Raw genomic sequence first — 144,179 nt, 5'->3', positions numbered from 1 at the left:
TTCACTCCCCTCTTTCTATCTCACTGATAGCCGTCACTGATTGATGACAAATATTTACATTCAAGCAGCTGAAGATATGTGAAAAATGTCTGTTTAGTTCAGAGAGTTACAGTATGTGTTGCAGATTCTATAATCTTCTCTTACTGCTCCAGTTGGTTCACTGTGCACGTTCAAAACTGTCACTGGAAATAAGACGTGTGTGTTCTATGCACTGTGTCTATAAATGGGTTATTACAGTATGTTGTGTGTATGGTGGATTTTCATGAAACTTGTGGAGTATTTATCACACATTATCATAAATCCTATTTTATTAATGTGTGCATAGAATGTATTGATTGATTAATTGTGTGTGTGTTCCAGTGGAGTGCAGTGATAATGTGTTTACGGAGCGGTCGGGGGTGCTTTCCAGTTCCGACTTCCCCAACCCCTACCCCAAAAGCTCTGACTGCCTGTACCACATTGAGCTGGAAGATGGATTCTTGCTCAGCCTGGAGTTCGACGACACCTTCGACATTGAGGACCACCCTGATGTCACCTGTCCCTACGACTATGTCAAGGTTTTTTTATTTATTTTGATTTGTATTCAACCTTTATTTAAAGGGAGTCATATTGAGACATGTCTTTTTTCCAAATGAGCCCTGTAGTACAAGAATACACATATTAAACATGAAATGTATCAATAAATAATAATAGTAATAACAATCAGACAGTTTCCCAATTTCCCACCCCAACAAGACAATAAAAGTTTAAAAAAACACTCCTCTGTGAACAGGTCACTTACCAATGCCCTTAAGTGACCAGAAGGCACTTGGAAATCTAATCTGTGTCCTGAAATTCGTTCCATGTATGTGGTGCGTAAAAACTAAAGGGCATTTTACCTAGATCAGTAGCAACAAAAGGAATATCAAGAATTAGCCATTCCTGGGAGCGAGTGAGGTATTTTGTTCTTCTGTATGTTAGAAGCCGTGTAAATGAACAGAAGGCAACGGATGTCTTCAAGTGGCCACACACCTCTCCAAAGTGTGCACAGTCCCTAAGTAATTTCAATACACTTTAATGACTCAAGGAAAGAGCTTTCAACTATTTGGTGCTTTTTTTGAGCTCTCTTGCTGTGCCGTTAAGGAACTGAAGCGAGGACACTTGTAGTGTGTTGTTTGGAACACAACCCTCCATCCCCACTGTTTTATTTTACACAATCCAAAAACGTTCCATTACAAATCGCAAACTGGCTCAGGTCGGCGTCATTTGAAATCTAACTTTATTGGCAACATGACTAGCTAAGTCAGGGATGGGCAACTGGTTGCCTGTGTAGGCCCGTGGATCAATTTCCCCAAATAAAAAAATTATAGTATTGAAATAATGGAACTAAGTCGGGCTGTCAACCTTCTGTTGAGAGTTAGAATAGTAGTTACAAAAAAATGTGGTTGTGCATCAGCCACTCAATTAGCCCATGTCAGCAAACATTTCTGAGACTGCTAAGTTAGTCAACTGGCCAGCTATCTAAACTTGTATTAATCATGGTCAAATTACCCACCGGCGGGCCCCCATTTATTTTGTTTGTCACTCTCACTCAGGTATCTTATTAAAAACTGCTAATATTTATCTCCACCCTATGGCAAAACGTATAGAATTTCAGCAAGCTTGCTTTAAAACTGCAACATGTTCTCTACGCCGGATGGAAAAATGTGTAGAACTGCAGGAAATTAACTCTAAAACTTAATTAAACTTTTTTTTTAATTGCATAGGGCCCCCAAAAGGCTAGGGCTCTGACTGGGTATGGATGTGGGTACACAGACCAGTGAGCCACTGCAGCCCCTCATAATGAGTTCTGAGATTTGTTGGCCCCACCCCCATCCAAATTGCCCATCCCTGCTCTAAAACTTATTTTGTTTATCTTTGTGGTCAAGAGGAAAAATGTTTTGCTGGCAAGGTGATTTTGCTTAGGGCCCCCAAAAGGCTAGGGCCGGCTCTGACTGCATGTGTGGGTATGGATGTGGGTACGCAGACCCGCAAGCCATTGAGGCCCATAGTAATTTTTTGTGGTCCCCACCCCCTTCAAAGTTGCCCATTCCTGAGCTAAATATAAAATACAATCTTACTTTCACAAGGGGCTTCAGAGAAATACACTTTTGGTAGTGCTTTTGGTGTGCCAAGAATGGAGACTTCCACTGTTAATTTACTTCACCATAGTGGAGAACATTCTGTTCAGAACAACCTGGGGTTATGATGCAATGTCATCCCTGTAACTGTGAAATAGCGATCATGAATGTCAATAGGCCTACTGTAAATTACATGCGTTTTGTTATATGAAAAAGTAAAGAGCACTTTGGACTCAAAGCTGTATTTATTTTAATCCTTGACGTCTCATCTATCAGAACACGCTTGCCCCTCACAGGTTAGCGTTTTTCGAAAGTTGTTTCTATTCTAATCTCACAAATAAAGTGAACATTTTATATCTTGTTCACTAACTGACCTGCCTAGCTGGTGGTGGTAAGATTTGTTAGCTAGCAAACTGGCTAGATGCTATTAGCAAAAAGTATTGTTGCTGTATTCTGATTATAGCAACCATTTTGCTAACATAGCCACATCATTAGCTAGCAATCTAGCAGGCTAATTGGGGAAACCACATTTAACAAAGTTCTGTTTCGCAAGAAAAGGGTAACTACGTTTTTTTAAATCAGACTATTAATTGCATTGTATAGATAGCATGAGCTAATAGCCCATGATGCCTTTCTGTCATAGTATCTTCCCTGGAAGCAGCACCTTCTCTGTACATCTGCCCTCAGAGTAGCAAGAACATTGCTTACTCACCTCAACCTTACTCTCTCTGAGGTAGCAAAGCCAACAGTATCACTCATTCTGCCATAACTTTCTCCAATGCAGAACAACAATTGCATTACTCCTCTCCAAATTAATCTTCCTCTTAGGCAACAAAACAAAAAGTATTGTCTATTCTATAACATAGCCTTCCTCAGAGGCAGCAGTGTTTTCAACGTAGCAATTCTACTCTAGTAACCTCATCTGAGGTAGCAATAACTGTACTAGATTACTTAAATTTTATTATCCTCCCTGGAGGCAGAAAAAAAGCCTAAGATGCCTTTCTGTCATAGTATCTTCCCTGGAGGCAGCAGCTACTTTTCCTGGGGTCCTGCAACATTAAGGCAGTAATATACAATAAAAAATATTACTTGACATTACATTTCATAACCCTTTTCATAACACATTAAGTGTGTGCCCTCAGGCCACTACTCTACTACCAAATACTGTATCTACAATACAAAATCCATGTGTGTGTGTGTAGAGTGCGTGTGTTATCATCTGTGTGTGTCCACAGTCCCCGCTGTTCAATAAGGTGTATTTATTTGTATTTCTTTATCTGATTCTACTGCTTGCATCAGTTACCTGACGTGGAATAGAGTTCTATGTAGCCATGGCTCTATGTACAGTGAGGGAAAAAAGTATTTGATCCCCTGCTGATTTTGTACGTTTGCCCACTGACAAAGAAATGATCAGTCTATAATTTTAATGGTAGATTTATTTGAACAGTGAGAGAAAGTATAACAAAAAAATCCGGAAAAACGCATGTCAAAAATGTTATAAATTGATTTGCATTTTAATGAGGGAAATAAGTATTTGACCCCCTCTCAATCAGAAAGATTTCTGGCTCTCAGGTGTCTTTTATACAGGTAACGAGCTGAGATTAGGAGCACACTCTGTCCACAGAAGCAATCAATCAATCAGATTCCAAACTCTCCACCATGGCCAAGACCAAAGAGCTCTCCAAGGATGTCAGGGGAAAGATTGTAGACCTACACAAGGCTGGAATGGGCTACAAGACCATCGCCAAGCAGCTTGGTGAGAAGGTGACAACAGTTGGTGCGATTATTCGCAAATGGAAGAAACACAAAAGAACTGTCAATCTCCCACGGCCTGGGGCTCCATGCAAGATCTCACCTCGTGGAGTTGCAATGATCATGAGAACGGTGAGGAATCAGCCCAGAACTACACGGGAGGATCTTGTCAATGATCTCAACGCAGCTGGGACCATAGTCACCAAGAAAACAATTGGTAACACACTACGCCGTGAAGGACTGAAATCCTGCAGCGCCCGCAAGGTCCCCCTGCTCAAGAAAGCACATATACATGCCCGTCTGAAGTTTGCCAATGAACATCTGAATGATTCAGAGGACAACTGTGTGAAAGTGTTGTGGTCAGATGAGACCAAAATGGAGCTCTTTTGGCATCAACTCAACTCGCCGTGTTTGTAGGAGGAGGAATACTGCCTATGACCCCAAGAACACCATCTCCACCGTCAAACATGGAGGTGGAAACATTATGCTTTGGGGGTGTTTTTCCTGCTAAGGGGGCAGGACAACTTCACCGCATCAAAGGGACGATGGACAGGGCCATGTACCGTCAAATCTTGGGTGAGAACCTCCTTCCCTCAGCCAGGGCATTGAAAATGGGTCGTGGATGGGTATTCCAGCATGACAATGACCCAAAACACACGGCCAAGGCAACAAAGGAGTGGCTCAAGAAGAAGCACATTAAGGTCCTGAAGTGGCCTAGCCAGTCTCCAGACCTTAATCCCATAGAAAATCTGTGGAGGGAGCTGAAGGTTCGAGTTGCCAAACGTCAGCCTCAAAACCTTAATGACTTGGAGAAGATCTGCAAAGAGGAGTGGGACAAAAACCCTCCTGAGATGTGTGCCAACTTGGTGGCCAACTACAAAAAACATCTGACCTCTGTGATTGCCAACAAGGGTTTTGCCACCAAGTACTAAGTCATGTTTTGCAGAGGGGTCAAATACCTATTTCCCTCATTAAAATGCAAATCAAATTCTAATATTTTTGACATGCGTTTTTCTGGATTTTTTTGTTGTTATTCTGTCTCTCACCGTTCATATAAACCTACCATTAAAATGATAGACTGATCATTTCTTTGTAAGTGGTCAAATGTACACAATCAGCAAGGGATCAAATACTTTTTTCCCCCACTGTATGTAAACTTCTGATTTCAACTGTATATATATATATATATATATATATATATACTATAAGTTTGGGGTCACTTAGAATTTTTTTTGTCCATTTAAAATAACATCAAATTGATCAGAAATACAGTGTAGACATTGTTAGTGTTCTAAATTACTATTGTAGCTGGAAATGGCAGATTTTGTTTGACAGCATATCTATATACGGTTGTTCCTCCTTTTAAAAGTTGTGAGCTTACACCGCAGGACAGAGGTGCCCAGTGTCACGGCTTCATTGCTCCAGACCACCACAAGGGGGTGATTTGCAATTCATATATACAGTAAAACAACAACAATGCATATCTAACTCCCTTCATCTGCATTAATCTGAGGACACGGGATAGTATTTCAATGAAATACTTCATTTCAACCAGTGGAGAATGTGAAAGGCTTTATTGAAATAAGTTCATTATCCAGGTGTTATGAATACATAAATGCATTATAATTATTATAAATACAAGTTCAATCTGTACTTCAATGCACATATGGTGTGCATTATAAAACGAGGAAGAAAGACGAGGTGGGGAGAGAGGTGTAGAAGACAGAAAGGGAAAGAAGTAAGAACAGTGGCAGACGGCATTGTCACATACTTCGTCGTCTGAGGAGGAAGAATCATCGGACCAAAATGCAGTGGATAAAGTGCTCATCTTCGTATTTATTAAAGAACCACAGTTAAACACAAAAACAGTCCCGTAAGGTGCACTGACTATACAAGGAAACAACTACCCACAAAACCCATGAAGGAAAACCCCTACTTAAATATGATCTCTAATCAGAGGCAACGAGGATCAGCTGCCTCCAATTAGAGATCAACCCAAACATACACAACATAGAAATAGAACTAGAAAGGAAAACATAGAAATAGATCAAACCCAAAATCCCAAAACAAACACCACCCTGCCACGCCCTGACCATACTATAATAACAAAATAACCTCTTTACTGGTCAGGACGTGACAGGCATATAATTCATGAATTACAGTGCTACCCTAATATTCCCTCAGTTCATCACAATTGCGGTGTCTCCTAACCAGCCTTGGGCCCCCAGTTGGCCCGAAGGTTATCTTAAGAGCGGGTGAGGTGTCGATGACGGGACTGGCTTCCTCTCTCACTCACATCAAAACATACCTGCAGATTAAGCCTTGTTTTTTTTTATTCTAACACGGTCAGTCATTTTAAATCAGGAGGTGTAATGCAAAACTGACCTTGGATCATTAACTCTGGGACTACTACATCTCTGTCTGTATTTCAATGTAAAGCATCTCTTTAATAATACTTCCTGTTGACCCGACCAAGTGACATCTCACCTATGATCATGCTGTGCCCTCTGTGTCAGCCAGTTCAGATGCGGGAGGGGTTCACCAAAACAGCTGATATAACTTAGAGGATTTAGGGAGAAGGGTGAGAGGGATGAAGTGAAGAAGAGAGACTGTTATTGTGTGTGTGTGGTCTCACCTGGTGTCCACACTAAGTGGCTACAGAGTACTTTATGCTGAAAAACAGACACATGAGGACAAACAATAGAAGATACTGTATGTGACGCAGACACCTATCGGAGTGTACCTGAAACATTTTAATATAGAGGGCTATGTGTCTCACCACTTGGTTATTGCAAGGCTAACCCATAGGGAAATCATGACTTGACAGCAACAGATAAACAGCCATTTTCACTGGACCATGTGGTGTAAATTAGTAACAGTAATTTAGCAGCTGACATCTGAATTTTTTTTTTTATTACTGCATGTGAGACAGGTTCCATGTAAAACAAGACAGGCATAGATGGAGAAAAAGAACACAGAACAGTTTAATTACCTCTGGTTATGGACACTTGCCAGCAATAAAGTTTCCACGGCCTGTTCCTGGGACAGTGAACACCTGGCAATATCTACATTTTCGACCCCTTGGTCAGCTCGCTCTCTGAAAGTAAAGAAAACAGCATTTTTTTTTTTTATAGATATGAAAACAAAAACTGAGATTTAACTGTTCAATCTAAAGCAGCAGATATCATTTTTAGGATACGTCAATACCAGGGGCGAAAATCTGATTTCAAACTTTGGAGGGGACAATTACATAAAATTTTCTCAAGAGCAATTCCTGAGGGGGACACCAAAAGTAGTGCTGTAACACACAGCCTACATTGTAATATGGTAAATGTATATTGAGGAACCAAAGAAATAAGGTGTTTGCCGTACTCCTAACTACCGGTACCCAAAACTACACAACTAGTCACAACAGCAATACCATTGCCTTTAACAAATCTTAGTTCAGTCACCAGTTTAAGTTGAGAGTGGGGGTATCCATGGCATTTTCCAATTATGTTCCTATTTTACAAGTTAAAAAAATTGAGAACCTTTCATAATGTTGCCAAACAAAGACTCAACAAACTTACCTGAGACTCCCTGTCTTTGCCAGTCTGTCCCTGCATATCTGTCCCCAACTCTGCTGTCTGTGTGCCATCTGTTGCCTGCTCTGCCTAATGACATCATTGTGAAACATTTCCATTAGAATTTCATTTCTTTCTTATGAACATTTTATCAACTAGTCTTTGAGATATTAGGCTACTAGGGTTCTTACTTTGCGTTATGGTGTACTGAAAAATACTCTGATGTCCGTCTTTTATTTTTCTGCCATTTTTCTACCTGGCTGGCTGGCTGGCTACACACACACACACACACAGTGTGTAGGTTATTTACAGTAGGAGATGGGCTTCTATCATCTTATCTTTTATCATTCTATTTGGGCTTTGATCTAAAAGGTAGCTAGCAAATGTGAAACGGATTAAAATGACAAGAGTTGACAGCTGTATGAGTTCACCATTTACACAACATATGCTGCAACCTTTTGTAATTTTAATAGTTTGTTTCATATTGGCTGGCTTCCAACAATAGCTGAATTTGCAAAGCTAGCGAGCACCAATTCCGTTTCAGTGGTGTTTGCTATAATCTTTGCTACCCGGGTTAAATAAAATAAATAAATAAAAGTTCCCTTGCGACAATTTAGCTTTTGCAACGAGACCATTAAATATATTTAAGACAATGGTAGAAGAGAGTGTAGTTCTGTTCAGTTTGGACTTCAATTTCTCGCTAACCTTATCACAGGGACTTTGAAGCACTAACTTACATCATCTGCATGCTGATCTTGGAATAAATTGACGATAGCAAAGATTCCATCTTTGACGAGGCCACCTAAATTGAATAATTACTAGCTAGCTTAATAGTTCATATTTGCCCGCTAGCTCTGCATATTCAGCTAGTGTGTGTGCGCGATTGACTGGATTAACCTCACGTCAGCTACGTTCATTGAGTGCCTTTCAGACAGTGGATACCACCCCTCTGTTACCTTGCCAACTAAGGAACTGGCAGTGGATCAAACCATTGTGAGGCAAAGGGTGGGGGGGTTGCAATCTTTTGAAACTTAACGCGCTATTAAGTGTCTATAATCAGCACAATTGCTTTCATTGCGTATTATTCATATTATTTAAATTACATAGTTATGTTTCAGTGATATATTGGGGGGGACAAATCATATTTTTCCCAGGATGGGGGGGTCGTGTCCCCCCCGGGATTTCCGCCCCTGGTCAATACAGCCCAGTGCTGCTTACCTGAGATGTCATCTTCGTAGGGATCCGCTTTGACTTCCTTTGTGTAGGAAAAAAGTTGCTTTCAGAACAATTATTTTGATAGAAAATAAAAAAGGTTTTGCTCTCGACAGAAAGACACAAATGTACCTCCATAGCATATAACAATTTGCCTGTGAATAACCACACCTTCATACGAACGTGCTACTGTATGCAGAATTCTTGACGCACAACCGAAGCTGCTGCCATATCCTGCCAGCACGCCCACTCAGGAGCAGAATGATGACGCGTGGAAGAGGGAATAGAATGAGATGGGAACAGCAATTTGTTGCAAATTGGGGAGGAGGGCTAATAGCTGAACAATAGACAATTCAACCTTTACTAAAGAATAGTCTAATAGCCGAGCTAGGTGTGAGAAAAAAAACTCCTATCACAGACCAGATTTGCCCTGATGACCAAGGGGTAGCTTGCTACTCAATGTAATAAAGTAATGACTTTTCAAATAAGTTACCTTACACATTTTGTTGACTGACAATTTGTTAGCTACGCTGTCCTTGCGAACCACATAGCACATCATTACAGCAGTATGTATAACTACTAACGTCATTCCTAACGTTAGTAGTTATACATCAAACTTGCCAGTAAATTAACTATAGGCTATCTAACTACCCAACGTTTATTGACTTGATTATTCTCGTCATTCTTAGTTTAGCTAAATGGCATAGTCGTGCTTTCTCAATGGACAGTCGGGTGCTTTCGTAAATTCGCTCTGGCTGTCTACACGCTGGACAATAGAACGAGTCAAAACGGCTGAAGAACATTGGCTAAACTGGAACACTAACGTGAGCCCATAGCAAATGAATGGAATCGAACTTTCGCATGAGCCTGTTTTGACTGGAGTGATGCTTAGAATTCCATAAAAAATGTATCCCTTTATATTTTACCACTACAATCTGTTCGTCGGACGAAACTGGGAAAAAAACAACTCGTGTAGAAGGTAAACATCCGCACCTCAATGGTGTCAACTGTGCTTATGTCTGCGTAATGAAAAAGTAGGGGAAAAATAAAAACATCTGACTATTTCTGGTCTAGCGATCTATGACAAACGAGCTCGCTGCCCAGGCTTATATAATTACAAAGAGGATATTCTCCTAATTTAAAATGGTGCCCGTGTAACAGTTTTGCTTCCGTCCCTTCTACTCGCCCCTACCTGGGCTCGGACCAGGGACCCAACATACATAGATAAAAGCCACCCTCGAAGTATTGTTACCCATCGCTCCACAAAGGCCACGGCCCTTGCAGTGCAAGGGGAACAACTACTTCCAGGTCTCAGAGCGTGTGACGTCACCGATTGAAACGCTATTAGTGCGCACCCCCATTTCACACCGGTTACACCCGACTTGAAAAAAATCGAAATATAGTCTTTGGGAGATATTTGGCGAAATAGACAGACATGCTGGGAAATATGATCATATTATGAAACTGGGCTCCACGGCGGATGTAGAAAGTAAACATCCGCACCTCGATGGTGTCAACTGTGCTTATGTCTGCGTAATGAAAAAGTAGGGAAAAAAATAAAAACTTCTGACTATTTATGGTCTAGCATCGATGAGCGAGTGATGTCACCGATTGAAACGCTATAATATTAATCAAATTAATTAATCCAAATTTATTAATCAATCCCATATACTATGTTATTACAAAAAAGGTTTGACTTCATCACTACTTGTTTTTGTAAGAAGTCTTGACAAGCCAAATGCACCAAGCTGTCTGTTTAAACTACTAACACATAGCTCAGACACCCATGCATACACCACAAGACATGCCACCAGAGGTCTCTTCATAATCCCCAAGTCCAAAACAGACTAGGGGATGTGCATAGTTCTACATCGAGCAATGACTACATGGAACTCTATTCCACATCAGGTAACTGTTGCAAGCAGTAGAATCAGATTTAAAAAACAGATAAAAATACACCTTATGGGACAGCGGGTACTGTGAGGAGACACACAAACAGGTACAGACACGCATACGCACACAAACGCTACCACACACAGTGGTGTAAAGTACTTAAACAGTACTTTAAAGTATTTTTACTTAAGTTGTTTTTTGCGGGTATCTGTACTTTACATTACTACTATTTACATTCCTAAGGAAAATAATGTACTCTTTACTCCATATATTTTATCTGACACCCAAAAGTACTTGTGCTTCTTACAACAGGAAATTGGTTAAATTCATGCACTTATCAAGAGAATATCCCTGGTCATCCCTACTGCCTCTACTGAGTGTTGGAGTATGCACCTGGCTAAAAAAACAAAAATATTGCAGTCTGGTTTGCTTTATGTAGGTAATTTGAAATGATTTATACTTTTACTTTTGATACTTAAGTATATTTCAGCAATTTACTTTTGATACTAAGTTATATTTAAAACGAAATACTTGTAGACTTTTAATCAAGTAGTATTTTACTGGTTGACTTTCACTTTTACCCTGAGTTATGTTCTATTAAGGTATGTTTACTTTTACTCAAGTATGACAATTGGGTACTTTATCCACCACTGCACACAAGTGCATTGTAATATTGTTGTATGGTGGTATTATACATTTTGTATTGTAGATATGTAGTGGTATAATAATGTTATATTATGTACTATTTTATGTTTTGTGTGATGTAAATGCCTTAATGTGTTTGGACCCCAGGAAGGCAGCAGCTAATGGGGATCCCTAATACATTCAAATACAAACACAAATTACTGTTACTACTTTTGTGTAATTGGATTACATAATCTAAATAAGATGTAATCCAAGTTACATGTCATCTGTTACTACCCAACCCTTTGTCAAGATATGTTGATTCTCTAACCTTAACCTTAGATGCAAATCCAAGTTACTAAATATGGTCAAAATCTGCAGTAGAATTACAGGGGTGCCACAATTAGCCCTCGCTGAGCTATACAAGTAGCACATCAGCCACAAGGCTTCCTCTCTTTTGGCTTATCAATCGTACCCTCAGTACTGTGAGTTTGAACTGTTAGCTTCGTCCTTCGGGAGCCGGTACAGAGTACCCATGCTTAAGACTGCTAAAGCTCAAGCATCTTTGATCCCCAAGGCAATAGCTGCAGTGAATTCTAAAGTGTGATTAACCTTGCTTGATTGACTTTTGGCCTTTGTACATTCGCACTACTTGCATTTTGCACTTATCGTCAGTGGTGGAAAAAGTACCCAATTGTCATACTTGAGTAAAAGTAAAGATGCCTTAATAGAAAATGACTCAAGTGAAAGCCACCCAGTGAAGTACAACTTCACTAAATTCTAAAAATATTTAGTTTTAAATATACTTAAGTATGAAAAGTAAAAGTATAAATCATTTCAAATTCCTTATATTAACCTGTTAGGGTATAGGGGGCAGTATTTTCACGGCTGGATAAAAAAATGTACCCGATTTAATCTGGTTACTAATCCTACCCAGTAACTACAATATGCATATACTTATTATATATGGATAGAAAACACCCTAAAGTTTCAAAAACTGTTTGAATGGTGTCTGTGAGTATAACAGAACTCATTTGGCAGGCAAAACCCTGAGACAGATTCTGACAGGAAGTGGATACCTGATGTGTTGAATTGACTTTAAGCCTATACCATTGAAAAACAAAGGGGGTGAGGAATGTTTTGGCACTTCCTATTGCTTCCACAAGATGTCCCCAGCCTTTACAAAGTGTTTTGAGTCTTCTACAGTGAGATCTGACCGAATAAGAGCCTTGGAACTGTGATGGCCCATTAGACACCTTGCGAGTTGATGGTGGGTACTCTCATTCCGAAACGTTTTAAAAGAGAACCCAATGGTCCGCCTTGAATTTTATTCATGTTCTGGTTAAAAAAGGCCCTAATGATTTATGCGATACAACGTTTGACATGTTTGAACGATCGTAAATCTTTTTAATTTATGGATAGCCAGGTGCACACTCCAACACTCCGACATAGTTTACAAGCAAAGAATTTGTGTTTTGTGATTCTGTTAGTCTGCCAGATCAGAGGCAATAGGGATTACCAGGGATGTTCTCTTGATTCGCGCGTGAATTGCACAATTTTCCTGTCCTGCTAAGCATTAAAAATGTAACAAGTACTTTTGGGTGTCAGGAAAAATGTATGGAGTAAAAAGTACATCATTTTCTTTAGGAATGTAGTGAAGTAAAAATAAAAATAATCAAAATCTAAATAGTAAAGTACAGATACCCAAAAAAAACGACTTAAGTGCTTTACACCACTGCTTATCGTACTTGCACTTTTCCAATGTTGTAGCATTATATGGTTTTATATTGTGTTATTTATACCTGCCTTTTTATATTTAACTCAAATTGCACTTCTGGGACAATGAAGATATACTGAACTGAACTGGTCATACCAAACATTCAAACTAAGATTTAGGTACATCATTTATCTGTAAACAACAGCCATTCACTACCACAGTTTTATCAGTAATTACCATGTGAAGGCAATTAACATACATTTGTTGACCCACTGATCTCAATAGAGTATGTGTGAGCCAATTTAGCCAAACCATTCAGAAAATGTATGAGATAAAATCCCGGCCAATGTTACAGCATCAGTGGGCAGCGCGTGCGCGCACACACACACACACACACACACACAGCTGGCTTAGCCTCTGCTCCTAAAAGCTGTTATACCATTTGCCAAGAATAACCAACCAGACCAGGCTAGCCCAGGCCAGACAGGGTCACATTGGGCTTTCCTATCGTCACCCTCAGCCACAGCTTTGGAAAATCTGGAATGCTTAGATTTTACAACCAAGCCAGTCAATGTCGCCTCGCATCATGCACACAATTAATCAACTTAAACTGAAGGAGATTTGGGAGGGAGTGACTGCAGGCCAAAGCTGATTGAATTACTGTATGAGTGTTTCTTTGGAAGGGTTTGTGTAGGATATTTGGTCATGGGGTTGTGTAATAATGATGAGGAGGAGGATCGATGACCATGACAGTGATGATTGTAGTCATGATGAAGATTGTAGTGATGACGACTATGATGATCATGATAAAAGCGAGACACCTTCATGAGACCGCGCTTCCTGCCTGCCTCCGGACTTTTTCTCCCCGCTTGACCACCTCCCTCAGATGACCACTCAAGGCATGAACCTTCTAATGACTGTCCATCTCATGATGTGGTGATGTTGTTTTTCTAAATTACGTGTATTTTTTTGTGCTTTGAAGCGCTTTGAGATTCTTTGAAAAGCACTGTATAAATTCTGATGATGAAGTGGTGGTGTGTTTGACCTGCAGATCCAGGCTGGAGAGAAGGAGTATGGTCCGTTCTGTGGTGACCGGCCACCAGGCAGGATCCAGACAGAGAGCAACAAGGTCCAGGTGTTCTTCCACAGTGATAACTCTGGAGAGAACATCGGCTGGAGGCTCTCCTACACCTCTTCAGGTCAGCCTCACTCTAAATATTCATGTCATTGTGTCCGCTTTTCCAAAAATGCAACTTTTTTAACTCTGTTGAATGTCTTCATTTGTGTGAAGGAAGAAGGGGAAACATTAGTTGCGTACAGAATTGCACCCTAATCACTATTTAGTGCTCTATTTTTGACCAGGGCCCATGACTTCTCCCAACCAACCAGCAGCCCATACTTGTTATTTATGTAAATCTAAAAGGGTTTGGATAGGCATTACGTACATTCGGTACACTCAGAGGGTTTTTCGGCTTGTCCGCGTAGGGCAAGGCTGCCCGAATCTGGAGGGCCGAAACACTTCTGGTTTTCAGCCTCTCCTTCTAATCAGGGACTGATTCAGACCTGGGACACCAGGTGAGTGCAATTAACTACCAGGTAGAAACAAAAACCAGAAGTATTTTTCTGCTCTCCAGGACCGGAATTGGACAGCCTGGGAAATAGGGGAACCTTTTATCTTTCTAGCCTAGATAGAACCCTCTGTGTTGTCTAAGATTCAGGTAACTTTCACAAAATTCCATGGTTTTCCAGAACATTCATAGAATACTAGAGAGAATAAGCAGAAAATTCAGAGTTGTCCAACCAGGATTTCTGAAGAAAATACGACTTCACTGATGGTTTTGGTCTAGTAACCCCAACAAAACACGTGAAAATGAACACACATGCAATACAAGTAGAATACAACAACGGAAACTATAAAACTGTAATAGCTTAAATAATCAATGAATTAATGAAGTCCGTTGTAAGCAAAGAAATAGTTTCCTGGTTATCTAATTATCTGGCCTGTATCCTGTTTGTTTTCAGGAAGGAGTCAGTGTCCCGTCCCTGTGAAGCCCCTCTATGGCCAGCTGGATCCGGTCCAGATCCAGTACTCCTTCAAAGACCACGTCCTGGTATCCTGTGACCCAGGATACAAACTGATAAGGGTGAGACTTGCAGACAGGTTGGGACCATACACTCTTGTTAAAGTCTTGTTCTCCACTGTAACAATACTCTTTATTTATATGAAGGGATGACCATCTGGCAACCACCCAGTCACCATGGTGAGAAAAACTATACTCTTAAAGATAACAAACTGCATGTTTGACAGTATCAGTCAAAAGTTTGGACACACCTACTCATTCAAGGGTGTTTCTTTATTTTTACTATTTTCTACATTCTAGAAATATAGTGAATACATCAAAACTATGACATGGAATCTTTTGGGAGGGAGTCATCACCCTTTGCCTTGATGACAGCTTTGCACACTCTTGGCATTCTCTCAACCAGCTTCACCTGGAATGCTTTTCCAACAGTCTTGAAGCAGTTCCCACATATGCTGAGCACTTGTTGGCTGCTTTTCCTTCCCTCTGTGGTCCAACTCATCCCAAACCATCTCAGGACAATAACATAGCATGATCAACAGTATCAACAACTTTTGACAGGTCCAAAAACAAAGCAACACATTTGATTTTAGTGTCTAAAGCATTGACAAGATCACTAACAACTAAAGTGGTTGCTGTCATAGTGCTATGCTAACGCCTAAAACATGATTGGTTTTCATTCAAAATACATTTCTCAGGTAAGAAAGAGCAATGTTGTACATTTACCAAGGATTCAAGAATCTTAGCTAGAAAAATCTAATCAAATTTTATTGGTCACATACACATGGCTAGCAGATGTTAATGTGAGTGTAGCGAAATGCTTGTGCTTCTAGTTCCGACAGTGCAGTAATATCTAACAAGTAATTTAACAATTCCACAACAACTACCTAATACACACAAATCTAAAGGGATGGAATAAGATATATAAATATATGGATGAGCGATGACCGAGTGGCATAGGCAAGATGCAATAGATGGTATAAAATAACTAGAAGCACAAGCATTTTGCTACACTCGCATTAACATCTGCTAGCATTGTGTATGTGACCAATACAATTTGATTTGATTTTTCTAGCTAAGATTCTTTAATCCTTGGTAAATGTACAACAGGCGGTGATACAGTGACAAGCCATATTTCTTCAGCCTCCTGAGGTTGAAGAGGCACCGTTGCGCCTTCTTCACCACACTGTCTGTGTGGAGGGACCATTTCAGTTTGTCCGTGATGTGTACGCCAAAGAACTTAACTTTCCACCTTCTCCACTGCTGTCCCGTCGATGTGGATAGGGGGGTGCTCCCTCTGCTGTTTCCTGAAGTCCACGATCATCTCCTTTGTTTTGTTGATGTTGAGTGAGAGGCTGTCTCGTCATTGTTGGTAATCAAGCCCACTACTGTTGTGAAGTCGGCAAACTTGATGGTTGAGTTGGAGGTGTGCATGGCCACGCAGTTATGGGTGAACAGGGAGTACAGGAGGGGGCTGAGCACCCACCCTTGTGGGGCCCCAGTGTTAAGGATCAGCGAAGTGGAGATGATGTTTCCTACCTTCACCACCTGGGGGTGCGGCCCAACAGAAAGTCCAGGACCCAATTGCACAGGGCGGGGTTGAGACCCAGGGCCTCAACCTTAATGATGAGCTTGGAGTGTACTATGGTGTTGAATGAGCCTTAGTCAATGAACAACATTCTTACATAGGTATTCCTCTTGTCCAGATGGGATAGGGCAGTGTGATGGCGATTGCATCGTCTGTGGACCTTTTGGGGCGGTATGCAAATTGAAGTGGGTCTAGGGTGGCAGGTAAGGTGGAGGGGATATTATCCTTGACTAGTCTCTCAAAGCACTTCATGATGACAGAAGTGAGTGCTACTGGGCGATAGTCATTTAGTTCAGTTATCTTTGCCTTCTTGGGTACAGGAACAATGGTGGCCATCTTGAAGCATGTGGGGACAGCAGACTGGGATAGGGAGAGATTGAATATGTCCGTAAACACACCAGCCAGCTGGTCAGTGCATGCTCGGAGGAAGCGGCTAGGGATGCCGTCTGGGCTGGGAACCTTGCGAGGGTTAAAACGTTTAAACGTCTTACTCAGGGGGCCGCGTCGGTTACACTATATTATCTTTGGAAAAGGTGTGTAATTTGTCTGGAAGCAAGATGTCGGTGTAGATGACGTGGCAGGTTTTCTTTTTGTAGTCCGTAATTGCCTTCATATGGGGTGATAATTATTAAGATCACTACTATCCACGCCATTATGGAGTGGCAGTACAAGAGCTGATTTCCATTGGTGTAAAGTACTGAAGTAAAAATACTTTTAAGTACTACTTAAGTACTTTTTTGGGGTATCTGTACTTTGCTATTTATATTTTTTTACAAGTTTTACATTTTCTTCAGGAATGTAGTGGAGTAAAAGTATGTACTTTTTACTCATTACATTTTCCCTGACACAAAATAACTCGTTACATTCAATATAAAGCTTTGTCATCACTACTGCCTCTGGCAGACTCACAAAACACAACTACTGTGTTTGTAAATTATGTCTGAGTGTTGGTGTGCCCCTTTCTGTCCGTAATTAAAAATAATATGAAAATAGTTTTTGATGAATTTGATGTACAGCATTTACTTTGTACTTTTATTCAAGCATGACACTTTAGTACCTTTTCTGCCACTGTACTTAAGTACATTTAAAACGAGATACGTTTAGACTTTATCATAAGTAGTATTTTACTGGGTAACTTTCACTTTTACTTGAGTCCTTTTCTGTTCAGCTATCTTTACTTTTACTCAAGTATGACAATTGAGTACTTTTTCCAACACTGCTGATTTACCATACTTTTGGAATATTTCCTGATGTCCAATGTTAAATATTTAAAAAATGGGTTATTGAGCCAACAATGATGGGGTGCTGCACACTTAAGCAGACCAGGATCCAGTTGGTCGGCCCCTGTATATTTCTTGTTGTCTGTTGCTAGCAAAGCATCCAGGACTTGTTTTTCTGTAAATAGCCTAAAAGAAAAGTGTTTCATTAATCTGATGACTGTTATTTATTTAATCAACTAACTATGTTTAATAGTTACTTCGATTAAATAAATCATGTAACAATTAACTCATTAGGATTTGGGGCACCACGGAAGAAGTTGTTAAACAAGTTACCATCTCCCAAATTAAACTCTAGAAGGTCCCGTGTGGCTCAGTTGGTAGAGCATGGTGTTTGCAACGCCAGGGTTGTGGGTTTGATTCCCACGGGGGACCAGTACGGGGGGAAAAAATGTATGAAATATATGCATTCACTACTGTAAGTCGCTCTGGATAAGAGCGTCTGCTAAATGACTAAAATGTAAATGTAAGATGTATAAGTTATATCAATAAGTCACTTATTAATCATTACCTCATTCTGAACAGTTGTAATCTTCTTGGATCTGCAAGAACCCCAGCTTTGCTCATCATTCAGTCCTACACACATTGGTTTAATTATTTATTTACTAACAAACTAAATAATAACACAGAATACACTTGCATGAGATAAAGGTCCCTAGTGGACTGACAAGATATGACAGCTTGTTACACATATGGAGAGGGGGTGGGGAAAAGAGTGAGAGAAAGGGACATTTATTGTGGATACACGTTTGGAAAATGTAATGAATGTATTTAGGCGTGAATGCCGTTCGCCGTTTTTCTGTCGGAACTAGTCCCCCCTGGAAGAATGTTGGTTTGGTGAGCCTTTCCTGTGGGCCACTTGTACATGCTCTGATTGTCCACCAGAGGTCACAATGTCCTTCTTCTTCGTTGTCTGGTCTCCAATGGGCTGTTTTCTAAGAACAGCTACTTAGCTGTACCAGTGATTGTCTGAGGGGAGTTTTCTTCTCCTCTTCCTCGGGTAGATGGTCAAAGTTCCAAACCACTTTATACACGCAACTGCAGCCTGGCAGTGGTCTGGTAAATTCATTTTCTTCACCTCGTGTTGAGATTAAGTTCTTCTAACTATTTAAACGTGTGAACCACAGTCTCACATCTTTCTGGTCTGATATTAATTCTTAGCCAGTCCTTTTGAGCACTCTGGCCAAAGGGGACAGCTCCGTCTGTCTGACACGCTCTTCTGACCTCACTCAGGGTGTGGCTACTTAACATCTAATCATATGTTTTGCATTTTCTCTTATGGCTCCTAAAATCACATTCCCATATTAACACAAATGTCTTCATCATTTTTCACATTGTCTACACAACGTATTGGATGGAGACTTCATACCTGTAGTATAAATCCTTTTCAAATTACAATATTTCCTTTCTAGCCTTTCTAATGACCTCACAAAATGAAAAACAATATGACATGATATTTCTTCATCTACTCACTGACCATTTCCCACATTCAGATGTTAGAAATATTGTTCCAAAGTTAATTTTTTGGACATTAGAGTTTTTGGCTGGCAAAAGTCTGAACAAAGACATTCCTTTGGTTCATACTAGAGAGTCTGACAGTCCTTTGCTGCATAACATTAACGACCAGGTGTGAGGTGTCAAAAAGCGGTCACCAAGGATAATAACTCAGATTTAGTAAAAGAAGACGACAAACTAGTTAACTCCTCTGTTGCACAAAGGTTAGCTGAGGGAGGACGGTAGACCCCTGTAACAGTTATGGATACATTGTTCCCCAGACAAAGACTTAAAGATAGTAGATCAACTATTTTGGCAAAGGAAATGGATTTCAATAATAAGACAGATAAACAATGTTTTATAAGAAGGGCCACTCCACCAACTCTACCCCGTCTGTCAGTTCTGAACACATTATAACCATCAATATTAATATCAGTCCAGAATGTCCCCAGAGATCCAAGTTTCAGTCAATGTCCGGATTCATCTGCATAAACCAGATCTTGATGTTATCTAGTCTAGGAAGTAAGGTCCTCATGTTCAGATGCATCAACCTAAGTTCTTTGTGATTTTTAAAGTCACATGGAGTCTACAACTCAAACAAAATACGTTCAATAGGCAGTTGCAGGCCCTGTCTAATTTATTTAATATATTTTTACTTAGCTGACTTGCCTAGTTAAATAAAGGTTAAGAACACATTCTTATTTACAATGACGGCCTACCCCGGGCCAAACCCAGATGACGCTGGGCCAATTGTGTGCCGACCTATGGGACTCCCAATCACGGCCGGATGTGTGTCATGGAAATTCAGTACTGAGAGAGACTTGGTCATTGGTCACAGTCTTGACTGTTGAGCTGAGCAGCCTAACTGAAAATTAAAAAACTGATATTATATAGGACCCAAAAATGTTTAGTTAGACTGGTTCCATTTCCCATAAGCCACCTTGGTTATCTACACAGGATGGTGTTTTACCCCCAACCCGGCTTAGTTTCCCAGATGCCAGGAAGATGAGACAATGAGGCATTGTTCATAACTCTTCCAGGCTATCTCTATCTCGGGTCACACACACCTCATCTTCCTGGTATTTGACGCATGCGTATCTTGTCCCCACGCACAGTGAGGAAGATCGTTCGGGAGGCAAAGAAAAGTCCAAGGGTCACTGTTGAGATTTACAGAATTTGGTCGCATCTTCAGGTCACCAAGTCTCTAAATGTACAATTCGACACCCCCTCCATGCCAATAGGCTCTTTGTAAGGGTTGCCAGAAAGAAAAAAAATACTTTATTGAGAGCAACCAACAAATGTAAACACCAGGAGTTTGCTAAATGCCATTGGCACTTCAATTGGAACCAGTGCTATGATCAGATGACATGAAAATACATGTATTTGGCGACACATGCCAGTGGTGGGTTTGGTGTCAAGAGAAAGCTGCATATGCAGAAAATAACCTCATATTTCTACTGTAAAATATGGTGGTGCATCTTTTATGTCATGGGGATATTTAGCTTCCACTGGTCCTAGGGCCATTGTTAAGGTAAACGGAATCAGGAACTTCACCAAGTACCAAGACATTTTAGCCAAATACCTGGTTACCTCTGCCAGGAGGCTGAAACTTGGCCCCAAGTGGATCTTCTTGTAAAACAATAGCCCCAACACACATCAAAATCCAAAAAGAAATGGTTAATTGACCACAACGCCAAGATTTTGCAACGGCCACCTCAGTCTCTGGATTAGCCCAAAGATTTGTTAAAATAAAACCTTTCATATACTATATAATATCAAAAACCATCATCAGCATCACAATATCACAATTTCCTCACCAAGTCCAGTATACTTTGGTCCTTCCAAAATGTTCCCGTATTGAAAGGATTTATTTGAACAAATCTTGTAAGTCAACCTTATCTGCAAACACTTCAAGTCTGTAAGGTCAAATGGCTTTTCAAATTGTAGGAAGTCAAGGTATGTGGGTGTGGTGGTAAGGAGCATAGTACTCAAGGATCAGTTCAGGGCACGCCAGGTAGTCCACAGCATGGGATAGGCAGCATGACCATTTGGGGACAGGCACAGCCAGGAGTCATCAGGCCAAGGTGTCCTCAAGCATAGAGCGAGATAAATAGGGTGATTAGTGGGAGCATTCAGATCCAATTTGTTTTATTGATATTCAGATTGCATAATTTTATGAACATATCATTACTACTGTGGAAAATCATGGATAGTCATGCTCCCGTCCAAAAATTAAGAGTTAAAGGTAGATCGAATGCCTGGTACAGTCCGGAATTATCAGAAGTCATTCATGAAAGAGATGATGTTTGGGTCAAAGCCAGGAACACAGGCTTAGGCCCAGACTAGAAAGCTTTTAAGCAACTAAGGAATCATTTTTTGGCAGAAATGCCTTCTCGAACATGTGAACATTCATGTGCCTTAACCTCTCTGGGGCATGTGGGACGAACTCGTCCCACCTACGTAACAGCCACTGAAATCCAGTGGCGCGATTTTTGAATCGTTAGAAATACTATTACTTCAATTTCTCAAACATATGACTATTTTACAGCTATTTAAAGACAAGAATCTCGTTAATCTAACCCCACTGTCCGATTTCAAAAAGGCTTTACAACGAAAGCAAAACATTAGATTATGTCAGCAGAGTGCCCAGCCAGAAAAAATCAGACACCCATTTTTCAAGCTAGCATATCATGTCACATAAACCCAAACCACAGCTAAATGCAGCACTAACCTTTGATGATCTTCATCAGATGACACACCTAGGACATTGTGTTATACAATACATGCATGTCTGTTCAATCAAGTTCATATTTATATCAAAAACCAGCTTTTTACATTAGCATGTGACGTTCAGAAAAAGCATAACCCCCGCAAACTTCCGGGGAATTTACTAACAGTTTGCTAAATTACTCACGATAAACGTTCACAAAAAGCATAACAATTATTTTAAGAATTATAGATACATTACTCCTCTATGCACTCGATATGTCCGATTTTAAAATAGCTTTTCGGATGAAGCACATTTTGCAATAATCTAAGTACATAGCCCGGCATTACAGGGCTAGCTATTTAGATACCCACCCAGGTCAGCCTCCACCAAAATCACATTTCCTATAAGAAAAATGTTCTTACCTTGCTTGTTCTTCGTCAGAATACACTGCCAGGACTTCTACTTCAATAACAAATGTAGGTTTGGTCCCAAATAATCCATCGTTATATCCAAACAGCGACGTTTTGTTCGTGAGTTCTAGACACTATCAGAATGCTTCTTCACGGTCCCGCGCATGGCGCATTGGCGTGTCAAAAATGTCTAAATATTCCATTACCGTACTTCGAAGCATGTCAACCGCTGTTTAAAACCAATTTTTATGCCATTTAACTCGTAGATAAGTGATAATATTCCGACCGGGAGTATGCATTGAGCCTAAACAGCCAAATAAAATTTCTCCTCAGGAGCGACTCGTGCACGCGCCTCATTCAAAGGTCCTCGGAGCAGCCACTTACAAAAGGTGATAATGTGTTTCAGCCTGAGGTTCCCTCGTCAACCTTCAGTTATTTCCCGGGCTCTGAGAGCCTATCGGAGCCCTGGGAATTGTCACGTTACAGCTAAGATCCTTACTTTTCAATAAAAAGATGCAAGACGCACGACTCCTTGTCAGACAGGGTACTTCCTGCTTGAAACCTTGTCAGGTTTTTGCCTGCCATAGGAGTTCTGTTATACTCACAGACACCATTCAAACAGTTTTAGAAAATTCAGAGTGTTTTCTATCCAAACCTGAACAATAATATGCATATTCTAGCTTCTGAGTTGGTGTAGGAGGCAGTTAAAAATGGGAACATATTTTTTCCAAAATTCTCAATACTGCCCCCTAGCCCAGACAGGTTAATAACAAACGTGTATGCCAGCTGTAATTACGAATACAATTGTTAAATTACGAGCCTTGTTGGTTAAGCCACAGAATAAGTGAGCAACCTTCCCACTAGCCATGATTGGCTGAGATAATGAGTGGGCTGGACATGCCGAGAAAGGAGTTTGGACTGGTCTGCCATATTGAAGGCGTCTGTCTATTTGAGCTCGTCAGTCTGTGTTGGTAATCCTGTCGAACGCGACTTTAAAAAACATTTGTGTAGTGGAGCTGCATAAGTGTTGCTCTATTTTCTGGAGGATCGCGTTTTGAAATCAGTGAAATTAGAGTATGATAGCTAAAGAGATGGAGAAAACACCTGTCTCTGGATTACATCTTCAAACTAAGGGCAACTGTGGTATGGCATTCCTGATAGGGAAACATGTCCATGATGCATGTTGATGTATGCAGGTAAGATAGTCTAGTGTTAGCTAGCTACATTTTCAAATATTACATGTTTCTAATTTTGACAAAGTGGTTTCATTTCAAGCTAAAGTGTACTGTTAGCTAGCTAGCTAACGTTAGCTGGCTGGCTCCCTCGCTGATGTTATTATTTGTTTCCAAGACCCGTTTGATTTTCTAGTTAGTCTATTGTTAGCTAGCTAACATTGGACCTAGTTGGTTAGGTCCCAGCACTGTGGCATTGTTGCCACTTTGTTCATTGTTGTTTAACTAGCTAGCTATATGTCTTAAGCTAATCTGTACTGTTAGCTAGCTAGCTAACTTTAGCTGGCTGGCTCCCTAGCGGACGTTATTATTCATTTCCCAGAGCTGTTTGCTTTTCTAGTTAGAGCCTAATGTTAGGCATTGTTGGCACTTTGTTCATTGTTGTTTAACTATCTAACGTTAGCTGGCTGGCTCGTTAGCTAATGTTACATGACTTGTGTACAACACCCGTTGAATATGGCTGGTGTCAGTAAACGTCTGCATAATGAAATTGTTGCCAGCAGAGCTGGTTAGGCTATTTTCATGTTGTCCAGAGGTAAACAAATCATCGGCCAGAGCATCAAGTGTGCGCTCCGAGAGCGAAACTAGATGGGTGGGGCTAAAGCGTAAGAGGGTGTGAACAACGCTGAATGGGTGTAGACAAAGAAGATCTCTTCACTCGATAGCAAAACATTCAAAGAAGAATTTCTCAAAAGTGAGTTTACAAGGTGATCAACTTTCAAAGCAGAATTACTTTCCCATTGTTCCTCCGAGTCTCTACTTTTATCCAATGTCAAAAACCACTTCACATTTTGCTACATAAGACCAAATCCAGGTGGTGAGTCACAAATCAGAAAGGCTAAAACTGATTATTATGTAACCGCTCTTTCGGATTGTAAAGGGAACCCGGCTAAATTCTGGAAAACTGTTAAATCCCTGAAGGGATTGACTTCCTCCTCTCTGCCACAACAAATTAATTCAGACACTGGTCTCATTACGGGGAAAAATGCCATCATTGATGCATTTAATCACCATTTTATTTCAGCGGGCTATCTCTTTGAAAGAACTTCTAAGCCTATTCACAATGATATTGGGCTGGATGCTGATAGGGGAAACCTGCTGAATGATCAGAGAAATCATAGTCAAAGCTTTTCTTTAAGACTATTGTTGTGGAAATTCTACATAGGGACATTCGAAGTCAATCTTAAATGTATCATTCTTTATTATCAGCATGCTGGAGAGGTTCCAACCAACTCAATGCACCAAGTACACATGTCGATCAGGAGCAATTCCCGGGGCAGTCCCGTTAGTTCTCTTATATACAGACAAGTTATATTTCCAGGATTTAGCTTATTCGTCATTCATAATTAATTCATCATTAACATTTGCTTCATTCATGTGACCGACCAATACAGGGTCATGCGTGTGACAGACCAATACCTCACAAGGCTTCTTCTCTCTAAGCTGAGACCTTGAAACTGAGATATCCCTTTCTCAAAACAAGGTTCTGGGCGTACTGCCAAATTGCAGATACTGATAGTGAGGATTCGTTCAATCAGTCATTTGCATGAACAAAGAAATTGGTTATTAGAAAAGCATATGGATATAACACAGAAATTGGTTATTAGAAAATCACAAACATAACAATTTCTATCACATTATTGACAGAAAAAGAAGCACTGGATGCTTTGCTAGCAATAGACAGCAAGAAGTCCACAGGGGGTAACCAATTGGATCCCGGTCTGCTTAAGTGTGTAGTGCCCATCAATGTTGGCTCAATAACGCATATTTTGTATTTAACAATGTTATCAGGAAATATTTCAAAAGTATGAAAATAAGCACTGTGCTGTCACTCCATAAGGGCAGGGATAGTATTGATCGTAATAATTATCGCCCCATTTCTAGGCTTCCTTGTCTTGCTAAGATTTTTGAATCCTTGGTGAATGTACAACTTTGCTCTTTAATTGTCAGAGAAATGTATTTAGAATGTAAACCAATCAGGTTTTAGGCCTTAGCATAGCACTATTACAGCAACCTCTTTAGGTCTTAATGATCTTCTCAATGCTTTAGACACTAAAATGAAATGTGCTGCTTTGTTTGTGAACCTGTCTATAGCTTTTGAAACTGTTGATCATGCTATTTAATAGAATAAGTTGTCCTCGATAGGCCTGAGCTCTGACGCCTGTTTGTAGTTTCATGATTATCTTAGTGTCACGTCTGCTCCCGCTCCCCCTCTCCTGCGCTCGAGGACACCAGTTCCCTCATTACGCACACCTGCCACCATCGTTACGCTCATTCCAGAGTCAGCATTGATACTGTTTCTCCTGTCCAGACGCTGTTCTTGTTTTGTTTCATGCCTATTTATTATTAAATCTACACCCTGTACATGCTTCTCGTCTCCCAGCGTCTTTCGTTACAGTTAGTTACAGAACTCAGGCCATCGTGATTGATGGGGTTAGGTCTGAAGTTCTTGAAGTACATAAAGGTGTACCACAGTGTTCGATTTTGGGACCTGTTCTCTTCACTATTTATATAAACACCATTGGTCAATCTGTAAAAAAAAATATTGTAAACTTTATCTAAACTCAGCAAAAAAAGAAACGTCCTCTCACTGTCAACTGTGTTTATTTTCAGCAAACTTAACATGTGTAAATACTTGTATGAACATAACAAGATTCAACAACTGAGACATAAACTGAACAAGTTCCACAGACATGTGACGAACAGAAATTGAGTAATGTGTCCCTGAACAAAGGGGGATCAAAATCAAAAGTAAGTCAGTATCTAGTGGGGCCACCAGCTGCATTAAGTACTGCAGTGCATCTCCTCCTCATGGACTGCACCAGATTTGCCAGTTCTTGCTGTGAGATGTTACCCCACTCTTCCACCAAGGCACCTGCAAGTTCCCAGACATTTCTGGGGGGAATGGCCCTAACCCTCACCCTCTGATCCAACAGGTCCCAGACGTGCTCAATGGGATTGAGATCTGGGCTCTTCGCTGGCAGAACACTAACATTCCTGTCTTGCAGGAAACCACGCACAGAACAAGCAGTATGGATGGTGGCATTGTCATGCTGGAGGGTCATGTCAGGATGAGCCTGCAGGAAGGGTACCACATGAGGGAGGAGGATGTCGTCCCTGTAACGCACAGCGTTGAGATTGCCTGCAATGACAACAAGCTCGATAATGCTGTGACACATCGCCCCAGACCATGACGGACCCTCCACCTCCAAATCGATCCTGCTCCAGAATACAGGCCTCGGTGTAATGCTCATTCCTTCGACAATAAACGCGAATCCGACCATCACCCCTGGTGAGACAAAAACCACGACTCGTCAGTGAAGAGCACTTTTTGCCAGTCCTGTCTGGTCCAGCGACGGTGGGTTTGTGCCCATAGGCAACGTTGTTGCCAGTGATGTCTGGTGAGGACCTGTCTTACAACAGGCCAACAAGCCCTCTCAGCCTATTGCGGACAGTCTGAGCACTGATGGAGAGATTGTGTGTTCCTGCTGTAACTCGGGCAGTTGTTGTTGACATCCTGTACCTGTCCCGCAGGTGTGATGTTCGGATGTACCGATTCTGTGCAGGTGTTGTTACACGTGGTCTGCCACTGCGAGGACGATCAGCTGTCCATCCTGTCTCCCTGTAGCACTGTCTTAGGCGTCTCACAGTTACGACATTGCAATTCATTGCCCTGGCCACATCTGCAGTCCTCATGCCTCCTTGCAGCATGCCGAAGGCACGTTCACGCAGATGAGCAGGGAACCTGGGCATCTTTCTTTTGGTGTTTTTCAGAGTCAGTAGAAAGGTCTCTTTAGTGTCCTAAATTTTCATAACTCTGAAGTTAATTGCCTACTGTCTGTAAGCTGTTAGTGTCTTAAAACTTCTTTGGGATAGGTGGGACATTAGCGTCCCACCTGGCCAACAGCCGGTGAAATGGCAGAGCGTGAAATTCAAATTAAATTACTATAAATATTAAACTTTCATGAAATCACAAGTGCAATACATCAAAATACAGCTTAACTTGTTGTTAATCCAGCAAAGGTGTCAGATTTCAAAAAGGCTTTACTTCGAAAGCAAACCATGCGATTATCTGAGGACAGCGTCCAGCACACAAATGCATAACAAATCATTTTCAACCAGGGAGTTGCAACACGAAAGTCAGAAATAGCGATATAATATATGCCTTACCTTTGAACATCTTCTTCTGTTGGCACTCCAAAATGTCCCAGTTACGTTACAAATGATCCCTTTGTTCGTTAAATTCCTTCTTTATATCCATAAAAACTCAGTTTAGCTGGTGCGCTTCAGTCAATAATCCACTGTTTCCTTCCTTCAAAATGCATACAAAATGAATCCCAAACGTTACCAATAAACTTATCCAAACAAATCAATCAACGTTTATAATCAATCCTTAGGTACCCTAATACACAAATAAACAATCTAATTTAAGACGGAGAATCGTTATTGTCTTTACCGGAGATAAACAAAAAGAACGTGCTCTCTCGGCCATGCGCTTGGAAACACTACAGCCAAAATGGGAGCCACTAGAAAAACTACAACTTCTCCCTCATTTTTACAAAAACCAGCCTGAAACTCTTTCTAAAGACTTGACATCTAGTGGAAGCCCTAGGAACTGCAATCGGGGACGATTTCGCCCTATTATAAAAGTGCCAGGCATGATGATTTAAAAAAAAAAAAAAAATTATGGTTTGTCCTCGGGGTTTCGCCTGCTATTTCAGTTCTTTTATACTCACAGACATTATCCTGATCAAGGGATGTTTCTTTTTTTGCTGAGTTTATATGCGTATGATACTATTATACATGCTATTACCCCGACTGTTGATCTGACTTTGTCAAAACTACAGTTAGATTTTATAGCTATACAGGAATCCCTTGCAGATTTAAAACTTTTTCTTAATACTGGCAAAACTAAATACAGGTTTTTAATCTCTCATAATAATGTTTCAGATGAACTACATGTTCGATTGGAGAACCATTTAATGAGTGAACATGTTCCCGCATATAAATACTTTGTCATTTTGGATTGATATGGATTTGACGTTTAAAAATAGTAGTGTCATCCACATATTGATTAAGTTTACAATTTTTTACAGAACACCAAGGTAACCTGCCTAAATGACTACTGACCCGTAACACTCACGTCTGTAGCCATGAAGTGCTTTGAAAGGCTGGTCATGGCTCACATCAACACCATTATCCCAGAAACCCTAGACCCACTCCAATTTTCAACCGCACCAACAGATCCACAGATGATGCAATCTATCGAGAGCATCACCGCCTGGTATGGCAACTACTCAGCCTCCGACCACAAAGCACTACAGAGGGTAGTGCGTACGGCCCAGTACATCACTGGGACCAAGCTTCCTGCCGTCCAGAAACTCTATACCAGGCGGTGTCAGAGGAAGGCCCAACAATTTGCCAAAGACTCCAGCCGCCCTAGTCATAGACTGTTCTCTCTGCTACCGCACGGCAAACAGTAACGGGAGCACAAGTCTAAAAGGTTTCTTAACAGCTTCTAACCCCAAGCCATAAGACTCCTGAACAACTAATCAAATGGCTACCTGGACTCTTTGCATTGTCCCCACCCCACCCCCATTTTTACGCTGCTGCTACTCTCTGTTTATTATCCTTGCATAGTTGAGAGAGAGAGACCTGTTCAAATAATCATTACATTAATTGCATCTGGAGTGAAAGAATATATGAATTCTACTTTATAATTTCACTTTCTGTGAAACTATGAATAATGTTCTGTTAATGAGTTCATGCCAACAAATCCAATACATCTCATTAAAAATTGTTCAGTAAGGACAACTTTTATCAGACCAGGGGTGAAAACCTGATTGACTGAACACGGTATGCAACACACTGGCCTTCTTGCCTTTAAATCAGGTTAAGGAGGAAACTATAGCCTTTGCAGTCTGAATGGAGAATGTTTTATGTACAAACCGGTCCTTGGATATGAGTGTATTTATTTATTTTTTATTTAACCTTTATTTAACCAGGTAGGCCAGTTGAGAACAAGTTCTCATTTACAACTGTGACCTGGCCAAGATAAAGCAAAGCAGTGTGACAAAAACAACAACAGAGTTACACATGGGATAAACAAACGTAGTCAATAACACAGTAGAAAAATCTGTATACACTGTGCAAATTAAGTAAGGAGGTAAGGCAATAAATAGGCCATAGTGGCAAAATAATTACAATTTAGCAATTAACACTGGAGTGATAGATGTGCAAGTAGAAATACTGGTGTGCAAAAGAGCAGAAAAACAAATATGGGATGAGGTAGGTAGTTGGTTGGATGGGCTATTTACAGATGGGCTGTGTACAGCTGCAGCGATCGGTAAGCTGCTCTAACAGCTGATGCTTAAAGTTAGTGAGGGAGATATAAGTCTCCAACTTCAGCGATTTTTGCAATTCGTTCCAGTCATTGGCAGCAGAGAACTGGAAGGAAAGGCGGCCAAAGTAGGTGTTGGCTTTGGGGATGACCAGTGAAAGATACCTGCTGGAGCGCGTGCTATGGGTGGCTGTTGCTATGGTGACCAGTGAGCTGAGATAAGGTGGAGCTTTACCTAGCAAAGACTTATAGATGACCTGGAGCCAGTGGGTTTGGCGACAAATATGAAGCGAGGGCCAGCCAACGAGATCATACAGGTCAAGGATCGGTAGGATAGTCAGAGTTTACAGTCTAACCAGACACCTAGGTATTTGTAGTTGTCCACATATTCTAAGTCAGAACCGTCCATAGTAGTGATTCTAGCTGGTCGGGCGTGTGCGGGCAGCGATCGGTTGAAGAGCATGCATTTCGTTTTACTAGCATTTAAGAGCAGTTGGAGGCCACGGAAGGAGGGTTGTATGGCATTGAAGCTCGTTTGGAGGTTTGTTAACAGTGTCCAAAGAAGGGCCAGGTGTACACAGAATGATGTCGTCTGCGTAGAGGTGGATCAAATAATCACCAGCAGCAAGAGCGACATCATTGATATTTACAGAGAAAAGAGTCGGCCCGAGAATTGAACCCTGTGGCACCCCCATAGAGACTGCTAGAGGTCCTGACAACTGCCCTCCGATTTGACACACTGAACTCTGAGAAGTATTTGGTGAACCAGGCGAGGCAGTCATTAGAGAAACCAAGGCTGTTGAGTCTGCCGATAAGAATACAGTGATTGACAGAGTCGAAAGCCTTGCCCAGGTCGATGAAGACGGCTGCACAGTACTGTATTTTATCGATTGCGGTTATGATATCCTATTGCACACATTCCCTTTGGAGGTTTAGATGAAATGACTCAATATCGCTATCTGCCAGCCTTTGGGCTGTCTCCGGACATCAACCCCATTGAAAACCTGGGGTTTGAATTAAAGAGGACAGTTCATAAGCGCATGCTGAAGAATATCAAGGATCTGGAAGTATTCTGTATGGAGGAATTGTCTAAGATCCCTCCCAATGTGTTCTCCAATCTCATAAAACCTTTTAGAAAAAGGCTCAGTGCCGTTGTCCTCACATGGGGAAGGTGGCGGAGTATTGAAAATATGGGTGCCTTTTTATGGATTTTTTTAAATACGGGTCTCCTTCTCTGAGCAATTGTATTAGTATAAAATAATACAAATTCCCACATTTCTTTGAGCATTTAATATAGCTCAGTATTTTGTATTTATTTTGTACATTCTTTTTTTCTTATCTTTATCAAGGGTGATAATTATTTTTGTACCCAACTGTATATGTATGCCACTTAGCAGACACTTTTACCAAAGCGATTTACAGTCATGCTTGCATACATTTTCGTATGGGTGGCTCCAGTAGGAATCGACCCCATGACCAGAGGTGTGGCAATTCGGCTTTAGCTAGCCCAGATAGGTTCCCAGCTCATAACTAGGTACCAAGAAGCCATTCAGGCTATCAATCAAGTTAGAGTAGCAAGCTTGTCTAACTATCTTAGCTGGCATGCCTGCTGACAAGGTTGGTAGACTTTAGAAAGCAAGCAATAACTTACAGTGGGGGAAAAAAGTATTTGATCCCCTGCTGATTTTGTACGTTTGCCCACTGATAAAGAAAGGATCAGTCTATAATTTTAATGGTAGGTTTATTTGAACAGTGAGAGACAGAATAACAACAAAAATATCCAGAAAAACACATGTCAAAAATGTTATAAATTGATTTGCATTTTAATGAGGGAAATAAGTATTTGACCCCCTCTCAATCAGAAAGATTTCTGGTTCCCAGGTGTCTTTTATACAGGTAACGAGCTGAGATTAGGAGCACACTCTTAAAGGGAGTGCTCCTAACCGCAGCTTGTTACCTGTAAAAAAGACACCTGTCCACAGAAGCAATCAATCAATCAGATTCCAAACTCTCCACCATGGCCAAGACCAAAGAGCTCTCCAAGGATGTCAGGGACAAGATTGTAGACCTACACAAGGCTGGAATGGGCTACAAGACCATCGCCAAGCAGCTTGGTGAGAAGGTGACAACATTTGGTGCGATTATTAGCAAATGGAAGAAACACAAAAGAACTGTCAATATCCCTCGGCCTGGGGCTCCATGCAAGATCTCACCTCGTGGGGTTGCAATGATCATGAGAACGGTGAGGAATCAGCCCAGAACTATACGGGAGGATCTTGTCAATGATCTCAAGGCAGCTGGGATCATAGTCACCAAGAAAACAATTGGTAACACACTACGCCGTGAAGGACTGAAATCCTGCAGCGCCCGCAAGGTCCCCCTGCTCAGGAATGCATATACATGCCCGTCTGAAGTTTGCCAATGAACATCTGAATGATTCAGAGGACAACTGGTGAAAGTGTTGTGGTCAGATGAGACCAAAATGGAGCTCTTTGGCATCAACTCAACTCGCTGTGTTTGGAGGAGGAGGAATGCTGCCTATGACCCCAAGAACACCATCTCCACCGTCAAACATGGAGGTGGAAACATTATGCTTTGGGGGTGTTTTTCTGCTAAGGGGACAGGACAACTTCACTGCATCAAAGGGATGATGGACGGGGCCATGTACCGTCAAATCTTGGGTGAGAACCTCCTTCCCTCAGCCAAGGCATTGAAAATGGGTCGTGGATGGGTATTCCAGCATGACAATGACCCAAAACACACGGCCAAGGCAACAAAGGAGTGGCTCAAGAAGAAGCACATTAAGGTCCTGGAGTGGCCTAGCCAGTCCCCAGACCTTAATCCCATAGAAAATCTGTGGAGGGAGCTGAAGGTTCGAGTCAGCCTCGAAACCTTAATGACTTGGAGAAGATCTGCAAAGAGGAGTGGGACAAAATCCCTCCTGAGATGTGTGCAAACCTGGTGGCCAACTACAAGAAACGTCTGACCTCTGTGATTGCCAACAAGGGTTTTGCCACCAAGTACTAAGTCATGTCTTGCAGAGGGGTCAAATACTTATTTCCCTCATTAAAATGCAAATCATTTTATAACATTTTTGACATGCGTTTTTTTTTGATTTTTTTGTTGTTATTCTGTCTCTCACTGTTCAAATAAACCTACCATTAAAATTATAGACTGATCATTTCTTTGTAAGTGGGCAAACGTACAAAATCAACAGGGGATCAAATACTTTTTCCCCCCACTGTATGTACTGAATACGACATTCCTTTCAGTATTTTACCCAGATTTTAGTAGATGCGTATTTCGTTTCTTAAAAAAATAACAACCAGTCAGGAGGACACAGACAGCTCAAGAGATATGCTTAGATATGCAGAAGAAAAAGACGTCTGTGTGTGTGTGTGTGTGTGTGTGTGTGTGTGTGTGTGTGTGTGTGTGTGTGTGTGTGTGTGTGTATATATATATAAAACTTTTTTTTACATAGAATTATGCATAGTGATGCAGGAAAATGCTGTTTTAGCTGTTTGAAAAATGCTACATTTTGTTGATCAATTGTATGTTTCCTCTCTCTCTTTTCTTTCTCTCTTTCTGAAAGGATGGAGAGGAACTGGAGCACTTTCAGATCGAGTGTCAGAAAGATGGCTCATGGAGCAGTTTTGTCCCACTTTGTGAAAGTAAGAAGTGATAATGTGTGCGTGTGTGTGCACGTGAGTGCCCGCATGTGTTTGTGTGTTGTATGGCATTGAATTTGGTTCAGTGCAGATTAGATTTCAATCCGAGTGTCATATTAATGTGATGTTTAATGAGGCCTCTATATCACATAGGAACTACCTGGTCCTTTCATTGTATTCTGCCTCTGTGTATATATTTGCATTGTACAGTACTCTGTCTCCTCTTTCCCTCCCTCCATATTCTCTCTCTCCCTCTTTCCCTACTCCTCTCATCCACCACCATCCAGAAATGGAATCTCGGAGGAGCCATCGATCTCTGCCCAGCATTCTAAGAAATCAGATACTGTACTAAAGCCATGCAGTGATGTCTAACCAGTATCCCTATACAGACTTGGTGTCTTTAAGTTCAGTGCTTCTCTAGATTACAAGGTTATAGCATTGGCAAGGAGAGAAGAGCAATTGTAGGAAGTCATAAGGAATCTTTTCCCCTTATCACACTGTACTGTTGACTCTGGAGTGTGACATCACACAGTGCAATAAACTCTGGAATCTTTCTTATTCAGTGTGTTTGTGTTTGTTTCACTGTAATACTTTATTTGTATTTATTTAGTTAACTAGGCAAGTCAGTTAAGAACAAATTCTTATATACAATGACAGCCTACCCCGGCCAACACTGGGCCAATTGTGCGCCACCCTATGGGACTCCCAATCACAGCCAGATGTGATACAGCCTGGATTTGAACCAGGGACTGTAGTGATGCCTCTTGCACTGAGATGCAGTGCCCTAGACTGGTGTGCCACTCAGGAGCCCAATACAAATTGAATTTAATAACCACAGCCTAGAACATAGAATCTCAGAGCAGAAAGAGAAGCATGCCATATTTAGCACTATGGAGAATCTGCAACCTCTATGGTGGACTGAATTCTTTAGCGTCATGAGCACATGACGAGAAGTACAGTGCCACTAAAATATGCTTTCTCACATTGGCTCATCTCTCTTCTATCAGTCATTTTATTGGTGATCATCAGACTCCCATCCATTCAGTAGTCTGTAATAGTCCGGGTTTTCCCCAAAGAATCTAAGAAAGGCGCTGCGTCACCTTGTGGACTGGCTGCACCACCATGTCAAAATTGAAAGAAGGAAATGGCAGTTACAGGTGTTCAGAAATGCAAAAACCTTGGCGCTTTTCATTTATCTGCATTTCCAGCCATTATATTTAGCCTCACAAAGTGTTTTACCATTTTCTTTTCATGATAACCAAGTAGAACACAAACACATTTTTACATAAACAGTTAAATTCATGAGTTTTATTGACTAAAATAGGTCAGTCAAAGCAAAAACCTAATAAAAATGAATTTACAGTACCAGTCAAAGGTTTGGACACATCTAATCATTCAAGTGTTTTTCTTTATTTTTACTATTTTCTACATTGTAGAATAATAGTGAAGACATCAAAACTATGAAATTACACACGTGGAATCATGTAGTAACCAAAAAGTGTTAAACAAATCAAAATATATTTGAGATTCTTCAAAGTAGTCACCCTTTCCCCTGATGACAGCTTTGCACACTGTTGGCATTATCTCAACCAGCTTCATGAGGTAGTCACCTGGAATGCATTTCAATTAACAGGTGTTTCTTGTTAAAAGTTACATGTGAATGTTCATGAGAATCTGCTTTTCATTAATAGTTTGTAGCACAAAACATTTCGGACTCTACAGAGTTTCTTTTTAGATTTGGGGTTAGAAGTCCAAATCGCGCCGGCGTAGCGGTGGGACTGATTGTGTTAAAAAAAAACTGTGGCGAACCCTGAAGTCATTAAAAAATCATTCATATTATCAAGTACATGGAGAATAAATTATATCCGCCCATCTAATGACATGTTTGTGCTGCTCATGTCCCATGTTTCCTCTTTAACCCTTGTCCAGTTGTCGATCCATTTCTTCAAACCATACAGTACTTGCTAATACTCTTTTTCCTCTCCTTCCTCTCTCAGTGGTGGATTGTGGGACTCCTGGGGAGGTTGCCATGGGTGACGTCATCTTCGAGAGCTCTGGCAACAGCACCCTGTTCGGTTCTATAATCCAGTACACCTGCAGGGAGTCCATGTACCAGATTCACCCCAAGATCAACAGTATGTTCCCATCTTAGGGCTCAAAGTTTTCTTGACCATGCAACCTAACCAGGAAAAACTCTGGTCCCTATAAGAGCCATGGCCCGGTTTCCAAAAAGCATCTTAAGGCTAAGTTCATCGATATAACCTTCATAAGGTAATCTTTAAAATTTCCGAGCCGCCTCCCAAAATCGTCTATTAACGTTGCACTTGAAAACGCTCGTACTATAACGCCTGCCTCAGAGCACTCTTAGAACAGCAAAGTGCGTCGTTAGATTTCCGCTAAATATAGAATGAAGATGTTTCTGTCGCTCTGTGACCGCTGAAAACGTAATTGTTAAATATAAATACCCTAAAACGTTTGCTATGCACCAAGATGCACCAAAATGTAAAATGCACCAAATAATATGATAGCTAGATCGGGCAACATATTGACATTACTTTCATATGTATGTACAATCGATAGACCTACCTAGTATTAAACCATTGGATTAGGCTACACCTGAGCCGCTTCAATATTCGTATATTAGGCCTATAGGCTACTATTAAATGAAAGCTCATGCATTTCACTGTAGCCTGACTAATAATCTAAAGGTCAACATAGAGGGTTGCCAGTTGATGTATGACACATCATGATGGCCATGTTGGAAGCCCACCGCATCAATTATTTCGACAACTACAGCCGAGTGGCTACCCCATGCTGCATGATAACAGTGCCTAAAATAAGTTCATTCATCATCACGGTCAATTTCTGTGCAGTAATTGGCTGCTCTAACAAAGCAGGAAAGACAACAGGATTTTTTATTTTATTTTATTACAGATGACCTGCAATCATGAAACACCAACGAAATAAGACTCAAGAACTGTCAGAAAAGCAAAGAAACCTTTTTGCCTGTGAAGATCTGAACCCACTGGTAAGTATGATCAATTTTTTTTTATTATTTTTTTTAGCTGTTATGCTAAACAGGCGTTAAGAACAAGACTAAGTTAGCCAACATTAGCTAGCTATATAGCTTGTAGTCTAGCTATTACCATGTCTCTTACATAGGCGGCGAGTGAGTTTCAAGTATTTCAGGAAGCTATTTTTTTTACCATAAAAATGCAGCTTTATAACGAAGGATTGTATACATGTATCATCGCATTTGCAGACTGTAAGCCTACTATTCCTAATGTGATGAGTAGATTGAATAGTCATAATTTAGGCTTTTAATGAGTGTGTAGTGGAATAGGCTTACCGGTTTCTTTCCTTTGCACGGGAAAAAATGTGGCCTTTGATAAACATTTAATGAAATTCTACTACACTTTATATGACTGGAGACATTAGCAGAATCTTTTTTAAGATGACGATAGCCTAGCCTACTCTGCTGACAGAACAATAAAACAACATTTTATTAGATGCAACCATGCAATCTAGGCTTATGAGAAGGGGTCATGGCTAGAAGAGATCCAGCTTTTGTCAAATTAATGTTAAAAGTATATTTTTTTAGCATTTCAGCTGAACCTTTTCCTAACCTTAACCTAATTATCTTAACCTGCTGTGTAATTTCTACTAACCTGCTACAAAAAGTCAAATTTGATGTTCATTTGATAAAAGCTGGATCCTTCTAGCCATGACCATGAAAAGGGGAGAAACAAATTCTACAATATGATGTCCAAATAGCCTAGAAGAGGATATTATTATCTAAAAAGACTCCAGTGGTACTGACCCAATGATAATTTGTTGAGAACTTTATTCATAAGAGGGGTAATGTATGGACATTACAGTAATAGGAAAAAGGCCTCAATGGGGTAGGACAACCTGCTGTGTTGACTATTGGTTGTTCCAGCAATAGATTGAATCTTTATATAACACTAAAACACCTGAATGAATGAATTAAACACAACCAAACAATCAAGAGCCCTGATGGGGCGGCAGGGTAGCCTAGTGGATAGAGCGTTTGGACTAGTAACTGTAAGGTTGCAAGTTTGAATCCCTGAGCTGACAAGGTACAAATCTGTCATTCTGCCCCTGAACAAGGCAGTTAACCCACTGTTCCTAGGCTGTCATTGAAAATAAGAATTTGTTCTTAACTGACTTGCCTAGTTAAATAAAGGTAAAAATATATATATATAGATTACCCAATGAATTAACAGTATATTCTAACATCAGGTGTGCTTTTCATTTGTTTATGTACTGTAGGTTCACCAGCTGACCTCTATCAAGACACCCATCGACTTGATTCCCACTGTGAAGATGAGCAATGCTGCAGCAGTTTACTACTTTTCCCTTTTCCAGATATGAAAAGGGACATCCCTCAATTATACAAGATGGTTGTCATATGCTGTGCTTTGGTCAATCTAAATGATTCTGTTCTGCCATTTGAGTACAAAGCACCTTCACCTTGTCCTCATGCCCCCTTAAACTGTATGACAATATAACATGTAATTTGGAACATGTAAAATACTATTGTTTATGAGTTTGTGAACATACTGTATTTCAATAATAGGCTATATTGTTGTATGGGTGAAATGAAAAGTATTTTGTGTGTCATCTCTGCTTTTCCTTGCCCCATTGAATAAAATGTATTTCTTATAGCCTAACTATTCTTTCTTTACAATTTAAACACATTAGTCAAACCATATTCATTGTCACAGTGGCAACTCCAAGTGCCACTGAGACCTTCTGGGAGAAAAGTATCTGTCATTAAACTTGGTGGTAGTAGTAGTAGTTGTGTGTATGTTTTAAACTAAGGAGCCTAACATCCGCTTCCAGACATTTCACTAACTACATTATGTAGTTAGGTTGGATTTGCACTAAACAATTTCATGTCAACACAATGCATTTACAAAAACTAGTATAATGATTAGCCTCATATACATTGTCTACTGGTATCATTTTTAAATTGAGAACATATAGCTCAACACTATGTAAACAATGTGTGAGTTAAGCTATTCTTTGCTTCAGATGCACAATGTCAATGGGTGCATTGCAAATGGCCATAAGGCAAATGCCATCATACTGTAGGCCAGTGGTTCGAAACTCCAATCCATGAGTATCCCTGACAGTACACATTTTTATTGTACCCCCAGACAAGCACACCTGATTCAACTTGTCAACTAATCATCAGCCCCTCAATGAGTTGAATCAGGTATGCTTGTCTGGGGTTCCAACAAAAATGTGTGCTGTTGGGGTTACTCGAGGACTGGAGTTGGTAACCACTGCTGTAGGCCTATGGCTGAATTGCCGTTGCATGCCAATATCATTTGCTTAATGGGTTCACATGGCTGATATCCTGAAAAAAAGATTGATAATCAAATAAAACTAATTGGAGAGCTTACAACTTAACAAAAAGTTAGTGTTCATTTGAGAATAAAACACAGACAAATTAGAGACAGACAAATTAGAGACAGATTCCCTTCCGCTCTTTATTGCAGGATTGTGACCTGGGATTAATCAACATTGACACTAGTTCATCTTGAATAATAGTTTTAAGTTAACAATTAAAACAAGTTTAAACACTTCACTTCAAATAATTAACACTTTCATATAATTTCAAAGTGTACAAGCTAACGCAAATGTAAAGGTTAGTTGGACATCTTAATAACAAGTAGGCTATTATTAATAAAGCATAATTTCAGTCCATACCAGAGGTGGCCAACCTTGCTCCACTGATCCGTGATCTACTGGGTGAGCAGACTTCTATTCAAGCCCAGCAATAGCACACTTAATAATCAACTCATTAGGTTTGATAAATTGAATCAGGTGTGTTAGTGCTGGGCTGGAACAGAAGCCTGCACACCCAGCAGGGTTGACCTGCTCCAGTTGTAATAAGTATTTTTGTAAAAAGAAAAAAAAAATGATATATATATATATATATTTGCACGATTTTTGCGCGATTTTTGAATCGTTAGAAATACTATTACTTCAATTTCTCAAACATATGACTATTTTACAGCTATTTAAAGACAAGAATCTCGTTAATCTAACCCCACTGTCCGATTTCAAAAAGGCTTTACAACGAAAGCAAAACATTAGATTATGTCAGCAGAGTGCCCAGCCAGAAATAATCAGACACCCATTTTTCAAGCTAGCATATCATGTCACATAAACCCATACCACAGCTAAATGCAGCACTAACCTTTTATGATCTTCATCAGATGACACACCTAGGACATTGAGTTATACAATACATGCATGTCTGTTCAATCAAGTTCATATTTATATATATAAAAAAAGCTTTTTACATTAGCATGTGACGTTCAGAACTAGCATAACCCCCGCAAACTTCCGGGGAATTTACTAACAGTTTGCTAAATTACTCACGATAAACGTTCACAAAAAGCATAACAATTATTTTAAGAATTATAGATACATTACTCCTCTATGCACTCGATATGTCCTATTTTAAAATAGCTTTTCGGATGAAGCACATTTTGCAATAATCTAAGTACATAGCCCGGCATCACAGGGCTAGCTATTTAGACACCCACCTAGGTCAGCCTCCACCAAAATCACATTTCCTATAAGAAAAATGTTCTTACCTTGCTTGTTCTTCGTCAGAATACACTGCCAGGACTTCTACTTCAATAACAAATCTTGGTTTGGTCCCAAATAATCCATCGTTATATCCAAACAGCGACGTTTTGTTCGTGAGTTCTAGACACTATCAGAATGCTTCATCACGGTCTCGCGCATGGTGCATTGGCGTGACAAAAAATTTCTAAATATTCCATTACCGTACTTCGAAGCATGTCAACCGCTGTTTAAAACCAATTTTTATGCCATTTATCTCGTAGAAAAGGGATAATATTCCGACCGGGAATATGCATTGAGCCTAAACAGCCGAATTAAATTTCTCCTCAGGAGCGAATCGTGCACGCGCCTCATTCAAAGGTCCTCTGAGCCGCCACTTACCAAAGCCGATAATGTGTTTCAGCCTGAGGCTCCCTCGTCAACCTTCAGGTATTTCCCGGGTTCTGAGAGCCTATCAGAGCCCTGGGAATTGTCACGTTACAGCTAAGATCCTTACTTTTCAATAAACAGATGCAAGACGCACGACTCCTTGTCAGACAGGGTACTTCCTGCTTGAAACCTTGTCAGGTTTTTGCCTGCCATAGGAGTTCTGTTATACTCACAGACACCATTCAAACAGTTTTAGAAAATTCAGAGTGTTTTCTATCCAAATATGCATAATAATATGCATATTCTAGCTTCTGAGTTGGTGTAGGAGGCAGTTAAAAATGGGCACATATTTTTTCCAAAATTCTCAATACTGCCCCCTATCCCCAACAGGTTAAAACATGTTGATACAGCACTGGATAAGAGGAGAAGTCTGTCCATAATAAAGCACTGCTTTGCCTTTTTAACAACACTAACAACAAGGCTGGTCCTACAGGCTCTAGTTTTGTCACACCTGGACCACTGTTCAGTTGTGTGGTCAGGTACCACAAAGAGGGACCTCGGAAAATTGCAATTGCCTCAGAACAGGTCAGCATGGCTGGCTCATAAATGCACATAGAGAGCTAACATTAATAATATACATGTAAATCTCTCATTGCTCAAAGTGGAGGAGAGCTTGACTTCAGTGTTTGTTTTTGTAAGAAGTGTTGACATGCTGAATGCACCAAAGTGTTTAAACAACTAGCACATAGTACGGACACCCATGCATACCCCACAGGACATGCCACCAAAGTTTTCACAATCACCAAGTCAAGAACAGAATATGGGAGGTTCACAGTACTACATAGAGCCATGGCTACATGGAACTCTATTCCACATCAGGTAACTGATGCAAGCAGTAGAATCAGATCATTTTTCAAATAAAAATACACCTTATGGGACTGTGAAGAGACACACACAGGCACACATGATAAGACACGCACTCTACACACGTACACATGTATGTTGTATTGTAAATATGTGATCGTTGAGTAGTGGCCTGAGGGAACACACTTAATGTATTAGGTATAGTGTTATGAAATGTAATATTTTAAACTGTATATAACTGTGTTAATGTTGCTGGACCCCAAGCCTCGGTAGCAGCTAATGGGGATCCTTAATAAATACAAATACAAATTGTGGAATATCTGTAGGCCTACTTGAAACTCAATTCCTGCCTGCCATTAGGCTACATTGTTTTGTTGCGCAATTCCGAAAATCATTATCATCATATGCTATTTTTAGGTCACGTTGATATTTTCTAAATGGCAATTGAGGGAACGAGCAGCTTTGACTTTATACATTCTTGGTCACAGTTTACACAAACTGAAGAAATTTAGAATTTACATAATCGAACTTACAGGCTGACCACACCGCTCGCGTCGCGTGCGTGAGCGTTGCAAAATATGTTATTCAATTATTGCACCCACACTGCTCGCAGGCGCCAAGAAGCGTATGCGCTGCCAAGGGCTAAAATAGAAATCAGTTATATTTCTGACACAGATTGCGCTGCAAGTCCTGCCTCTCCCATCTCCTTATTGGTTTATAGAAGCATGTACCCACGTGCCATCTTCTCATTGGTTATACCCACGTGGGTGACTGAAAGACGAACGAGGTCAATGCACCTAATTTATGAAAGTTGCCAATCGCAATATAAAGTCAAGAGAAGAAGAAGCCTGGAAGGAAGAGAGATGGCTAGAAACGATTCGGTTGACCGTTTTATGTGTGGATTAATTGGCGGAGTAGAGGACCTTGTGCATTTCAGGTAAAATAACAACTCAATGTTTATATCCCAGGACAAATTAGCTAGCAACAGCAAGCTAGCTAAATAGGACAAATTAGCTAGCAAGCGCAAGCTAACTAGCTAAATTACCATGAATGTTGAATGCTTTTCAACCTGTCCCCAAATTAATATAATTGGTTCAGAGTTTTTTTTAAATATTTTAACCTGTGTGTCGTGATCGCATTTGGTGTGGGGGGACAAAATAAATGTATGCACGATGGCACACGCGCGCAGCCGGTTTGGGTTCCGTGTTAGAATGCATAACACATGGCAAACATATAATACAAAAACTTAAATATATAGCTGGCGCCGAAGAACATGGCTGATGTTTTACATTCTCCCAACCAATTGTGCAATTCAATTTTTTTTTGCGTTTTGTGTAACTTATTATTTTTTTTACTTATTGTGTACATAATGTTGCTGCTACCGTCTCTTATGACCGAAAACAACTTCTGGACATCAGAAAGGCGATTACTCACCACGAACTGGAAGAAACTTTTTCCTTCAACGAGTCCGATGAGAAGGATATCCTGCTTTCACTGGAACAGGCTGAGATCCACGCCTTTTGCGTGAGGAAAGGACGCTGGGAAAAGGGGACGCAGATCGGGGATCCTTCTGAGAAGCCGGAGGCAAGCGAGTAAACTCCCAAAGCCTTCCATTCTCCTTGCAATCGTGAGAAAACCAAATTGATGACCTATTATTAAGATTATCCTACCAATGGGACATTAAAAACTGTAGCATCTTATGTTTCACCGAGACGTGGCTGAACGAATAAACGGACAATATAGAGCTGGCGAGATTTTCCTTGCACCGGCAGAACAGAGACGCTACCTCTGGTAAGACGAGGGGTGGGGGTGTGTGTCTTTTTGTCAATAACAGCTGGTGCGCGATGTCTAATATTAAAGAAGTCTCGAGGTATTGCTCGCCTGAGGTAGAGTACCTTATGATAAGTTGTCGACCACACTATCAAACAAGAGTTCTCATCTGTATTATTCATTGCTGTCTATTTCCCACCACAAAGTGAAGCTGGCGCTAAGACCGCTCTCAACCAACTCTATAAGGCCATAAGCAAAGAAGAAAATGCTCACCCAGAAGCGGCGCTCCTATTGGCCGGGGACTTTAATGCAGGCAAACTTTAATCAGTTTTACCAAATTTTTACCAGCATGTCGCATACAGTGGGGGGAAAAAGTATTTGATCCCCTGCTGATTTTGTACGTTTGCCCACTTACAAAGAAATGATCAGTCTATAATTTTAATGGTAGGTTTATATGAACAGTGAGAGACAGAATAACAACAAACAAATCCAGAAAAACGCATATCAAAAATGTTATAAAATGAATTCCATTTTAATGAGGGAAATAGGTATTTGACCCCTCTGCAAAACATGACTTAGTACTTGGTGGCAAAACCCTTGTTGGCAATCACAGAGGTCAGATGTTTCTTGTAGTTGGCCACCAGGTTTGCACACATCTCAGGAGGGATTTTGTCCCACTCCTCTTTGCAGATCTTCTCCAAGTCATTAAGGTTTCGAGGCTGACGTTTGGCAACTCGAACCTTCAGCTCCCTCCACAGATTTTCTATGGGATTAAGGTCTGGAGACTGGCTAGGCCACTCCAGGACCTTAATGTGCTTCTTCTTGAGCTACTCCTTTGTTGCCTTGGTCGTGTGTTTTGGGTCATTGTCATGCTGGAATACCCATCCACGACCCATTTTCAATGCCCTGGCTGAGGGAAGGAGGTTCTCACCCAAGATTTGACAGTACATGGCCCTGTCAAATGATGCGGTGAATTTGTCCTGTCCCTTTAGCAGAAAAACACCCCCAAAGCATAATGTTTCCACCTCCATGTTTGACGGTGGAGATGGTGTTCTTAGGGTCATAGGCAGCATTCCTCCTCCTCCAAACACGGTGAGTTGAGTTGACGCCAAAGAGCTCCATTTTGGTCTCATCTGACCACAACAGTTTCACCCAGTTGTCCTCTGAATCATTCAGATGTTCATTGGCAAACTTCAGACGGGCATGTATATGTATTCTTGAGCAGGGGGACCTTGCGGACGCTGCAGGATTTCAGTCCTTCACGGCGTAGTGTGTAACCAATTGTTTTCTTGGTGACAATGGTCACAGCTGCCTTGAGATCATTGACAAGATCCTCCCTTGTAGTTCTGGGCTGATTCCTCACCGTTCTCATGATCATTGCAACCCCACGAGGTGAGATCTTGCATGGAGCCCCAGGCCGAGGGATATTGATAGTTCTTTTGTGTTTCTTCCATTTGCGAATAATCGCACCAAATGTTGTCACCTCACCAAGCTGCTTGGCGATGGTCTTGTAGCCCATTCCAGCCTTGTGTAGGTCTACAATCTTGTCCCTGACATCCTTGGAGAGCTCTTTGGTCTTGGCCATGGTGGAGAGTTTGGAATCTGATTGATTGATTGCTTCTGTGGACATGTGTCTTTTTTACCGGTAACAAGCTGCGGTTAGGAGCACTCCCTTTAAGAGTGTGCTCCTAATCTCAGCTCGTTACCTGTATAAAAAGACACCTGGAAGCCAGAAATCTTTCTGATTGAGAGGGGGTCAAATACTTATTTCCCTCATTAAAATGCAAATCAATTTATAACATTTTTGACATGCGTTTTTTCTGGATTTTTTTGTTGTTATTCTGTCTCTCACTGTTCAAATAAACCTACCATTAAAATTATAGACTGATCCTTTCTTTATCAGTGGGCAAACATACAAAATCAGCAGGGGATCAAAACTTTTTTCCCCCACTGTATGCAACCAGGGGAAAAAATCCTTGACCACCTTTACTCCACACATAGAGATGCATACAAAGCTCTCCCCCGCCCTCCATTTGGCAAATCTGACCATAATTCTATCCTCCTGATTCCTGCTTACAAGCAAAAACTAAAGCAGGAAGTACCAGTACTCAATACGGAAGTGGTCAGATGACGTGGATGCTACACTACAGGACTGTTTTGCTAGCACAGACTGGAATATGTTCCGGGATTCATCCAATGGCATTCAGGAATACACTAACTCAGTCATTGGCTTCATCAATAAGTGCATGGATGACGTCATCCCACCGTGACTGTACGTACATATCCCAACCAGAATCCATGGATTACAGGCAACATCCGCATCAAGCTAAAGGCTAGAGCTGCCGCTTTCAAGGAGTGGGAGACTAATCCGGGTGCTTATAGGAAATCCCACTATGCCCTCAGACGAACCATCAAACAAGCAAAGCGTCAATACAGGATTAAGATTTAATCTTACTACACCGGCTCTGACACACGTCGGATGTGGCAGGGCTTGATAACTATTACGGACTACAAAGGGAAACCCAGACGCGAGCTACCCAGTGTCGTGAGCCTACCAGATGAGCTAAATGCCTTTTATGCTCGCTTCGAGGCAAACAACACTGAGGCATGCACGAGAGCACCAGCTGTTGGTGATGACTGTGTGATAACGCTCTCAGAAGCCGATGTGAACAAAAACTTTAAACAGGTCAACATTCACAAAGCCGCTGGGCCAGACAGATTACCAGGACGTGTACTCAAAGCATGCGCGGACCAACTGGCAAGTGTCTTCACTGACATTTTCAACCTCTCCCTGACCGAGTCTGTAATACCTACATGTTTCAAGCAGACCACCATAGTCCCTGTGCCCAAGGAAGTGAAGGTAACCTGCCTAAATGATTACCGGCCCGTGGCACTTACGTCGGAAGCCATGAAGTGCTTTGAAAGGCTGGTCATGGCTCACATCAACAGTATCCTCCCTGACACGCTAGACCCACTCCAATTCGCATTCCGAACCAACAGATCCACAGATGACGCAATCTCAATCGCACTCCACACCGTCCTTTCTCACCTGGACAAAAGGAACACCTATGTGAGAATGCTGTTCATCGACTACAGCTCAGCGTTCAACACCATAGGGCCCACGAAGCTCATCACTAAGCTAAGGACTCTGGGACTAAACACCTCCCTCTGCAACTGGATCCTGGACTTCCTGACGGGCCTCCCCCAGGTGGTAAGAATAGGCAACAATACGTCTGCCATGCTGATCCTCAACACTGGGACCCCTCAGGGGTGTGTACTTAGTCCCCTCCTGTATTCCCTGTTCACCCAGAACTGCGTAGCCAAACACGACTCCAACACCATCATTAACCTCTTACATCTAGACGTTCCGCTAGCGGAACACCTGCTCCAATAGCCAATGATGGGCGTGGCGCAAATTACAAATTCCTCAAAAATACAAAAACTTCCATTTTTCAAACATATGACTATTTTACACCATTTTAAAGACAAGACTCTCCTTTATCTAACCAAACTGTCCGATTTCAAAAAGGCTTTACAACGAAAGCAAAACATTAGATTATGTCAGCAGAGTACCCAGCCAGAAATAATCAGACACCCATTTTTCAAGCTAGCATATAATGTCACAAATCCAAACCACAGCTAAATGCAGCACTAACCTTTGATGATCTTCATCAGATGACACCCCTAGGACATTATGTTATACAATACATGCATGTTTTGTTCAATCAAGTTCATATTTATATCAAAAACCAGCTTTTTACATTAGCATGTGACGTTCAGAACTAGCATACCCCCCGCAAACTTCCGGTGAATTTACTAAATTACTCACGATAAACGTTCACAAAAAACATAACAATTATTTTAAGAATTATAGATACAGAACTCCTCTATGCACTCGCTATGTCCGATTTTAAAATAGCTTTTCGGTGAAAGCACATTTTGCAATATTCTAAGTAGATAGCCCGGCATCACAGGGCTAGCTATTTACACACCCACCAAGTTTAGCACTCACCAAAGTCAGATTTACTATAAGAAAAATGTTATTACCTTTGCTGTTCTTCGTCAGAATGCACTCCCAGGACTTCTACTTCAATAACAAATGTTGGTTTGGTCCCAAATAATCCATAGTTATATCCAAATAGCGGCGTTTTGTTCGTGCGTTCAAGACACTATCCAAAAGGGTAAATAAGGGTTACGCGCCCGACTCGTTTCGTGACAAAAAAATTCTAAATATTCCATTACCGTACTTCGAAGCATGTCAACCGCTGTTTAAAATCCATTTTTATGCCATTTTTCTCGCAAAAAAGCGATAATATTCCGACCGGGAAAGCGTGTTTACGTTCAAAGAGAGAGAAAATAAAAACATGGGATCCCCTCGTGCACGAGGGGATCCCCTCGTGCACGACACCATTCAAACAGTTTTAGAAACTTTAGGGTGTTTTCTATCCAAAGCCAATAATTATATGCATATTCTAGTTTCTGGGCAGGAGTAATAATCAGATTAAATCGGGTACGTTTTTTATCCGGCCGTGAAAATACTGCCCCCTAGCCATAACAGGTTAAGTTTGTTGACGACACCACAGTGGTAGGCCTGATCACCGACAACGATGAGACGACCTATAGGGAGGAGGTCAGAGAACTGGCAGTGTTGTGCCAGGACAACAACCTCTCCCTCAATGTGAGCAAGACAAAGGAGCTGAATGTGGACTACAGGTAAAGGCGGGCCGAACAAGCCCCCATTAACATCGACGGGGCTGTAGTGGAGCGGATCGAGAGTTTCAAGTTCCTTGGTGTCCACATCGCCAACGAACTATCATGGTCCAAACATACCAAGACAGTCGTGAAGAGGGCACAACAAAACCTTTTTCCCCTCAGGAGACTGAAAAGATTTGTCATGGGCCCCCAGATCCTCAAAAGTTTCCACAGCTGCACAATAGAAAGCAGCCTGACCGTTTGCATCACCGCCTGGTATGGCAGCTGCTCGGCATATGACCGTAAGGTGCTACAGAAGGTAGTGCGAACGGCCCAGTACATCACTGGGGCCAAGCTTCCTGCCATCCAGGACCTATATAATAGGCGTTGTCAGAGGAAAGCCCATACAATTGTCAGAGCCTCCGGTCACCCAAGTTAGACTGTTCTCTGCTACCGCACGGCAAGTGGTACCAGAGCGCCAAGTCTAGGACTAAAATGCTCCTCAACAGCTTCTACCCCGAAGCCATTAGGCTGCTGAACAATTCATAAATATCGCCACCGGACAATTTCCATTGACCCAGCCCCTCTTGTACACTGCTGCTACTCGCTGTTTGTTTGTTACCTATGCATAGTCAGTCACTTTGCCCCCACCTACATGTACAGATTACCTCTAGCCTGTACCCCTGCACACTGACTCGGTACCGGTGCCCCCTGTATATAGCCTCGTTATTGTTATTATTATTGTGTTACTTTTTATTATTACTTTATATTGTAGACCGCCTACTTGGTAAATACTTTCTTCTTCTTGAACTACACTGTTGGTTAAGGGCTTGTAAGTAAGCATTTCACGGTAAAGTCTACACTTGTATTTGGCGCTTGTGGCAAGTAAAGTTTGATTTGATTCACAGAATATTTATTCTCTTGTTGGAAAAATGGTATTGTGTAAAACATGTTTTTAAAAATTATGACTTTGAATACATTTAAGATTTACAGTGACTTATTTAGCCTAATTCTGAAGTAATTTTCACCACAGGACAGCTCCTGTAATGGCAGAGTCAAGTGTGACTTACAATGCATCGTTAAAACACTCGTAAGCCTCAATTCCATCACTATTGGGAAACCAGGCCCAGAGTTTTTCCCAAGTCAAGTAGTCAGAAAACATTCTGGTTTCTTTCATTTGTTATGATGATTTGAGCCAATGCTGATATTTTTATTTGCATATATGCATATACAGTTGAAGTTGGAAGTTTACATAGGTTGGAGTCATTAAAACTCGTTTTTCAACCACTCCACAAATTTCTTGTTAACAAACTATAGTTTTGGCAAGTCAGGTAGGACATCTACTTTGTGCTTGACACAAATCATTTTTCCAACAATTCCAGTGGGTCAGAAGTTTACATACACTAAGTTGACTGTGCCTTTAAACAGCTTGGAAAATTCCAGAAAACTATGTCATGGCTTTAGAAGCTACTGATAGCCTAATTGACATCATTTGAGTAAATTGGAGGTGTACCTGTGGATGTATTTCAAGGCCTACCTTCAAACTCAGTGCCTCTTTGCTTGACATCATGAGAAAATCAAAAGAAATCAGCCAAGACCTCAGAAAAAAAATTATAGACCTCCGCAAGTCTTGTTCATCCTTGGGAGCAATAGTACGCAAGTATAAACAACATGGGACCACGCAGCCGTCATAGCGCTCAGGAAGGAGACACGTTCTCTCTCCTAGAGATGAACGTACTTTGGTGCGAAAAGTGCAAATCAATCCCAGAACAACAGCAAAGGACCTTGTGAAGATGCTGGAGGAAACAAGTACAAAAGTATCTATATTCCCTTTAAAACTTTAAATTCCTATATCGACATAACCTGAAAGGCCGCTCAGCAAAGGAAGAAGCCACTGCTCCAAAGCCGCCATGACAAAGCCAGACTACAGTTTGCAACTGCACATGGGGACAAAGATCGTACTTTTTGGAGAAATGTCCTCTGGTCTGATGAAACAAAAATAGAACTGTTTGGCCATAATGACCATTGTTATGTTTGGAGGAAAAAGGGGGAGGCTTGTAAGCCGAAGAACACCATCCCAACCATGAAGCACGGGGGTGGCAGCATCATGTTGCGTGGGTGCTTTGCTGCAAGAGGTACTGGTGCACTTCACAAAATAGATGGGAAAATGATGTGGATATATTCAAGCAACATCTCAGGACATCAGTCAGGAAGCTAAAGCTTGGTCGCAAATGGGTCTTCCAAATGGACAATGACCCCAAGTATACTTCCAAAGTTGTGGCAAAATGACTTAGAGTATTGGAGTGGCCATCACAAAGCCCTGACCTCAATCCTATAGAAAATGTGTGGTCTTAACTGAAAAAGCCTGTGCGAGCAAGGAGGCCTACAAACCTGACTCAATTACACCAGCTCTTTCAGGACGAATGGGCCAAAATTCACCCAACTTATTGTGGGAAGCTTGTGGAAGGCTAGCCAAAACATTTGACCCAAGATAAATTATTTAAGTCAATGCTACCAAATACTAACTGAGTGTATGTAAACTTCTGACCCACTGGGAATGTTGGTCAGAAGAATGTGGGTCAGAAGAAATAAAAGCTGAAATAAATCATTCTCTCTACTATTATTATGACATTTCACATTCTTAAAATAAAGTGGTGATCCTAACTGACCTAAGACAGGGAATTTTTCTAGGATTAAATGTCAGGAATTGTGAAAAACGGAGTTTAAATGTATTTGGCTAAGGTGTATGTAAACTTCCGACTTCAACTGTATGTAATTTATTGACTCTCTGTGCAGGTATGTACACCTGTGGGGAGAAGGGAGAGTGGACCAACTCAGAACATGGGACTAAAACTCCTACCTGTTTGCCAGGTAAGCTTCACTATTGCAGGCCTAACTGTTGAGAATTTGTACAGTAAGAATGTATGGATCCTATCTGTAGAGATCCGATTCCCGGTCTCCTGTTCAGGAAAACATCTTAACTATTTCAAAATTCTCTCTTGGACCGAGCGTGCCACTGGTTTTAAGATGCAAACAGGGCTACCTCATCACGAGAGCATGAGTCCAACTCACACACTGTGTGTGTGTGTCTGTCTGTGTGTTTCAGTATGTGGGGAGCCGTCCCAGCCCTTCCCAGCACAGATTAAGCGTATCGTCGGGGGGCGAAGCACTGTGCCAGGTCTCTTCCCCTGGCAGGTCCTCCTCACCGTAGAAGACATGTCCCGTGTCCCGGAGGACCGCTGGTTCGGAAGCGGTGCCCTGCTCTCCGAGTCTTGGGTCCTCACTGCCGCTCACGTCCTGCGCTCCCAACGCCGCGGCGCCAGCATAGTGCCTGTGGCGCCCGAACACATCCGAGTCTACCTGGGCCTTCACGACGTCCGTGCCAAGCAAAACGCCACCAACCGCTCTGTGGAACAAGTCATCCTCCACCCTCACTTCGACCCTCGCAACTACAACAACGACATCGCCTTGGTCAAGCTGAGTCAGGCTGTGCCCGTGGGGGAGCTAGTGCGGCCTGTCTGCCTGCCCCCTCCCCAGGGCAAAGACAGGCCCCAGAGCCCCCAGCTCAACACCCTGGGCCTGGTGGCCGGCTGGGGCATCTCCAACCCCAATGCCTCTGTGGCCGCCGACACCACCGCGCTCTCCTCTGACCTGGGCATGGTGTCGGACGTGCTGCAGTATGTCAGGCTGCCTGTGGTGGCGCAGGAGGAGTGCAAGGCCAGCTATGCATCACGCTCCATCAACTACAACATCACTGACAACATGTTCTGTGCCGGCTTCTACGAGGGTGGGCGTGACACGTGCCTGGGGGACAGCGGGGGGGCGTTCGTGATGGAGGAGCCCGGAAGCGGGCGCTGGGTGGCCCAAGGCCTGGTGTCATGGGGGGGCCCGGAGGAGTGTGGGAGCCAGAGGGTTTATGGGGTTTACACCCGGGTGGCCAACTACGCCGATTGGTTGCAGACCCAACTGGGGATGGGGCCATGGTGGTGAGATGGAATAAGGGGGGGTCAGTTACGTCCCGATGACAAGCAATTTCCATGTCAAACTCGACTTGAAATCCTTTTGGATTCTTATATGATGAACTCCAATGTATCATTCCCCTCTGTTCAACCTATCCCCATCTCATGTCCTCGGTCTCCTGTGCACCCTCGTCCCCTTTCCCCTTCATAACTCCTCTCTTCAGGGTTGGGGATCAAGTCCATTTAAATTCAGCTTTATTTAGGAGATGAGTTGACATTCCAATTTAAGGATCGAAAAGTGACATTTCTTTAAAACTTTTCAATTGACACCACCCGATGTTATATTTTTATTTTCTATTGTGAATTCGAAAGATTATCTCCAACTCAGTCCCCACATGATACCAGAATAGCTGATCATGAATTATTGTACTCCAACAATGCACTCCAACCTCATCTTATCACACTCATAAGCCCTTATATATTTATGATCGTGTCAATTATGTCCCGATGACAAGCAATTCCATGTCAAACTCGACTTGAAATCCTTGTGCATTCTTATATGATGAACTCCAATGTATCATTCATGTGCTCTCAGATACAAACTGCACTCCTAAACTCATATAATGCTGTAGCCATTTATATCTGACAAGTTACCCCTAATGTATAAGAGTAGGGACATACTGTACATGTCATCTAATGATGTTTTATAATTTGCACATGGCATTGGCCAGTATTATTTTGTATTTCCTTGACATTATAATGGATGGTAAAATTGATAATGAAATAACCACATTTTTTGAGAAGGCATTGCAATGCTGTTGTGTTACTGAGGTTCTGTTCTTCTTGATACCTCTCAGACCATAGCTACCAGTGTTGGTGTCAGATTACATTTTTCTGCAGTGGAATTGACAATTTAACAATGTCCATGTGCTTTCGACATCGTGGATTAAAATCTAGTCAATTGTGAATTGAAATATAATCAATTAAACATTACTCTTAGTCTTCTGTAAGTATGTGTGTAAACTGTACTGTCAGCAGTTAGCAATCACAACACCAATGCAGACCTATACCATGAGTGTAAAACACAACCTCTCTAGGGGAGGTGGGACGAAATCGTCCCACACTATTCAACAGCCAGTGACAAATCAGAGCGCCAAATTTTAAACCACAAAATGTCATAATTCAAATTTCTCAAACATAAGACTATTTTACACCATTTTATAGATACACTTCTCCTGAATCGAACCACGTTGTCCGATTTCCAAAAGGCTTTACAGCGAAAGCGAAACATTAGATTATGTTAGGAGAGTACATAGACACAAAAAACCACACAGCCATTTCCAAGCAACTAGCATGCATCACAAATACCCAAAACAAAGCTAAATGCAGCACTAACCTTTGATGATCTTCATCAGATGACACTCCTAGGACATTATGTTATACAATACATGCATGTTTTGTTCAATCAAGTTCATATTTATATCAAAAACCAGCTTTTACATTAGCATGTGATGTTCAGAACTAGCATACCCACCGAAAACTTCCGGTGAATTTACTAAATTACTCACGATAAACGTTGACAAAATACATAACAATTATTTTAAGATTTATAGATACAGAACTCCTTTATGCAATCGCTATGTCTGATTTTAAAATAGCTTTTCGGCGAAAGCACATTTTGCAATATTCTGAGTATATAGCTCGGCCATCACGGCTAGCTAATTTGACACCCACCAAGTTTGGGACAACCTAAACTCAGAATTACTATTAGAAAAATTGGATTACCTTTGCTGTTCTTCATCAGAATGCACTCCCAGGACTTCTACTTCAACATCAAATGTTGTTTTGGTTCCAAATAATCCATAGTTATATCCAAATACCGCCGTTTTGGTCGTGCATTCAGGTCACTATCTGAAGGGTAATGCGCGAGCGCATTTCGTGACAAAAAAAATCAAAATATTCCATTACCGTACTTAGAAGCATGTCAAACGCTGTTTAAAATTAATTTTTATGCTACTTTTCTCGTAAAATAGCGATAATATTCCAACCGGGCAACGTTGTATTCATTCAAAGACTGAAAGAAAAAAATGGAGAAGTCTCGTGAACGCGCATCTCCAGTCTCACTGTCCCCAGGCTGACCACTTACAAACTCTGCTGCTGTACTTTGCCCAGAGACAGCAGACACCCCATTCCACTTTCTGGCGGCTTTAGATAGCCAATGGAAGCCTTAGAAAGTGTCACGTTACAGCACAGATGCTGTAATGTCGATAGAGATGCAACAGAAGGACAACAAATTGTCAGACAGGGCACTTCCTGCATGGATTCTTCTCAGGTTTTGGCCTGCCATATGAGTTCTGTTATTCTCACAGACACCATTCAAACAGTTTTAGAAATTGTATGCATATTCTAGTTTCTGGGCAGGAGTAGTAACCAGATTAAATCGGGTACGTTTTTTATCCGGCCGTGAAAATACTGCCCCCTATACCACAACAGGTTAAGTCAGTTGTTGTCTTATCAGTTTTTAATGTCCAAGCCATTGCCAGTGGGAAAGAAGGGGGGGGGTAGCTTACATTACATCAGAACTATAATGAGGAAGTGATTTGTGCCATAGTGTATGTATGGGGGGTGAGGTGGGGGTAGGTAGGGCAAGAGGGGTGGTCATGGGGTATTGATGTGCTTGCCATGCATCTTCTACCTGTGGTGGGATCCCCTGCGGATTTAAAAAAAAATAGACAGATTACATTGATTGGTATTCAATTTCATTTCTTCTAAACATTGTTGTAGGAATACGTTATTTCTGGCCTGATCCACTGTGGAGTTATTTGTAGCTACACTATTCATAAGAATTAACATGTTTTTCCTGACCTTGTGACCTGCTCCTCCTTATAGCCCAGAGTTGTTCCTGGTCAGGTCACATGGCCCTATGTTATAAGTTAACAGCTGCTTGGTAGACGGCCCACTCCGATCCGGTCGAAAGGAACACTCACTCGCCTACGTGGCAGTTCAGCAATTTTCCTGAACTTTCCTGTTCGAGGTGATGGAGGAAATAAACTGTCACCATTTACCTTTCACTTATCTGTATATGGTGTTTCCCAGATATAGGTTATCTAAACCTAGTCCTGGACTAAAACTATTTCAATAGGAGAATCTCCATCGAGAAAGCTTTTTAATCCTGGACTAAATTTAATCTGTGTCTGGGAAACTGGCTCTATGTGTAACAGTCTAATCCTAGTGGATATTTTAAAACATGATTTCAATATATCGTCAATCTTATTTGAATAAACTTGAAAACTGAAAATGGATTTCTAATTAGCTTTATTTGTGTTTACTGAATCACACTCCTGGCAAAAAAATGTGATTACATTGCATGACCTGGTAAATCTTTTTCAATGTTTACTAAAAGGAAAATTATAGAATGAATAATTTGTTAAACCTGTTAAACCTCGTTTTTTTGTGAAGAACATATAAAATAACATTTTCATTGAGTGCACACTGTGCACCCCCCTACACATTTATATTACATATGTTGTGTTCGGGTCTACTGGATGGAAGGGTAATAAAAGTGTGGAAAAGTGTGTGTAGGTAAAAATTAAAAAGGTTTGCTGTGTGCCTTCACTCTGTCTTCCTCCTCCCTAGGCCTGCTGTTTTAACATAGCACCAAGAACCTGTCTGTCTCCCTGCCTGTCTCCTGCTTTTCTCACACTCTTTACCCTTTGTAGTGTGTGAAACCATACAAGGTCTTGCAAGAACCTGCACAATGTTATTACAATACATTATTTCAATACATTATTTCGATACATTGTAAAAAATGCAGTATTTTCCCACACTCTACCCCAGCGAGTTGAAAATTGGGGGAGGGACACAACAAATAAATAGCTTTGTATGTGTGGCTCCTTACCACAGTCATTCAGTATGGAAAAAATAATCTCTGCTTAGAGGGCCTTAGAATTTCTTTTTGCAGAGAGAGAAGCTAGTGTGGAAGGACTGTCTTCCACTTTGGAAGATTAAGAATTTCTGAATATGAGGATCATGTCTCTGAGTCTGACAGTGAGTTGGAAGAAGAGGATGAGATTGACCCTCAGCCAGCCCCAGGACCAGCCCGTCAGCAACCAGCTCATCAGCAGCCTGCAGGAGGAGAAATATGAATGTAAAAAAAAAAAATTGAAATTGAATGGTCTTCTTGCCCAAGGAATGAGCTACCCCGCATGGCTGCCAATGTGATAAGGATGCAAGCAGGGCGGTTACTCATGTGCAGGACATAGTATTCTTTTGAACTGTTCATCCTAGACACCATCCAGAAAATCATTCTGGACTGCATTAATTTGGAGGGAAGGCATGTTTTTGGAGAGAGATGGAAGGAGATGGACCAAACTCATTTACATGCATACTTTGGGTTTCTTATCCTTGCTGGTGTTTTCAGATCCAATGGGGAATCCATAAAATCCCTGTGGGATGCAGGAACTGGCAGAGAACTTTTCAGTGCAACAATGTCTCTGGAAAACTTCAACATTATTTCCAGGATTATTTGCTTCGATAACCGAGACACTAGCTTGGGAGCAATTTCCAAATGCCTGAAGGTACCACATTCATCTGTACAAACAATAATACGCAAGTATAAACACCATGGGACCACGCAGGCGTCATACCACTCAGGAAGGAGACGCGTTCCGTCTCCTAAAGATGAACGTAATTTGGTGCGAAAAGTGCAAATCAACCCCAGAACAACAGCAAAGGACCTTGTGAAGATGCTGGAGGAAACAGGTACAAAAGTATTTATATCCACAGTAAAACGAGTCCTATATCGACATAACCTGAAAGGCCGCTCAGCAAGGAAGAAGCCACTGCTCCAAAACTGCCATAATAAAGCCAGACTACGGTTTGCAACTGCACATGGGGACAAAGATCGTATTTTGAGAAATGTCCTCTGGTCTGTTGAAACAAAAATAGAACTGTTTGGCCATAATGACCATTGTTATGTTTGAAGGAAAAAGGGGGAAGCTTGCAAGCCGAAGAACACTATCCCAACCGTGAAGCACGGGGGTGGCAGCATTATGTTGTGGGGGTGATTTGCTGCATAAGGGACTGGTGCACTTCACAAAATAGATGGCATCATGAGGCAGGAAAATTATGTGGATATATTGAAGCAACAAAGCTTGGTCGCAAATGGGTCTTCCAAATGGACAATGACCCCAAGCATACTTCCAAAGTTGTGGCAAAATGGCTTAAGGACAACAAAGTCAAGGTAGTGGCCATCACAAAGCCCTGACCTCAATCCTATAGAAAATGTGTGGCAGGACTGGAAAAAGCATGTGCGAGCAAGGAGGCCTACAAACCTGACTCAGTTGCACCAGCTCTGTCAGGAGGAATGGGTCAAAATTCACCCAACTTATTGTGGGAAGCTTGTGGAAGGCTACCCAAAACGTTTGACCAAAGTTAAAACCTCTTGACGGTCTCGTCCCGTAAGCGGGATCAACATCCAGCGAAAAACTCCTATCGACATTAGCATAACGAAATGTAATATATATATTTTTTCAAATATAGGACTGTCTCATATCGTTTTATAGATACACCTCTCCTGAATCGACCCACGTCGTCCGATTTCAAAAAGGCTTTACAGGAAAAGCAAAACATTAGATTATGTTAGAGGAGTACATGGTAAAAGTAGCCACATAGCCATTTTCCGACCAACCACATGCATCACAAATAACCAAAAAACAGCACTAACCTTTTACAAACTTCATCAGATGACACACCTAGGACATCATGTTACACAATGCATGCATTCTTTTGTTCGATAAAGTTCATATTTATATATAAAAACAGCATTTTTTCCCTATTTTCCCTCAAATGCATCCCGGGAAACAGTGCTACAATTTACTCAATTACTATTCGAAAACATTTTTAAAATGTAATATTGTCATTCTAAGATTTATAGATGAATATCTCTTGAAAGCACCTGTAATACCAGATTTAAAAATAACTTTACTGGGTAATCACACTTTGCGATTAAAGGGGATGCGATACTCAGAAAATTAGCTAGTAAATACAGCTCGGCGCCATCTTGGAACAATCGCATATCACATCTAATCTTGTATACTATTGTCAATAATCCCTTACCTTTAGTTGTCTTCATCAGAAAGCACTTCCAGGAATCCCAGGTCCACAACAAATGTATTTTCGTTCGAAAAAGTCCATCCTTTATGTTCCATTAGCTTGCTGTTGTTAGCGTGTCTGAAGGCTGTATCCAAAAGCTCCGTCGGCCGCGGGACTGCAATTTAGAAAAAAAACATTTTTCCCCCATTTAGGTTCGTTCAAACATGTCAAACGTTGTATAACATAAATCTTCAGGGCCTGTTTCAACAAGAGAGCCAATAAGATTCGAGGGGGACGATTGCATTGTGTTTCAAAACGTTTCGAAAGGAGGGGGTAGACAGGGCCGCCGGCGTCATAATGGTGATGGCCCTCCTCCTGTGACCAATTTCAACAGACTCTCATTCTGTCAGTTTCCACAGTAGAAGGCTCAAACCAGTTTGTAAAGACTGGGGACATCTAGTGGAAACAATAGAAAGTGCTCAATGAACCATAGCTCACGGTGTGATTAATAGGCAAAGATGTGAAGTTGAGTCCACAATTCAGAATTCCACTTCCTGTTTCGATCGGTCTCGGGGTTTTGACTGCCATATGAGTTCTGTTATACTCACAGACACCATTCAAACAGTTTTAGAAACTTTAGGGTGTTTTCTATCCACAAGTATTAATTATATGCATATCCTAGCTTCTGAGTTTGAGTAGTAGGCCGTTTAAAATGGGCACGAATTCTTTTCAAAATGCGCTGTGGCGCCCCCTATCCTAGGGTAACGTCATTAAACAATTTAAAGGCAATGCTACCAAATACTAATTGAGTGTATGTAAACTTCTGACCCACTGGGAATGTGATGAAAGAAATACAAGCTGAAAGAAATAATTCTCTCTACTATTATTCTGACATTTTACATTCCTACCATAAAGTGGTTATCCTAACTGACCTAAGACAGGGACATTTTACTCGGATTAAATGTCAGGAATTGTGAAAAACTGAGTTTAAATGTATTTGGCTAAGGTGTATGTAAACTTCCGACTTCCAAATGTACATATCTCCCTGGCATATTAGATCATTTATGCAGCAGAATACAAGACATTTTTGGATTCACCTTGATATGCTGTGCTCACTTGAACTGGAAGGTGACGTGGCAGTCTTTCGTGGCTGCCCCACCACCACAGAAAGCACTGAGCTAACCTGAAACATCTGGATTTTGGAGCTGCCTTACTCACAATAGCAACAAACCAAAAAATAGTTTTTATGCAGCTTTGTCAACTCTATGACTTTTTTTTATACATTGTTTGGGTACTTTGTTGGTACTTTGCTACCTGCCAACTTTACGGTTTTACTTTTTCATTTTTAATAACCATTTAATCAAATCTTTATTTTACATATTGACCAATGTCTTAATTTTTTTTCCTCTCGCTCAACTTTTTTCATTCAACTTTTGAACGCTTCATCTGGACATGGTTCTACCTCCAACAGCCGAAGCTAAGTAGTAACATTAACATTAACACTATGCCATCTAATTGCAGTTGCTGTACTCATAATACATAGGAACACTATTGCCTTATGGTGTGGATAGCCGTGCTGCAAGCCCAGCTTCAGACACAATCGTTAGGCAGTGGTAATTTAAGAGTAGGAAAGGATGAAACAGCATCTGTGCCATCAGTAAGTACAGATAGTAGTATAAATCCCCTCGCACAGTCCCCGCAGCTGGACAATTTTCTCAAGAATTCTGGAAGGAAATGCTGTCGGAATGCTCAACCGGTGTCACTCATTCAGCTGACAGAAATGTTCAACCGGTTCTCACCATTAAGCAACGAGTCGGAGTCAGAGGCCGAGCCTTCTCTGGTCTCTCCTCGACCCGTTACGGGGTCTGAGCCGCCAAAGCCTCCCACCATTAGCTCTGACAAATTGAAAACCCTAGTCATTGGCGACTCCATTACCCGCAGTACTAGACTTTAAAAAATGAATCCAGCGATCATACACTGTTTACAAGGGGGCAGGGCTACCAACGTAAAGGCTAATCTGAAGAGGGTGCTGGCTAAGGCTAAAACTGGCAAGTGTAGAGTATAGGGATATTGTTATCCATGTCGGCACCAACGATGTTCGGATGAAACAGTCAGAGGTCACCAAGCACAACATAGCTTCAGCGTGTTGTGACGGCCCTGAATTTTCCTGAACGTCTCAGTGCTTCTCCTTCCTATAGGGCGCTTTCCCTTTAATTCTCAATTAATTAGTGCTTCTCCTTCCAATAGGGCGCTTCCCCTTTAATTTCCAATTAAATAGCCAGCATCAGCTGCACAAAAGTGGGGTTGTGATGGAAACATGAATGAGGATGTGTTCAACCCTCAGTTTTGAAGCTTCTCTCTTCCGTTTGTTGTGCTGCTTTAAAAGTGTGCTTTGTGTAGCCTAATAGAAAATCTACCCAGGATCGGATCCACTCTTGCGTCTGTGGACTACACCTCTCCGTTGGTTTTCGTGGCCTTTCTCTGCTGGAGATCTGTCGGCGGATTGGCTTCTCTGACTGACCGACTGACTACAACCTTTTTTGTATACGGTATTTCATTTGTTTTGGTGTGATGTATACCGTGATGATTTATGTAGTTAGTTGTAGTTGAGGATTTATTGAAATGTGTGGTAAAATATTTGTTCTTTTCATTGTATGATAGACACTGGGTTTACGCTACACTGTATGAACGGACAAACATTGCGTGACTAAGGTCACTTGAGTTCCCTGAACTTGTTTACCGGGCTGGACTCTTTTTAGGCCCGAGGTACAGGACATTTCTGGAGGAACCAGAGCTGTTTAAAGCTCATTATTGTTATATTGTTGTGTGTGATCATTTATGTTGTTAATACATCCACGCAAAAGAATACAGTTGTTTTGTAAGTTCTTTCCAATGTTTTTAAGGGTTCATGAAAAGTGTATTTCCATCCTGACATTTACATGAGTCCTTTGTATTGGTGTAGACTTGACGGACCAGATGGGACTCATTCCCTATCAAACTAAAAGGAGAAACTAATATTTTCTCTGGTAGGCACAACCTACCTGGCACCCCTATAAATTATAACCTTAAGTCAAAACCGTTACAGTGTAAATTAACTAGACAGATGTGTCAGCATCGAGTAATTGTCTCTGTCCCCTACCAGTTAGGGGGAGTGATGAGCTCTACAGCAGAGTCTTACAACTTAATTGCTGGTTGAAGACTGTTTCCTGCCTTCCCAAAATATATAATTTGTAGATAATTGACCCTCTTTCTGGGACTCATCTACAAACAGGACCAAGCCTGGCCTGCTGAGGAGTGACGGACTCCATCCTAGCTGGAGGGGTGCTCTCATCTTATCTATCAACATAGACAGGGCTCTAACTCCTCTAGCTCCACAATTAGATAGGGTGCAAGCCAGGCAGCAGGGTGCAAGCCAGGCAGCAGGGTGCAAGCCAGGCAGCAGGGTGCAAGCCAGGCAGCAGGGTGCAAGCCAGGCAGCAGGGTGCAAGCCAGGCAGCAGGGTGCAAGCCAGGCAGCAGGGTGCAAGCCAGGCAGCAGGGTGCAAGCCAGGCAGCAGGTTGCAAGCCAGGCTGACAGCTTAGTGGAGTCAGCTCAGATATTGCCATTGAGATCGTGCATGTGCCTTGATCTAAACATGGCGGTGTTTAGATCATGGCGGTGTTCGCTTTAGCAATCTCAGTGTAAAAAAGACCTCTCCATTCCTGACATTAATGAAAGAGATTGTGATATCTCACATCTCAAAATAGGGCTACTTAATGTCAGATCCCTCACTTCCAAGGCAGTTATAGTCAATGAACTAATCACTGATCATAATCTTGATTTGATTGGCCTGACTGAAACATGGCTTAAGCCTGATGAATTTACTTTGTTAAATGAGGCCTCTCCTCCTGGTTACACGAGTGACCATATCCCTCGCACATTCTGCAAATGCGGAGGTGTTAACATTTGCGATAGCAAAATTCAATTTACAAAAAACGCTTCTAGTCACGAAATCTATGCAGCCTACTCAATTACTTTTTATGGCTACTGTTTACAGGCCTCCTGGGCCGTATACAGCGTTCTTCACTGAGTTACATGAATTTCTGTCGGACCTTGTAGTCATTTTTGGTGACTTTAATATTCACATGGAAAAGTCCACAGACCCACTCCAAAAGGCTTTCGGAGCCATAATCGACTCAGTGGGTTTTGTCCAACATGTCTCTGGACCTACTCACTGCCACAGTCATATCCTGGACCTAGTTTTGTCCCTTGGAATAAATATTGTGGATCTTAATGTTTTTCCTCATAATCCTGGACTCGCGGACCACCATTTTATTACGTTTGCAATTGCAACAAATAACCTGCTTTAACCCCAACCAAGGATCATCAAAAGCTGTGTTATAAATTCTCGGGCAACCCAAAGATTCCTAGATGCCCTTCCAGACTCCCTCCACCTACCCAAAAATAGGTTAACCACCTAACTCAGGAACTAAATGTAACCTTGCGTAATACCCTAGATGCAGTCGCACCCCTAAAAACAAAAAACATTTGTCACAAGAAACTAGCTCCCTGGTATACAGAAAATACCCGAGCCTTGAAGCAAGTTTACCGAAAATTGCCTTCCTGAAGACAAACAATGTATACAAAATGCTTCAGTCTGGTTTAAGACCACATCATAGCACTGAGACTGCACTCGTGAAGGTAGTAAATTACCTTTTATTGGCATCAGACTAAAGCGCTGCAACTGTCCTCGTGCTCCTAGACCTTAGTGCTGCTTTTGACACCGTCGATCACCACATTCTTTTGGAGAGATTGGAAACCCTAATTTGGTCTACACGGACAAGTTCTGACCTGGTTTAGATCTTATCTGTCGGAAAGATATCAGTTAATCTGTGAATGGTTTTTAATCTGACAAATCAATTGTAATTTTCTGGGTTCCTCAAGTTTCCGTTTTAGGACCACTATTGTTTTCACTATATATTTTACCTCTTGGGGATGTCATTCGGAAACACAATGTCTACTTTTACTGCTATGCTGATGATACACAGCTTGATGATACATGGTGAAGCCCCAAAATTGCCCTCCATGGAAGCCTATGTTTCAGACATAAGGAAGTGGATGGCGGCAAATGTTTTACTTTTAAACTCGGACAAAAGATGCAAATTCAATGTCCCAAGAAACAAAGAGCTCTTCTGTTGGATCTGACAATCTCTTGATGGTTGTACAGTCTCAAAGAAAACTGTGAAGGACCTCAGTGTTACTCTGGTCGCTGATCTCTCTTTTGACGAACATATCAAGAATATTTCAAGAACAGATTTTTTTCCATCTTCGTAACATTGCAAAAATCTGAAACTTTTTTTCCAAAAATGATTCAGAAAGCTAATCCATGCCATTGTCACTTCTAGATTAGACTACTGCAATGCTCTACTTTCTGGCTACCCGGATAAAGCACGAAATAAACTTCAGATAGTGCTAAACACGGCTGCTAAAATCTTGACTAGAACCTACAAATTTGATCATATTACTCCAGTGCTAGCATCTCTACACTGGCATCCTGTTAAGGCTAGGGCTGATTTCAAAGTTTTACTGCTAACCTACAAAGCATTACATGGGCTTCCTCCTACCTATCTTTCCGATTTGGTCCTGCCGTACATACCTACAAGTAGACCTCAGTCACAAGACGCAGGCCTCCTTATTGTCCCTAGAATTTCTAAGCAAACAGCTGGAGGGAGGCCTTTCTTCTACAGAGCTAAAACATTTTTGGTCTGCCCATCCATGTGAGCGACACAGACTCAGTCTTGACTTTTAAGTCTTTATTGAAGACTCATCTCTTCAGTAGGTCCTATGATTGAGTGTAGTCTGGCCCAGGGGTGTGAAGGTGAATGAAAGGCACTGGAGCGATGAACAGCCCTTGCAGTCATCTATGAACGTTTGAACATCTTGGGCATGTACTGTTATAATCTCCACCCGGCATAGCCAGAAGAGGACTGGCCACCCCTCAGAGCCTGGTTACTCGCTAGGTTTCTTCCTTGGTTCCTGCCCATCTACTGAGTTTTTCTTAGCCCTAGCCGTGCTTATACATCTGCATTGCTTGCTGTTTGAGGTTTTAGGCTGGGTTTCTATATAGCTTCGGCTGTGACATCGGCTGACGTACAAAGGGCTTTATAAATGCATTTGATTGAAATACATTTTATTTGATATGTGACATATATAATTGCCAAAATAACAGGTGGGGCTCTGAATGACAAGTCGCCACTGGCTCCAGTGAAGGGCTATTTTGGGGCAGAGCCCGAAGCAGAAGTGAGCTCTGCCGCAGACACACAGGCCCAGACCAGCAGCCATCCCCAAAACATCGCATGAATACTGAAAGAACCTAGACCCCCAGGTCACAGAGCTGCTATGGTACAGTATCTCATAAAGTTTGTACAGAACACAGTGTAAGGCTATGACTAAGGGAAAAAAGTGACTAAAAAAAGAGACTAACATAAAATAACTGAAAATTAACTATCATATATAAACAAATAATTTGGCAAATAACCATACAATAAATACATAAAGAAGCAAACAATAGTATTGCACTATGACAAACCTGTCCTATCTTGTGGTCTATCCATTCACTTATTTGCAAACTGTATCGATCTATTCAGTCGGTTGAATTGTGGTGTGTGTGGTTTCAATGGGTTGTCCATGATGTGACAGCATGTACTAGATTTTAGTAGAGTTGAGTAGTTCGTTGACAACTTTGTGTGATGTCATTGACTGGCCAGTAGGGGCGTTGTGAAACTGATCAATCAGTCTGGTTTAGCTGAGGTAGTGGCTAACATGTTGAGGTCACATTGCCATAATAAGCTAAATAAACTTTACGGGAAAACACAGTACACTCTACATTGTTGTGACTTTACTTTCATTAATCTGATGACTTATTTATTGAATCAACTAACTGTTTAATTGTTACCCGATATAAATTAATCATGTAACAATTAACTCATTAGGAATTTGGGGCACCACGAGAGCGGTTGTTTAAAGAGTTACCATCTCCCGAATTAAACTGAAGGTCTTTACCTATCATATCCATAAAACAGTCAACATATTAAATCAACCTCTTATCATATCATCATTCTGAACAGTCGTAACTTCATGCATCTGCAAAATACCCAGCCTTACTCATGATTTAGTACTACACAAATTGGTTGATTTATTTACTAGCTAACTAACACAGAATAAACATACACCCTTAAAACATATGAAAAAGGTTCCCTAACCGACTGACAACAAAGAACATTCATTGGTGGATTTTACTGGAGGGGAAAAGAGAGAGTCCTCTTTAATTTACGACAGGGTGTGAACTGTCAACCCCCACCAGCTCCCTCCTCCCCTCTTCTGTGGGTGAGAGAGGTCTGGTTACTGTCAACCATTGGCAAGCTGCTCTGACCTATTGAATCCTCACAGGACAGTCATGACAGTCCCCCTCTGGTGGGTTCACTCTTGGACGGATTCTGCAAGTTGCAACCCACCATAAAAATTACCACCGGTTGTCCCGTCTTGTGGATCATCGTAACAGTCCCCCCTCTGGTGGTTTACACAGGTAGGATTTCTACCATGTCAAAAATGGCCAGGGGATGTCCTGGTTGTGGATAGTAGTTCCGGACCTTCGTCCGGTTGTCCAGGCAGTAACTTAGACAGACGTTAATAACGCACAACACAAACTTGTTTGTGGCTCTATAACTTTCTAAGTGTCAAAGAAAATCAAACAAAAATGAATAAAAACAAACAAAAGATGTACAGTATAAACTCAGCAAAAAAGAAACGTCCTCTCACTGTCAACTGTGTTAATTTTCAGCAAACTTAACTTGTTATGGATAGGGGGCAGTATTTTCACGGCCGGATAAAAAAACGTACCCGATTTAAATCTGATTATTACTCCTGCCCAGAAACTAGAATATGCATGTAATTATTAGCTTTGGATAGAAAACACTCAAGTTTCTAAAACTGTTTGAATGGTGTCTGTGAGTATAACAGAACTCATTTGGCAGGCCAAAACCTGAGAAGATTCCTTACAGGAAGTGCCCTCTCTGACCATTTCTTGGCCTTCTACACTCTCTTTATTGAAAACTGAGGATCTCTGCTGTAACGTGACACTTCCTACGGCTCCCATAGGCTCTCAGAAGGCGGCAGAACGTTGAATGATGACTTTGCAGGCCATGGCTGAAAAACAGTAGTCGATCTGAGAACAATGAGACTGGGTGTCGGCTCGTGCACGCGCCCCATGTTTTTATTTTTTCGTCTTTGAACGAAAACAGGGTTTCCCGGTCGGAATATTATCGCTTTTTTACGAGAGAAATCGCATAAAAATTGATTTTAAACAGCGGTTGACATGCTTCGAAGTACGGTAATGGAATATTGTCACGAAACGCGCCGGGCGCGTCACCCTTCGGATAGTGTCTTGAACGCCCAACAAAACGCCGCTATTTGGATATAACTATGGATTATATGGAACCAAACCAACATTTGTTATTGAAGTAGAAGTCCTGGGAGTGCATTCTGACGAAGAACAGCAAAGGTAATCTAATTTTTCTTATAGTAAATCTGAGTTTGGTGAGGGCTAAACTTGGTGGGTGTCAAAATAGCTAGCCCTGGATGGCGAGCTATCTACTCAGAAAATTGCAAAATGTGCTTTCACCGAAAAGCTATTTTAACCTCTCTGGGCTAGGTGGCACCAAATCGTCCCACCTACGTAACAGCCAGTTGAATCCTGTGGGGCGATTTTCAAATACCTTTGAAATGCTATTACTTCAATTTCTCAAACATATGACTATTTTACAGCTATTTAAAGACAAGACTCTCGTTAAATCTAACCACACTGTCTGATTTCAAAAGGCTTTACAACGAAAGCAAAACATTAGATTATGTCAGGAGATTACCCTGCCAAAAATAATCACACAGCCATTTTCAAAGCAAGCATATATGTCACAAAAACCAAAACCACAGCTAAATGCAGCACTAACCTTTGATGATCTTCATCAGATGACACTCCTAGGACATTATGTTATACAATACATGCATATTTTGTTCAATGAAGTTCATATTTATATCAAAAACCAGCTTTTTACATTAGCATGTGACGTTCAGAACTAGCATTCCCACCGAACACTTCCGGTGAATTTACTAAATTACACACGATAAACGTTAACAAAAAACAAATTATTTTAAGAATTAGGTATTTTGACATAACTATGGATAATTTGGAACCAAAATAACATTTGTTGTTGAAGTAGAAGTCCTGGGAGTGCATTCTGACTTAGAACAGCAAAGGTAATCCAATTTTTCTAATAGTAATTCTGAGTTTAGGTGACCCCGAAGTTGGCGGATGTCAAAATAGCTAGCTGTGATGGCCGAGCTATGTACTCAGAATATTGCAAAATGTGCTTTCACCGAAAAGCTATTTTAAAATCGGACATAGCGATTGCATAAAGGAGTTCTGTATCTGTAATTCTTAATTTAATTGTTATGTATTTTGTCAACGTTTATCAGTAAATTCACCGGAAGTTTTTGGTGGGTATGCTAGTTCTGAACAACACATGCTAATATAAAAAGCTTGTTTTTGATATAAATATGAACTTGATTGAACAAAACATGCATGTATTGTATAACATAATGTCCTAGGAGTGTCATCTGATGAAGATCAAAGGTTAGTGCTGCATTTAGATGTGGTTTTGGTTTATGTGACATATATGCTTGCTTGGAAAATGGCTGTGTGATTATTTGTGTCCATGTACTCTCCTAACAGTCCGTTTTGCTTTCGCTGTAAAGCCTTTTTGAAAATCGGACAATGTGGTTAGATTAACGAGAGTCTTATCTTTAAAATGGTGTAAAATAGTTGATTGTTTTGAGAAAATTGAACTGTAATATTTTAGTTGGTTTTGTATTTCGCGCCGTGCGATGCCATTGGCTGTTGGCTAGGGGTTCCGCAGGCGGAACGGGGTTCCGCTAGTGGAACGTCTGTCCTCAACAGGTTAACAAAAGACTCCACTATGCAAGTAACCATTTTGGGTACGTTCGGAAATTCAGTCTGGCCATCTACTCCGATTTCAGAGTGGAGGGGACGGCAGCAGTGGGGTAGTCTATGGCGATACGGATATCACTGATATCTACATAGCGCATTGATGTGAATCACACTGCTGCTCTCTCATTTAGCAATTTGCGCCTTACAGATTGTGGTTGTTGTGGATGGCTGTTCACAAATCTAAATGTGTATTTGAACCCAATAATGGTTGAATCCAAGAATCTTAAGCTGCCTATCAATCATTGTTTTTGAAACCAGTGGACAGCCAGTGTAAAAAAAAAAAAAGCGCTCTTGCAACAGCTGCATAGTGGATCCCAGCCTATGGAATTAAAGTGGGGCTTTTATTGCTCAATCTAATTCCTGCTGATAATAATGAAAAAGGTCCATAGGCCTAATGGACACATGCTCAAACTTGTACACTTTTGATAGACTTAATGGGGCAATCTGTAGTTGCTGCATTAATTTTTGGATAGATATACACATACATACAAAAGTTTGGGGTCACTTAGAAATGTCCTTGTTTTTGAAAGAAAAAAAAGTGTCCATTTAAAATAACATCAAATTGATCAGAAATACAGTGTAGACATTGTTAATGTTGTAAATGACTATTGTAGCTGGAAACAGCAGATATTTAATGGAATATCTACATAGGCCCATTATCAGCAACCATCACTCCTGTGTTCCAATGGCACATTGTGTTAGCTAATCCAAGTTTATCATTTTAAAAGGCTAATTGATCATTAGAAAACCCTTTTGCAATTATGTTAGCACAGCTTGAAACTGTTCTGATTAAAGAAGCAATAAAACTGGCCTTCTTTAGACTAGTTGAGTATCTGGAGCATCAGCATTTGTGGGTTCGATTACAGGCTCAAAATGGCCAGAAACAAATACCTTTCTTCTGAAACTCGTCAGTCTATTCTTGTTCTGAGAAATGAAGGCTATTCCATGTGAGAAATTGCCAAGAAACTGAAGATCTCGTACAACGCTCTGTTTTACTCCCTTCCCGAAACAGTGCAAACTGGCTCTAACCAGAATAGAAGGAGGAGTGGGAGGCCCCGGTGCACAACTGAGCAAGAGGACAAGTACATTAGAATGTCTAGTTTGAGAAACAGATGCCTCACAAGTCCTCAACTGGCAGCGTCATTAAATAGTACCCGCAAAACCCCAATCTCAACGTACACAGTGAAGAGGCGACTCCGGGATGCCCGTTCTCACACTTAGGGCTTCCATCCCTAAGTGTGATAATGGGGTGGACTAGGACACACTTTGTCCCTTCCCTTTACACAAATGCATGACCACAGGATGTAACAGCCAACCACAGTCTCCTGGATCAGTGAACAGGCTAGTCTATCGCTGTCCCTCAGCTGACTAAGCTGTAGAAAGAAGCACATCTTGCTGGGACTATAGCGGAGACACAAGTAACGAGGGACCTCAGTAAGATATTTCTGCATTAAATCAGAACTTGAAGCACAAGCATTTCGCTACACTCACAATAACATCTGCTAACCATGTGTATGTGACCAATAAAATGTTATTTGATGTTCCTCCTCTCTTTCTAGAAGCAATCAGTTAAGGCAAAAATACCAATTTGAGGTCTTCAATCAAACTGAGGATTGAGAAATGTGTGCACAAGACAGGTCATGGCTTCTTGCATGCATGGCTGTGAGATGTAAGTTACACTATAGAAAATGCTGAGTTGTTTGGATGACCCAAATGCTGGGTTGCAGGCATTGAGTCAATAGTTGGGTTGTTTTCTCTAAATACAGCAAGGTTGGGTTGTTGGTGCTAGGTTAAGGTTGGGCTATGGACATTTAACCCAGCTAGTGGGTTAATTTTCCCGCCACCAGCGCGTGAAGTCCACCAGAATAGTATTCTAGTTCTATTGCGACTGAGTGGAGAACGGCTAACGTTATTTTGACAGACTAAGGGTGTTTTGGCTGACTGAAAACCATGAGAATGGTAAGTAACAAACGTTACGAATTATTAATTTAAATGGTCATTCAGGTTAAATAGCTTGAACATTAGCTATCTAGCCATTGTTTGCTAATATCTTTGGCTGTGGTAACGTTAGCTAGCTAGCGTTAGCCTCGCGACCATGCTCATGACGCCAGCTGACTGAAGTGTTGTTGTGGAATATAACTAAATGTACGTTTTTAGTCAACATTTGGTTAGCTAGCTTCTTTGGGATAGGGGGCAGCATTGGGAAGTTGATGAAAAGCGTGCCCAGAGTAAACTGCCCGTTTCTCAGGCCCAGAAGAATATGCATATAATGAATAGATTTGGATAGAAAACTCTAAAGTTTCCAAAACTGTTAAAATAATGTCTGAGTATAACAGAACTCATATGGCAGGCAAAAACCTGAGAGAAATCCAACCAGGAAGTGGGAAATCTGAGGTTTGTAGTTTTTTTAAGTGATTGTCTATCCAATATCCTGTGTCTATGGGGTCAGATTGCACTTCCTAAGGCTTCCACTAGATGTCAACAGTCTTTAGAAAGTTGTTTCAGGCTTCTATTGTGAAAGAGGAGAGAATAAGACCACTGACAGTAGGTGGCTCAGCTGAAAGCCTTTAGTTTATCGCGGGCGAGCTCCATTCCCTTTCCTTTCTTATGACAATGGAATTGTCCGGTTGGAATATTATTGAATATTTATGATAAAAACATCCTAAAGATTAATTATATACACATCATTTGACATGTTTCTACGAACTGTAATGGAACTTTGACTTTTCATCTGGACTTTGCTCGCGCTTTGGATGACTGGACTAAACACGCAAACAAAAAAGGAGGCATTTGGACATAAAGATGAACTTTATCGAAGAAAACACACAATTGTTGTCTAACATGGAGTCCTGGGAGTGCCATCCGGTGAAGATCAAAGGTTAGTGATTCATTTTAATGCCATTTCTGACTTGTGACACCTCTCCTTCTTTGGAAAATGGCTGTATGGTTTTCTGTGGCTAGGTGCTGACCTAACATAATCGCATGGTGTGCTTTCGCCGTAAAGCCGTTTTGAAATTGGACACTGGCTGGATTAACAAGAAGTTCATCTTTAAAATGGTGTATAATACTTGTATGTTTGAGGAATTTTAATTATGAGATTTCTGTTGTTTGAGTTTGGCGCCCTGCAATTTCACTGGCTGTTGGCGAGGTGGGACGCTAGCGTCCCGAACGATCCCAGAGAGGCTAGCCAACTATGTCAGGGTCTGTAACTACCTTAGCTTAGTCTGACACTTCTTCTGGACTGTCTTGTACAATGTTTCACTTGTTATCTAACGTTAGGTAAGTTAGCCAGCTAAGTTACCATAACTAGATTTTACTTGTCCTCCATCTGGGTTAATTTAACCAAGCTATTTGGCAGGCTTACCTCATGATTGTATGGTGATGGATTGAGTTAGCTAGCGTTACTGTACTGGTTTGCAATGGTTTCTGACAGTGGCAGATTCAGTCGGACTTGTGAAGTTTAGGAGGATGGATGAAAATTAGCTTGCTATCGTTAGAGTTTCTTAAATTTGATGTAGCCAAGTTAGAAACATAGCTAGCTAAACTAACATTTTTTTACTTAAATGCAGAGGTCAAGGTCAATTAATGCACAGCTTTGTAAAGATACGCTGAATGACTAGAACCTGGCCTCTGATTCCAAAGTTTGAGGGTAAGTTAAACTGAGAAATTCCTTCTGAGAGTGGGGACAGAGCTTTGGGGGGAAAAAAGATTTATTGACCCTGTGTAAAACAGCATCTACGTCTTCCACATTTTCATCAATAACCAATAGTACAACCTTAATGGAAACTTGAAAGACAGCTTCACCAGAGCCTCTTAGAACCATGCAGCCACTTTGGGACTAGATACATTACATACACAGCCACCATAGATAGGCCTTAATTTTACCTTACAAATTGACCACACCGCTCGCTTTACGTGCTCGAGTGTTGCAAAATAAATTTACACGTGTTATTCAATCATTTCATTGAAACTGCTCTCACGCATCTGTGTAGCTAAACGCTAAAATAGAACTTGGTTATATTTTTGACACTTGAAGCATTGCAAGGCTCTCATTTCCTCAATGGTTTTTAGGAGCATATAACCATGTGGGTGATTGAAAGAAACTGAGGTCCAGACTCCAGTCTAGTTTGTGTTGGTAATACACCTTACAGTTGGTTGAGATATAAAGTCTACAGAAGAACTGCTACTGGAGGAGAGATTACTAGAAACTATTCATTTTCCCTTTTATCTGTGGATTAAATATCAGAGTAGAGAACACACGATTTTGTGTGACTCAAAATGGTTCAAAATTATACAAAGATCAATAAAAGGGCCTTGTGCATTTCAGGTAAAATAACAACCCAATGTTTATCTCCCAGGACAAATTATTTAGCAACAGCAAGCTAGCTAGCTAAATGTCCATAAGTCTTTCATGTGTTTCGATCTGTCCCCAAATTAATATAGTTGGTTCAGAGTTTGTTTTGATATTTCAACCTGCATGTCTGGATCGCATCTGATGTGGATGTACAAAATCAACATGCACACAATGGCGCACTTGTGTGCCCAGTCTTGACAGCATGTTACTTGCTTTATTGGTCATTTGCACAGATATTCTGTCACGGTGACCAACCTGACACAAAACACACACACACACACAATCACAGGCCGGGAGCAGTTCATGGGCACTCAGGGGTAAAGTGCTTTGCTCAAGGGCACAGCAGCAGTAGGTAGTATACAGAGATATTGTAGCTGGTAACGGATCACTCCCTCTTCTGGCTGACGGATCACTCCCTGCAGATTTCCCCGGAGGCAGCTTGGGGTTCAAATATCGGCCTGCCTTTCTAACCTTGACGACACTGCCGCCCCTATTCATTTCTCTTTCCTCACTCCCTTGCCTTTGTTCAACCATTTGGCTGAGCGTTACAACCCTTCCCTCAAAGTATTTAATTTAGAAATGTGGGTGAAACTATCCCTTAAAAATCTCCCCCCTACCATTTAGGCCTAGCGGTTAAGAGCGTTGGGACAGTAACTGATAGGTCGCTTGTTCGAATCCCCGATCCGGCTAGGCGGAAAAATCAGCCGTTCTGCCCTTGAGCAAAGCAGTTGACCCCCAACAACAACAACTGCTCCCCAGGTGCTGAAGATGTCGATAAGACAGCCCCCCACACATCTGACTCAGAGCAGTTGGGTTAAATGCGGAAGACACATTTCAGTTTAATGCACTCATTTGTGCATCTGATTAGGTACCCACTTTCCTTTTAACCCTCTCTTTTGCAGTGGAAGAGATGGACCAGGAAATGCTCTTGCTTTTGGTCGACTCGAATAAAGCCTGAAGTTAAACATTAAAGCCTTACGAGCAGAAGTGTTTTCTGTAAACGGCACCTTTTTTTATACATGAGGGGAGGTCCTCATGTCCAAATCATGATTGGACATTATTTGGAAAGGCACACACCTGGCTACAGTATATAAGGTCCCACAGTTGGCAGAGCAAAAACCAAACCATGAAGTCGAAGGATTTGTCTGTAGAGCTCCGAGACATGATTGATTGTGTCGAGGCACATATCTGGGGAAAGGTACAAACAATTTCTGCAGATTGAAGGTCCCCAAGAACACGGTGGCCTCCATCATTCTTAAATGGAAGAAGTTTGGAACCACCAAGACTCTTCCTAGAGCTAGCCGCCTGGCCAAACTGAGCAGTCGGGGAGAAGGGACTTGGTCAGGGAGGTGACCAAGAACCCAGTGGTCACTCTGACAGAGCTCCAAAATTCCTCTGTGGAAATGGGAGAACATTCCAGAAGAACAACCGTCTCTGCCACTCCTCAGTAAAAGGCACATGACAGCCCGCTTGGAGTTTGCGAAAGGGCACCTTAAGACTCTCAGACCATGACAAACAAGATTCTCTGGTCTGATGAAACCAAAATTGAACTTTGGACTGAAAGCCAAGCGTCACATCCTTAGGAATCCTGGCACCATGCCTACGGTGAAGCATTGGACTCCCGAGTGGCGCAGCGGTCTAGGGCATCACTATAGACCCTGGTTCGATTCCAGGCTGTGATTGGGAGTCCCATAGGGCAGCGCACAAATGTCCCTGCGTCGTCCAGGTTTGGCCAGTGTAGACTATCATTGTAAATAAAAATGTATTCTTAACGGACTTGCCTCGTTAAATAAAGGTTAATTAAACATGTGAAATAAATAAATGGTGGTGGCAGCATCATGCTGTGGGGATGTTTTTCTGCGACAGAGACTGGGAGACTAGTCAGGATGAGGCAAAGATGAATGGTGCAAAGTACAGAAAGATACTTGATTAAAAACCCTGCTCCCGAGCACTCATGACCTCAGACTGGGACAAAGGTTCACCTTCCAACAGGACAACAACCCTAAGCACACAGCCAAGACAACACAGGAGTGCATTCAGAACAAGTCTCGGAATGTCCTTGAGTGGCCCAGCAAGAGCCCGGACTTGAACCCAATTGAACATCTCTGGAGAGACCTGAAATTGTGATCTGTTTTTTATTTGTAATACATTTTTAAAATTGATTAACAGTTTTTGCTTTGTCATTGTGGGGTATTGTGTGTAGATTGAGGGGGGGAAAACAATTTAATGTTATAATATGGCTAACAAAATGTGGAAAAAGTCAAAGGGTCTGAAAACTTTCCAAAGGCACTGTATACTTAAATGTTTCATGAGCTGAAATAAAAGATCCTAGAAATATTACATATTTCTCTCAAGCTAATTTCTCTCAAATTTTGTAAACAAATTAGTTTACATCCCTGTTAGTGAGCATTTCTCCTTTGCCAAAATAATCCATCCACCTGACAGGTGTGGCATATCAAGAAGCTGATTAAACAGCATGATCATTACACAGGTGCACCTTGCACTGTGGACATTGAAATATCACTCTACAAGGTGCAGTTGTGTCACAAAACACAATTCCACAGATATCTCAAGTTGAGAGAGCATGTAGTTGGCATGCTGACTGCAGGAATGTCCACCAGAACTGTTTCCAGATAATTTAATGTTTATTTCTCCACATTAACCCATCCCTAATGTCTTTAGAGAATTTGGCAGTATGTCCAACCGGCCTCACAACCGCAGACCCAGGGGCGCCGTATGGGGGGGGGTTAGACTCATCCTAAGGGCCTGTGACTGACAGGGGCCCTAAAACATTATTGGATCATTAGGTATATTTTTTAAAATATTAAATTATTAACTCATTAATATAATATTTTATTCACAATGTACTAATAAAACCAACCTTTTTCTTTTCTTGTTTTTGACCAAAAGTTCAAATCCATTGAGCCTCTGTATTGCTAGTGTCATGGATGTCGTAGGAAGGAGCGGACCAAAGTGCAGCGTGTGTTGTTTCACATTTTATTTACACTGTGAAACTGTGCAATACATAAATAAACTGAGTGACAAAAACAACAAACCGTGACGCAGATGTGAAACACACTGACTCAAAGATAATCTTCCACAAACCCAGGTGGGACAAACACCAACTTAAATATGACCTCCAATTAGAGACAACAATGACCAGCTGCCTCTAATTGGAGATCTCAAACAAAGCCCAACAGAAATACAAAACTAAAACAATACAACATAGAAAAACTAAACTAGAAAACCCCCGTCACACCCTGACCTACTCCACCATAGAAAATAACAACTTACTATGGTCAGGACGTGACAGCTAGCAGTGAATTGCGAGTGAGGAGTGCCGGTGGACCATCATGTCTCAGCTTCCTAAAGAAAAACCTGGCTTCCAAAAATGTAAAGAAAGAAAAGAAAGACAGGAGAGAGAAAAGCAAGGGTGACAGTGTCACAATTTTTCACAAAGGAAGGTGGGTGTAGTCCGTGAGTGGTGGAAATTAACCTGTTAGCTTAGTCCACAGTGAAATAGGCTACTTTTGCTCCCCTAACATTAGTGACTGAATATCTTCACAGAAAATTCAGAGTGTTTACATTTCACTCCTCTTTTAGCCGACATTTAATCAATGCAGGCAAACATTTATCAAGCTTTTCATACTAAATCAGTTGTCCCTGCCTGGTGCCAGGCCCAACAGATGCAGCTTCAGGATAAAGTCCCTTCTGTGTGCCGACCACTGATCATGAAGTATTCCAGAGATCATACACCTGAGTTTCAAAATGAAGACACCTGAACTGACACCTATGCTGCCCCCCTAACTTGTCCTCCTGAATGCAATTTGTAAGATGCAGCTGCAAAGCTTTTTTGGAGAAGTGTGCATTGCTTTACGTGTATTTTGCACACTGCCTGGAACTGTTGCTGGTGGCAAGAGAACTTTCAGTAAGCTAAAACTGATAAAAAAAACAATTTGAGGTCCACTATGTCCCAAGACAGGCTTTGCGGTCTTGCCATGCTGTCCATTGAAAGTCAGTTGGCTAGAAAGCTGGACTTAAGACTTGATCAGTGACTTTTCTAGCAAGAAGGCTCGGCGCTGGGCTCTGAGTAAGGCTGAGCAAGTGCCATAACTGTTAAATGGCATGGCTATTGGATCACTACACACATGATGCCCACAGGCTGAGAACAAGACTGAGAACAGACTGAGAACAAGATATATCTCAAAGTAATGGCTGGATTGCCATACAATGTGCACAATCAAGACCCCAAGTGGAAGTGACCACTTGACCTTTCATCTAGCGCCACCATCATGCCTTTTCAAATCCATTTTGTTTTCCATTTCCACTTTTACAGCTGCTAATTTTCTAGTTGGTATGTATACTTCGTTCAAAACTCTGCTGATTTTATTATTTTGTTTGTTATATTATTCTATATTTGATCATGTTAATTTATTTTATTTGAAGAGGTTAATGTATATTTAAGTTATATTTGTTTTAAGTTTGTCACAGGCCGGCTCATAGCCTGTGGCAAAAATGAGGGGACATCAGCAACAGGTATAGGCCAATTCAAAAGGTTCTTTATTGTAAAACAAAACTATTAACTCTAAACAAAGGAATGAGGTGTGGAAATGTCATAATGTAAGGTGTATGTAAGGTGCATGGATGCATGTGTGTGAACATGACTGAGTGGAAACTAAACCTACAAAGGAACAAACAAAACAGGATCATACCTGGAGGAGCAGGGAGAAAGAGAGGTTAGTGGAGCAGTTTTATACCCTGAGCCCAGGTGGCTCCAATCACTAATGACCCTCCTCTGCCTGCAGGAGGAACCGCCCCTGCCCTGCAGAGGAGCCGTGACACCCCCTCCTTAAAATGAGGGTCCCACCCTCAATCCAAATTACGACCCAACACTCAAAACAATCCAAAACTCCCAAAAAAGAACAAAAAAACTGATACCAGTCCCGGCTCCTAGTAGTAGCACCGTGTCCCCTAGCTGACTGTGCGTCCTCAAACTCAGCAGCCCTGGTACCTGGGGAGCAATTTAAGAGGAAATAGGCGCAGACAGCCCGCAGGGGTCAGCAGAGAGAAAATACAAACTAGGCTAACGGAGCACGGGACAGAGCATCAGCAATAATATTATCCTTACCCCTAATGTGTCTAATATCAAGGTTGAATGGTTGCAAGAACAAAACCCAACGCATCAGGCGCTGGTTGGGATTTTGCAGGGACTTCAGAAAAGTGGGTTGTGGTCAGTGAACACGGTTAAAGGGGTTAAACCAGAACCAACATAGACCTCGAAGTGCTGTAAAGCCCAAATGAGACCTAAAGCCTCCTTTCAATTACAGAATAGTTTTGCTGACACTTATTACATTTCCAGGAAAAGAAACTGACTGGATACTCATTGTTATCATTTTCCTGGAGAAGCACAGCCCCAGCACCGATTTGACTGGCATCTACCTGCAATTTGAAAGGTTTCCCAAAATGTGGTGCTACCAACACAGGTGCCAAACACAAAAGAGCCTTAACTGCATCAAATGCCTCTTGACACTGGGTGGACCAGATAAATTCAGCCTTGGCATTCAGATTGGTCAGGGGGGACACTACTACCGAAAAGTTTACAAAAAGCACGGTAGTACACCGCCATTCCCAGGAAGCGCATCAGTTCCTTCTTTGTGAAGGGCTGTGGGAACTGCTTCACAGCCTGAACCTTGGCTTCCACAGGACAGACAACACCCTGACCAACAACCTTGCCTAGGTATGTGACTGTAGCTTTGGCAAACTCACACTTGGCCAAATTGATAGTCAACCTGGCCCACACCAGTCTTTCGAACAGGGCTTGCACTCTACAGACATGCTCCTCCCAAGAGTCTGAGTAGACGACCACATCGTCCAAGTACACGGCACACCCTTCCAGACCTGAGACCACCCAATTCATCAGCCTCTGGAAAGTGGCTGGAGCATTCCGCAACCCGAGAGGCATCACTGTATAAGAGAACAAACCAGATGGAGTTATAAAGGCAGCAATCTCACAAGCTCTTTTGGTAAGGGGTACTTGCCAATGTCCCTTTAAAAGATCAAATTTGCTAACATACTTTGCTGACCCAACTTGATCAATACAGTCCTCCATCCTAGGAAGAGGGTAAAGGTCTGCTTTAGTAACATTGTTCACTGATTATAGAAAAGTTCAAGGTTTGAAAGTGGAATCAGACTTTTTGACCAGAAGACAGGGTGAAGCCCAATTTGAATAACATGGCTCCGCAATACCATTGTCCAACATATACTGCACCTCTGTTTCCAATTGCACTCTACTCCTGAGATACACGATAAAATCTGTTTAATAGGCTTAGCATCTCCGATGTCTATGTCATGCTCAATTAAATGGGTTTTCGATAGTGTCAGAAAACAGGGTGGCTTCTAATAAGAGCTACCAATTCATCACGTTTCTCAGAGTCTAAATTATCTACCAAAACCAAGGTTTTGCAAAGTCGGGGAGTTTTTCAACCGACCTTGTAAGACCTCATCCGAAATTCTAACTACCTCTTCTCCCCCCTCCACAAAAGATACCCTTGCTGGGGGCACTGAAGGTTGCTTCGTAAAGATGTTTAGTTTTCCATCTGCCCACACCTTATTACCTGCCAAGTCATTCCCCAAAATCATGTTGTCACACTCTACTGGCAACTGGGGTCTAACCCCAACATCTACATCACCCTCTACCAGACCACATTTTAGGGTAACTTAATGTAAAGGAGAAGAGAATGGAACTAAACCCATACCATGTACCATTACACATCTGCCAGTATCAGACTCCTTAGAGAACGGCAAAACAGATTCCAGCATAAAATAATCTAGTGTCTCTTAAGATCTTGATCGAAACATTTTGGTTGCCATCTTTCAGGGACACAAAACCATCTGAAATAAAGGCTGAAAAAAAATCAGTGGGAAGACTGAGAATCAAACTCAACTAGTGGCTGAAAAAACTCACCCTGGTGGTCAGAGGCTGTAACAGAAGCTGCCATAACAGCAGATTTAACTTGACCTGACTTTTTTGATTTAAGTAGAGGACAATCTTTCTTCCAATGTCCTTCAACTAAACAGTAGCGACAGGTATTAGCATTAACCGGTGCTTTAAATCCTCCAGACCCAAACTTCTGCTGAGGCCTTTGGAAAGAAGCTCCAGAAAAAGTTGACCTACTATTCCTAGAAGTAAAGTTATTTTTATGGGTCATGTCACCGTTTGATTCAAAATGGCTTTTATGTGTTAGCCTGTACTCATCTGCAAGGACTGCTGCATCACTTGGAGACTTAACTTTACCTTCATTCATGTATGTAGCAACCTGGTCAGACAGAATTTTTGAACTGTTCTAACAATCAAATTAGATAGATCCTCAAAAGTACTAACTTCAGAAGCTGTACACCAACGATTAAATGCAGAAGTCAAATCATGAACAAACTCAGAATAGGTTTGTGAATCTAGCTTTTTCCTGTAACGAAAAACGTTGACGATATGCCTCTGGCACAAGTTCGTAAACCTTCAGAACTGCTGATTTAACTTTAGAATACACTTTACAGTCAGCTACACTCAGTGCTACAAAAGCCTCACGTGCTTTACCTGTAAGTACACATTGCAACAACATAGTCATGTCCAAATCTGACCAAGCTCTAGCTTCCGCAATACGCTCAAATAAAACAATGTATGTGTCTGGATCTGACTCATCAAATTTAGGAAACAAAGATTCTGTGAAACATCAAACTGTGGTAATTCTTTTGGTCTATTAGAGCGATTGAGAAATGCAATCTCCAACTGCATTTGCAACAGCTCCCGCTGCTGCTCAAAAGTTAAATGAAGGACTAGACTGAACTTGTACCCTCACTACTAGCTGACTGACCCGAAAAAAACACCTATTTCCTTAAGACCCTGCTTTAATTTAGTTTTAACAGTACATTTTTTTTAACAATCTCAATCTGATAATGTTCAGCAATTTCAATTAAATGCTCCTTAGTACACAACTCTAAGGCTACCTCTGAAGGAGCTTGAACAAAACTACTCAGAATGGAAGACATTTTCAACTATTATACAATACAACTAAATGATTAACAAAAAAATGCACAACTCACCTGCAGTCCATCTGGGTGCAAGGACAGGAGCCACACCCCACTATCCTCCAAAAACAACTAACTAACTGGCCCTGGTCTTCGTGCAGTCACATGTGGTGTGGTTTTATGCACACAAAACCAGTGGAGTGGAAAAGACAACCAGAAACTGGCGGCCCCCCCATAACCACGGAGGTGCTCCCGAGCCGATGTAGGGGAAAAGGAAAAGGGAAGCTCTACCCACGTTCACTGCCACCTAAAACAAACACCACGAGCCTCCTACTGACACTCACTGATAAGCCTGAACAGGAGAGGACTCCCACTTGAGTGAATTGTAAACCAAATTTAGCTACCAAGCTAACTGAACCAAAAGAACATATGGCTCTCAATGCTCTCTCCAACAATACTGGCCCAACCAAAACATCCCCTCAAACAAAAAAAAGTGTCAATAAAACAAGTCAAATAAGCCAAATTACAAATAAACAAAACGTATCAATAAAGCAAAGACAATGGACAAAACCTTAACCAACTATGACAAAATGTTAACTAAAATACTAAAGTACAATTAACTTTAACTTATGGATGAGCCCCCACTTGTCACAGGCCGGCTCATAGTCTGTGGCAAAAATGAGGGGACATCAACAACAGGTATAGGCCAATTCAAAAGGTTATTTATTGTAAAACAAAACTATTAAATTCTAAACAAAGAAAAAGGAATGAGGTGGGGAAATGTCATAATGTAAGGATGCGTGAATATGTGTGTGTGAACATGACTGGAAACTAAATAAACCTACAAAGGAACAGCCAAAACAGGATCATAACTGGAGGAGCAGGGAGAGAGAAAGAGAGAGGTTAGTGGAGCAGTTTTATAGCCTGAGCCCAGGTGGCTCCAATCACGCCAGCTCCAATCACTAATGACCCTCCTCTGCCTGCAGGAGGAACCGCCCCTGCACTGCAGAGGAGGAGCCATGACAAGTTATTCATTAAGAGAATTAAGAGAATTTTCCATTCAAGGATTATACCATTAAAATTACATTTAGACTGTAAAAGATGGCCTTTAGCACATTTCTTATAGAGGGTATCAGTCTTCCATCAAATAGTGAATTCCTCTGTATGCAGAATGTTGCATGCATGTCTGCACAGTGTTATATTTTCACAGCTCACTGTCAGTAAATATCGTACAGTAAATATTTGACGACAAGAGAGTTGCAAGCCTGCAAAGGTAGAGTTATTTAAACCTTTGATTGGGTTCTGGAGGTGTGTGGTTACAGTAATTGCGCAGGGTTGGTGTGGCCTGTGGTGGTGGGGCCCAATGTGATAATCTTTTCATGGGGCCCAAAATCCCTGTCGGTGCCCCTACACAGACCAGATGTAACCACACCCACCCAGGACCTCCACATCTGGCTTCTTCGCCTGCAGGATCGTCTGAGACCAGCCACCAGGACAGCTGATGAAACTGAGGATTATTTCTGTCTGTATTATAGCCATTTTGTGGGGAAAAACGAATTCTGATTGGCTGGGCCTGGCTTCCCAGTGGCTGTGCCCATCCCCAGTCATGTGAATTCCATAGATTAGGGCCTAATGATTTATATGAACTGTAACTCAGTAAAATCAATGAAATTGTTGCATGTTGCGTTTATATTTTTGTTAAGTATACATTGAGATTATTACGGATAAGAGTGATATTATTTGTATTTGTCAAACAGCAGCCAAGCATCGATCATCATGCCACCAGAATAAAACCATCAATATTTATTGGAATGGAGCAGCAAGCTCGTCACCTTGCACATTCACCATCCAGTGAAGTTCATCATAATTTATTACATATGTAGCCTAATAAACTGCATGCTTTCCCGAGTCGTTGAGGGACGACCACACAACATATCAATGCATGATTACAAGTTTACTTCAATATGTTGGTTATTATATCAATATTTGTGCATAAAGGAGTTTCCACTGCCATTTATCGCATAATACATATCCCACCATGTCGAACTAACAAATTGTCTGTATGCATTTATAAAATTGTACCGACATTTCATGTTTCCACCAACCCGGTCGTGACTTTTTTCATGCGTCAGTTAATTAATCCGCATGAAATGGTTGGCTGAAAATGTGGCTAGTGTTGTGTAAATGAACCTATGAGCCCAAGCCCCAAATGAATGGAAGATCTAGGCATCAAACAGGGATTGGGTGTTGATTGATGTAAATGGATATATAATATAAAAAATGAATTGTGTGTGATGGCATTGTCAGTGTGCCTCCATGCTTTCATGCTTTTTAAATTTTATGCTCAATTATGGTTGAGTTCCTGCACCAGGCGGAGGTGACCGGACCCTGCCCACTTGTGTTTGCTCACAGGTGTTTAGAGTCATTAGTGGACCGGCATTGGAGCAAGGTATACTGCTTGATGCACAGGATGTCCTATTATGTGTTTATCAACTTTCCCACTGTGCCCCAGCATGGGAATTCCTTCAGACCACGGTGTATCATCTGCCAGGAACAGAATCTCATGCAGTAAGACTGTTGCGAGCATGTCTTTTTTCCACTAACAATAGTGGTTAAATATCTGCTCTTGTATGTAGTGTGTGAAGTGGCAGAAGGAAGCACAAGCCTCCGGCTGATGTGTTCCTGTGAATTAATAGATCAATGGATGGATGAGTCATGAGTGTCTCATTCCAATGCTAATATGCTCTTAAGGCACTATTTATAGCTCTGTTAAATTTACTTTTAGTTTGTTTTTTAATGCATTTGTTTTTTAATGCATCAATTTATTTGAAATACAAATGTTCCATTTTGGGGATTGTGAAAAGTACTTTATGAATGAAATACAGTAAGTAATGAGCATTAGTCCATGTCCTTTGGAGTGAACTTCAAATGTAATATTTTACACTTATTCTGTTTAACAATGTTTTAACTCGACCCAAATGTAGACCCTTATTGTATGGCAATAAGGCATGGTGTGTGTGTGTTTGTGCTGTCACCTAAGATTTCCCGAATTATGTAACTGAATGTGAATATCTATTGATTAGTTCTGGCACTGTGATAGACAGATCTGTGTTAATACCACAGACAGTGTCACATGCATGCATGTTTTGTTTTTCTCACATGCATGCATGTTTTGTTTTTCTCAGATTGTAATCTGAGTGTGCACATCAATTTCAACTGAAGCTTTAGTCTGATGTTTGGACTGTGCAGTTCATGAATTAATATGAATAAATTATAATAATCAATCCTATCTTATGAAATCTTATCTTGTGACATAATACATACAGTGGGGCAAAAAAGTATTTAGTCAGCCACCAATTGTGCAAGTTCTCCCACTTAAAAAGATGAGAGAGGCCTGTAATTTTCATCATAGGTACACGTCAACTATGACAGACAAAATGAGAAAAAAAATCCAGAAAATCACATTGTAGGATTTTTAATGAATTTATTTGCAAATTATGGTGGAAAATAAGTATTTGGTCACCTACAAACAAGCAAGATTTCTGGCTCTCACAGACCTGCAACTTATTCTTTAAGAGGCTCCTCTGTCCTCCACTCGTTACCTGTATTAATGGCACCTGTTTGAACTTGTTATCAGTATAAAAGACACCTGTCCACAACCTCAAACAGTCACACTCCAAACTCCACTATGGCCAAGACCAAAGAGCTGTCAAAGGACACCAGAAACAAAATTGTAGACCTGCACCAGGCTGGGAAGTCTGAATCTGCAATAGGTAAGCAGCTTGGTTTGAAGAAATCAACTGTGGGAGCAATTATTAGGAAATGGAAGACATACAAGACCACTGATAATCTCCCTTGATCTGGGGCTCCACGCGAGATCTCACCCCGTGGAGTCAAAATGATCACAAGAACGGTGAGCAAAAATCCCAGAAGCACACGGGGGGACCTAGTGAATGACCTGCAGAGAGCTGGGACCAAAGTAACAAAGCCTACCATCAGCAAGGGCATTGAAGATGAAACGTGGCTGGGTCTTTCAGCATGACAATGATCCCAAACACACCGCCCGGGCAACAAAGGAGTGGCTTCGTAAGAAGCATTTCAAGGTCCTGGAGTGGCCTAGCCAGTCTCCAGATCTCAACCCCATAGAAAATCTTTGGAGGAGTTGAAAGTCTGTGTTGCCCAGCAACAGCCCCAAAACATCACTGCTCTGGAGGAGATCTGCATGGAGGAATGGGCCAAAATACCAGCAACAGTGTGTGAAAACCTTGTGAAGACTTACAGAAAACGTTTGACCTGTGTCATTGCCAACAAAGGGTATATAACAAAGTATTGAGATAAACTTTTGTTATTGACCAAATACTTATTTTCCACCATAATTTGCAAATAAATTCATAAAAAATCCTACAATGTGATTTTCTGGATTTTTTTTCTCATTTTGTCTGTCATAGTTGAAGTGTACCTATGATGAAAATTACAGGCCTCATCTTTTTAAGTGGGAGAACTTACACAATTGGTGGCTGACTAAATACTTTTTTGCCCCACTGTACATTATGTAGACAATATGGCTTTGTTTCAATGTGGTATTTAATTTTTTTAATATATATTCTTGTACATTCTCTGACGTGATGTATGTTCTGACCTGCAATTTATTATTTGAAATTCAACATTGTATCTTGACTGTGGGTGTAGGAAAGGGAGGGGTGGGATGGTAGAGAAGGCAAAAATATGCATGCAAAACTTAAATTAGGATGACATAAAAAATAACCCAAGGATTACATAAAACATTTCCCAGCTGTTGGGTCAATCCCTCAACCCAATGTGCTGGGTTTATGTCACAACCCAACACACTGGGTTGTTTTAACCCAGCAATATAGTCTAATTTACTCAACAGTTGGGCCAAGTACTCAACCCAAGGTGCTAGGTTAGAAGCACAGCCCAAACCCGCTGTGTTGAATTAACCCAATGCTGTGTTTGTTTAATATTGACCCAGCGCTGTGTTGTAAAAATTACGCAAATTGGGGTATTTTTAATAACAAAGCATTTTTGAAGAGAAAAAATTATGATTTTTGGAAAAATAATTATATTCAATATGTGACCCGATTAAGGAAACAAGGCATATGTCGCAAGTCACAACTTCACAGGAGATCTGTTTGAACATAAAAAAAAAGTGGGCAGAAATACCTTATCGAACATGAACTTTCATGTGCCTTAATATCAAATTTGAATGCTATCTGTAAATACAAATAAAATTGTTAATTTACGAGCCTAGTTGGTTTAGCCACAGAAAAAGTCAGCAACCTTCCCACTAGCCATGATTGGCTGAGATAATGAGTGGGCTGGACATGCCGAGAGATGAGTTTGGATTGGGCTACCATACTGCACACGTCTATCTATTGAAGCTGGTCAGTATGTTTAGGTAATCGTGTCGAATGTGTACAGTCGTGGACAAAAGTTTTGAGAGTGACACAAATATCAATTTCCACAAAGTTTGCTGCTTCAGTGTCTTTAGATATTTTTGTCAGATGTTACTATGGAATACTGAAGTATAATTACAAGCATTTCATAAGTGTCAAAGGCTTTTATTGACAATTACATGAAGTTGATGCAAAGAGTCAATATTTGCAGTGTTGACCCTTCTTTTTCAAGACCTCTGCAATCCGCCCTGGCATGCTGTCAGTTAACTTCTGGGCCACATCCTGACTGATGGCAGCCCATTCTTGCATAATCAATGCTTGGAGTTTGTCAGAATTTGTGGGGTTTTGTTTGTCCACCATCCTCTTGAGGATTGACCACAAGTTCTCAATAGGATTAAGGTCTGGGAAGTTTCCTGGCAATGGACCCAAAATATCGATGTTCTGTTCCCCGACCCACTTAGTTATCACTTTTGCCTTATGGCAAGGTGCTCCATCATGCTGGAAAAGGCATTGTCCGTCACCAAACTGTTCCTGGATGGTTGGGAGAAGTTGCTCTCGGAGGATGTGTTGGTACCGTTCTTTATTCATGGCTGTGTTCTTAGGCAAAATTGTGAGTGAGCCCACTCCCTTGGCTGAGAAGCAACCCTACACAATAATGGTCTCAGGATGCTTTACTGTTGGCATGACACAGGACTGATGGTAGCGCTCACCTTGTCTTCTCCGGATAAGCTTTTTTCCGGATGCCCCAAACAATCGGAAAGGGGATTCATCAGAGAAAATGACTTTACCTCAGTCCTCAGCAGTCCAATCCCTGTACCTTTTGCAGAATATCAGTCTATCCCTGATGTTTTTCCTGGAGAGAAGTGGCTTCTTTGCTGCCCTTCTTGACACCAGGCCATCCTCCAAAAGTCTTTGCCTCACTGTGCGTGCAGATGCACTCACACCTGCCTGCTGCCATTCCTGAGGAAGCTCTGTACTGGTGGTGTCCTGATCCTGCAGCTGAATCAACTTTAGGAGATGGTCCTGGCGCTTTCTGGACTTTCTTGGGCACCCTGAAGCCTTCTTCACAACAATTGAAATTGCTCTCCTTGAAGTTCTTGATGATCCGATAAATGGTTGATTTAGATGCAATCTTACTGGCAGCAATATCCTTGCCTGTGAAGCCCTTTTCGTGCAAAGCAATGATGACGGCACGTGTTTCCTTGCAGGTAACCATAGTTGACAGAGGAAGAACAATGATTCCAAGCAACACCCTCCTTTCGAAGCTTCCAGTCTGTTATTCAAACTCAATCAGCATGACAGAGTGATCTCCAGCCTTGTCCTCGCCAACACTCACGCCTGTGTTAATGAGAGAATCACTGACATGATGTCAGCTGGTCCTTTTGTGACAGGGCTGAAATGCAGTGGAAATGTTTTTTGGGGATTCAGCATGGCAAAGAGGGACTTTGCGAATTAATTGCAATTCATCTGACCACTCTTCATAACATTCTGGAGTATATCAAAATTGCCATCATACAAACTGAGGCAGCAGACTTTGTGAAAATTAATATTTGTGTCATTCTCAAAAATTTTGGCCACAACTGTATACTTGTAAACCAATTTACTCCCACTCAATCTGAGTAGTGATTATGTAAATGTCTGCCTTGCTCATGCTCTAATTGGATCTAAGGTTGATCAAATCAATTTCCAGGTTTCTTGAAAAATGATTATTTTTCTCAACGAGACTTACCTGTTTAAATAATATGTGTAGTGACTAAAGAGTCTCCTGCACTGTTCAGGTGCAAGCTTAAACTATTCCCTTCAATGTGTGTGTAATTTGCCTCAATGGAAGGAAATTAGCACCTTCACTGAAAGCAGCCATTGAGAAAACAGACCCTCCCACCCAGCACGATATTCTCTCTCTCTCGCTCCCTTTCTCTACTCTCTTTTTCTGCACTTCAGCATTGTGAATGTGTTTCATAGCACTGTACAGTATGTCGTCATTGAACTTGCCTCAATCTGTGATCCATATGGAAAAAGGGTACAGCTTTTGATAATAGGACCCTCATTCAATACAACACATTAATTTCATAAGGAAATACACTATAATGACATTGTGACAAGGTTATGGTTCCTGTAGAATTAATTCTATTGAGTTCTATTGAATTGCATATTCATTGAGACGGGAAATTGTTGTATGGCACATCCAAACACAGTCTTAAAAAACTTGCATTGATTAAGTTGTATGGATTTCTGAACCAAATTTGAGTACCATTTGTCATGGGCTCAAAGGACCACCAAAGAAGCAAAATGGACACTAGATAGAGTATATTATGATAATCTAGAAACACTCAGCACAGTGCAGTTTACTTGGACAGGTAGTTAGTATCTGTCAGTCAGTTCCAACAATCTCTAATCTTTTATGGTCTTCATTGTCCCAGAAGCCTGTCTGACTGGTTGCTAATCACCCACCCACCCACCCCCTTCCCCCAACAAAGTCACACACAGATAAACAGATGGGAGACAAACCAACCAAGGCCAGGGAATGGTGAACGGGTGACATCTTCAATAGGTCAGTGAAGAACCAAATGAGATACAGAACAGACAATCAATCACAAACATTGGACTTCTATATTTAATGTCAAATGTTTTTCATTACATACCCATAAAATTTACTTTCCACTTAAGAAACCAAGTTGTCTCCTCTGCTATTCCAATCTGATGTGTCCTTGGCATTTCGCAAGTTGTAAGTCAAGTTTATTGCAGTTGCCCCTGTCTTCAGACAGTGTTCTACAGTGCACAGCCATGCCTTATATTGTTGCTTTTATTGTCATCTACTGTAGGTCGCACACACAGTTGTCAGAGTTCTGTGGTTGGCTAGGGGAAGGATGTGGTTGTTCTGCTGGAGTTTCAGTACTCTTAGGGTCGAGTCCTACTTGGGTCTTTGTGCTGCTTGGATGAAGTTCTGGTTCGGTCTCTGTACTGATTTGATGAAGTCCTGGTTGGGCTTTTGTGCTGCTTGAATGAAGTCCTAGTTGGGTCTCTGTGCTGCTTGGATGAAGTCTTGGTTGGGTCTCAGGTCTGTTACTGTTTGCTATGGGTTGACGTGGAAGCTGGGTCTTCACAGCCGCCCTACCCAAGACGCCGCGGGGCTCTCTCACACACACTCTACAGTTCTTACCATGGCCCGCCTTCGACATCTCTCTGCTGCGCGCCTCCTGTATCCTCTGTGTCCTCCACTTGCGCCCCCTGCCTCTGCCACCGCTGCCTGCAGCACTCTTGCCATCCCTCTGTCTCTGTGGCTCGGCGGCATCCTGCGGCTGGTGCTGCTGGCCCAAAGAAGTGGCCAGGTCGGAGTGGGATGAGATGCTGTCGATGAGCCTCCTCCCCAGAGCCAGCGGTCTCACAGGCAGGGCCAGGCGCAGGCACTTCCAGAAGCGAGAGGTGGACGGCTCCGACTGGCGTCCCCTCCAGGTGATGGTGGCGGTACTGCGGCGTAGCTGCTTGGCCTCAGTGCAAGAGGCCGGTAGTCTCGGGAGGGGGCTGTAAAGGATGGTGATGATGTGGGCATGGCTGGTGAGCTGGATGTAGAGGCCCAGACGACACTCCAGCAGGCTGACACTCTTCTCTGTCAGGTAGGCGGGGCTCAGGACCACCAGGAGCCGGCGGCTTGACTGCATACACCTGAGGACAGCCTCCGACACATCTAGGGGAGAGAGACTCACCTTAGGAACCTACTAGGATGGCACAATGACATTATGGGCAACATTCAATAAAACCTCATTGAGGTATTTAAAGATACACTATGTACGTTTAGTTGCTGACTGTTTACATCAGATGTTGGATTGAATACGCAAATATAAACATTTCTTATCTCATTAAATCACACAAATACTTAATTTTAAGGAAACAAACATATATGATTTTGCTCGTGGATATGGGGAGGAGAGGTAGGCTCATTTAGAGACAATACAGTATATTCTGTCTATTTAAGGGACCCATTTTGGCAGAAGAGCACCCACAAATTCTGTTTTGCAAAAGCTGTTTTGCTAACACAGACTGTAATATGTTCCGGGATTCTTCCTATGGCATTGAGGAGTACACCACATCAGTCATTGGCTCCATCAATAAGTGCATCGATGACGTCGTCCCCACAGTGACCGTACGTACATACCCCAACCAAAAGCCATGGATTACAGGCAACATCCGCACTGAGCTAAAGGCTAGAGCTGCTGCTTTCAAGCTTATAAGAAATCCCGTTATGCCCTCCGATGAACCATCAAAGAGGCAAAGTGTCAATACAGGACTAAGATCGAATCGTATTACACCGGCTCTGACGCTCGTCATTACAGACTACAAAGGGAAGCACAGTCGAGAGCTGCCCAGGGACACGAGCCAACCAGATGAACTTAACTACTCATATGCTCGCTTATAGGCAAATAACACTGATCCGGATGACTGTGTGATCACGCTCGCCACAGCTGATGTGAGTAAGACCTTTAAACAGGTCAACATTCACAAGGCCGCAGGGCCAGACGGATTACCAGGATGTGTACGCTAGCGTCCCACCTCAACAACAGCCAGTGAAATTGCAAAATTCAAAACGCCAAATTCAAAAAAACAGAAATCTCATAAATAAAATTCCTCAAACATACATGTATTATACACAATTTTAAAGATACACTTCTTGTTAATCCAGCCACAGTGTCTGATTTCAAAAAGAGTACACCACATCAGTCATTGGCTCCATCAATAAGTGCATCGATGACGTCGTCCCCACAGTGACCGTACGTACATACCCCAACCAAAAGCCATGGATTACAGGCAACATCCGCACTGAGCTAAAGGCTAGAGCTGCTGCTTTCAAGCTTATAAGAAATCCCGTTATGCCCTCCGATGAACCATCAAAGAGGCAAAGTGTCAATACAGGACTAAGATCGAATCGTATTACACCGGCTCTGACGCTCGTCATTACAGACTACAAAGGGAAGCACAGTCGAGAGCTGCCCAGGGACACGAGCCAACCAGATGAACTTAACTACTCATATGCTCGCTTATAGGCAAATAACACTGATCCGGATGACTGTGTGATCACGCTCGCCACAGCTGATGTGAGTAAGACCTTTAAACAGGTCAACATTCACAAGGCCGCAGGGCCAGACGGATTACCAGGATGTGTACGCTAGCGTCCCACCTCAACAACAGCCAGTGAAATTGCAAAATTCAAAACGCCAAATTCAAAAAAACAGAAATCTCATAAATAAAATTCCTCAAACATACATGTATTATACACAATTTTAAAGATACACTTCTTGTTAATCCAGCCACAGTGTCTGATTTCAAAAAGGCTTTACGGTGAACGCACACGATACAATTATGTCAGGTTTGCGCCTAGTCACAAAAAAACATACAGACATTTTCCAGCCAAAGAGAGGAGTCACAAAAAGCAGAAATAGAGATAAAATTAATCACTAACCTTCGATGATCTTCATCAGATGGCACTCATAGGACTTCATGCTACACAATACATGTAGTGAGGGAAAAAAGTATTTGATATTGTACGTTTGCCCACTGACAAAGAAATGATCAGTCTATAATTTTAATGGTAGGTTTATTTGAACAGTGAGAGACAGAATAACAACAAAAAAATCCAGAAAAACCCATGTCAAAAATTGTATAAATTGATTTGCATTTTAATGAGGGAAATAAGTATTTGACCCCTCTGCAAAACATGACTTAGTACTTGGTGGCAAAACCCTTGTTGGCAATCACAGAGGTCAGATGTTTCTTGTAGTTGGCCACCAGGTTTGCACACATCTCAGGAGGGATTTTGTCCCACTCCTCTTTGCAGATCTTCTCCAAGTCATTAAGGTTGAGGCTGACGTTTGGCAACTCAAACCTTCAGCTCCCACGACAGATTTTCTATGGGATTAAGGTCTGGAGACTGGCTAGGCCACTCCAGGACCTTAATGTGATTCTTCTTGAGCCACTCCTTTGTTGCCTTGGCCGTGTGTTTTGGGTCATTGTCATGCTGGAATACCCATCCACGACCCATTTTCGATGCCCTGGCTGAGGGAAGGAGGTTCTCACCCAAGATTTGACGGTACATGGCCCCGTCCATCGTCCCTTTGATGCGGTGAAGTTGTCCTATCCCCTTAGCAGAAAAACACACCCAAAGCATGTTTCCACCTCCATGTTTGACGGTGGGGATGTGTTCTTGGGGTCATAGGCAGCATTCCTCCACCTCCAAACACGGCGAGTTGAGTTGATGCCAAAGAGCTCCATTTTGGTCTCATCTGACCACAACACTTTCACCCAGTTGTCCTCTGAATCATTCAGATGTTCATTGGCAAACTTCAGACGGGCATGTATATGTGTTTTCTTGAGCAGGGGGACCTTGCGGGCGCTGCAGGATTTCAGTCCTTCACGGCGTAGTGTGTTACCAATTGTTTTCTTGGTGACTATGGTCCCAGCTGCCTTGAGATCATTGACAAGATCCTCCCTTGTAGGTCTGGGCTGATTCCTCACCATTCTCATGATCATTGCAACTCCACAAGGTGAGATCTTGCATGGAGCCCCAGGCCGAGGGAGATTGACAGTTCTTTTGTGTTTCTTCCATTTGCGAATAATCGCACCAAATGTTGTCACCTTCTCACCAAGCTGCTTGGCGATGGTCTTGTAGCCCATTCCAGCCTTGTGTAGGTCTACAATCTTGTCCCTGACATCCTTGGAGAGCTCTTTGGTCTTGGCCATGGTGGAGAGTATGGAATCTGATTGATTGATTGCTTCTGTGGACAGGTGTGTTTTATAAAGGTAACAAACTGAGATTAGGAGCACTCCCTTTAAGAGTGTGCTCCTAATCTCAGCTCGTTACCTGTATTAAACACACCTGGGAGACAGAAATCTTTCTGATTGAGAGGGGGTCAAATACTTATTTCCCTCATTAAAATGCAAATCAATTTATAACATTTTTGACATGCGTTTTTCTCGATTTTTTTGTTGTTATTCTGTCTCTCACTGTTCAAATTAACCTACCATTAAAATTATAGCCTGATCATTTCTTTGTCAGTGGGCAAACGTACAAAATCAGCAGGGGATCTAATACTTTTTTCCCTCACTGTATGTTTTGTTCGATAAATTTCATATTTATATCCAAAAATCTCACTTTACATTGGCGCGTTATGGTCAGTAATGTTTTGCCTACAAAACATCCGGTGATATTGCAGAGAGCCACATCAATTTACAGAAATACTCATCATAAACTTTCATGAAAGATTCAAGTGTTATGCATCGGATTATAGATAAACTGTCCTTAACCTGTTATGGATAGGGGGCAGTATTTTCACGGCCGGATAAAAAACGTACCCGATTTAACCTGTTATGGCTAGGGGGCAGTATTTTCACGGCCGGATAAAAAACGTACCCGATTTAATCTGATTATTACTCCTGCCCAGAAACTAGAATATGCATATAATTATTGGCTTTGGATAGAAAACACCCTAAAGTTTCGAAAACTGTTTGAATGGTGTCTGTGAGTATAACAGAACTCATATGGCAGGCAAAAACCTGAGAAGATTCCAAACAGGAAGTACCCTCTCTGACCATTCCTTGGGCTTCTTGGCTCTGTTTAAAGAAAATGTAGGATCTTTGCTGTAACGTGACACTTCCTACGGCTCCCATAGGCTCTGTCATGACGTTGGCCTGTGGGTAAGGTTTATGACCCCCCCCATAAATACCTTTCTCCCTTCCCCTCTCTTACTGACCCTACTGAAGGACTGCTGTCCTGTTAAATATAGAGAGTCTGGGAACATCAAACAAATGGGGAAAGGAACCATATTTACATAATAAAACCAGTTGGAAATATGCTTGATAACGTAATGAGTATGGAGGTCAGTTCATTGTTATCTGGGACATTATGATTGATGACAGGACGACATAAACTGTACCTGAGAAAGTATACACCCTCTAGTTATCAGAGTCACATGGAATTGTTATGCAATTGAAATGTTTGATATTGAAATTGTTTGTTAGGAGATTAAATGTAATTTTAGCTTCCAAATGAGAGAATTGGGTTTTCATAAGGAAAGTGCCCTGCCCGATCAGTGGCCCAACCCTGTGAAGAGACATGGGGTTATAAACGATGAAACACCTCCCTCCCCCCTCTCCACTATATAAGCCTTTGACGAAAAGATAACCAGTAAGTTCCAGTACGGGAGGTCTGCAGCCTCTACGTTAGAAGGACACATGACATGAGAACTAAGCCAACCTCGGCGTGAGCTATGGTATGAACTGGTATGAACTTTGAGCTTATTCACTACAGAAGTGATACTTCCTAGCCGCTGAGTTAGCCGCTGCTAACGTGGGCTAGGAAAGGACGGACGACGGATCCAGTCTAACAACCAGACGAAGATACCACCACGTATCCAATTTACCACCATTGACATTCTTCCACTACAGGAAGATCTGTTGGCCAACCCGGCCAGCATCTACGACCAATCTACCCAAGCGCAGCTCAGAGTAAATATTTATTGCATTTTCCTTTTCCAAATGGGCGGTAATTTAGAATGCATAAGATAATGTATTTACGATAGCATAGCTGCTGTTTCTGTGTTCCTAAATCTTCCCGCTCTTTCATTCAAGCCCAACCCCCTTTCCTTTGTGTAACCAGGTTCCGTTCACCAGGGGTGAATTCTGTATGACATCATTGTATTCTGTGTATTTGTAATTCTGTGTGATTAGTTAGGTATTTAGTAAATAAATAATTAAACGCAATTTTGTATTGCTGATTCAACTTGTTAGCCAGGGTTCGTGAAGATAACCAAGAATTTACAACTTTCATTATGAAACTGAAAATAAGATAAGGGTTAATATTGACTGCTATCGATGTAAAATATTACTAAGTATTTTAAGAGTTTATTCGGAAGATAACAGCTCTATAAACGTTCTTCCGTGTTGCCCCGACTTTCTAGTTAATTACATTTACATGATTAGCTTAATCAGGTAATATTAATTACAGAGAAATCATTTTATAAATTAGCATGTCATATCACTTAATCCGGCATAGCCAAAGACACGACAGCTCTAAGAACCCGGGAAAAAGCTGAATGATGTAATTCTAGCCGCTGGCTGAAAAACTTTAGCGCGTTTGGATGGTGGTCGATCAGAGGGCCATCAGACTGAGGCTCGTGCACGAGGGAATCCCATGCTTTTACTTTCTCTCTCTTTGAACATAAACACGCTTTCCCGGTCGGAATATTATCGCTTTTTTACGAGAAAAATGGCATAAAAATTGATTTTAAACAGCGGTTGACATGCTTCGAAGTACGGTAATGGAATATTTAGAAATTATTTGTCACAAAACGCGTCGGCCGCGTAACCCTTATTTACCCTTTCGGATAGTGTTTTGAACTGATGAACAAAACGCCGCTATTTGGATATAACTTTGGATTATTTGGGACCAAACCAACATTTGTTATTGAAGTAGAAGTCCTGGGAGTGCATTCTGATGAAGAACAGCAAAGGTAAAAACATTTTTCTTATAGTAAATCTGACTTTGGTGAGGGTCAAACTTGGTGGGTGTCAAAATAGCTAGCATGTGATGGCGAGCTATCTACTCAGAATATTGCAAAATGTGCTTTCACCGAAAAGCTATTTTAAAATCAAACACCTCGATTGCATAAAGGAGTTATGGATCTATAATTCTTAAAATAATTGTTATGTTTTTTGTGAACGTTTATCGTGAGTAATTTAGTAAATTCACCGGAAGTTTGCGGGGGGTATGCTAGTTCTGAACGTCACATGCTAATGTAAAAAAGCTGGTTTTTGATATAAATATGAACTTGATTGAACAAAACATGCATGCATTGTATAACATAATGTCCTAGGGTTGTCATCTGATGAAGATCATCAAAGGTTAGTGCTGCATTTAGCTGTGGTTTGGATTTATGTGACATTATATGCTAGCTTGAAAAATGGGTGTCTGATTATTTCTGGCTGGGTACTCTGCTGACATAATCTAATGTTTTGCTTTCGTTGTATAGCCTTTTTGAAATCGGACAGTGTGGTTAGATAAACGAGAGTCTTGTCTTTAAAATGGTGTAAAATAGTCATATGTTTGAAAAATGGAAGTTTTTGTATTTTTTGAGGAATTTGTAATTCGCGCCACGCCCATCATTGGCTATTGGAGCAGGTGTTCCGCTAGCGGAACATCTAGATGTAAGAGGTTAATCTGATTATTACTCCTGCCCAGAAACTAGAATATGCATATAATTATTAGCTTTGGATAAAAAACACTCCAAAGTTTCTAAAACTGTTTGAATGGTGTCTGTGAGTATAACAGAACTCATTTGGCAGGCCAAAACCTGAGAAGATTCCTTACAGGAAGTGTGCTCTCTGACCATTTCTTGGCCTTCTACACTCTCTTTATTGAAAACTGAGGATCTCTGCTGTAACGTGACACTTCCTACGGCTCCCATAGGCTCTCAGAAGGCTGCAAAAAGCTGAATGATGTCTTTGCAGGCCCTGGCTGAAAAACACTAGCGCATTTAGATAGTGGTCGATCTGAGAACCATGAGACTGAGGCGCGTGCACGAGGCGACACCATGTTTTTATTCTTTCGTCTTTGAACGAAAACAACGACTCCCGGTATGAATATTATCGCTTTTTTACGAGAAAAATTGCATAAAAATTTATTTTAAACAGCGGTTGACATGCTTCGAAGTACGGTAATGGAATATTTAGATTTTTTTTGTCACAAAACGCGTCGGGCGCGTAACCCTTATTTACCCTTTCGGATAGTGTTTTGAACTGATGAAGAAAAACACCGCTATTTGGATATAACTATGGATTATTTTGAACCAAACCAACATTTGTTACTTTAGTAGAAGTCCCGGGAGTGCATTCTGACGAAGAACAGCAAAGGTAATCCAATTTTTCTTATAGTAAATCTGAGTTTGGTGAGGGTCAAACTTGGTGGGTGTCAAAATAGCTAGCCTGTGATGGCGAGCTATCTACTCAGAATATTGCAAAATGTGCTTTCACCGAAAAGCTATTTTAAAATCGAACACCTCGATTGCATAAAGGAGTTATGTATCTATAATTCTTAAAATAATTGTTATGTTTTTTGTGAACGTTTATCGTGAGTAATTTAGTAAATTCACCGGAAGTTTGCGGGGGGTATGCTAGTTCTGAACGTCACATGCTAATGTAAAAAAGCTGGTTTTTGATATAAATATGAACTTGATTGAACAAAACATGCATGCATTGTATAACATAATGTCCTAGGGTTGTCATCTGATGAAGATCATCAAAGGTTAGTGCTGCATTTAGCTGTGGTTTTGTTTTTTGTGACATTATATGCTAGCTTGAAAAATGGGTGTCTGATTATTTCTGGCTGGGTACTCTGCTGACATAATCTAATGTTTTGCTTTCGCTGTAAAGCCTTTTTGAAATCGGACAGTGTGGTTAGATAAAGGAGAGTCTTGTCTTTAAAATGGTGTAATCTAGTCATATGTTTGAAAAATGGATAGTTTTGGGATTTTTGAGGAATTTGTAATTCGCGCCATGCCTATCATTGGATATTGGAGCAGGTGTTCCGCTAGCCGAATGTCTAGATGTAAGAGTTTAATGCAAACACTCTGTCAGATTTCAAAAAAGCTTCACGACGAAAGCACACCTTGCGATAATCTGAGTACAGCGCTTAGCCACCAAAACAAGCCATACAGATACCCGCCATGTTGTGGAGTCAACAGAAGTCAGAAATAGTGTTATAAATATTCACTTACCTTTGATGATCTTCATCGGAATGCACTCCCAGGAATCCCAGTTCCGCAATTAATGTTAGTTTTGTTCGATAAAGTTAATCTTTATGTCCAAATACCTCCTTTTTGTCCATGCGTTCTGTTATACTCACAGACATCATTCAAACTTCAGAGTGTTTTCTATCCAAATCTACTAATTATATGCATATTCTAGCTTTTGGGCCTGAGTAGTAGGTTGTTTACTCTGGGCACCTTATTCATCCAAGCTCCTCAATACTGCCCCCAGGTCCCAAAGAAGTTAAGCAGACCACCATAATCCCTGTGCCCAAGAAGCACTCACGTCTGTAGCCATGAAGTGCTTTGAAAGTCTGGTCATGGCTCACATCAACAGCATTATCCCAGAAACCCTAGACCCACTCCAATTTGCATACCGCCCAAACAGAGCTAGAGATGACCCAATCTCAATTGCACGCCACACTGCCCTTTCCCACCTGGACAAAAGGAACACCTACGTGAGAATGCTGTTCACTGACGACAGCTCAGCATTCAACACCATAGTGCCGTCAAAGCTCGTCAATAAGCTAAGGATCCTTGTACGAAACACCTCCCACTGCAACTGGATCCTGAACTTCCTGACAGGCCACCCCCAGGTGGTAAGGGTAGGTAACAACACATCCGCCACGCTGATCCTCAACACAGGGTCCCCTCATGGGTGCGTGCTCAGTCCCCTCCTGTACTCCCTGTTTACTCATGACTGCACGGCCAGGCACGACTCCAACACCATCATTAAGCAAGAACCAACTAGCCTGGAACTAGCCTTTGCTAGGCCCATCTCCCAGCTTGCCGAAGAGGTCCATCAGTCACTCCTTGTGCTACAATACCTCTAGCCCTGCTCAATACGCCTTAGTTAACCCTTTAGTTCCACCTCCCACACATGCGGTGACCTCACCTGGTTTAAATGTTTCTAGAGACAATATCTTTCTCATCGTCACTCAATGCATAGGTTTACCTCAACTGTATTCACATCCTACCATACCTTTGTCTGTACATTATGCCTTGAATCTATTCTATCGTGCCCAGAAACCTGCTCCTTTTACTCTCTGTTCTGAACGTACTAGACTAACAGTTCGTATTGCCTTTAGCCGTACCCTTATCCTACTCCTCCTCTGTTCCTCTGATGATGTAGAGGTTAATGCTGGCCCTGCAGTGCCTAGCTCCACTCCCATTCCCCAGGCGATCTCATTTGTTGACTTCTGTAACCGTAAAAGCCTTGGTTTCATGAATGTTAACATTAGAAGCCTCCTCCCTAAGTTTGTTTTATTCACTGCCTTAGCACACTCTGCCAACCCGGAAGTCCTAGCCGTGTCTGAATCCTGGCTTAGGAAGACCACCAAAAACCCAGAAGTTTCCATCCCTAACTAACATTTTCCAACAAGATAGAACTGCCAAAGGGGGTGGAATTGCAATCTACTGCAGAGACAGCCTGCAGAGTTCTGTCTTACTATCCAGGTCTGTGGCCAAACAATTTGAGCTTCTACTTTTAAAAATCCACCTTTCCAGAAACAAGTCTCTCACCGTTGCCACTTGCTATAGACCACCTTCTGCCCCAGCTGTGCCCTGGACACCATATGTGAATTGATTGCCCCCCATCTATCTTCAGAGCTCGTGCTGCTAGGTGACCTAAACTGGGACATGCTTAACACCCGACAATCCTACAATCCAAGCTTGATGCCCTCAAACTCACACAAATGATCAATGAACCTACCAGGTACAACCCCAAATCCATAAACACGGGCACCCTCATTGATATCATCTTAACCAACCTGCCCTCCAAATACACCTCTGCTGTCTTCAACCAGGATCTCAGCGATCACTGCCTCATTGCCTGCGTCCGTAATGGGTCTGCGGTCAAACGACCACCCCTCATCCCTGTCAAACGCTCCCTAAAACACTTCAGAGAGCAGGCCTTTCTAGTCGACCTGGTAAGGGTATCCTGGAAGAATAATGACCTCATCCCGTTAGTAGAGGATGCCTGGCTATTCTTTAAAAGTGCTTTCCTCACCATCTTAAATAAGCATGCCCCATTCAAAAAATGTTGAACCAGGAACAGATATAGCCCTTGGATCACTCCAGACCTGACTGCACTTGACCAGCACAAAAACATCCTGTGGCGTACTGCATTAGCATCGAATAGCCTCCGTGATATGCAACTTTCAGGGAAGTTAGGAACCAATATACACAGGCAGTTAGGAAACCAAAGGCTAGCTTTTTCAAACAGAAATGTGCATCCTGTAGCACAAACTCCTAAAAGTTCTGGGACACTAAAGTCCATGGAGAATAAGAGCACCTCCTCCCAGCTGCCCACTGCACTGAGGCTAGGAAACACTGTCACCACCGATAAATCCGTAATAATTGAGAATTTCAATAAGCAATTTTCTACGGCTGGCCATGCTTTCCACCTGGCTACCCGTACCCCGGTCAACAGCCCTGCGCCCCCCACAGCAACTTGCCCAAGCCTCCCCCATTTCTCCTTCTCCCAAATCCAGATAGCTGATGTTCTGAAAGAGCTGCAAAATCTGGACCCCTACAAATCAGCCAAGCTAGACAATCTGGACCCTCTGTTTCTAAAAGTATCCCCTGAAATTTCTGCAACCCCAATTACTAGCCTGTTCAAACTCCCTTTCGTATTGTCTGAGATCCCCCTCTTCAAAGGCAGAGACACTCTAGACCCAAACTGCTACAGACCTATATCTATCCTACCCTGCCTTTCTATGGTCTTCGAAATCAAAGTTAACAGATCACTGACCATTTCGAATCCCACCGTTCCTTCTCCGCAATGCAATCTGGTTTCCGAGCTGGTCATGGGTGCACCTCAGCCACGCTCACGGTCCTAAACGATATCATAACCACCATTGATAAGAGACATTACTGTGCAGTTGTATTCATCGACCTGGCCAACGCTATCGACTCTGTCAATCACCACATTCTTATCGGCAGACTCAACAGCCTTGGTTTCTCTAATGACTGCCTCGCCTGTTCAACAACTACGTCTCAGACAGAGTTCAGTGTGTCAAATTGGAGGGCCTGTTGTCCGGACCTCTGGCAGTCTCTATGGGGTGCCACAGGGTTCCATCCTCGGGCCGACTCTTTTCTCTGTATACATCAATGTTGTTGCTCTTGCTGCTGGTGACTCTCTGATCCACCTCTACGCAGACGACACCATTCTGTATACTTCTGGCCCTTCTTTGGACACTGTGTTAACTAACCTCCAGACGGGCATCAATGCCATACAACTCTCCTTCCGTGGCCTCCAACTGCTCTTAAATGCAAGCAAAACTAAATGCACGCTCTTCAACCGATCGCTACCCACACCTGCCCGCCCATCCAGCATCACTACTCTGGACGGTTCTGACTTAGAATATGTGAACTACAAATACCTAGGTGTCTGGTTAGACTGTAAACTCTCCTTCCAGACTCACATCAAACATCTCCAATCCAAAGCTAAATCTAGAATTGGCTTCCTATTTCGCAACAAAGCATCTTTCACTCATGCTGCCAAACATACCCTCGTAAAACTGACCATCCTACCGATCCTTGACTTCGGCGATGTCATTTACAAAATATCCTCCAATAACCTAATCAATAAATTGGATGCAGTGCCATCCGTTTTGTCACCAAAGCCCCATATACTACCCACCACTGCGACCTGTACGCTCTCGTTGGCTGGCCCTCGCTTCATACTCGTCGCCAAACCCACTGGCTCCAGGTCATCTACAAGACCCTGCTAGGTAAAGGTCCCCTTATCTCAGCTCGCTGGTCACCATAGCAACACCCACCTGTAGCACGTGCTCCAGCAGGTATATGTCCCTGGTCACCCCCAAAGCCAATTCCTCCTTCGGCCGCCTCTCCTTCCAGTTCTCTGCTGCCAATGACTGGAATGAACTACAACAATCTCTAAAACTGGAAACACTTATCTCCCTCACTAGCTTTAAGCACCAGCTGTCAGACCAGCTCACAGATTACTGCACCTGTACATAGCCCATCTATAATTTAGACCAAACAGCTACCTCTTCCCCTACTGTATTTATTTATTTTGCTGCTTTGCACCCCATTACTTCTATTTCTACTTTACACTTTATTCCACTGCAAATCTACCATTCCAGTGTTTTACTTGCTTTACTGTATTTACCTCGCCACCATGGCCTTTTTTGCCTTTACCTCCCTTATCTCACCTCATTTGCTCACTTTGTATATAGACTTATTTTTCTACTATATTATTGACTATGTTTGTTTTACTCCATGTGTAACTCTGTGTTGTTGTATGTGTCAAACTGCTTTGCTTTATCTTGGCCAGATCACAATTGTTAATGAGAACTTGTTCTCAACTTGCCTACCTGGTTAAATAAAGGTGAAATAAAAAATAAATAAATAAAAGGCACTACAGAGGATAGTGCGTACGGCCCAGTACATCACTTCCTGCCATCCAGGACCTCTATACCAGGCAGTGTCAGAAGGCCCTGAAAATCGTCAAAGACTCCAGCCACCCTAGTCATAGACCATTCTCTCTGCTTCCGCACGGCAAGTCTAGGTCCAAGAGACTTCTAAACAACTTCTACCCCCAAGCAATAAGACTCCTGAACATCTAATCAAATGTCTACCCAGACTATTTGCATTGCCCCCCCCCCTTTTTACACACTGCTACTCTGTTATTATCTATGCATAGTCACTTTAATAACTCTACCTACATATACTTATTACCTCAATTACATCGACTAACCGGTGCCCCCGCACATTGACTCTGTACCAGTACCCACTGTATATAGTCTCGCTATTATTATTTTACTGCTGCTCTATAACTACTTATTACTATTATTTCTTATTCTTATTTGTATTTTTTAAACTGCATTGTTGGTTAGGGGCTTGTAAGTAAGCATTTCACTGTAAGGTCTACACCAGTTGTTTGGCGCATGTGACAAATAAAATTCAGAGCTGATTTGATATTCTGCAAAGCCAGATTTTTTCCAACGGTCAAATAAAATTACAGAATAGTTTTGATGTACTATAAAGGAACGTAGTGTGAAAACGTACTAATCACTAACAAGTGGACTCCCCTCAAAACTGTGCACATTAATCACACTAATTTGTCATTGCTATGGCATGTTCGACTGAATTTCAGCCTGTATATTTTCCATGATCAAAAACAATGACAAATTCACATACTCATAGCCATCATAGATATCACCTTCCAGAAATATATTTCAACCAGCAACTCCAAACACAGTCATGTGAAAGATTATGCATAATATGACAAACATTAATGAAAATGTGATGAAATTAAATGACATGGATGAAATGAATACTGAGATATGAAAAAAATGCATTTATTCAGATAAACATTTACATATGAAAGTATACAAAATGAGACAATGTGAGACCCTTTCAAAAGAGCATTTAACAGAATGCAAAACAAATGGATGAATGGTTTCTCATTCACAAAAAGGAAACAAGACGACAGTGTAATAATGGATCAATGGTGTGTGTGTGTGTATGTGGGTGGGCATGCGTGCGTCACATATATGCTATGCCATTCTGTATTCTAAGTGCGAGTTGTGTCTTCCACCATGTTATTATGCTCGCTGTGTGTCTATAGCTATATTCTGCAGTGGTAAAACGTTACTATCTTGGCTCTGTAGCTAGTCTTTAATCCTTCTGACAGGTAGCTCCACCCGGAGTCGCTTCCAGAACCTAGAGGACAGATCGCTGGATTTGTCCCCTTGCCATCGGACCAATGCCAGGGCTACTCTCGCTCGCCTCAGCTCGCGCACCCAGCCACCCCGCCTCAAGGGCTTATACTGGACCAGGATGACCCGCAGATGTCCACCCCATGCCATGCTGTCTAGCCCTGCCTTGAGCTCCAGCAGGGCCTGGGTCCCCTGGAGGCCGTATCCTGGGCTGAGCACCACCAGGACGCGGCGACTGCGGCCCACAAAGGTCAACGTCTCGTCAGTGATGGCTGGGAAGGGGATCACACCATTCTCACTCAGTAACACAGCGCTTCCGAGGGGGTCAGACTGAGCAAGGCGCTATGCAGATTCACTAATCTTGATCACATAATGAGGAGTCATTTGGGATGCAAGATGATTTGTAGATCAGTGATTCAGCACAGCGCCGTCATTCAGGCCAATCCTCCAAATATTCTAATGGTAATAGCATGTGTCATTGTTAGGGCCAGGGGAGGTTTGCTGACCATGTGACATGACCAGGGAAAACACCAGGCCCTGGTTGTAGGCTATTAGAGTTTTTCCTGGTCAGGAAAATCTCTGGTCTGTAATCATCTCCCTCACAATTCCTACACATTTCTACCCACTGGTTCATTCTTACACACTGTTCCCCTTTCTCTCATACACTCCTCATCCTGCTGTTGGACTGTTCCATACTGATATCAGTGCCTGAAGATAGACCATACTCACTCCCTCCAGGAAGGCTGTCCCTGTCAAAGATGCAGACGGTATAGCCCAGCTCATTCTCCAGGACCCTGCGGAGTGTCAAGAGGACAAATTGCTCCTCCTCGCTATTCCTCGCGTACGAGATGTAGATGTCATACTCCTTGTCGTCTGAATGAGGGAGGAAGCAGAAACACAGTAAGAAGAAAAAAATGTATTTCAGAGATGTCATTATTAGCGTCAGGAGTTTCCTGACCACATTAGTTTTTCCAGATCAGGTTTAATACGTTGGAGCTAGGTCAAGTGGTCAGGAAAAACAAATGGCCCAAGTTGGTTATTCTTAGCAAGGTCTGTCTGTACAGTAGGTGTCCCACCTGTACAGCGTTCGTCGGTTCCAAACCAGGAGCGATAGAGCAGCAGCAGCTCCAGCCAGAAGATGTGGTAGACCACGAACAGCACCAGCATCAGGAACAGAGTCACGCCCAGGCCACAGCCCAGCTCCACGGATGGCAGGTACACTGAAAATTCATTAGAGAATTGGGTGCCTCGGGCTGGCCTAGTTGGTAACACCATCACCTGCAGCATATACTCTACCAATATTCAAGGCGACATTTTCACAGTGCAAAAGAATTGTGCAAAGTGTGAAAAATAGCATAAACCAAAAATGTTATTTAACCTACTGTATATTTAGGCAGGTGATTCCCATTGAGGCCAATGTCACAGTGTGATTTAACAAGAATTTTGTAAACTGAGCAATACATCTATAGTCTCCTCTTTATAAAGCACATTGTTGAAGAAAAAGTAAAAAATGTAATCACACTGATTACAATGAGGTTTATTGTAATTTTAGCACTTTGCACAATTATTTTGCACTATGAAAATGTTGCCCTCAGTCTGTGGTAGCCTTAAATCAAATCCAAACCCTCCTACCTGTATGTCTCATCCTGCTCTCCCTCACTGTTACGCCTGCTTATCCCCCCCCCCCCAAAAAAAATGGGAAAGGCCTGTGTGATATAGCCAACTCTTCTAGGCTACAGGATTGGTGTGACCTGCACTCACTGGAAATACTATTGATAATGATAATATACTGTACTTTGTTCATTCTTTAGAGCCTAAGATGTTGGGGGAAAGGGGGGGTGCTATGCTGACATATGGAATTGTTTTAAGATGGTCATACTATGGATCATTTAGCTTGTTTGTTTTAATTCTATATTTGTTTTTATACATATTTAACCCCTTTTTTGAGTAGGCACAAAACTACCTTCATAATTCCATATTTTTGTTTTTACAGGTACTGGTTACCTTCAGACGAGTCCCATGACACAATCTCAGCTTTCCACAGTGCAGTCCCATTCATTTGTAGCCCAAACGGTTCGGACACTACCAAACAGAAGTTGGCAAATAGACGATGCCGACTACCAACTCCAGATATCTGTAGCTTAAACTGACGGATTTTACTGGGAATTGTTTTATTATGTAACTTAGATTGATGCACCGGTGCTAAGGAGTTAAGCACCTTTCACACGAGTCATTGCAGCCCAATGTGCTTCACAAGTTATTGCTTGAAATAATAAAACATAGTCGTACACTAAAGCATGTAGCATGTAAAAAATAAAACAAAAAACAGAGCAAGATATAAAACAATGGTATAAAAATAATACTAATAAAGGAAAGAAAGAGAATTTATCAAATGTAAAAGCATTAAAACAGAATAAAAAGGCAAACTAGTTAAAAAACAAGATAAGAATATTGATTTTTTAAAGAATGTTACACTAAACAGTCCAAACCTCTGCTACTTACCCTCTGCAGAGATGAAGTTATTTTTAAATTCTATCATGGAAACGATCGGTGGTGGAAATTCAAATAATGAGGAGAGGCAAAGCCAATAATCAATCAACGTATTACTTTTGTTAAAAACGTATTATAATAAGGAGGCTGGTCGCACCACCCATGCAGGTGAAATGGAGTGAGAGCCCCCTGTACAAAAAGTACAAGAGCATTTATATAGTCAAACTACCCCATGCAAGCATCTGCAAAACACGTGGCCCTATGTATGTGTGTGTGAGGGGAGACAACTGGGTGAAAAGGTTGCCTCAGTCTGTCGCAACTCCAGACATACTTCCTCGAACAATAGCTCAACGGTTCCCCCAAGTTGGGCAAGAGTCTTTGACTATCGGCCCAGATGACGTATGGTCGTACTGGTCACACGCACACAAAACTTGAATCTTTCGCCCAGAAACAGGCTCCAAACAAAACAATAGATATATCATTGGTGTGCAGGATAAAACCTTTACTCTGTCTCCAGTTAACTTGACAGAAACTGACTGGTTCCTCTTAAGTCTTGGCCGAGTGCCCAGACATCATGGGGTCATTCTACACACACAGAACTGATAGACCAGGCCTCTATTAAGGCACACACACACTTTTCTACCTATACGAGTTTGTTAAAGAAACTATCTCAAGCCCAATGCCTAGGCTTAAAGACGGCTATTTTAGTACAAAAGCATTAGTAAGGTTTAACAGAAAATGTCCTCACAGATCACACAACAGTCCACAAGATCACCCACAGAGCACTAGCTACACACCACTTTCTCATAGTGACTAATACAATATTCAGCACATTTCCACACAAATGATCAACAAATGTCATATTGTGTCATGCTATGCTCTGTGGTGTTTTAAATCATTCCTCACCCTCCTCTTCAAGCACTGCCCTGCGGGTGGCTACATCTCGGCCGTTGCGTCCGGAGCAGTTGTATTCTTTGGTCAGGTCCTCTGAGCTGAAGTCCTGGATGCGGAGCACATTCTCAACTGTCCAGTCCCCAAAATAATTCAACACCACCCTGTAGGATAGAGAGATGAGGGGAGGAGATGAAGGGAAGGAAAAAATTGGACAGGGGTAACAGAAGAATGAGAGGATAGAAACAAACAAAATAACTGTATAAAAGAATAGAGAAGAATAGAAATGAGAAGATAAAGTAACAGAAGAGACAAGAAAAGACAGAAGAGGATGAGACTTACCTAGAAGTGAATGAGATGCGGGGATCAGCTAGCTGATCTACAGTCTTCCCATCGATGGTCCACCAGGTCTCCCTGGGTCCTTCCAGGTAGGGCAATGACACCCTGCATATGAGAGTCACCTCTGACCCTGCAACAGTCACCACGGCAATCAATTCTGCTGCATTACCATGGGAACAATGTCTACTGTGCTACTGTGTCACCATGACAATATCACCCAATCTCATCAACTCACAAAAAAATGCAAGTAACATTCTGTGAAATGGTATTGATTGTACTCGATTGCCAGTAACCAAATGAATGTGGAACTGTCACTTTAGTCTGCACCCTGTGATGGGAAATATTATTATTGGCACAACCAAAGAACAGCTAAACTGGTACAACACTCTACACTAACTGGTGCAACAAATATAACCTACAACAAAGCACACTGGGAAATATGTTAAATGAGGCCCAGAAGTCACAATACCATGCACCCACAATTGGTCAATAGGTTGGAAATGTACTGTATTTTATGTGGTGATATTATTCTAACATCTGAAATACAGATATTCTTTCCTCACATATGACAATTTTCACACAATGCAGTGTAATATTTTGTCAAACGTTTACAGTGCATGTTGAGTTGTTAAGTTGAGCCTTGCTGTTAGAAAACAAATCAAAGTATCCGGCTTTCTGTTATCACATATGTATCTCCCCAAACGCACTTAATAATCATTGCCCATCTCAACTTTCAAATTAGTGACAGCCAACACATAAGATAAGTTTATCAAACTTAGTTATAGTAACTTCTAAGTTCTAAAACTGATCTCAAGTCAGTTATTAAAATGTTGGAGATGGAGAGGCCTCAACGTGAGATTCACCTCTGACCCTGCAACAGTCACCAAGGCTATCAATACTGCTGCATTACCATGGGAACAATGTCTACTGTACTAGATATTGTCACCATGACAATATCACCACTTCAGCCATGACTACAACGTTGTCACATTAAACATTTGAATAAAATTATAAAGGGATAGCCAAAACTCTGATGTTGATGATTCCATGTGTCAATGTTGAGTATTATTTATTTTTTCTATTTATTGAGACAACTCTGTCACAACCATATGCTTAGTATTAATTCTAATTCGATGATCACAACAGTGAAAAGTGAGAAGTGATGGTCTGATCTTCAACTGAATTGTATGACTTGTTATGGGGAAAGGTTTGAATCTGAGTTGAATAAGTTTAACTTGATTTATCATAATATGCACTGAGTGTACAAATCATTAGGAGCACCTTCCTAATATTGAGAAGAACCCCCTTTTGCCCTCAGAACAGCCTAAATTTGTCAGGGCATTGACTCGACAAGGTGTTGAAAGCGTTCCACAGGGATGCTGGCCCATGTTGACTCCAATGCTTCCTACAGTTGTGTCAAGTGGGCTGGATGTCCTTTGGGTGGTGGACTGTTGAGCGTGAAAAACTGCACAGCATTGCAGTTCTTGACACAAACCGGTGCACCTGGCACCTTACCCCGTTCAAAGGGACTTAAATCTTTTGCCTTGCCCATTTACCCTCTGAATGGCACACATACACAATCCAATTTTTTCAAGGCTTAAAAATCTTTCTTTAACCTGTCTCCTCCCCATCTACACTGATTGAAGTGGATTCTCGCAACTGACACTGATAAGGGATCATAGCCGTCACCTGGATTCACCTGGTCAGTCTGTCGTGTGTGTGCGCACACACACACACACACACACACACGTTCAAAAGTTTGGGGTCACTTAGAAATGTCCTTGTTTTTTAAAGAAAAGCAAATTTTTTGTCCATTAAAATAACATCAAATTGATCAGAAATACAGTGTAGACATTGTTAATGTTGTAAATGACTATTGTAGCTGGAAAACACGTCTCAACGTCGACAGTGAAGCGGCGACTCCGGGATGCTGGCCTTATAGGCAGAGTTCCTCTGTCCAGTGTCTGTTCTTTTGCCCATCTTAATATTTTCTTTTTATTGGCCAGTCTGAGATATGGCTTCATCTTTGCAACTCTGCCGAGAAGGCCGGCATCCCGGAGTCGCCTCTTCACTGTTGACGTTGAGACTGGTGTTTTGCAGGTAGAATTGAATGAAGCTGCCAGTTGAGGACTTGCGAGGCGTCTGTTTCTCAAACTAGACACTAATGTACTTGTCCTCTTGCTCAGTTGTGCACCGGGGCCTCCCACTCCTCTTTCTATTCTGGTTAGAGCCAGTTTGCGCTGTTCTGTGAAGTAGGGAGTAGTACACAGCGTTGTATGAGATCTTCAGTTTCTTGGCAATTTCTCGCATGGCATAGCCTTCATTTCTCAGAACAAGAATAGACTGACGAGTTTCGGAAGAAAGGTCTTTGTTTCTGGCCATTTTGAGCCTGTAATCGAACCCACAAATGCTGATGCTCCAGATACTCAACTAGTCTAAAGAAGGCCAGTTATATTGCTTCTTTAATCAGCACAACAGTTTTAAGCTGTGCTAACATAATTGCAAAAGGGTTTTCCAATGATCAATTAGCCTTTTATTATGAAAAACTTGGATTAGCTAACACAACGTACCATTGGAACACAGGAGCGATGGTTGAAGATAACGGGCCTCTGTACGCCAATGTAGATATTCACTTACAAAAAATCTGCTCTTTCCACCTACAATAGTCATTTACAAGATTAACAATGTCTACACTATTTCTGATCAATTTGATGTCATTTTAAATTTGCTTTTCTTTCAAAAACAAGGACATTTCTAAGTGGCCCCAAACTTTTGAACGTTAGTGTGTGTGTGTGATATATATATATATATATATATACACACACATACATACATACATACATACATACATACATACATACATACATACATACATACATACATACACACACACACACACACACACACACACACACACACACACACAGTGGGGGGAAAAAAGTATTTGATCCCCTGCTGATTTTGTACGTTTGCCCACTTACAAAGAAATTATCAGTCTATAATTTTAATGGTAGGTTTATATTACACATATACACACACACACAGTGGGGGGAAAAAAGTATTTGATCCCCTGCTGATTTTGTACGTTTGCCCACTTACAAAGAAATGATCAGTCTATAATTTTAATGGTAGGTTTATATTACACATATACACACACACACACACACACACACACACACACACACACACACAGTGGGGGGAAAAAAGTATTTGATCCACTGCTGATTTTGTACGTTTGCCCACTTACAAAGAAATGATCAGTCTATAATTTTAATGGTAGGTTTATATGAACAGTGAGAGACAGAATAACAACAAAAAAATCCAGAAAAACACATGTCAAAAATGTTATAAATTGATTTGCATTTTAAATGAGGGAAATAAGTATTTGACCCCTCTGCAAAACATGACTTAGTACTTGGTGGCAAAACCCTTGTTGGCAATCACAGAGGTCAGACGTTTCTTGTAGTTGGCCACCAGGTTTGCACACATCTCAGGAGGGATTTTGTCCCACTCCTCTTTGCAGATCTTCTCCAAGTCATTAAGGTTTCGAGGCTGACGTTTGGCAACTCGAACCTTCAGCTCCCTCCACAGATTTTCTATGGGATTAAGGTCTGGAGACTGGCTAGGCCACTTCAGGACCTTAATGTGCTTCTTCTTGAGCCACTCCTTTGTTGCCTTGGCCGTGTGTTTTGGGTCATTGTCATGCTGGAATACCCATCCACGACCCATTTTCAATGCCCTGGCTGAGGGAAGGAGGTTCACACCCAAGATTTGACAGTACATGGCACCATCAAATGATGCGGTGAAGTTGTCCTGTCCCCCTAGCAGAAAAACACCTCCAAAGCAAAATGTTTCCACCTCCATGTTTGACGGTGGAGATGGTGTTCTTGGGATCATAGGCAGCATTCCTCCTCCTCCAAACATAGCGAGTTGAGTTGATGCCAAAGAGCTCCATTTTGGTCTCATCTGACCACAACACTTTCACCAGTTGTCCTCCGAATCATTCAGATGTTCATTGGCAAACTTCAGACGAGCATGTATATGTATTCTTGAGCAGGGGGACCTTGCGGGCGCTGCAGGATTTCAGTGCTTCACGGCGTAGTGTGTTACCAATTGTTTTCTTGGTGATTATGGTCCCAGCTGCCTTGAGATCATTGACAAGATCCTCCCGTGTAGTTCTGGGCTGGTTCCTCACCGTTCTTATGCTCATTCCAACTCCACGAGGTGAGATCTTGCAGGGAGCCCCAGGCCAAGGGATATTGACAGTTCTTTTGTGTTTCTTCCATTTGCGAATAATCGCACCAAATGTTGTCGCCTTCTCACCAAGCTGCTTGGCGATGGTCTTGTAGCCCATTCCAGCCTTGTGTCGGTCTACAATCTTGTCCCTGACATCCTTGGAGAGCTCTTTGGTCTTGGCCATGGTGGAGAGTTTGGAATCAAAGTGATTGATTGCTTCTGTGGACAGGTGTCTTTTATACAGGTAACAAGCTGCGGTTAGGAGCACTCCCTTTAAGAGTGTGCTCCTAATCTCAGCTCGTTACCTGTATAAAAGACACCTGACCTGGGAGCCAGAAATCTTTCTGATTGAGAGGGGGTCAAATACTTATTTCCCTCATTAAAATGCAAATCAATATAGCATTTTTGACATGCGTTTTTCTCTATATTTTTGTTGTTATTCTGTCTCTCACTGTTCAAATAAACTTACCATTAAAATGATAGACTGATCATTTCTGTCGTCAGTGGGCAAACGTACAAAATCAGCAGGGGATCAAATACTTTTTTCCCCCCACTGTGTGTGTGTGTGTGTGTGTGTGTATATACATACACATACACACACACACACACACACACACACACACACACACGCACACACACACACACACACAGTTGAAGTCGGAATACCTTGACTTTCTTGTCCTTAAGCCATTTTGTCACAACTTTGGAAGTATGCTTGGGGTCATTGTTCATTTGGAAGACCCATATGTAACCAAGCTTTAACTTCCTGACTGATGTCTTGAGATGTTGCTTCAATATATCCACATAGTTTTCCTGCCTCATGATGCTATCTATTTTGTGAAGTGCACCAGTCCCTCCTGCAGCAAAGCACTCCCACAACATGATGCTGCCACCCTCGTGCTTCACAGTTGGGATGGTGTTCTTCGGCTTGCAAGCCTCCCCCTTTATCCTCCAAACATAACGATGGTCATTATGGCCAAACAGTTCTATTTTTGTTTCATCAGACCAGAGGACATTTCTCCAAAAAGTACGATCTTTGTCCCCATGTGCAGTTGCAAACCGTAGTCTGGCTTTTATATGGCGGTTTTGGAGCAGTGGCTTCTTTCTTGCTGAGCGGCCTTTCAGGTTATGTCGATATAGGACTCATTTTACTGTGGAGAGAGATACTTTTGTACCTGTTTCCTCCAGCATCTTAAACAAGGTCCTTTGCTGTTGTTCTGGGACTGATTTGCACTTTTCGCACCAAAGTACGTTCATCTCTAGGAGACAGAATGCGTCTCCTTCCTGAGTGGTATGACGGCTGCGTGGTCTCATGGTGTTAATACTTGCGTACTATTGTTTGTACAGATGAACGTGGTACCTTCAGGCATTTGGAAATTGTTCCCAAGGATGAACCAGACTTGTGGTGTTCAATTTTTTTTCAGAGGTGTTGGCTGATTTCTTTTGATTTTCTCATGATGTCAAGCAAAGAGGCACTGATTTTGAATGTAGGCCTTGAAATACATCCACAGGTACACCTCCAATTGACTCAAATTATGTCAGTTAGCCTATCAGAAGCTTCTAAAGCCATGACATCATTTGGAATTTTCCAAGCTGTTTAAAGGCACAGTCAACTTACTGAATGTAAACTTCTGACCCACTGGAATTGTGATACAGTGAATTATAAGTGAAATAATCTGTCTGTCAACAATTGTTGGAAAAATTACTTGTGTCATGCACAAAGTACATGTCCTAACCGACTTGTCAAAACTATAGTTTGTTAACGAGATATTTGTGGAGTGGTTTAAAAATGAGTTTTAATGACACCAACCTAAGTGTATGTATACTTCCGACTTCAACTGTATATATATTGATGCCTAATTGGCATGTTGCTAACTGGTCTGCATAAACCAATAGTAATATATATATATATTTCTACATCTTTAGCTTGTACACCATTTCTCTCACACATGCTTTGTCATCGTACTGCTGTCAATTCTCCTTTTATCTCTTTCTGTGTCAAGTTGTCTGGATGTCCTTTGGGTGTTGGGCCATTATTGATACACACGGGAAACCGTTGAGAGTGAAAAACCCGGCAGTATTGCAGTTCTTGACACAAACCGGTGCGCCTGGCACCTAGTACCATACCGCATTCAAAGGCACTTAAATCTTTTGTCTTGCTCATTCACCCTCTGAATGGCACACATACACAATCCAATTGTCTCAATGATTAAACATCTTTCTTTAACCTGTCTCCTCCCCTTCATCTACACTGATTGAAGTGACATCGATAAGGCATCATAGCCTTCAACTGGATTCACCTGCTCAGTCTATGTCATGGAAAGAGCGGTGTTTTTGTACATTCTGTGTATATCTTGATCAATATATTGATATGCTGATGTATCTAATAATCTCTCTTTACCTACCTTGTTTGACAGGATAGAGTTGCTCCTTGGCAGGGTTGAGTATATTTGGCTGTTTGGGTAAACCACTGGAAGCTGAGAGAAACACAAAGCAGAAATTACGCTCAACTTATTGAAAGTTTGACATTATCATATTGCAATATCAGATATTTATCCATAAAACCTTAACTATAGGAAATATTCAAAAACATATCACTGAATTGCTTTCATGGTCTCAAACATTAACAAAAGGATGTACAGTGCAACGTTCATAGTTACAAAACATTCAGATAGTTGTGAAAAAGGCCTTACACACTGCGGTTACATTGACCACTCTGGTGAATTTGATGGCTCTTCCTTTAGTCTCATAAGTGACCACACAGTGGTACAGTCCTTGGTAGTGCTCCAACATTACATGGATGACCAGCTTGTCTCCTTTGAACACACGATCGATGTTGAAGTTCCCGAAGGCATTGCACTCCTGCTCAAGGTCAACACAGGAGGGGGAGGGGGGGGGGTAGAGCACAGTAGATCACAGGAGGTTGGTGGCACCTTAATTGGGGATGACGGGCTCGTGGTAGTGGCAGGAGTGGAATTAGTGAAATGGTATCAAACACATGGTTTCCATGTGTTTATGCCATTCCATGTGCTCTGTTCTGGCCATTATTATGAGGCGTCCTCCCCTCAGCCGCCTCCACTGAAGTAGATCATCCTTAGTAGAAGAGAGGAACCAAAGAGGTCCATTGACCATTTGGTCATGTAGTGTATGTCCTGCCATGCTTTGTTAGAGGTTATATTTGTTAGACCCATTAGCGAGACCAACTCCTTGCCCTTGTGGTTAGAGTTTCCATCCTGCTTGGAACTCAGCATTAAGGAGATGGGTTGGGAGTAAGTCCCTGCGATAGACTGGCATCCTGTCGTATTGTAACGTGTTGTGTTCCACTTTTACAGTAATTTTATTGTCAACTTTTTTATAGTTGATTACTCTACAGAAAATTCCGTCATGTGTTTCTACACTGGGTACAAATTGACAATCAACATAAAACAAAGACAATACAATTGTTTATACAACGAGTGGGTCTAATCCTGGATGATGATTGGTTGAAACCGCATTCTAGATGGATTTAATACAACTGTGATGGCCAAAACATAAGATATGTTCAGAAAATTCAAAACTTAAAAGGTTTATTTTACTTAGAAGGTTTTAAACTTAACAAAAAACTGTGGCCAAAACATTGGAGAGTCCTCAAATTTTGTAATCAGTGATGAAACCAGTCAAACTTTATAAATCAGTCTTGAAATGGTAATTTACTATTCGGTATCTTAGCTGTAAAATGAACAACAAATGTTCAGCTAACAAATGCAGTAATTTGCTAGACCAGAATGCCTACAGTAACATATTGTAAACTGGTATAGCAGCACATTACTGTATGATTTACTGTAAAAAGAAAAATACAGCAATCTGTTACAGTGCTGATTTTCAGGTGTATTGTAATGTTTTTAAAATTCTATAACTGCCTTAATTTTGCTGGACCCCAGGAAGAGTTGCTGCTGCCTTGGCAGCAGGTAATGGGGATCCATAATAAATACAAATACGCGCATATTTGCATATCCCACAATTTAGACTGCCAAACAGCAAACACCTACTTAGACCCAAACATCTCTTCAAAGGAAGCTACTACATATAGTCCAGTTTGTTACATTCTCTATGAAATTGGCTTTTAAATTATGTGTAATTCAAAATAGTGAGCTTTGAAATTTTGTATACATGTCCATTTTAAAGTCGTTAAAAATCATGACATTTCGTTGACACTAGTATGATAAACAAAAAATATATACAATTCCATCAAGATTGAGATTTTTATGTAAACGTTTTGAAAATACTAATATTAATAGACCAAAATACTAACAACTCTCAAAACTGATAGGTAGATGGAATTGTGGTGCCTGGCCCAAATTATAACCAAAAACATGTTTATAAACATGTTTATAACCTAGTATACAATCTGACAACAATGCTTTTTAATAAGGAACCTATTTTTTTAATTGTATCAAGTAATACACTTTCTTAGCTGCTATTTGTATTATGTACAGCGTCCAAGTGACAGTACTAGCCATTCTCCTATATGGTAAATTAAATTAATTGTACACAGACAGACCGAGGGTCACCTTACATGGTACCAGGTGACAGAGTGGCTAGTGTTAGGCAGCTTGATGTCCTCCAGGTCAGGGCAGGTTAGGGTCCTGCCCTCCTGTATGGGCGCGATGACTGGGGTGGGAGGTACAGCAGCCTTCACCTCACAGTTAGGGTCCTGGCCACTTGGCAACACCTCCAGACGCACGGCAATCTTGGCACACGATGTCCTGTTTCTGAGAGGGGAAAGTACACACACCATGTTAAAATCAGACAAACTTTGACTTTGTCATAAAAAATGTAAAAAAATATATTGTAGGTCAGGAGGTTTTGGCTCAGGATATGACGCACCTTCTGACCGTCTGACAGATAATGATGATGGGTTCAAAAGATTAAAAGAATGACACATTTTTTATACAAACATCTGCTCATAGACAGGTTTTCTTGGCACTACCGAGCCCAGTCTCCATCCTACCTCAGCATGCAGATGTACTGGCCCGCGTCCTGCATGGTGGTGGGCTGCAGCCAGAGCTTCTCCCTCTCCTTGCTGAGCCTCTGGTCGGGGTGGTGGAAGTCGATGGGCTGTTCCAGGTCCTGACCTGCAGCCACGTGGTACCACACCAGGTTGAGGCCTGCTGCCTGGACCGAGCTGTAGTTGTAGACAGTGGGGTGGGAGAAGAGAGGGCACAGAAGCCAGCATGCCTCCCCCTCCATCACCCTCACGGCTCCATCGCCTGACTCGCCCCAGTCGTGGCACTGGATCACTGAGAGGGATAGAGGGATTACTCTAGACAGACAAAAACACACCTCTCTCTCTTGCTTACATTGCACCTCACTTCACATGTTGTATTTAGGAACATTGGGCTTGGAGAAGTGGGATAGGGAGAAAGAGTGAGATGTGGGGCACTCTGCTGATATTGGGGGGCCTCTACTACTGTAGTCCTCATCATATGTTTCTGTAAATGGGTGGAGGTAGGGGGCTATGCTGGGCTGCACGACAGTTTGACGGTAATTCCCCTGTCAGATTCACACAGAGAGAGTATAAATCTGACTATTAAAAGAACCCCTGCAAGTTTCCGTTTGCAGAGGTCTACACGCACCACACCGACACCCACACACATACACTTTCTTAAACAATACTAAACGGGAGATGGCATGCACCTGCGAGCTAAAATAAGCTTGTCCCACAAGAATAAACCAGTGATTTAGCTGATATTACATTGATATCAGACGCTCCAACAGATCCATGGAAGATGCCATTTTCATATTCACATTCACATGGCTGTAACACATCTGGACAAGAGGAACATCTATGTGAGAATGCTCTTCATTGACTACAGTTTAGCATTCAACACTATTGTTTCCTCCAAGTTTGACACCAAGTTCAGAGCCCTGGGTCTGGACCACACCCTCTGCAACTGGATCCTTGACATCATGAAGGGCAGACCACAGGCTGTGAGGATTGGCAACACCTCCTCCACACTGACACTTAACACAGAGGTCCCCCAAGGTTGTGTCCTCAGCCCTCTGCTATACTTCCTTTTCACTCACAACTGTGTGTCTTTGCACGACACAAACTCCATCATCAAGTTTGCTGACGACACCACGGTTGTAGGCCTGATAACCAACAACGACAAGTCAGCCTATAGAGAGGAAAATGGTATTGTGGTGCCAGGACAACAACCTCTCCCTTAAGCCAGTAATTGTTAATTGAGGAGGATCCACATCAAATGGACTGCAGTAGAGAGTCAGCAGTTTTATGTTCCTTGGCGTCCACATCACCGAGGACTTGTCATGGACCAACAACACCACTCTTGTCAAGAGGGCACAACAGCGTCTCTACTTCCTAAGGCTGCTGAAGAAATTCAGAATGCCACCCCAGGTCCTCTCCAAAAACTACCGCTGCACCATCGAGAGTGTCCTGACCAGTTAGATCACAGTCTGGTAAAGGAATTGCTCTGTCCAGCATTCTCACATAGGTGTTCCTTTTGTCCAGGTGGGAAAGGGCAGTGTGAACTGCAATAGAGATTGCATCATCTGTGGATCTGTTGGGGTGGTATGCAAATTGGAGTGGGTCTAGGGTTTCTGGGAAAATGGTGTTGATGTGAGCCATGACCAGCCTTTCAAAGCACTTCATGGCTACAGGAGTGCTACGGGTCGGTAGTCATTTAGGCAGGTTACCTTAATGTTCATGGGCACAGGGACAGGTTGAAAATGTCAGTGAAGACACTTGCCAGTTGGTCAGCACATGCTTGGAGTACACGTCCTGGTAATCTGTCTGCCCCTGCGGCTTTGTGAATGTTGACCTGTTTAAAGGTCTTACTCACATCAGCTATGGAGAGCGTTATCACACAGTCGTCCAGAACAGCTGATGCTGTCATGCATGCTTCAGTGTTGCTTGCCTTCGAAGCGAGCATAGAAGTTATTTAGCTCATCTGGTAGGCTCATGTCACTGGGCAGCTTGCGGCTGTGCTTCCCTTTAATCCGCACCTTAACACACGCACACACACACACACACACACACACACACACACACACACACACATGTTGACCGTATTACTGCCACACCGGTGGTCACGAGTCATGATGGCAGTCAAATTCCGTGTGACCGTTTAGTCATGGTAATTAGGCTTCTCCAAGCTCTGATGCTGCTGATGGTTATTAGTTGTCTACCAAATGTGCTAACTGCCTGGTACACAGCACTCTATTGTCCCTCTCATCACTCTGTGAGCAATGCAAATGTAATCAAAAATCTAATCAAACACTTCATGAGAGACCATGAGCTCATATTGCGCAACATTTCTATAGGCTATGCAATTGTGTGAGAAAACAGAATTTTTATGGATTCTATTAGAAAGAGCAGGATCCCATCAGCTTTCTATAGGCTAGGCCTACTATTTATCAATTCTTAGAATATTAAGCACATTGCTTCACTTTACAACAGGAGTATAGCCTACCTGGCTGGCATGAAAATGAACCACGGGAAAAGCGTCCTCCATTTGCTATTTAAGTGCATAGATGACACTTTTTTCCCATGCCCTTGTTCCAAGACAGGTGCATGATAATGGTCCATTCTAAATCAAAACTAATTTCACACATATATTACTTAGTATATGTGAAGACAATATTAAATTAAGAATAGTCTGATGGGTGACAATATTATCTATCACTTGTGGATTATGTATTATCACTTGTGAATGATGCCCAGCTTGTGCAGTAAGGCAAGGAACAGCGCAAGCCTTTTTTTTGCAACTTTTTCAAATCATAGTCACACACCTCATGTAGCCTAGCCCATAGGCCTATATGTTTTGATAAGGTTTGTATCACAACTAAAGTAGCCAAATAATTCCTGAAAATTAAGCAGATTAATCTGCTTTATAACTGGTGTAGAGCCTAAAAGGCATACATAGGCTGCACGTGAGTTTCACAATTGGGGAAGATCATTTTCACCATAAAAATGCACATTTTTAATAAGCATTACATGCATAATTGCATTTGTCTTCACTTTCGAGAACAGTGTTTTCCCGCTAATTGATTGTATTTTGGAACTATTTTTTTTTATTGCACAGAAGGACAAGTTGACCAGTAGCATAGGTCAACTTTTCTACTATGGGGGATAGTCAACTCAGCAAAAAAAGAAACGTCCCTTTTTCAGGACCCTGTCTTTCAAAGATAATTCGTAAAACTCCAAATAACTTCACAGATCTTCATTGTAAATGGTTTAAACACTGTTTCTCATGCTTGTTCAATGAACCATAAACAATTAATGAACATGCACCTGTGGAACGGTCATTAAGACACTAACAGCTTACAGACGGTAGGCAATTAAGGTCACAGTTATGAAAACGTAGGACACTAAAGAGGCATTTCTACTGACTCTGATAAAGAAAAATGCCCAGGGTCCCTGCTCATCTGTGTGAACATGTCTTAGGTATGCTGCAAGGAGGCATGAGGACTGCAGATGTGGCCAAGGCAATAAATTGCAACGTTCGTACTATGAGACGCGTAAGACAGCGCTACAGGGAGACAGGATGGACAGCTGATCGTCCTCACAGTGGCAGAACACGTGTAACAATACCTGCACAGGATCAGTACATCCGAACATCACACCTGCGGGACAGGTACAGGATGGCAACAACAATTGCCTGAGTTACATCAGGAACACACAATCCCTCCATCAATGCTCAGACTGTCCGCAAAAGGCTGAGAGAGGCTGGACTGAGGGCTTGTAGGCCTGTTGTAAGGCAGGTGCTCACCAGACATCACCGGCAACAACGTCGCCTATGGGCACAAACCCACCATTGCTGGACCAGACAGGACTGGCAAAAAGTGCTCTTCACTGACGAGTCGCGGTTTGGTTTTACCAGGGGTGATGGTCGGATTCGCGTTTATCGTCGAAGGAATGAGCGTTACACCGAGGCCTCGACTTGGAGGTGGAGGGTCCGTCATGGTCTGGGGCGGTGTGTCACTGCATCATCGGACTGAGCTTGTTGTCATTGCAGGCAATCTCAACGCTGTGCATTACAGGGAAGACATCCTCCTCCCTCATGTGGTACCCTTCCTGCAGGCTCATCCTGACATGACCCTCCAGCATGACAATGCCACCAGCCATACTAATCGTACTGTGCGTGATTTCCTGCAAAACAGGAATGTCAATGTTTTGCCATGGCCAGTGAAGAGCCCAGATCTCAATCCCATTGAGAACGTCTAGGACCTGTTGGATCGGAGGGTGAGGGTGAGGGCCAATTCCCCCCAGAAATGTCTGGCAACTTGCAGGTGCCTTGGTGGAAGAGTGGGGTAACATCTCACAGCAAGAACTGGCAAATCTGGTCTAGTCCATGAGGAGGAGATGCACTGCAGTACTTAATGCAGCTGGTGGCCACACCAGATACTGACTGTTACTTTTGATTTTGACCCCCCCCCCTTTGTTCAGGGACACATTATTCAATTTCTGTTAGTCACATGTCTGAACTTGTTCAGTTTATGTCTCAGTTGTTGAATCTTGTGTAAATATTTGTATGAACATAACATGTTAAGTTTGCTGAAAATAAACGCAGTTGACAGTGAGAGGATGTTTCTTTTTTGCTGAGTTTAGATAAGCTAGTGCTTTTGCTGTTCGTTAGGCCTAGTCATCTTGTTGGCTGATGAAAAGTAGGCTATATGTGGACAGATCTAACATCTTCAATATGCACCTCGGAATTCGTTAAGAGGGACGCACACAGTTGCTTCCCTGATGTGTCTGTCTTCATTCACTTGTAGCCTATTTCTTAGCTGAAATGCTAAGGGCATTGGCTACATCTTAGAGAGCCATGTGAGTGAGAGGTGCTTTGGAGCACAGCAGCTGGAAGAAGGGAATTATAATTATTATATTCAGCCCAACGGCACAACGGCCACTTTGGCAGCAAAATGGATGGATTTTTTTAAGGGGGCATTATGGCCACACAAGGGGGATGCCGCTGGGAAATTCGAGGCCCGGTGAGAATATTATCAAGTGCTTGTCAAATTGTGAATGAGAGACTGATGAAGTGTGTGCAGCATGACACTTTAAAATAATCATCATTAGAGTCCATCACTCAGCCTTAGAATGTATTAAAAATCAAATATATAGCTCAATGTTTGTTTCATAACTGAAGTTTAATAAATAACTATAAATTAAGCATATAGGAGGACCAGTTTCTTTGTTAACCGCTTAACACAGAATAGCCACATGTGCGCATATCCTTAGCTTAATAAAATATTATGTTCAATTGTATTCTTCATACTGTGAAATAATAAAAATAATGTCATGGAATTCTAAGCATATCTTGTCTGCTAAATTAACTAGTTTAGCCCACAGCCATATCAGGGCCTAACTTAAGGACAACTCAGAGTATGCTATTCTGTTATTCTGAAATAGACAAAATTTTCTTCATATCACGTTTTTTTTAGACCCGTCTAAAGTAAATAATGGATTTAGTGTGATGGTGTAGGCTATATTAAATTGATTTATTAGACTTTTTAAAATGTAGATATCCAAAGGTCTGCATCATTGGCTTGTGGAAGCCAGGAGATGCTAAACATGTTTATGTTAATTAACGGTCAATTACCGTGAGACCGGCAGTTATTTGCTTGACAATCACCGGCTGACAAAATCTCATGACTGCCACAGCCCTACACACACCCATACAGACATAGACACATCCACACACCCCCAAACACATACATTCATGCTAGAAACATATCACAACTGCTGCTACCAGACTCTTACTGTTATTGCTAAATACTGCACAATTTAAACTCTTGCCTACTAATCCCACCTTCCCCAAAACACATGTAAATATTGGACTATATCAATTGTGCCTTCCTGTATTATACTATTCTGCTGAGCTATTTACTTTACGTTTGTATTCTTATCTTTTATTATTTCTTGTTGTTGTTGCATTGTCGAGAAGGAACCTGCAAGTTAGCATTTCATTGGACGTTGTACACTACAGGTCAAAAGTTTTAAAACACCTACTCATTCAAGGGTTTTTCTTTATTTTTTTTTACTATTTTCTAGATCGTAGAATAATAGTGAAGACATAAAAACTATGAAATAACACATATGGAGTCATGTAGTAAACAAAAAAGTGTTAAACAAATCGAAATATATTTTCTATTTGAGATTCTTCAAATAGCCATCCTTTGCCTTATAGCTTTCCCTTTGCCTTATAGCTTTCCCTGTGGCTCAGTTGGTAGAGCATGGTGTTTGCAGCACCAGCATGGTGTGTGCAACACCAGGGTTGTGGGTTCGATTCCCACAAGGGGCCAGTACAAATAAATGCATGAAATGAAATGTAATGTAAGTCGCTCTGTATTAGAGTGTCTGCTAAATGACCAAAATGTAAATATAATGACAGCTTTGCACACTCTTGGCATTTTCTCAACCAATTTCATGAGGTAGTCACCTGGAATGCATTTCAATTTCTTGTTAAACGTTAATTTGTGGAATTTCTTTCCTTCTTAATGCGTTTCAGCCAATCAGTTGTGTTGTGACAAGGTAGGGGGGTATACAGAAGATAGCCCTATTTGGTAAAATACTAAATCCATATTATGGCAAGAACAGCTCAAATAAGCAAAGAGAAATGACAGTCCATCATTACTTTAAGACATAAAGGTCAGTCAATACGGAAAATGTCAAGAACTTTTAAAGTTTCTTCAAGTGCAATCGCAAAAACCATCAAGCGCTATGATGAAACTGGCTCTCATGAGGACCGCCATAGGAATGGAAGACTCAGAGTTACCTCTGCTGCAAAGGATAAGTTCATTAGAATTACCAGCCTCAGAAATTTCCGGTCAAATAAATGCTTCAGAGTTCAAGTAACAGACACATCTCATCATCAACTGTTCAGAAGAGACTGAATCAGGCCTTCATGGTCGAATTGCTGCAAATAAACCACTACTAAAGGACACCAATAAGAAGAAGAAGAAGAAGAGACTTGCTTGGGCCAAGAAACACGAGCAATGGACATTATACTGGTGGAAATGTGTCCTTTGGTCTGGAGTCTAAATTGGAGATTGTTGGTTCCAACCACAATGTCTTTGTGAGATGCGGTGTGGGTGAACGGATGATCTCCGCATGTGTATTTCCCACTGTAAAGCATGGAGGAGGAGGAGGTGTTATTGTGTAGGGGGGCTTTGCTGGTGACACTGTCTTTGATATAGTTAGAATTCAAGGCACACTTAACCAGCATGGCTGCCACAGCATTCTGTAGCAATACGCCATCCCATCTCGATTGAGCTTAGTCGGACTATCATTTGTTTTTCAACAGGACAATGACCCAACACATCTCCAAGCTGTGTAAGGGCTATTTTATCAAGAAGGAGAGTGATGGAGTGTTGCATCAGATGACCTGGCCTCCACAATCCCCCAACCCCCAACCCGAGTCGGACTGCGGAGTGAAGGAAAAGCAGCCAACAAGTGCTCAGCATATGTGGGAACTCCTTCAAGACTGTTGGAAAAGCATTCCAGGTGAAGCTGGTTGAGAGAATGCCAAGTGTGTGCAAAGCTGTCATCAAGGCAAAGAGTGGCTATTTGAAGAATCTCAAATATAACATATATTTTGATTTGTTAAACACTTTTTTGGTTAATACATGATTCCATGTGTTATTTCATAGTTTTGATTTCTTCACTATTATTCCACAATGTAGAAAATAGTAAAAAATAAAGAAAAACCTTGAATGAGTAGGCGTTCTAAAACTTTTGACCAGTAGTGTATACCATGTGTATCCCGTACATACCACAAATAAAACTTGAAACTTGACAGCTGCAACGTTTGTTGTCTCGGTTCTCTATTCCCGCCCCAATGAAATAACGACCTATCAGGAGCATTGAATACTGTAAGGCTGTTAAATGTAAAATACTTATTATAAAAACCCTATACTTCATTCAAACGTTTCATCTTAAATGACAAAATAATATACACTGAGTGTATAAAACATTAGGCTTCTCAACAGTTTTTACCCCCAAGCCATAAGATTCCTGAACAGGTACTCAAATGGCTACCCGGACTATTTGCATTGTGTGCCAGTGTTTCAATGTACCGGTAGGCACCTGCGGCTTTTAGACATGTGCGGCTTATTTATGTTCAAAATAAATAAAAAATTTAATTCAGTGGGTGCGGCTTATATTCAGGTGCGCTTAATAGTCCGGAAATTACGGTACCTCAATTGGGCCAACCAACCAGTGCTCCCGCACATTGGCTAACCGGGCTATCTGCATTGTGTCCCACCCACCACCCAACAACCCCTCTTTTACGCTACTGCTAGTCTCTGTTCATCATAAATGCAGTCACTTTAACCATATCTACATGTACATACTACCTCAATCAGCCTGACTAACCAGTGTCTGTATGTAGCCTCGCTACTTTTATAGCCTACCACCTGTATATAGCCTGTCTTTTTACTGTTGTTTTATTTCTTTACCTACCTATTGTTCACCTAATACCTTTTTTGCACTATTGGTTAGAGGCTGTAAGTAAGCATTTCACTGTAAGGTCTATCTACACCTGTTGTATTCGGCGCAAGTGACAAACTTTGATTTGAACAGCAATGCGTCCGGTGTATTTCTTATCCCATGCATCAATTAGCCAAGGAGCCTATCCATAAAAGTTTTCTAAAATAATGGTCTGCTCGTGAGGCTTTTGATGTCATGCTTTTACATTATTCACAATTCACATACAGTGCCTTCATAAAGTATTCACACCCCTTGACTTATTCCACATTTTGTTGTCTTACAAAGTGGGATTAAAACTGATGTAATTGTAATTTTTTAGTCAGCGATCTACACAAAACACTTTGTAATGTCAAAAGTGGAAGAAATATTCAAAAAATTTATACAAATAATAATCTTGATTAGATAACCATTGAACCCCCTGAGCCCCTGAGTTAATACATGTTAGAATAACCTTTGGCAGCGATTACAGCTGTACTTGTATTTGTTCCAAGGCAGCAGCTACTCTTCCTGGGGTCTAGCAAAATTAAGGTAGTTTATACAATTTTAAAAACATTACAATACATTCACAACACACTGTGTGCCCTCAGGCCCCTACTCCACCACTACCACATATCTACAGTACAAAATTCCTGTGTACGTGAGTGTATAGCGCGTATGTTATTGTGTGTGTGTATGCATGTGTCTGTGGCTATGTTTGTGTTGCTTCACAGTTCCCGCTGTTCCATAAGGCGTATTTTTATCTGTTTTTTTTTATACATTTTACTGCTTGCATCAGTTCCCTGATGTGAAATAGAGTTCCACGTAGTCATGGCTCTATGTAGTACTGTGCGCCTCCCATAGTATTTTCTGGACTTGGGGACTGTGAAGAGACCTCTGATGGCACGTTTTGTGGGGTATGCATGGGTGTCCGAGCTGGGTGCTAGTACTTTAACCTCTACGGGCTAGGGGGCAGCATTGAGAATTTTGGAAAAAATATGTGCCCATTTTTAACTGCCTCCTACATGCACATTATTGTTCAGGTTTGGATAGAAAACACCCTAAAGTTTCTAAAACTGTTTGAATGGTGTCTGTGAGTATAACAGAACTCCTATGGCAGGCAAAAACCTGAGAAGGTTTCATGCAGGAAGTACCCTGTCTGACAAGGTGTTGTTGTTCTTGCTTCTGTGTATTGAAGAGTCAGGATCTTAGCTGTAACGTGACAATTCCTAGGGCTCCAATAGGCTCTCAGAACCCGGGAAAAACCTGAACGATGACGAGGCAGCCTCAGGCTGAAACACATTATCTCCTTTTCCAAGTGTCGCATCAGAGGACCATTGAATAAAGCGCGTGCACGATTCGCCCCCGTGGAGTATTTTCATTCGGCTGTTTAGCTAATTGCAGATTCCCGGTCAGAATATTATCGCTTTTCTACGAGATAAATTGCATAAAAATTGATTTTAAACAGCGGTTGACATGCTTCGAAGTACGGTAATGGAATATTTAGACATTTTTTGTCACGTTCTGCGCCATGCGTGCGACCGTGATTTAGCATTCTGATAGTGTCTAGAACGCACGAACAAAACGCCGCTGTTTGGATATAACGATGGATTATTTGGGACCAAACCTACATTTGTTATTGAAGTAGAAGTCTTGGGAGTGCATTCTGACGAAGAACAGGAAAGGTAAGACCATTTTTCTTATAGGAAATATGATTTTGGTGAAGGCTAAACTGGTTGGGTGTCTAAATAGCTAGCCCGTGATGGCTGGGCTATGTACTGAGAATATTGCAAAATGTGCTTCATCCGAAAAGCTATTTTAAAAATCGGACATATCGAGTGCATAGAGGAGTAATGTATCTATAATTCTTAAAATAATTGTTATGCTTTTTGTGAACGTTTATCGTGAGTAATTTAGCAAATTGTTAGTAAATTCCCCGGAAGTTTGCGGGGGGTATGCTTTTTCTGAACGTCACATGCTAATGTAAAAAGCTGTTTTTTGATATAAATATGAACTTGATTGAACAGACATGCATGTATTGTATAACATAATGTCCTAGGTGTGTCATCTGATGAAGATCATAAAAGGTTAGTGCTGCATTTAGCTGTGGTTTGGGTTTATGTGACATTATATGCTAGCTTGAAAAATGGGTGTCTGATTATTTCTGACTGGGCACTCTCCTGACATAATCTAATGTTTTGCTTTCGTTGTAAAGCCTTTTTGAAATCGGACAGTGTGGTTAGATTAACGAGAGTCTTGTCTTTAAATAGCTGTAAAATAGTCATATGTTTGAGAAATTGAAGTAATAGTATTTCAAACGTTTCAAAAATTGCGCCACTGGATTCAACTGGCTGTTACGTAGGTGGGACGAATTCGTCCCGCCAGTCCCATAGAGGTTAAACTTTTAAGCCAGCTCGGTACCTACAGCTTGTCAACACATCGTACAAAAACAAGTAATGAGGAAGTCAATCTCTCTTCCACTTTGAGCCATGAGAGATTGACATGCATGTCATTAATGTTAGCTCTCCGTGTACTTTTAAGGGCCAGCCGTGCTGCCCTGTTCTGAGCCAACTGCAATTTTCCCAAGTCCCTCTTTTGGCACCTGACCACACGACTGAACAGTAGTCCAGTTGCGACAAAATCAGGGCCTGTAGGACCTGCCTTGTTGATAGTGTTGTTAAGAAGGCAGAGCAGCGCTTTATTATGGACAGACTTCTCCCCATCTTAGCTATTGTTGTATCAATATGTTTTGACCATGACAGTTTACAATCCACGGTTACTCAAAGCAGTTTAGTCACCTCAACTTGCTCAATTTCCACATTATTTATTACAAGATGTAGTTGAGGTTTAGGGTTTAGTGAATGATTTGTCCCAAATACAATGCTTTTAGTTTCGCAAATATTTAGGACTAACTTATTCCTTGCTACCCATTCTGAAATGAACGTTTTGCAGTCATTTCCGTCGCTGTAGTAGCTGACGTGTATAGTGTTGAGTCATCCGCATACATAGACACACTGGCCTTGCTCAAAGCCGTCGTTAGTAAAGATTGAAAAAAGCAAGGGGCCTAAACAGCTACCCTGGGGAATTCCTGCTTCTACCTGGATTATACTTGAGAGGCTTCCATTAAAGAACACCCTCTGTGTTCTGTTAGACAAGTAACTCTTTATACACATTATAGCAGGGGGTGTAAAGCCATAACTCATATGTTTTCCAGCAGCAGACTATGATCGATAATGTCAAAAGCTGCACTGAAGTCTAACAAGACAGCCCCTATAATAATTTGATCATCAATTTCTCTCAGCCAATCATCAGTCATTTGTGTAAGTGCCGTGCTTGTTGAGTGTCCTTCACTATATGCATGCTGAAGGTCTTGTGAAATAGCATTGTATCTGGTCAAACACAATTTTTTCCAGAAGTTTACTAAGGGTTGGTAACAGGCTGATCGGTTGGCTATTTGAGCCAGTGAGGGGGGCTTTACTATTCTTGGGTAGCGGAAAGACTTTAGCTTCCCTCCAGGCCAGAGGGCACACACTTTCTAGTAGGCTTAAATTGAAGATGTGGCAAATAGGAGTGGCAATATCGTCCGCTATTATCCTCATAATTTTCCATCCAGATTGTTAGACCCCGGTGTCTTGTCATTGTTGATAGTATTTTTAAACAGCTTCTACCCCCAAGCCATGACCCCTGAACATCTGATCAAATGGCTACCCAGACTATTTGAATTGCCCCCCCCCCTCTCTTTTACACTGCTGCTACTCTCTGTTATTATCTATGCATAGTCACTTTAATAACTACATGTACATATTACCTCAACTAACCGGTGTCCCAGCATACTGACTCTGTACGGGGACCCGGTACAGAGCCTCGCTATTAGCCTCGCTATTGTTATTTTACTGCTGCTCTTTAATTATCTTTTTGGGGGGATATTTTTCTTAAAACACCTGTTGTAATTCGGCGCATGTGACAAATAAAATTTGATTTTTGATTTGATCTCTGTGAAATATGACTTCAGGTGTCACTGGTGTTGAATTTCCACCACAATATGTTAGAGAAAGATCACACTGAATGATTCAGAACATGAACAATCATTTGTCTTGGTAAATTGTATTTTATAACATAAGGAATTGAAAATTCATCACCAAAGAGCGTTTTCACCCACTTGTTTGCAGCAGCAGGCAGGTTACAACAAGCTAAAACCAACTGATGAAATCACTGGCGACCGATATACTTGCACATAATTTGTGCAGAAGTAGAGAGATGTGGGTTTATTTTTACTACTTTCTCACTGTCTATCGGAGTATGCGTCTGTGTTTGCCCCTGGTCCCCAGTGCCCCTGTTTCATACAGTAGCAAGTGAGTCATGCTACAAGAAGACAGGTCGCAGGAGACAATGTTCGCGAATGGATTTAGAATATTGATAAGTGGCAGTTGGGACATCGGGTGTCACGAAATGTTGACCCTGAGGACCTGCATATTCGCGCTTTAAATTGAGCTTTTTTCTCAATATAAGTACCTGGGTGTCTGAGTTGATGACAAGTTATCCTTTGTAACGCATATAAAAAATATGACTAAGAAGCTAAGATCCAAGATTGTTTTTTATATCGAAATAAATCATGTCTTAGTATTAAAAATAGGATAAAGATTGTTCAAGCAATGCTTCTCTCTGTATTGGATTTTGGTGAAATTGTTTACATACATGCGGCAACCTCTGTTTGAAAACCCTTTGACGCAGTCTACCATTCCGCAATACGTTTAATCACAGGGGACAATTTTAGGACTGATCATTGTCGTTTGTATAAAAATGTGGGATAGACCTCTCTGTCTGTAAGAGAGCTACATTCTCTTTTATTTATTTATTTACAAAGCAATCTTACAGAAACTCCCTCCATATGTAACGTCATTAATTAAGATAAGAATAATAAGTTACCAAACCTGTTCACATGAATGGATAACACTAGAGATCCCTTCAGTCTCCACAGATTTAGGAAAATCCATGTTTAGTTTTTTTGCCCCTAATTTGTGGAACAATACACAGAGTTCACTACAGCTAGATGTAGTGGTGCCACTCTATTGATTGAGGACCTGAATGTCATTGCTTTTATTCAATGTTTATATTTGTTAATTGTGTGCTGAATTGTTTTAATATTCAGTTTTTATTGTAATGTGTACAGGGCTCTCTTGTAAAATAGATTTTTAATCTTAGTGTGACTCCCTGTTTAAATAAAGGTTAAATAAAATAAATTAAAACCATTTTTTTTTAATTGTCAAAAATGATTATTTTGGCCAAAACACTTGCAAACTCAAGTGATCACTATCGAACACAACAGCGAGTGGACACTCAATAAAGGTCTTAGGGGCCAAGTGTTCGGTTTGAGATTCAGCCAGAGAATGTGGTCATTCAACCAGAAACATAATGGGCCTGTCAACCTATTCTCGAATTCCCAATGTCAAGTCAACCTCAAGCTAGTCCTGCATCGGGTTGGATACCCACGGTTCCCCCGGGGTGAATCAGCTGGCGGATGGAATGAAAACATTATTTCAATCCGTGAGTCGGCTTGCGGTTCAGAACAATTACATTGCAAGTCGGAAACATTTAAAATCAAGATAAGGCTACCAGCCAGACACGCATTTATAGTGTGTATAGGATGGTGTGACGTTCGTCGTAAGGAGTAGACCAAGGTGCAGCGTGTTGAGTGCTCATGATAAATATTTATTATTAACTCAGAACACTATACAAAAACAATGAAACACGAACGTCACGTTCTGCAGGCTTCACTGAGCAATACAAAAACAAGATCCCAGAACCCCAGGCGGGAAAAACCCCTACTTAAATATGATCTCCAATTAGAGACAACAAGGACCAGCTGCCTCTAATTGGAGATCATCCCAAACAAAACCAACATAGAAATACAAAACTAGAACATGAACATAGAAATATAAAAACATAGAAAAACACCCCGTCAAACCCTGACCTACTCTACCATAGAAAATAACATCTTACTATGGTCAGGACATGACAGATGGGGAACTGTCCCTTATTTGTGTGGTGCTAAAACTTTTTAATTTGGCCACGCTCAGAGTTTATGTTCCTTCTCCCCATGTGAGAATATGACACGTTGCCAAGTTTACATTCCTGGATAGCCTTGCTCACGTGAAAATGGCTATCGTAGAACTAACCGGATAAATAAAAAGAAAAGGATATTGTGATAAGGGAAACAGGTGCTGCGTGAGTGAAATCCCCAGTTTGGAAGGTCAACAAAGAGGAAGATGGATACATAGCCTACACAAAGTGCAAGCAGATAGACCTATTTGTTTTCCATAATTCGGTCAACTTTCAGTAATTATTACATTAATTCAGGCATATGCAGGCCATAGAAAGTGTAAACCGGTGCAGGTAGTAATTTGAGTAGCCTACTAAATAAATGTAGCTTATTTTTGCAGCCTATATTTGATTCTGGGAATAGTTTGTTTAAGTTGTAGTGTGTTTAAGTTGTAATTAGGCCTAAACCTTTTTATTATCTAAACAATATTGAATGTAAAGATTTTGTTTTGTTAGGTTGGCTATAGGCTTTCATTGGGTAAGAAGGCTAATTAAAAATCAGAATCACCATTATTCGCCAGGTACATTTGCACACTCAGAATTGTACTTTGTGATAAAGGCAATTTTTGTGATTTGAGTGACGCATCACATTGTGAAAATAAAAATATATAGTTCTTAATTCATGGCATGGTTTCCTTTTATCCAAATGTTGAATAGACATGAATTCATGCAGGGAAGGGGAATAGTAATAATAGCCTAATAGTATTAATTATAATAAAGCCTACTACTGTGAAGTCACAAATACAATTAATAAAAATGATGTCATATGGCAGGTAAAGGATCGGCTCTCGAAAACAATCCTATGCGAGTGGGTCGGGTTGCAGAGAAAAATCTGTCCTGATGGGTAGGGTTCCGAACTGATGTGGCCGGCATGAGGTGGGTGCGGCTCCAAAAAAACGGACCTGTGCAGGACTCTACCCCCTACACACATAGTTATGGGATAGTTTGGGAAGGGCTGGATAGGTGTAATAAATATGGTGTGAACTCCATTTAGCAAAGTGGAGCTATTCTTATATTCATATCCAATATTTTATCATCTACATGAATTGCCTACTAGGGGTCATATTCGGAGTGTAGCATAATACTGACCAATCAAAATCTCCTTGTTTGAACTATTCCTCACCTGAGTGGACACTGGATGGAGTGGTGGCTGGAGTAGCCCCGCCTACTCCCACCATGGCAACTGAGAGAGACAGGAGAGCTGTGATGAAGAGAGCCCTGAGGAGGGAGAGGGAAATCATTACCATATGTCTGCCTCGATCTCTACAATAACTCAGCTATTAATTATACAAATATTGATTTAGCACTCAGTCAGTTCTGTCAAACTTTGGAGGGGGTTGAGGGAAAGAGACAAAATGATGGGACAGGGTCATAGTAAAGGCAGACGAGGGAGAGAGAGAGAAGAGTTGACGGGAAAGAGAGAGAGAGAGAGACATGGAAGGAGACAGAAAGAGACAGAGATGCAGGGAAGGATTGTGAGAGAGAAAGGAAGAAATAAGTGGAGGGAAGGAGAGAGTAAAGAGAGAAGAGGCGGAAAGGAGAGAAGGGGGATATCAAATTATGGTGATCTGCCACGCATGAAAGGACTGAGATAGGTAATGACAGGTGGTGGCTCCCTGGAAGCACATATGGGTGCCTCCACATTGATCACCGCTTTTTACTGCAACAGCACAGAGGGAGATGAACAAGAGGCTGCCTTCTGCCCAAAGTCTCTGTGCCACACTATCACTGACTAAGGCACTAAAGATAAATTGGCATGGCCTTGGCTTGGTCTGCCTATCCAGATACATTGGCACTGAACAGAGATGCTGAATGAAATACACACAGACACTTAGGGCGCAATTCAATCAAACCCACTTTGCAGTATTTAGAGCATAGCTCTTGATTCCCATGGTGACATAAAATCACAGATTTTTCTATACTCTTACAAAACAAAGTGCTATCTAGAACCTAAAAGTGTTCGTTGGCTGTCCCCATAGGAGAAACCTTTTTGGTTCCAGGAAGAACCCCTTTGGGTTCCATGTACAACTCTTTCCACAGAGGGTTCTACCTGAAACCAAAAAGGATTCTACCAGGAACCAAAAAGGGTTCTCCTCTGGGGACAGCCGAAGTACCCTTTTGGAACCCTTTTTTCTAAAAGTGTACTGTAAAATGTACAACAACAACCAGGTAGACTACCCACATACTGTATAGATACAGTTGTCAGAATAAAAAGTGTGCATGCATGAGCATTAGTTTGTAATTAAAGAAACTGTTGAGGTGGTTTTGATTGAATTCCAGACAGACACAGTGACACGTGGAAGAGGAATATTAGAAACACAGCGATGAAGATAAGAGGTCTCTATGACCATGGCACAAAACATGGTCAAATATAAACACAGATACACTGAATGTAACATAAAAACCCCCAAAAAGAACGTTAAACTCACACAGATGTGTAATCTGAAAACAGATGTTTATCTTATTACTAAATTACATATTGGTAAGCAGTCTATGGACAAGGTAAGGAAACCAATATATAGGCCTAATTGTGAAACTTGGGTGAACCATCTCTTTCAACTTTGAACTATCCCTTTATACTCACTTCAGTTAATTCTAAAAAGCAACATATGCTGACTTGTGTAAAATAAAGTTAGGTTACTTAATTTGATGTACAATACAATTTTGGACACAACAGCATTTTAATTTTAGGTTAACAGCAATTTAACTCAAAGCCACTCTCTTCTGCTTGTCTGAGTGTCACAAATGACTGCTTTAGTATGCAATTTTCTGGAAACATTCCCAATGCTGCCTGAATTGGCCTAGAATTTCTCATAATCATTCAACCATGGGATCGAAAGGGAGAAGTTTTCTAATGAGTCACGAAATTACTTAAAAGGGGACGTATTCTAGGCTAATTCAGGCAGCATACATTAATTGATTCTATTTCCACAAAAGAGCACTCATTATGTGTTTGAAAGAAAATCTCATTATCCGCTATGATCGATATCACGCTCTTCCTGTGTCCTCTGGCAAACTCGGAAAACAACGAGACATACGCCCAAATGTTTAAGCAGGTCCGATCAGAATCTGATGGAGAAGAGGACGGTCTTTCTGTCAAAACTGACAAACTGTATGAAAATGCATAAATGAAAATAATTACAATAGATGTACAGAGATTTCTCTGCTTGCAGTGTATGGGAAAATCATTATTTCTTTAATTGTTTGGATTATAGGCTAAAAGTGGATAAAAAGCAAGCTAAAGGCTGCATGCAACTAGTACTGCAACAGTGCAAAATGCGTAATAAACGAATGAATAGGTTGAGGTGATACTTACATCTCCACAAGTCCACCGGTTCACTCTGTAGCGCTGAAGACGGGAACGCGGACACCCCGGGCAGGGCAGAGTGGCTGTCGCAGGGTGAGGAGACAGTCGGTTGCAGCTGAGTCAGACAAATTTACGATCAGAGAGGAACACGGCGGCCGTGCCAGTACCGGGTTTGTTTTACAGTACCATTCACCACTGGACCATAAATCATATGACAAACGACAACCACACGGTTTTAGGAATCCTTCCAATCAAAGCGACACAGTCGAGCACCCTCGAGATACGGCTCAGTAGTAGGCTAGAGTATATTACACATAAAACGTAGCCTACCTGTCCGTTTGAAGAATGACCGCCAGCCGTCGTAAACTACTTAGAGGTTCTGTGATATGCAAATCTCAGTGAGCCCCCGTTCGATGTCCCAGGTGCCACTTGTAATTTACTTTAAATGACACTCCTCGCATTTTTGTTGCTGGATTTAGGAGTAGATAAAGCCACCAACAAAGTTAATATTTCAGTAAGCTATTGGATAACTCAATCAGACACCAATCTTTCTTATAGACTTCAACATAAACTGCGTTATCGGTGTATAGTTACAAAAGTGCTACGACAACATATTTACATTTAAGGAAATAAATAATTCAATGATTTTAGATGTTTCATAGAGCTATGCTTATTGAAATGAGGAAGGAAGTGAATCTTGTACGATAAAGTTCAACTCCTCCCTCTACGGAAAACCCAAGTTGCGAAATCTCCAATATAGGCGTTTTTTCGTCTATTGAGCAGTGACTGCAGTCTATGGGTATTTCTCAATTTTAGTTGCCGTTTCAGCCTTGTATCAGCAGGTAGGGGTCAATCTGCTACGGTTTTCACAAAAATGTATTCACAATAGATGAGTCTAAGTTAATATATTGCATTTAATGGGGGGGAGATCAGCCTCAAACTATTAATGCATAGAGAAATCTGTCATGGATAGGGATGGGTATTTTACCTTTTTTGACTGAACACATGATTAGAACAAGGGTGGCTGAAACTGGAAAAAATATGTGCACATTTATCTTTATGCCAACAGTGAGCAACAATGCCTAATTTATCATAACCATTACATATAACAAATCCTAATTGTTAAATTGCTTCATAAATATTCAGTCAATAAAAAAAACGTTTTTATTCCGTCCTTAATGAGATCCCAAAACAACAACTGATCTGACATAATTGTTCTTTAACCTGTTTGATCTAGGGGGCAGTATTGAGAATTTTGGAAAAAAATATGTGCCCATTTTTAACTGCCTCCTACACCAACTCAGAAGCTAGAATATGCATATTATTGTTCAGGTTTGGATAGAAAACACTCTGAATTTTCTAAAACAGTTTGAATGGTGTCTGTAAGTATAACAAAACTCATATTGCAGGCAAAAACCTATGAAAAATAGATTTAAAAAAAATGAATTTTGTGACTGTACTATTTAGTGTCATTGTTTTATAGATACCATAGTGAGAAAGGATTCAGTTCGCAACTCCTACGGCTTCCACTAGATGTCAACGATCTTTATAAAGTTGTTTGAAGCATCTGTGATGAATACAGACCGAATTAGAATGCTTGTAAGTTGACACGTCATCACTTCATTTTTTGCGCCTGCGCATAAATCTGAGAAGAGTGTCTTTGTCATAATCGTTTATTCTAGACACTTGATAGGTTGTGTGAAAATATTACTGATGTTTACTGATGTTTCACGTTAAAAATGGACCAAAAGATTAATGCTAAACAACGTTTGACATGTTTGAACAAACGTAAATAGATTATTTACTAGGTTTTTTTTAGCTTTTCGGCGTGACTTTACACAACCCACCACGTTTTGTGGGAGCCTACTGAACGCTAACTATTTGGTGTTATTTGGACATAAATTATGAACTTTGTCAAAAGAAACCACATTTGTTCTGGACCTGGGATCCCTGGCAGCGCCTTCTGATGGAGATAATCAAAGGTAAGGGGATATTTACAATGTTATTATCGATATTAGAAGATGCTAACTGTATAGCTTAGCTTATAGCTTAGCTTATTGTTAATAGCATAGTACCACGTTTATTGCAAAATGTGATTTCCCAGTAAAGTTATTTTGAGATCTGGCCATTCGGTAGCAATTACGAGATGATAATATATTATTCTTTGAATGACAATATTATAATTTACCAATGTTTTCGAATAGTAATTCCGTGATTTGTAATGCTGGATTCACTGGGAGCATTCGAGCCGAAAAAAATTCTGAATTTCACCGCGACTGTAAATGCTGTTTTTGGATATAAATATGAACTTGATGGAACTAAAAATGCATGTATTGTATAACATAATGTCCTATGAGTGTCATCTGATGCAGATTGTCAAAGGTAAGTGCATAATTCTAGCTAGTTTTCTGTCTGTTGATGCCCTTCTTTGAATTGGCTAAACTTTACACACAGCTATTGTCAATGTACTCTCCTAACATAACCTAACTTTATGCATTCTCCGTAAAGCCTCTGAAAATCGGACAGCGTGGTTAGATTTAGGAGATATATCTTTCAAATGGAGGAAAATAGTTGATTATTTGATTATTTGAAATGATTACTCTTGCAGTTTTGAATTCCCCGCCATGGTCACATGACAATGAATCCCAATACCGGGATAAGATCGGGATAAGATCCTCAACAGGTTTTAAGTACCCACGGACTATTCCAACTGTTTGGATTACAGAAATATTGTTTCATTATCCAATCTTGGATGTCACAGCACTACAAATTCTCTCTCTGTTGTAACAAATGGGATTTTTAACTTCCATTTCTGCAGAGTGGGAGAGAGGGAGTTTCTGCAGGTATTTATGACCGTCATAAAATGGCCAACTTCACCCCTCTCCTCTTCTGCGGGAGAGAGAGGGCGCTGTAGAGCAGACCCACTCTAACGTGATCCTTCAGATCTTCACAGGAGAGTCATGACAGTCCCACTCTGGTGGATTTAACTTGGAAGGATCCTGCAAGTTGCAACCCACCATAAGAATGAACCTCGGATGTCCTGGTTTGTGGATCAGTGTAGCAGTACCCCCCCTGGTGGTTTACCCTGGTAGGCTTTCTTACAGCTGCAAACCACCACAAGAATGGCCAGGGGATGTCCTGGTTGGTGATCTCTGTTGCGGTACCCCTCTGGTGGTTTATCCTGGTAGGCCTTCTGCCAATGGAGCAGTCCACCACCAGGATGGGCAGCGGATGTCCAGATTGGGATCGCCGTTACGGACACGTCGTCTGGTCGTCCAGGCTGGTGGATCTAGGCAGTAACTTAGGCAGATGTTAACAACACACACACACTCACAAAATGCATAATTCAATTTCTTCCCAAATGAGCAGCGTTGTGGCACTAAGTGATGGTTGAATGAGGCCCTTGTTTATGGCTCTATCACTTCCTAAGTGTCAAAGGAAATTAAACGAAATAGACTAAAAGCATAAACAAAAGATATACAAACTATAGTTATCACACCTTACTTATCTAATTGGACTGTATTCTATATACGTCCACGGTCTTGACAAAATGACCAAATCATGGCATTGTCTAATGTCATATCTAGGGCATTCCTAATTCGCGGTGTGTTGCTTAGGGCACTGTCCTAAGTTGATAACTACATGATAAGTCTACAGCTGTAAAGCACCAGCTTCGGCCAGTCTACAGGCATGATCTATGGACCTCTGTGGAGAAACTGGTGAGTACTGTAGCTGTAGAGCCTCAGAGTAAATTTTCAACATTACTAAGGCTGGTAATATGCTCGTACCCTTAAGTGATCCTAGTATAAATCCTCATTAAAAGTTCCGTTGTACATGTGTGTTTATGCTTACAAAAGCGCACATGCCAAGGGAAAGAACACCAAGTATCCTGGTAGGCCGCAACCTGTTCAGAATGAGTCTGACGTAATCAGATCATTTCCAGGTCAATGCCTGGAGGTCAGTAAGAATTGATGTTGACCTCAAGACATATGTTAAGGGGACCTGTAGTATTTTTATTACACGTCAATGTGTCTTACACCATTGTAGTGGTGATAGGTATGGAGTCTATTTGATAGCTATATTATCCACGAAGGAACTAACCTCACGATGGAACTACTCTATAAGCACTGAACCAGTCATACACAGTGTGATCATGGTTCATGACTTCTAATAACTTTCCTCCTGAATGGATGGTTCTATTTATTAGTGGCACGTGTGTTAACCATCAGAAGAGTCTTCTGGAGATTGCCGACCAGTGTGGTACACCTCAGTAATATCTTAGATGGGTTCTAAGGTTATCCCCATCGAGGGGCCTGTCCGCTCCTCTCTGTTGGGGGCCTGTCCGCTCCTCTCTCATGGGGAAGTTTACAACTAGATTTGTTTTCTGTACTGGCAGTCTCATACAGTGTTGCACGTAGTGTTGCACCCATTACAATTACACTAACTGCATCATTCCCGCAACTGACCCGATGACTCTCACTGGTGAAATACTTTGCGATATCACAGGCAGATATCCTTGTCTCAGTTCACAGGTACTGAAGAGGTTGCCACACGCGGATGCTGGGGTGACTGGCAGGCCTTGAGAGCTGAAGTGTCGAAGTGAAGTGTTTGAAGCACAAACACCTGGAGATTTGGTTGAAAGGTTAAAGCCAATCTAATAACGCGGTGAACAAGCGACATATCTTGGACGTGTAGATTCAGCATGAGTCTCAATGTGAGAGGCGAGGTAGTCTAAGTGAAACCTCGAAGTGTAGTGTCGCATCATTCCACTTTAGTTGGCTTCAAAGCCCTTTTGAGATCATTTAACAATGTTTGAGAGATGAGCGATATTTTTTAGCCAGAATAAATTAGCGCATGATGGGTTAACCTCTTATGGCTAGGGGGCAGTATTTTCACGGCTGGATAAAAAACATACCCGATTCAATATTAGTCCTGCCCAGAAACTAGAATATGCATATAATTATTCGCTTTGGATAGAAAACACTCCAAAGTTTCTAAAACTGTTTGAATGGTGTCTGTGAGTATAACAGAACTCATTTGGCAGGCCAAAACGTGAGAAGAATCTGTACAGGAAGTACCCTGTCTGACCATTTCTTGCCCTTCTTTGTCATCTCTATTCATTACAAAGGATCTCTGCTGTTACGTGACACTTCCTACGGCTCCAATGGGCTCTCAGAGCCCGGGAAAAACCTGAATGACGTAATTCAAAGCCCTGGCTGAAACACACGAGCGCTTTTGCTAAGTGGTCTATCAGTAGACAAAAGGCTTAGGCGCGTGCACTGGCCTCCCCCGCCTTTCTGTTTTTCCCTCTTTTTACCGAAACGTAGATTCCCGGTCGGAATATTATCGCTTTGTTACGAGATAAATTGCATAAAAATTGATTTTAAACAGCGGTTACATGCTTCAAAGTACGGTAATGGAATATTTAGAATTTTTTTGTCACGAAATGCGCCATGCGCGCGACCCTGATTTACCATTGGGATAGTGTCTAGAACGCACGAACAAAACACCGCTGTTTGGATATAACGATGGATTATTTGGGACCAAACCAACATTTGTTATTGAAGTAGAAGTCCTGGGAGTGCATTCTGACGAAGAACAGGAAAGGTAAGACCATTTTTCTTATAGTAAATCTGATTTTGGTGAAGGCTAAACTTGCCGGGTGTCTAAATAGCTAGCCCGTGATGGCTACCTGGCCTGATGATTCCTTGCTGGCCCCAGTCCACCTGGCCGTGCTGCTGCTCCAGTTTCAACTATTCTGCCTGCGGCTATGGAACCCTGACCTGTTCACCGGACGTGCTACTTGTCCCAGACCTGCTGTTTTCAACTCTCTAGAGACAGCAGGAGCGGTAGAGATACTCTCAATGATCGGCTATGAAAAGCCAACTGACATTTACTCTTGAGGTGCTGACTTGTTGCACCCTCGACAACTGTGATTATTATTATTTGACCATGCTGGTCATTTATGAACATTTGAACATCTTGGCCATGTTCTGTTATAATCTCCACCCGGCACAGCCAGAATAGGACTGGCCACCCCTCATAGCCTGGTTCCTCTCTAGGTTTCTTCCTAGGTTTTGGCCTTTCTAGGGAGTTTTTCCTAACCACCGTGCTTCTACACCTGCATTGCTTGCTGTTTGGGGTTTTAGGCTGGGTTTCTGTACAGCACTTTGAGATATCAGCTGATGTAAGAAGGGCTATATAAATAATTTTGATTTGATTTGATGTTCTCTTGATAAGCGTGTGACCATTTTCTTGACCTGCTAAGCATTAAAAATGTAACCAGTACTTTTGGGTGTCAGGGAAAATGTATGGAGTAAAAAGTACATAATTTTCTTTAGGAATGTAGTGAAGTAAAAGTACAAGTTTTCAAAAATATAAATAGCAAAGTAAAGTACAGATACCCTAAAAAACTACTTAAGTAGTACTTTCAAGTATTTTTACTTAAATACTTCACACCTCTGCATTTAAGTACAATGACCAACAGTGCAAGTAGGATCTGTACGTGATCAAGTCAGTTGGACCAGTTCTCTGTGGTCGTGAATTTTCATTTTATTTTTTTATTTAACATTTATTTAACTAGGCAAGTCAGTTAAGAACAAATTCTTATTTACAATGACGGCCTACCCCGGCCAAACCCGGATGACGCTGGGCTAATTGTGCATCGCCCTAAGGGGCTCCCAATCACGGCCGGATGTGAAACAGCCTGGATTCGAACCAGGGACCAGGGACCTCTTTCACTGAGATGCAGTGCCTTAGACTGCTGCGCCACTCGGGAGCCTCAAGAATGGCTGAAGAAGTTGCAGTTGGACTGGAGATCTATAAAGAGTTTGTGTGCCGTACCCTCTGCCCTGCAGTCTACTGAGAGGAAATTGGAAGGAGTTTTGGATGGAGCTGCGTCTGTGTTCAAACCAGGCATTGGAACACTGTAACACATTAAAGGGAAAATTGTTTTCATTGACAATAACACACCCAGTTCCATACTCTATCCGCCAGAAAGTGGGAACTGAGCTGGATAGGTTGGATTCCAAAGGGATACTGTCCAAAGTGGACTGGAGCCCATGGGCTACTCCAGTTGTGCCTGTGGCAAAGAAGAATGGAGCCGTGAGACTGTGCTGTGATTTCAAAGTCACTGTCAACCCAATGCTGCAATCAGAGTAATATCCACTACCGAGAATAGAGGATATCTTTGCAACACTGTCAGGGGACAGCACCGAAGAATATCTACAGATGGAGATAGAGGAAGACTGGTTTCTGGTGTAGGTGTTTGACTATTGACACACTCAAGGGGTTGTATTGCTACAACAGGCTATTCTTTGGCATTGCGTCTGCATCAGCACTGTGGCAGAGAGCTATGGACCAGGTGTTACAAGGCTGTCCCGGCACACAATGTTGTCTGGATGACATTATAGTTACTGAGGACAATGATGACATTCATCTGGAGAACCTCACATGGTTCTTGAAGAGACTGGACGACTATGGACTTTGTGCAAGAAGTGATAAGTCTGAGTTTGTCAAGACAACTATCACATACTGTGGACACACAATTCATGCGAGTGGACTGCATAAGTGTCAAGGGAAGAGACAGGCCGTCGCAAAGGCTCCATGGCTGAAAGATGTATCACAGTTCCTAGGATTTTTCAACTACTACAACAGTCCTCCACCTACTTAATGAGCCGCTTCGAGCAGGAAGTGGATGTGGACAAATTAATGTGAGCAAGCATTCCGAGAAGCAAAAAGATGGTGACGTCAGACAGTTTTGACCTACTTCAATCCACACAAACCTGTGAAAATAGCATGTGAAGCCTCACCATATGGCATCACCGTGGTCATGTCACATGTCATGAGAGACAGAAGTCCAATAGCCTTTGCATCCCGCTCACTCACCGCTGCAGAGAGAAACTATGCACAGATCGACCAGGAGCAGCTGAATCTGGTCTGGGGAATGAAACGATTCAACCAGTATCCGTATGGGAGGGAGTTCACCCTCATCACCGATCATCAGATGTTGGTTTTCATCTTCAATCCACAGAAGGGGTATTCCGCTAACAGCAGCTGCACAGATGCAGAGATGGGCTCTTTTCCTGAGAGGACACAGACACAAGATCGAGTTCAAAAGAACACACCAACACGCCCCAATGCAGACGGACTATCACATTTACCACTGGAGAGTGAAAACGCCAAAACAAGCCATGGATGACACACCTCTAGATGTGTTTACCCTCACTCAACTTACTTGAGAATCCCCCCTTCACAGCTAAGATGATTCAGAGAGAAACAAGGAGAGACCCTACTCTGTCTCAGATGTACTCCACAACACAAAATGCCTGGATTGCACAACAGAAGTATCAGTTTGCTCAGTAATATCAACTCTGTTACGAACTAACACTGGACACTGGATGTATCATGTACAGTATTTGTATTTATTAATGATCCCCATTAGCTGCTGCCAAGGTAGGGGTCCAGCAACATTAAGGCAGTTATATACAATTTAAAATATTACATGACATTACATTTCATAACACTTTACACAATACATTAAGTGTGTTCCCTCAGCCCACTACTGGAGGAGTCATCAGGTCATATTGACTAGGCTCATTCATGACAATCTGCTGATCTATTCCTGGCCACCATGCAAAACTTCTGACGAGTGACTTAATTTTCACGCCTCTGAGGTTACCCACATAGATCTCTTTCAAGATCCCGGTTTGCAACTTGGGTGGAATGATGATTCTTGAGCACCACAACTCACATATTTACAATCCATGTGTATGTGTGTGGAAAATGTGTGTGTCTTATCATGTGTATGTGTGTCTGGGCCTGTGTGTGTCTGTCTCTTCACAGTCCCCACTGTTCCATAAGGTGTATTATTATCTGTTTTGTTTTATTTGATTCTACTGCTTGGCTCTATGTAGTACTGTGCACCTCCCATAGTCTGCTCTTGACTTGGGGATTGAGAATAGACCTTTGGTGGCATGTCTTGTGGGGTATGCATGGGTGACCAAGCTGTGGTGCTCAAAAGTCATCATTCCACCCAAGTTGCGAACCGGGGTCTTGGAAGAGATCTATGTGGCGCACCTCAGAGTCATGAAAATGAAGGCACTCGTCAGAAGTTTCATATGGTGGCCAGGAATAGTTCAGTAGATTGTCATGAATGAGCCTAGTCAATATGACCTGGTTGCTGTGTGGGTTGGAGGTTCTGCCTGTCACTTGTTCTCAACAGGCAGCCAGTCTCGGAAGGGGGACTTGAAGAGGGAGACTGCAAAGTCTAGGCACTGCTGCTCTCTTTGTTGAGTGTTTGCAGTGCTGGTGTTTTTAGTTAATCTGTGTGTCTCACATATTATGTGCCCAGTATGTTAGAGCAAAAAAACAGTAGCTGTAGATGATGTCATGAAAAGTTAGAGGGTGGTTGGTAATGGAAGATATCAGGTGGATCCACGTCTGGGTGTTGGACAGAACCCCTAGCTCCTGGAGAACAGGAGCAGAGTTAAAGGGAACAGGGTAGGAGACAGAGACGTAAACAAGCAAACACACAGGTTACACTTTACTGTGAGTAAATTTTATGGATTAGGGCAGTGTTTTAAATGTACTTTTCAACACTTTTGGAAGGTATAGCCTACCTCAAGCTGGTCCCCCTCCGGCTCAGAGCATAGAGAATCAGACTGATCCGAACTCACTGGTTCTGGTGGATGGGATACCTCCTGGGGGGCTCGGACAGTCAATGGTCCTAAGTCATTTGGAGAGGTAAATTTAAGAGGTACATTTTGATAAGCTCAGCATAACTGCATTTTCTAGTTTTTCTCAAATGTCAACTAAAGCTTAACATTTGTATAAACTCAGCATAACTGCATTTTCTAGTTTTTCTCAAATGTCAACCAAAGCTTAACATTTTTATAAGCTCAGCATAACTGCATTTTCTAGCTAGGTACCCTAGGAAGACAAACCGAGTAATTTGCCCGGATGTCGTAACACTTGGTCCCCTTCTTGATTCTGCTCTGGTAGCTCTC

General features: G+C 41.6%; 3 protein-coding genes across 4 annotated transcripts in view; 1 reads left to right on the top strand and 2 right to left on the bottom strand.

The window, feature by feature from the left end:
- The window catches only part of masp1 (MBL associated serine protease 1), a 76,153-nt gene extending 23,205 nt beyond the window's left edge, over positions 1-52,948 (top strand). Inside the window, exons 5-11 of the mRNA XM_029772149.1 lie at positions 361-557; positions 13,912-14,059; positions 14,883-15,004; positions 33,585-33,663; positions 35,658-35,795; positions 50,779-50,853; positions 51,089-52,948. Coding sequence (XP_029628009.1) covers positions 361-557; positions 13,912-14,059; positions 14,883-15,004; positions 33,585-33,663; positions 35,658-35,795; positions 50,779-50,853; positions 51,089-51,972 — 1,643 coding nt within the window. The 3' untranslated portion in view covers positions 51,973-52,948. The remainder of the gene's footprint in view (positions 1-360; positions 558-13,911; positions 14,060-14,882; positions 15,005-33,584; positions 33,664-35,657; positions 35,796-50,778; positions 50,854-51,088) is intronic.
- A 35,512-nt stretch (positions 52,949-88,460) lies between these two features.
- On the bottom strand, positions 88,461-93,101 carry LOC115206776 (uncharacterized). The gene is made up of 2 exons (XM_029773977.1): positions 93,090-93,101; positions 88,461-89,579 (listed from the first exon to the last, which is right to left on the bottom strand). Exons 1-2 carry the CDS (start codon positions 93,099-93,101, stop codon positions 88,680-88,682), a joined length of 912 nt encoding a protein of 303 aa, XP_029629837.1. The 3' UTR covers positions 88,461-88,679.
- Positions 93,102-102,963: 9,862 nt separating this feature from the next.
- On the bottom strand, positions 102,964-134,880 carry LOC115205813 (interleukin-1 receptor accessory protein). 2 transcript variants are annotated; one of them, XM_029772151.1, is made up of 12 exons: positions 134,503-134,880; positions 134,182-134,287; positions 131,989-132,083; positions 116,292-116,580; positions 115,857-116,052; positions 113,995-114,163; positions 113,707-113,778; positions 107,069-107,195; positions 106,742-106,890; positions 104,422-104,565; positions 104,075-104,218; positions 102,964-103,617 (listed from the first exon to the last, which is right to left on the bottom strand). In XM_029772151.1, coding segments are annotated over exons 2-12 (1,707 nt in total). In that variant the 5' UTR covers positions 134,184-134,287; positions 134,503-134,880; the 3' UTR covers positions 102,964-103,297. The 2 variants fall into 2 exon arrangements, with proteins under 2 accessions (XP_029628011.1, XP_029628013.1); XM_029772153.1 differs by having other exon boundaries at positions 134,182-134,255.
- Between the last annotated feature and the right edge of the window lie 9,299 nt (positions 134,881-144,179).

Source organism: Salmo trutta, chromosome 13 (genome assembly GCF_901001165.1).
Source record: "Salmo trutta chromosome 13, fSalTru1.1, whole genome shotgun sequence".
In the NCBI taxonomy this organism is placed as follows: domain Eukaryota; kingdom Metazoa; phylum Chordata; class Actinopteri; order Salmoniformes; family Salmonidae; genus Salmo; species Salmo trutta.
Note: the sequence above shows the minus strand (reverse complement) of the source record. Positions and strands in the feature narration are given on the sequence as shown.

Coding starts and splice junctions, on each gene's coding strand:
- LOC115205813 (XM_029772151.1), bottom strand. Junction 114,164..115,856: donor ACTCTGTCACCTGGTACCAT/GTAAGGTGACCC, acceptor GACCTTGAGCAG/GAGTGCAATGCCTTCGGGAA. Junction 103,618..104,074: donor GGACAGCCTTCCTGGAGGGA/GTGAGTATGGTC, acceptor TCCCCTTCCCAG/CCATCACTGACGAGACGTTG.